At 39.6% G+C, this 123,259-nt stretch overlaps 11 protein-coding genes and 2 pseudogenes across 12 annotated transcripts; 6 read left to right on the plus strand and 7 right to left on the minus strand.

Moving 5' to 3' along the window:
- The window catches only part of LOC110049350 (exoskeleton protein RP43-like), a 13,159-nt pseudogene extending 12,032 nt beyond the window's left edge, over positions 1 to 1,127 (minus strand).
- Positions 1,128 to 3,438: 2,311 nt separating this feature from the next.
- Positions 3,439 to 4,528, minus strand: LOC149103417 (uncharacterized). The gene is made up of 2 exons (XM_089274348.1): positions 4,315 to 4,528; positions 3,439 to 4,096 (listed from the first exon to the last, which is right to left on the minus strand). The coding sequence occupies exons 1-2, from the start codon at positions 4,356 to 4,358 to the stop codon at positions 3,694 to 3,696; spliced, it is 447 nt and encodes a 148-aa protein (XP_089130474.1). The 5' UTR covers positions 4,359 to 4,528; the 3' UTR covers positions 3,439 to 3,693.
- A 5,468-nt stretch (positions 4,529 to 9,996) lies between these two features.
- Positions 9,997 to 25,604, minus strand: LOC110049334 (dorsal-ventral patterning tolloid-like protein 1). The gene is made up of 6 exons (XM_089274318.1): positions 25,490 to 25,604; positions 22,723 to 22,767; positions 22,109 to 22,504; positions 19,637 to 20,068; positions 17,659 to 18,045; positions 9,997 to 13,921 (listed from the first exon to the last, which is right to left on the minus strand). The coding sequence occupies exons 1-6, from the start codon at positions 25,518 to 25,520 to the stop codon at positions 13,575 to 13,577; spliced, it is 1,638 nt and encodes a 545-aa protein (XP_089130444.1). The 5' UTR covers positions 25,521 to 25,604; the 3' UTR covers positions 9,997 to 13,574.
- Positions 25,605 to 26,482: 878 nt separating this feature from the next.
- Positions 26,483 to 38,404, plus strand: LOC110049349 (dorsal-ventral patterning tolloid-like protein 1). The gene is made up of 8 exons (XM_089274186.1): positions 26,483 to 26,506; positions 26,768 to 26,858; positions 31,504 to 31,548; positions 32,174 to 32,581; positions 32,964 to 33,389; positions 35,152 to 35,544; positions 35,994 to 36,119; positions 38,028 to 38,404. The coding sequence occupies exons 1-8, from the start codon at positions 26,483 to 26,485 to the stop codon at positions 38,402 to 38,404; spliced, it is 1,890 nt and encodes a 629-aa protein (XP_089130312.1).
- Positions 38,405 to 41,921: 3,517 nt separating this feature from the next.
- LOC110049346 (exoskeleton protein RP43-like) lies at positions 41,922 to 57,154 on the plus strand. Of its 2 annotated transcripts, XM_089274313.1 has the most exons (7): positions 41,922 to 42,035; positions 45,744 to 45,960; positions 49,616 to 49,669; positions 51,333 to 51,731; positions 53,402 to 53,827; positions 54,702 to 55,097; positions 55,363 to 57,154. In XM_089274313.1, the coding sequence occupies exons 2-7, from the start codon at positions 45,930 to 45,932 to the stop codon at positions 55,734 to 55,736; spliced, it is 1,680 nt and encodes a 559-aa protein (XP_089130439.1). In that variant the 5' UTR covers positions 41,922 to 42,035; positions 45,744 to 45,929; the 3' UTR covers positions 55,737 to 57,154. The 2 variants fall into 2 exon arrangements, with proteins under 2 accessions (XP_089130439.1, XP_089130440.1); XM_089274314.1 differs by lacking the exon at positions 45,744 to 45,960.
- A 3,569-nt stretch (positions 57,155 to 60,723) lies between these two features.
- LOC110049345 (bone morphogenetic protein 1-like) lies at positions 60,724 to 73,147 on the minus strand. The gene is made up of 8 exons (XM_089274309.1): positions 73,032 to 73,147; positions 70,055 to 70,105; positions 69,204 to 69,608; positions 66,921 to 67,292; positions 65,467 to 65,880; positions 64,614 to 65,018; positions 63,480 to 63,899; positions 60,724 to 61,878 (listed from the first exon to the last, which is right to left on the minus strand). The coding sequence occupies exons 1-8, from the start codon at positions 73,060 to 73,062 to the stop codon at positions 61,430 to 61,432; spliced, it is 2,547 nt and encodes an 848-aa protein (XP_089130435.1). The 5' UTR covers positions 73,063 to 73,147; the 3' UTR covers positions 60,724 to 61,429.
- Positions 73,148 to 73,206: 59 nt separating this feature from the next.
- On the plus strand, positions 73,207 to 84,498 carry LOC110049344 (bone morphogenetic protein 1-like). Its single transcript, XM_089274327.1, has 5 exons — positions 73,207 to 73,434; positions 77,762 to 77,809; positions 79,074 to 79,457; positions 80,769 to 81,164; positions 82,427 to 84,498. The coding sequence occupies exons 1-5, from the start codon at positions 73,374 to 73,376 to the stop codon at positions 82,867 to 82,869; spliced, it is 1,332 nt and encodes a 443-aa protein (XP_089130453.1). The 5' UTR covers positions 73,207 to 73,373; the 3' UTR covers positions 82,870 to 84,498.
- A 2,773-nt stretch (positions 84,499 to 87,271) lies between these two features.
- On the minus strand, positions 87,272 to 91,578 carry LOC110049331 (tolloid-like protein 2). The gene is made up of 3 exons (XM_089274334.1): positions 90,813 to 91,578; positions 88,870 to 89,271; positions 87,272 to 87,869 (listed from the first exon to the last, which is right to left on the minus strand). Exons 1-3 carry the CDS (start codon positions 90,997 to 90,999, stop codon positions 87,481 to 87,483), a joined length of 978 nt encoding a protein of 325 aa, XP_089130460.1. The 5' UTR covers positions 91,000 to 91,578; the 3' UTR covers positions 87,272 to 87,480.
- An 801-nt stretch (positions 91,579 to 92,379) lies between these two features.
- Positions 92,380 to 93,264, minus strand: LOC149103418 (dorsal-ventral patterning tolloid-like protein 1). The gene is made up of 2 exons (XM_089274349.1): positions 93,179 to 93,264; positions 92,380 to 92,886 (listed from the first exon to the last, which is right to left on the minus strand). The coding sequence occupies exons 1-2, from the start codon at positions 93,240 to 93,242 to the stop codon at positions 92,510 to 92,512; spliced, it is 441 nt and encodes a 146-aa protein (XP_089130475.1). The 5' UTR covers positions 93,243 to 93,264; the 3' UTR covers positions 92,380 to 92,509.
- A 2,125-nt stretch (positions 93,265 to 95,389) lies between these two features.
- On the plus strand, positions 95,390 to 98,614 carry LOC149103419 (uncharacterized; annotated as a pseudogene).
- Positions 98,615 to 103,451: 4,837 nt separating this feature from the next.
- On the plus strand, positions 103,452 to 112,337 carry LOC110049324 (m7GpppN-mRNA hydrolase NUDT17-like). The gene is made up of 7 exons (XM_020755117.2): positions 103,452 to 103,815; positions 105,205 to 105,312; positions 105,921 to 106,104; positions 107,534 to 107,559; positions 108,423 to 108,515; positions 109,199 to 109,422; positions 111,427 to 112,337. Exons 1-7 carry the CDS (start codon positions 103,738 to 103,740, stop codon positions 111,695 to 111,697), a joined length of 984 nt encoding a protein of 327 aa, XP_020610776.1. The 5' UTR covers positions 103,452 to 103,737; the 3' UTR covers positions 111,698 to 112,337.
- Positions 112,338 to 112,774: 437 nt separating this feature from the next.
- On the plus strand, positions 112,775 to 119,875 carry LOC110049323 (bone morphogenetic protein 1-like). Its single transcript, XM_089274328.1, has 5 exons — positions 112,775 to 113,353; positions 115,117 to 115,152; positions 115,610 to 115,987; positions 117,078 to 117,473; positions 117,957 to 119,875. Exons 1-5 carry the CDS (start codon positions 113,314 to 113,316, stop codon positions 118,403 to 118,405), a joined length of 1,299 nt encoding a protein of 432 aa, XP_089130454.1. The 5' UTR covers positions 112,775 to 113,313; the 3' UTR covers positions 118,406 to 119,875.
- A 633-nt stretch (positions 119,876 to 120,508) lies between these two features.
- Positions 120,509 to 121,527, minus strand: LOC110049325 (melanopsin-B-like). The gene has a single exon (XM_020755118.2). The coding sequence runs from the start codon at positions 121,525 to 121,527 to the stop codon at positions 120,556 to 120,558; it is 972 nt and encodes a 323-aa protein (XP_020610777.1). The 3' UTR covers positions 120,509 to 120,555.
- Between the last annotated feature and the right edge of the window lie 1,732 nt (positions 121,528 to 123,259).

Genomic DNA, 123,259 nt, shown 5'->3' on the forward strand with positions numbered 1-123,259 from the left:
CCCTACCAAACAATTTAAAGATGAAAAAAATATAATGCATATTTCCCCAGCTTTGGTCTATCCGTATCAGGACCTTTGCCCTCCGTGACTTGGAACGGCCTTATCGAGGCCAAAAGGGCCTTTGGCTGAAAGCTCTCTTCGACACGGACTTTTCGCCATGTACATACCCTGTATACCATACAACTATTTTAAAATTGATTTGTCAATATTTTTTCCTTTCATTCGTAATCATGACTACAACCCTTGAGTTCTGATATCACTTATCAAGTGTGCATGCAAAGGAAGGCACAAAATAGATTGCGTGATAAATTTGTGAGCGTGCAACCGAAAACCTTCGTGATCCATTGTTTGTCAATTAACAGCTTGAGCAAGAATTGCACTTGGTTGTTTCTACTGATCATTCTTTGCAGGTCTTCTGTGACAGTATTCAGTAGAAGCCTTGTTTGCATCCCAAGATTTCACTGAACAAGACACTGCCTTGTACATTTCAAGGACATTTGCGCTATCGCAACAGGCAAACGATTTGAAATAAACAAGATTGAAATAAACATTGATGAAGAAGACAGAGCAACTCAGCTAAGCGTAATCCTGAAGGAAAAAATTAAACGGCTAAATTTTCAGATCTGACTCTCTAAAGGTTAGGGCGTTTTTGATTCAGCAGCAGAATACCGTGACATGTAAAAAAACTTTGTTATTCAGTCCGGTGTTTGACCCTTGTAGACCTTGGTGCACGAGGAATTAACATAAGGTCGATTCTTCTTGAACTCAAGTTGCAGTTAAAACACTAAACATCGTTCTGTTGCTTTTAAACCGTCTGCTTTAGTGCGAAGTTGTATCGATTACACTGACCCGCGAGGTTCATTTCGCCAGGGGTTGCTTGATGCGGTCACCTGAGTAATAAGGACACTACTGCGTGTTCTCTAGGTGTCCGCATTGAGTTAAATCAATGTGCTGATGAATTGATGTTTTTGTAAGCGACTAGCAAGGATAGTTGCGCGCCACAATAACGACAGTGGCCCTGGAAACCAACATAAAGCTTAAAAATATATATATTTCTTACCAAAAATATACCAGCCTGCTATTTGTTTCATGATAAAATAATCTCCGTTCCTTTTTGTTGATCCGCGTCACAGTGATTTGGGTATCCCCGTGTCTTGGGTACCCCCGTACCCAAATCCCTAGCGTTTTGGGTACCCCCAATAGGGATACCCAAAACACTGAAAGCGTTAAATACCACAGACTGGGGCAAGTGAAATCATCCATAATTCTGCTCAAAAACCATTTATATTCTTACTAAGCTTTGTCTCAATAAATAAAAGCTTTCTTAATCTTGATATAAACACATAACGTCGCTGAAAATAGTCGCAATTTATAACAGACTGTCTGATCCTAGTCCGCATTTATAACGACATATAAAACCGTATTCACGCGTCAAAGCTCCTTGTATGAACATGCGCTTAGTGCCTATCGATAACCCTTGAAATGCACGTCATTTTAATCAAGAAAGGCGCATTCTAAACCTCGGTTAGTTCGGCCATTGAATAAAATCAATATTCGAGCGGGCACACAGATACGGCCGTCACGCAACATGCGGGTCTCAAGCTGTGACTGACCGCTGTGTATGTTGACTGTCTGAAATAAAGCTTGTCTCAGACTTGTTTATTTATCGCTCTTTCCTTGATTATCTCTCCTATTACTTGCCTTTGCAATGTGCCTGCTTCTTATTGTTTCTTTAATTTAGGGTAGCCAAATCTAAAAGGCAAAGCAAACTTACAAAGACGAAATTAATTCTAATGAGGAAAGGACTAGATCAAAATGCTGAAATGTAAGGGATACCCAAATCCCTAGTGATATGGGTATCCCTTTCTAGGCAACCAAATCGACCGAAGATTAAAAAGGTAAAGCAAATTTTCAAAGACGAAGGGCGTTCAAGGGGAGAAACGACTAGAAATGCTAAAACGTAAGGGATACCCAAATCCGTAGTGATATGGGTATCCCCTTCCAATATGTTTATTTGTTATTGTTTCTTTAATTCAGGGCAGCCAAATCGACCGAAGATAAAAGAGCAAAGCAAACTTGCAAAGACGAAAGTCAATCCAATGTGGAAAGGACTAGAAATGCGAAAACGTAAGGGATACCCAAATTCCTAGTGATATGGGTATCCCCTTCCAATATGTTTATTTGTTATTGTTTCTTTAATTCAGGGTAGCCAAATCGACCGAAGATAAAAAAGCAAAGCAAACTTGCAAAGACGAAAGTCAATCCAATGTGGAAAGGACTAGAAATGCGAAAACGCTAGGGATACCCAAATCCTTAGTAATATGGGTATCCCCTTCTCGAGTGTTTGTTTGTTCTTTTTTTTTTTTTTTTTTTTTTTTCTTTTAATTCACGGTAGACAAATCCACCGAAGATTAAAAGGAAAATAAAACTTACAAAGACGAAAGTCATTCCAACGACGAAAGGACTAGATCGAAATGCTAAACTGTAAGGGATACCCAAATCCCTAGTGATATATGCATTCCCTTACAGAGTGTTTGTTTGTTATCGTTTCTTTAATCCATGGTATAGCCAAATGAACCGAGCATTAAAAGGCAAAGTAAACTCACAAAGAAAAAGGTCATTCCAGTAAGGAATGGACTAGAAATGCTAAAAAGTAAGGGATACCCAAATCCCTAGTGATTTGGGTATCCCCTTACAATATGTTTGTTTGTTATCGTTTTTTGAATTCAGGGTAGCCAAATCGACCGAAGATAAAAAGGCAAAGAAAATTTACAAAGACTTCACCATTCAACGAGGAAATGATTGGAAATGTTAAAATGTAAGGGAGAGCTGAATATTTGGTATATGTAAATCTGTAGTGATACTGGTATCCACGTCCAATACATCGCTGTGTACCGAGAACATTCCAAACGAGAATACACCTTTACAAATCAGCAGTTTATTACACACTCCATCCGATATAATTATCTTGTTTTATAGACGGGCCCTACGAGAATATAATAGGTGTAAAGGGAAATAACCAGTTGTTAGGTTGACTATAATAACAAAACAAAGAATATATAATCCAGTAGGCAATGTTGAAACTAGGCTTTATAATGTTAGGGCAAGTGCGAGAAATGACATGTCGTATGCCCTGATGAAAAATGAAATGGTCGTATGCCCTTGGCCATACGATCAAGCTCGTCTTTGGACATTTTTAAAAACGATTGAAAATATATCTTTTTAAAATCGCCTACGACTGTTTATAATTTTTGTTGCATGAGCCGTTTTATGTTGTTGTATTTCTAGCACATTTTATCCTTTTTATAGATCTTTGTTTTAGTTTGTGAGCTTGTTTTTATATGTAAAGAACTTTTGAATATTTCGTAGTATTAGCGCTATACAAATGTATAATAATAATAATAATAATAATTATTATTATTATTATTATTATTATTATTATTATTATTATGGTATCCTTAGTCGACAGATTATACCCATATTTCCAGTGACATGTTATGGGTAAGGATAGGACATTTCTAGTTTTACCTCATAATATTGCCTGAATGCGGTAATTTTTTCAACCGTTTTTACTAATGATATTATGGAATCTTTGTGTCCTCTGCAGTATAGAGACAGTTGTGTACGTACTACCAGATTGGAGTCTCGGCAAACCCATAGTCAAAATTGAGTTCACAAGAAGGAGAAAAAAAATCACTTTTTGAACCGACGCAGTATTTCACTGGTTACGTATGTCATACGGTGGGCGATCATTTTCAACGTTGGGCTAGCAACTGTCTCTCTGTCCCATCTCAAGTGCTTCGGGAAGCGACGAGCTAATTGTTCTTCCAAGGCACTTGACAAGGTTTCTGAGGCTTGCAATCGTGCGTTTAAGCTTTGTCGAAAGCTTGCAACGTCTTGATTGTCGCCTTCTTTTTCTGTGGTAAGCTCACGGAAAGCTAAATAGCCTCTTTTACCGCCTCGACCAAGGTCTGCGAGCGCTTCTTCGCTTATTTCACAAGCTTTCTTGATGATCGTTTTAAGCACGCCCTGTTTTTCTACCTCGTCGATCATTTCCTTGGCTTCCTTCTGCGCTGCTGCTTCATCTTCCGATTCACTGTTTTCGAGGAAAAAGTTAAGAAAAGTATAGTAAGGCCCTTGCACGTCGAAATACCGTTTACTGGGTTAGACAGACAGCCAGCCAGCCAGACAGACAGACAGACAGACGGACAGACAGACGGACGGACGGACGGAAGGGTGGATGGATGGATAAATAGATAGATCGCTTGTGCTACTGCTAGTGCTGGTGCACAGTTCACCATGATACTAGCTTACCCTAGTTTTTGCTGCGCATGCTTCGGTTTTAGATGGTGTGCCATTAACCATTCCGACGACTTGTATTTTCTCTCTTAAAACCAATATAACAAAAATTGACAGTAAATTAAACTACTGAAAAGACGAAGTACAAAAAACTGACAGGTGGAAAGAAAAGAAAACTGACCTTAATCTTGGATCTGCGTCGCAACTTCATTGCTTCTTCTTCTTCTTCTTTTTCTTCTTCGTTCTTTACCAACGGACTGACAGATTCCTTCAGCACCGTCTGATTTTTTCCACCGTATTACGTGACTCAGGACCCACCTTTTCTTCAATTTGAGTGTTTCGGTTGCTGAAGTAATACAATGAAAAAACAATATTGTTATCTTTAAAATAAATCTAAACTGATCAGAACGCGTAAAGTGTGCGAAATGAGAAATTTCCTATTATTTTGTGTAATGGGTAATTTTTTCCCCTACCGGCAACGATCAATGATCTCATCACATTTTAGAACGTTACGTATTATTAGGCTCCTCAGCTTTGACTGGCTTATCTGAAAGGAATGTAAAAGTTTCATGATTCGTCAGTGACACCATATTACATGGGAGAACTGTTTAGTTCTTTTAGCATAACTCATTGACCAATCTATAAAGCAAATCAATATTTTGATGTGCAAACTGCAAGAAAATACGAAGTTCAAACCCCATTTTCCCTTTCATGTTTGTATCGATTGTTAGACGGCCGCTGTCATAAGCCAATCAGATTACGCGTTTCCTTTGTGGCCGCTAACATACATACAGATTTGATTTAAGGTTACCGTATACCTTCAGGGGTGTCTCACGTCCAAGCGATGTAGCGCGTCCGGTTTAAGCTGTAGATACCTAAACCCCTATATCAAATTAAAGCTTATAGAGCTGGCTATCAAACCATACCAAAAAGTTCGAAATAAAATGAAGTGCCGATTTTTTCACGGCCACTAAATGCGAGCGTCCTAATCACCTTTTGGAAGCTACAAGTCAAAGCGAATTTTGTTTTTCGCCAATTTATTTTTTTCCTCGGTTTCAAGACAAAAAGCGCTAAAAAAGCGTGTCTGCGTTTTGCCACATTCAATTGCAGTAAAAAGTTACAGAACATTTTCAAAATAGGATTTAAAAAATGTGAAGTGATCGTACAAAAATTGCTCTCGGAGAAAAAATATTTCGAAATAAACAATTCGCACGTTTTTGTTTTTTATATGTTAATCTAGCTACTGTCCAAATTTGAGGGCAATCAAACAAATCCCCTTTGAGTTGTAACTCTTTAAAGTGTCTGCTTCAAGCGAAAAAATTTATTCGAGAAAACAGCGCTAAGAAAAATCTCTTGCTTCGCAAACAAACTCCGCCCACAAACGCCTTAAACTGGGTTCTCAGATCACTGAGCCAATCAGCGCTTGGAAAATTTACTAAATTAACTCGCGGTGAAATTTACGCGTGAATCTCGAAAAAACCCTTGTGTTTCGCAATGCGCTCAAGGCGGAGAGATACTTTTTCTGTAGCTCGGTTTTTCTTGAAGCTGGTCTGGCAAAATGGGGAAGACGAAAAAGGATACGAACGCTAGAGTGGCTGGGCGACGAGAACAAACTGAACAAAAGAAAGTGCGGCGGAGCAAATGTGCATGGATAATATTCCAATGGATCTCAATAAGTTGGGCGATTCATCGGTATCGGACTCAACAAAAGAGTCAATGTACACGTCGTTGTTATAGCTGTCGAGTTCCCAAACTTTTACAGAATCTTTCTCTACTCTTGACTCGATCTTTTTGCCCGCTTGATACGATAGCTATAGCTTCATCCGCGAGGCCAACTTTCGCTTCTTCACTCATTGATGTGTTTTCATTCGTTCTTCGCTTTTTCGAACTGGTAAACAGAGTTTTCCGTGGTCCATGTTTACTTATAACTTAATAGAATTACATCTAATACGAAAAATGCTTGGATCTGAGTAGCCAGTCAATTCGTGGTATCCATATATTCCCGGGAAAGTGGTCTCGGTTGATTGCGCACACGTTATAGGGCTGTCAATCAAGAGGGAACTTTTACTTCCGACCGTAACGTAAAACCTCCATTTCTCCGCCAATATTGAGTTTTTTTCAATTTTGTTTACAGAAATTAGAGATTACTCTTCGACCATTACTTTGAACCAAAAATCCAAATTTGAAGAAAATTGCCGATCTGAAGGTATACTGTAACCTTAAGAGAAGCACGAAATATCGTTTCTTCATCGTTATAACGTATGTCGTCCTTCTCGAGGCCAAATCGAGATGGTCGGCTTCTATTACAGATAAAGGAGAGTAAGGATACTTTCCTCATTTTCATTGCATTTTAGGTTTACTTACCTTGCTGAATGGAGATTCACAATTTCCACATACGCTCTGGGCCATCTGTTCCAAAAAACAAGGATGGTAAAAACAATTTACCATAAACAACAGCCACTTTCGCATACACATGACAACAAAACGCCGCGAAGAATTCATTAAGGGGATTCCTTATATTGCGCATCCCTACTGCGCACGATTTTCTCGTCACTAGCGCGCGAACACGAGCGCGTGAACATACACAAAATCAAGAGATTTCCTTAGCTGGACAACAAAATAAGCACAGGTTTTCTCTTAAATGATTATGGTGACCATTTTCCTATTATATAATTTGGTGTAAAAATTATTCCTTTTAACTTGAAAAATTGTAGAAAAGATTGTTTGGAAGGGAAAAAAAGGCATAGCTAGAAGTGCACAAAAAATGCAATAACGACTCGACGAACTAACGACTAACTAATGAGAATAAAGACTCGAGGAACGTTTTGAGTGGACGCAGTTTAAAATTGTGTAGTTTTTTCCATCGGATATATATTACATTATTACATTTGCTCGAGACCAGAAAAATAGACGTTCTAATTGTCAATTTTTTTTCAACTTCTTTATTACAAAGCTTTGCGTACAGCTACCGCGAAGTGTAACGTGAACCGATGACATATCGCACGTGATTCAGGATAAATAGAGTAATATTGGTCCAGCTTATCTCTTTTGCAAACACGGTAACCTATCCTACATTATTGTAATTTTCGACACAGTGCTTCGTAGGGAACATTCAGGAAAAGTTTCTAAAAAAAGTTGAATAAGCCGGTTAAATAATCGTTGATTGTAATGTTTTACTGGCTCGTTTATGCATTCAACATTCAAGATGAACTGGATACTTTATCATGCAACTATCGCGTTAATGTTTGGACTAAATATTTTGTATCCCGTAGATTTTTCCTCAGTCAAAAATCAACAATTTTACTAAAGATCTACGGGGACACTCTCGGTCTACTTTAAGGCATGAATTTCTTTTTGTTATTTTTATTTCAAAAGGAGCCCATCTCAGTCCTTTCCGAGTTGAGTGGTGAATGGTATATTCGGTCGATTTGGCTACCCTCAATTCGAACTAAAGAAAGGATAACACCTAGTCATATTGGACGGGGATACCGATATCACTAGAGATTTGGGTATCCTCTACATTTAGGCATTTAGAGTTCTTTCCTCCCTTGAATGAATTTCGTCTTTGTAAGTTTTGTTTTCCTCTTCGTCTTCGGTTCATTTGGCTACCCTGAATTAAAGAAACAATAACAAATAAACACACTGGGAGGGGATACCCATATCACTAGGGATTTGGGTATCCCTTACATTTCAGCATTTCTAGTCCTTTCCTCATCGGGATGACTGTCGTCTTTGCAAGTTTGCTTTGTTTTTTTTTTTTTTATCTCCGGTCGATTTGGCTACCCTGAATTAAAGAAACAATAACAAATAAACACTCTGGGAGGGGATACCCATATCACTAGGGATTTGGGTATCCCTTAATTTTTCGCATTTCTTTTTTCTTTTCCCCCCTTCTACGCCTTTTGTCTTTGAAAGTTTGCTTTGCCTTTTTAATCTTCGGTGGATTTGGCTACCTAAATTAAAGAAACGATAACAAACAAACACTCTAGGAAGGGATACCCATATCACTAGGGATTTAGGTATCCCTTACAATTTAGCATTTCTAGTCTTTTTCTCCCTTAAATGAATTTCGTCTTTGTAAGTTTTCTTTTCCTTTTAATCTTCGGTTCATTTGGCTACCCTGAATTAAAGGAACGAGGACAAACAAACACTCCAGAAGGGGATACCCATATCACTAGGGATTTGAGTATCCCTTACAATTTAGCATTTCTAGTCCTTTTCTCTCTTGATTGACTTTCGACTTTGCGAGTTTGCTTTGCCTTTCTATCTTCGGTCGATTTGGCTACCCTGAATTAAAGAAATGATTGCAAGCCAACACTTCAGAAGGGGATACCCAAATCCCTAGTGATTTGGGTATCCTACTTTTACTTGTTTCCCTTGTCCAAAGATTTAAGCCTTGTCCACTTTATTTACACTTATTTTGGATTTCTTCCCAAAACAAAGGAAAAAAACTTCGTTATATGGCATAGAGAACTGTTCGCCGGCAAAATCTAATGGGAGGGATGGTCAAGGAAAGAGCGATAAATAAACAAGTCTGAGACAAAATTTGTTTCAGACAGGCAGCATACACAGAAGTCAGTCACAGCTTGAGACTAGTGTGCATATTGCGTGACGACCGTATCTCAGTGTGTTCGTTCGCATATTGATTAAATTTAATTGCCGAACTATACGAGGTTTAGAATGTGCCTTTCGTATCTAAAATAACGGCATTGCAAGGGTTATCGATAGGCACCAAGCGCATGTTCATACAAGGCACTTTGGCGCGCGAATTCGGTTTTGTATGTCGTTATACTGCGGACTCGGATCAGACAGTCTGTTCTAAATTGCGACCATTTTCAGCGACGTATTGTCTTTATATCAAGTAAAATAACGCTTTAATTTGTTGAGACAAAGCTTAGTAAGAAGATAATTGGGTTTGAGCAGACTTGTGGATGATTTCACTTGCCCCAGTTTTAAGCTTTCAGTGTTTTGGGTATCCCCAGTGGGGATACCCAAAACACTAGGGATTTGGGTACGGGGGTACCCAAAACTCAGGGATACCCAAATCACTGTGACACCGCAACAGCAGAGTGCACGATGACCGAGACTGGTACAGACTGGATACAAATCTAGTCTCAGAGGATCACATGACACTGGGGGCGACCAATGCAGGACACCCGAGCTCCTGTTTATATACCACGCAGCGCCCTTACGTGTAGTTTAATCCGTGGTTGAAATCCACGGGCGAGATAATCAGAACTTAGCTTAGGATAATTTAAGAGCCGGGCCTGTTACAAACCTTTACTCACATTGATTTGGCTCTCTAACGTTCATTTCCTCTTGGTTTACATTTGAGTCTCTGAGGATGGTTGGAATTTGACATATTTAGGGAGAAGGAGGTAGATACCCAGCTGATAATGAGGGAGGTGGAACATTGTGTGTATTTTTTGCCGTGCAAAGGACATTTTGCGATCCTATATCATAAATAGCAAGTCTCTCAGGCGTATGCGTCTGGAAAATCGACACAGTGCTAAACAGCGGAAGAAGCTATTTCTTTACGTCCTTAGTTTCGAGCCCAGTAACCTCCTAACAGATTACTCCGGAAAACTAAAATATAATCCTTTTAATTTGTTTAGGTTACTACTTTAATTCCTTAAGCCGGTTTTTATCGTGTTTATAATTTTAAACGCATCTATTACTTAGTAAAATCCTACAACCTTGACCATAAAGACCTTAGCTCTTTTTAATTACTTCATACAGCAATACAGTTGTTATGCAACGCATATCTACTGAGTTATATGCATGTATAATCTGTATCTTTATATAGCTCTCTGTCAATTTTCTACATCTATATCTGTTGATGTATACATACGCACTTTGTATCTAGTTTATTTATACACTCTAAATCAAACGAAACTTGTTAAGGCCTTATCTTTATGGTTAATGTCTCCAGTAATCTCGTTCCCAGATCTCTTCGGCTTCGCCCACAAGAGATCTGGGAACGAGATTATCTGTCCAGTCAAAAAGAAATGTAGGTATGCATACCTATCTACTTCGACAATCACTATGCCTCTCAGTGATAAAAAATAGGTTTTAAAAACTGATAGACTATCACTTATTTTAAACTCATTACATATAGATGGGATTTATGCTGACGTCATTGTCTGCATTTTTGCTCATTTGCATAAGGCTTTGCGTACAGAAGGAAACATGTTAAATATGAATTGACTCCAGGCAGCTAAAGAGCTAGTGAAATTTAATACGTGGTGAAATTTTAGCTCTTTGGGTGTAATATTCAAGGAGACATTGTCTTTCAAAAATTTATGGGTGGCGAAAGCGCTAATGAGCTCATACATTCTTTGTAAAATTTTCAGTTTTTAAACCCGTGTCGAACAAAAAGTATTCAATACGTCAGGCTCATATTCATTGGCAGATTTAATCGTACTATGACCTCTTAATATTCAGAACTGATTTATTTGTAGTTCCATCAGAAACGGAATTGCTAATTTATGCTAATGAGGCGAATACTATAAACAAGGATTCCCCTATAATGATCGTGTTCTAAAATATTATATAGTAATATATAAAGATCAGACATTCTTCAGCTATAATGCATTTTGTCGCTAAATATAATATTAAAACCAACTACCTTGAGTACTTTAAAGTTTTGGCAGCCTTAAAACAATTCAAGAAAGTATGCTCACCAGTCTTAGATAACCCATCTTCAAATGACAGCGAGTCTAGCTTTTGTCACGCTCAAATATTGACAAAGAATCTTACAGACGCCTTGAACAAGACAAGGCCTCTACACCATTACAGAGTCAAGTAAAATGGCTTTCTGAAGGGGATATGGTGGGAGATTCGACCGTTAACTGGATAAACTTTTACTATGTCTGTCATTCCTCTGTACATGGAAACAAAGCTCAGATTATTCCAGTTTAAGTTTCTGCTTAGACGAATTGCGACAGATGATTTTCTCTATAAGATAGGCATTGAACAAGTGGACTCTTGATCCTTCTATGGGGAAACAACTACTGATACTTTGGTCCACCTGTTTTGGAACTGCAAACATACCCAAGCATTTTGAAAAAACTTACTTGAACGGATTTCCCATTTTTTCTCCCTCTTTCTACCAAGGTCTAATTGAAAATGTATCGAATGTACTCCTACACCACCTGCTACTTCTTGCTAGACGTTACATGTATACTTGTAAATTAAAGAGCTCCATACCTAAGCTGCAAGTATATACACAGCTACTGTTAACCTCCATGAAAATTGAAAAGAAAATAACTCTAGATAACAGCACCAGTATTAAAATAATTAACCACAATACTAGAATTAACTTTTAAGATTGCTAGCTAAGCGGTATGTAATGTTGCTATTTTAGGTATTAGTATAAGTATCTATGTTAGTAACAACTGTTAGTAAGTTATTGTATTGTTGTATAGCGTACGCGTAACCACCTCCTTGTAATGTAAGAATCGCATGGTAAATATATAGTCGATTAAAATATTTTATGGTATTGTATTGTATTGCATTGCAGTGTAGTGGAGTGCAAAGTACTGTACTGTGCGGCACTGCACTGCACTGCAATGCACTACGCTGCTCTGTAATGTACTGTATTTTGTTGTGCTGTATTGTAAGTATTGTGTCGTGTAACCAATTATGTGTTTTGCAATAAAAAAGACTTCTTGGTCGTATCGTTCAATGATTTGCAGGTGTTAGGTCCAATATATCAAAATATATTGAGTCCATACTCAGAATTGTGTTTATCTGATATCAATGTCTGTATATGTATAATTAAGAGAGCATGGAGGGTAAGAGTGTTAGTGTTAGTGTTAATCCCACTAATAGGTGCTCATTCCCAAGATAATCCATCTCATGTCGACCTTGCTGTCCATGTGAGTAACATTCACGACACAGGATTGGCTATATTTTCAGAACCCTGGAAGTTTTGAAGCCGCGAGTGATACAAAACTAATTTGAGAGAGGTTACCTTGGTAACAAGATCCATATGAGGGATTACATCTCTTACCCTTCATCCTCTGTTGGCTCAAATCTATAGAGTCCACACTTGTTGTTTATCAGTCCACACTTGTTAGTTTATCAGTCCACACACTTGTTGGTTTATCAGTTCACACTTGTTGGTTTATCAATCCACACTTGTTGGTTTATCAGTCCACACACTTGTTGATTTATCAGTCCACACACTTGTTGGTTTATCAGTTCACACTTGTTGGTTTATCAGTCCACACTTGTTGGTTTATCAGTCTACACACTTGTTGGTTTATCAATCCACACTTGCTGGTTTATCAGTCCACACTTGTTGGTTTATCTGTCCACACTTGTTGGTTTATCATTCCACACTTGTTGGTTTATCAGTCCACACTTGTGCGTTGGTTTATCATTCCACACTTGTTGGTTTATCAGTCCATACTTGTTGGTTTATCAGTCCACACTTGTTGGTTTATCAGTCCACACTTGTTTGTTTATCAGTCCACACTTGTTGGTTTATCAGTCCACACGTGTTGATTTATCTATATCGGTGTCAGTTTAAATCTGTACACTCTCTCTGCTAAAGGGCAAACGTTTCTAGTAAAGTGTCTTGCTAAAGAGAAAGGTCGATCTGAATTGCAATCTGTGTTTCAATCTATGCCTATATGGGTTTTCTTTTTCAGAATCTGTAATTAAATAATTATATAGCTTTACGTACTTTTTCTGTTTCTAGTACTTTAAGAGCCTCAGCATTTTACGAGTAGTGATATCAAACTGATGAAACAACTTCCCAAAGAAACTATGAAAAGTTTAGTCCATGACTGATGAGGACAGTTTCAATCTGACAGTGTACAATAATGTAAGCTTACGAAAGAAAGAAACGTCCGAGCTAGATAGGTCCTGCCTCCACTTCGAATAGCCTGTCACTGCTACTTTCAGTGGCAGGTAGACTGATTTTTGTGCATACCTTTGTTATTTACAGTGTAAATAAAGTTATCATCGTTGTTATCGTTGTCGTTGTTGTACTAGAGATAATGCACTACTCGGAAATCTCTACTTGGAGCACAAAGAAGACTTATACGTAATCGAATGCTAATTAGTTGCGTAATTACGAGATTTGGCTGAAATGTTTCAACTACTAGCCTTGAATCGCAACAGTCTCTTGCCATTCATCTTCGTGACATTCTCTGGAATTACTTGAGACAGAGTTGAACAAACCACTCGCAAAAACCGAGGAGTAATAACGAAGTCCCGCTGTTATGTTAAACATGTCGATTCACAGTCTACCGACTTTCGGGAGTCTAAGCACTGTTACAACTCTGTTGCCATGGATATAATTCACCCGGAGGTGGATACTGTGGCACATTTTTTTCTCCAGGGTAGCGTGGGGGTGATTCTTCTGGATTTGGATTCGAAGAAGATGATACCGCTGAGCTTGTTGAGTCTGAAGTAGACCCCACTGGAGGGGGTGAGTAGGGGTTTGCTGACGGTTGAGATGCTGAAGTTGTAATTGTCGACACTGGAATTCCATCACCCGCTTCAGTGTTGCGCGCCTTCTTTCGTTTTGCAAGAAAAACACCAATGCAGACCACTACAATCACTAGGAATATCACACCGCATACGGTGCCAAGTATTATCGCCAAATTATCTAAAGACAAAATGGAACACACGACCTACTTAGCAGAATAAGTCACTTTAAATCAAAACAGACAGTGAATAAAAAGACTGAACTAAAGAGATCCATCAAACCTCAAGCTCAGTTTGTTCTTAATTATTGCCGATGTGAACGGCTTTAAGTTTAAGGTCGGCACACACGAGGGGACTAGTCACTGCAACAAGTCGCGGGAACAAGTCCCATCGTGTGAACTGGCCATTTTTGCTTCAAAATCTAGTCGCAGGGACCAAACTTTGGTCCCTGCGACTAGTCCCACGAATTCAAACCAGATTGAATTTTTGGGACAAACCCCTGCGACTTGTTTCTCAAAACGCTCCGTGTGAACTGTACGTGGGACAATTCTCTGCGACCAGACCCTTCGTGTAAACTCTTCAGGGGACTAGTTGCAGGGACTAGCCGCAGGGACTACTTCGCTAGAGACTGAGCGAAGGTTTCCCCCTCTCGCTTCGCTCGAGGAATGACTAATCGAAGGTCGACTTGTAGCCAGTCTGGCTCAAGGACGGTGCTTACTTTTGTTAGAGAGCACACGTTCTGCGCATCACGTAAGGCATGTTTTAACCACCACGCGCGCGCCGGGTTGGCATTGACCTAATCAACTGCGCTACCAAGTACACGACTAAAATGAATGCAAAAGTTTCCCACTGTGACCAAATCAAGTTTAGTGAACCTACGCTGAAACCAAGAACACCAAAATAGCAACGTATCGCTAACCACTTACTGTTAACGGCTTGCAGCTGAAAAACTAGCTGTTATCTGTCGAAAATTCTGAGTGTGTTCACGTGACGTCATCAAATTCTCAAATCCAAAACTAAAGAGCCAGTAAAGGTTTTATCCTCATCAGGCATAAGAGGTACTAAATTCATATCTTTTTACAACTTTCCAGCTCAATAGCGTCCCTCGTTTGGAAACCAGCGCATTTTGAATTTCAGAGTTATGGCGATGCGTGACATAAAGCTAAGATCGCGTTTGTCGAAAAATATACACTTATCTAGTGATTTTTAGTAAAAGTATTAGGAAAAGTGTTGTGTAAATGTTTTTTGGTTCGGTTCAGATAATTAGTCGACTAGATAGCCAAAGTAAGTTCCAGATGTTTACACTATTTTCCGGCCGCCATACTGGAGCACTAAGGAGGTCCACCAACATGGCAGCTCCATACTAGCCTCTATAATTTTGCGCGAAACATTTCGACGAATATCTCAACTTTGGGACAACGCACGCACCTTAAACTTTGAGAACTGTCTTCTTTATATATCGTCTATAATATCACAATTTCTTGACTTTATCCATTGAATAGTTTTTGACTATATTTTTTATACACTCTCACTGAAATCCAACTGTTAACATGTACCTGCAGATGGCGTAGTGCAAAAGAAGTGCGCATGCGAGAGACGCAAATGTTTTACTTACCGGGGAAGTGATAGAAGGCCAAGGCCAGAAATGATTTTGGTTGGTAGAGTTAACTTTGCAGTGTAGAGCTAGGAACAGTCTAGAAGGAAAGACCTTTGCTCTCACTCTAAGCAACGTATAATGTGACGCGAAAAGGATAGGAAATGTGGCAAGGAAGTTTGGTCCGCCAGCTAGTAAAAGTATAAGTCCTATAGTCATAGTTGCTGACTTAAATTAAATTGAAGATGGGACCAAGAATTTTGAAAGATAGCGTTTTAAAACTAAGCCACACGCATAATTTAGGACTGTGCTGAGACCAAAATTCAATCCAATTAACGTCCTTTTCCAGGCTGGGAAACGTTATTTCTGAGAATCAGTGATATATGTGTTATTGAAGTAACGTGAGGTGCGTACTGGTGAAATATTGGTCGAATTGTTACTATTTTTGCAGCAGGTCCATAAACCTGTTAAAAGAGAACAAGACCTATATTCTCCGATACATACCGAACAAGCTAGTTCAATAAAGTATTTTAATCTGCCGATAAATTAATTTTTTATTTTAATCTGCTGATAAATTAATTTGATACGTCTCGGCGATCCATTCTCGGTAAACGCCCGAGCGAAAAGTACGTTTTCGCTTCGCTTTTGTGAACAGTTAACTGAAATTGTCCTCAAAACATTAAGGTAAACAGATTTCTACTGAACAAAAAACATTTTTTTGTTTTGCGCAATGAATTGAAAAAGAGATTCGCAGAAATTAATTCTTGAGCGGTCCATCCTAGCGGTCCATATTGTAAAATTCAGATCGCTAGGAGAACCAATCACAATTTTCTTTTTCAACGCGGACCAGTTCAGCCCTATGATAAAAGGTTTTTGTATTTACACACTCAGTGATCTTCGTGTTCAAGCAATCTGATTGGTTCGCTATCTCTGGCTAATGAGCATCATTCACCTCCTACCGAGTGAATAATATACGATTCAAGCAAAATTCAACATGGCCGGCATAAAGTCGCGTTCCGCCAGTGTTTCTGAATCGGAAATCCTGAGAATAAAAAAAGATGCTGTACCAAAAAAATACAAAGAACGCTTTGAAATTTGGTCTGAAAGTTTTCAAAGGAGAGAAAAGACTTACCGACGTCCGACTTTGGCAATCACAGATCTCAACAATGTAAGTATGGTTAATAATGGTAATAGGACTGAGTGGAATCCAATTCGGTCTGTAATCATACGAGTGATTAACAAAATCGGACGACAGCGAAGCGGGAGTCGGATTTGTTAATCAGGAGTGTCATTACGGACTGAATTGGACGACACGATGTCCTGTTACCAATTAATCGTAACCATTACAATTTCCCACAATTTGAAAAAAATAGCTTTTAACAGTCATTTTTAAACATCATAATTAAGAAAAAGGTCATCGGAAACTAAACCTGCACAATTTTACAAAGTCAGTCTCTTGAATTGGTTACTACAGTGACTGTAATCAATGCTGTGATTGGTGGATTTAGTGGAGAGCACTTAAAATGATTGGCTCATGTAACTGTCCGATTACAGGTGTCCGATTACAGCTAAGTGTCCGATTACACTGTCCGATTACAACTTTGTAGATTAATTAGAGCAAAATACACCAGTTTATGCACCAATCACATTTAAGGAAATTGTAATTGTTATGATTAATAGAGTAAGCAAACCCGACCGCCAAGTCGCTCCGCGGGCGCCCGGAATTGACAGAAAGGAATGCCACAGGGCTCATTGGCAGAAGCATGCAGTGCTATTCAACGAAGCACCTCTACGCCGTTATGCAAGAAAACATTCAGTTTTCACCAAAGTCATGTGTACACAGCATATTTTCAGGTGATCCTTCGCCAACTGTTCTTTCAATTTTCATTTTATGTGAAAAAGAAACTTTGATCGAACAGTAAAATCGTTTTGCAAACAGACTTTCGATTAAGATTAGTGATTTGAATGCTGTTGAAAGACCATTCTGCTAGATTGTAACGAGGATTTTCTCGAAGTTTATCTAGATTTGCCATGTTTGAAAGTTCTGTAAATAGTTCAGTTGGTGCATGCTTCGTGCCGTTTGCACGCCAGTTTTCCACGCATTAATGAGGTTAATGAAATCGACTTTTAATGGGTCTCTTTTCGTTTGTTGTTGGGATCACTTCGTGTTTATATACTAAAACTATTATTCTTTTCAATCTCGGCGAATAGCGGCAGAATATTTGCCTCACTGCTTCGCGGCTCGGCAAATATTCTGCCACTACTCACCTCAATTTTAAAGAATAAATGTCAATTATACCTACTCTTAAACACTTTAATCTTACTTGGTTTATCCACAGCGTTGAATGTGGCTTTAAACCCCGGGTAGAGCCTAAAGTATCCACTCCTTGATATGAAACGAACCCGCATGTACCGACTGCTTGACCTCATGGGTTCTGGAACTACAATATCACAGTAAATTCCCAACGAATCTTCGGTCTTCCCATCATAAACTTCCAGCGAACTGCCATAACATGCCTTCCTTTCGCGGGGAAGCAATTGGAATCTCTCAAAGCTGAGTTCCACAACTTTTCCCTCTGGTACAGTGATAAGCCATTCACACCGGAGAAAAAAGTAATCTTCCATTGGGCTTTGCAGAGTTCCGTGTGAACCATTTAGCTTCAGGTTTAGATTGTTGGCGTTTCCTGGGAGACACAACTCCTCATCGAAAACTGGAAACAAGTACAAGAGAATATCGTTAAAGATAATCTGGCTAAGCAAGGAGAAAATGTACAAGATTTGCGTGCTCAGTTCGAGACCGGAAGTTTAGCTATACGACTAGATTATCCATAGATGACTGAACTGACACCGACTGACAGCTGCAATGAAATATTCTATACCAGATAACTCGCCACACCTACTAGGAGACGCAGTGGTCCGTTTCGCAAACGGTTGATGCCATTTTCGCGACCCTGAGAAATTTTTGTGACTATCAACGAATTTTTCTCCACTAAAATTAAAGAAAAAAGAGAATTTGTTAGTAACCACCCAGTATCGAACCCGGAACCTCTGTTTCCTAACATCCCTCTTAAACCACTACACTACCAGATTGATCCGCCAAATTTCCACAAAATGTAATTATAAAACGTGACTGTTTTCAAATATTAATGACAGAGATGCCCCAACCATCAAATGAAAGCTAGCCGCAAGCGAACCAGTGCGCATATGAACAATTAAGCATTTGGTGAGTGCGTTTTACTCCATCAACAAATTATATAACCAGTTTCTACGTTGTCCAGGCCTAAACTAAAGCAGATATGGCATCGTCCATTCTAAAAAGCTTGGTTACCAATGATGGCATCGACCGTTTACGAAACGGAAATCAGCCTAGGCGACAAAGTTTGATCTCACGCCTATAAATTACACCTACTAACAGTAAAAGTTACTAAAAATTGCCATGACAAAATAGATGTGTGACACACTGGCGAAAAATGTTCAAACTTCAACCAGAACAGAAGAGAATCGCTCGCGTAAATGACGGCCCCCAGCCTCCCCTCTTTTAGAGGGGGGTTTGGATGGGATGCTGGTAAATTTTAAATGATTTCATGGCTATCACCGTTAAATTTTGATCCCCAAGCTTTCAGTCAATTTTGCACATCTCAGGAACAAAATCATTCTCAACTGGCAGTTCAAATTTAAGCCGACTCTCAGCTGCCAGCTAGTGAAACCTTACCCAGACCCCATTAGAAGGGAACTTGCTAGTTTTGGGAGGAACACATCTAGGACTGGTAAAGGTAAAGTCTGCATACGAGCCAAGTGGCCCACCAGGCCGGAGCTTATCCCAGTTTTTGTAGCATGAAACCACTAGAAGTATTTCTACTATCCCCTAGATGGGATGCTAGTCCATTGCAGGGTTACCCCCAGCATTAAGTTCGCCGGTACCCATTTATACACCTGGGTGGAGAGAGGTACTGTGAGAGTAAAGTGTCTTGCCCAAGAACACAACACAATGTCCCCGGCCAGGGCTCGAACCCGGAGCACTCGTTCTGGAGACGAGCGCACCAACCATGAGGCCACCGCGCCTCGCACGACATCCAGGACTGGGACCTAGAAATCTTTGGGACATCTTTGGAAATGTTTAGAACGTTCTTGGAAATCTTCGAACGTGTTCAGTTATGACCAGGCCCTCCTCGAAAATACTGGCAATCCCGATTAAAAATCTCACGCCTTTGGCTCGGAAAAGATGGCATATATGGTATTCAGAAGAGTTAAACAAACTAAGAAATAAAAGAATTAAATACGTAATTAAGACAGTGCAAATACCTGTGTGTGTCAAGTCAGGCGCTTCGACAGCTTCAAAATGTGCTTTGAAACCTCTTTTTCCTCGCACGCCAATGGGGATGGCAAGAAAACTAACATACATTTGAAAAGCAGGGTAAGTCGAATAGACATCAAAGGCCGTCAGGTTTCCACAATAAGTGTTTTGTTGGACTGGCCACGAACCGTAATCTATTCCAACATGGTCCATGTTATAATTGCAATCATCGTCAACATCATTCATGGAACTTCCTCTGAGTTCAAAATCTACAAACTTTATCTCGAGTCGTTCACCACGATGAGTAGAGAATCTCCAGACGCATAATGCATTATCTGGATAAGGTGCGGGATAATCCGGGGAGAAAATTGTTCCAGTGCTCTTATACCTAACGTCAATATAATCTTTATAAGGGTAACGACATATCCCAACGGCCTCGTCTAAAAGTAAGAAAAAAAAATTAAAGCGACATTATTATGGGTTTTTACAATGCGCTTGAGACAAATTTGTCAGTTATAGTTTTAAATTGAATATGCTCTCATAAATCAAGTCATTTCAGTTCTTTTTGTCAGAGTCCGTCATATTAAATTGGGAATTCTATCACTCTGAAAGTTAAGCACATTACATCATTACAACTACCTTAAATAACACGACTAAAGTTCATTCAGGTTGCCAATAACAAGACTCGAGTAGTTAGCTTCCGATATTTCTCGATACATTTTACAACTTTCGTTCCCTTCCTTGTTTTTGAAAACTTCAGATTTGAGTTGACGCTAAGTTGTCCCTTAATCAGAATCGCGCGATTGAAGTCTACGGTTTCTTTGTTATCCAATGATTATATTGTGGGAATTTTATATTTAACACTGTGGCTAAATGATCAGCAGCCGGTCAAGATTTACAAACCACAAAATGACTGACAGTCTGATATTTTTCTAAAATTCAATTAATCGAAGGAACCCATCCAATTCTGGGCTCAGAGAACGAGACCAAGTTTGTGACACTTAGTTCATTTCGATCCTAGCTAGGATACAGTGATTTTAAAACCGTGACCGGCAGCCCAGAGTAAACTAAGCGGTAGACTTGAGATCTATAAAGCTCTTCTGGATTGCTTCGCACTTCTCAATCGACATAAGGTAGTTTTTATTGGATGGGTTTCTTCGATTCCTTTAGGGCATTTGACACCCTTCTGCGCATGTGCGGCAATTTCTAAGTTTTTATCTGACGGAACAGTTTTGAAAGTTGATATTAGTAGGAAAAATCCCTCTCCGTCGACCTTATGAGGCGTGTGAAAATAGTAATGCCTGTATTGAAGAACTGTTTAGTCAGCTATGAAAGATTTTTAAAAACGGTATATTTTGTGTTTTGAGTTGAATACCGTCGAGAAACACGATGGCGTTTCGAAGCCGCTAGGGATGAAACCTATTTTCGCCCTGTAGCCCTCTCGGGGGTTAGGGTTATTCTTTACAAACAAAAGGTCAAAAGCTGGTGGATAAAGAAATTTTCGAAAGGTAAGTGAAACTCCAAGCTGACCCGCGGCGAATTTGTGGTGCTCGTGATATTACGCCTTCTATTGGTTAAAAAAATTGGTGTCAATCAAGATCGCGCATGCGCTTTATCGCCCTTTACATTTGTAAAAAGCATCGGACTGCCCGGCATTAAGTGATTTGAAAATCTTGACCGACAGTCGATTTAAAAAGATCTAAGTGTCACAAACCATGGTCTCTTTCTCTGAGCCACGTGTAAACCAAGTTTTAGACTTGCAATCTATAAAGCCACTTAGCAGTTCTTTATCGACCTAAGATAGTCTGAATTGGCTGGATTTCTTTGATTCCTTAAATCTATCAAAAATTCTCAGACCGGCCGGCATACGTTGCCGGCTGCTGGTCATTTAGACGCATATTAAACATTTTGCGCAGTGATTCTTTCCTTATCCAAATTTGCCCGGGACCATACCCATTCAGTGGGAGAATATGGGCCTTTGGTCTTTTTAAAGATTAAAATCTCTTCAAAATGTCAAGGCATTTAGCACTGCTATGTTCAATGGAAACAATACAATAAATCAAGGAACAAATATCGTAAAGTAGAACTGAAAACTTGTTCAAATCCCAACTAGACGGATATTTACAAGACGTGGGGAAGTTGAATTCGAGGCCACCGTGCACAAATTAATTTATCCACTAACAGGGAAGACGATTTAAACCATGGACCTCCGGATTAAAAATCCAGAGCCTTAACCACTTGGCCACGCCGCCCCCTAGCGCACTTCGGTACATACCATTAAGACTTCGGACTGATATTCCAACAATGCGTTCGGCTCGGTATACATCTAATTTTATTTGTCGTGGAGCCGTTCCTACCCAAAATCAAACAGAATGACAACGGAGGGGGTTTTTGTACTGACATTCTACTACACCAGAAGCGTTAATAAAAAAAATACTGAATAAGAATATAGTTTTAATGTACATGTGATTACTCAGTACCTTCTCTAACCGCTGAAACACTGATGCTGAACCCTCTGAAAGTCATCTCGCTGTCTGTGTGCAACTTGATGAACATGTTAATTCCAGTGGAATAAATAACTTCAGGATGAACTGTACCACAGAATGATCCAAGAAAGAGAGACGACTCCGATTTTCCATCATAAAAAGTTAAGTTATCAAACGGACAGCGAGTCAATGAAAGGGCTTGATCTTGTTGCAACTCAAAGTCATTGAAAAGCACCTTCAGTACATAGCCTGAAAGTTTGTTTTCAATTTCAACCTGCCATGTACATTCCATGTTGTCAGAATAACCCATGGGATACTCGGGGCTTGTTATAGTCGTGTTGTAAGATGTTGATGCATTAACCAGCCATGAATCGCTCCCGGTTGAACAGTCTATCATATCGAGAAAAAAATATATATATAAGTATTAAGCGTTTCAAGAACCTGCTCAGTGACCCACAAAGCTTAGCCCTTCTGGTAGAGTGGTAACAGGGCTTTCCACACTGGGCATTTCATTATACGGAAAGAAGAAATATCTCTACTTGATTTATGTATGTATGCAAAAGATATCACAGTTGTAGAATAACATAACATGAAATTGAGTCGCTTACTCTGAGCAAATGTTACTTGTCCTGCCAAAGCCACCAACACCAGACCTATAGGATAAGAACAAATGCAGACTGACATCGAATAGAGGGCTTCGTAACATTTTAATTATTTTGTTTAATCTACATGCACGACTGAAAATGTACAAATTTACATGTGCAAAAAGCTTTCTCCATTAAGTTTCCTTCTGCTTCCTCGTCATAAAGAGTTACAGTCGCATCTCCCGTAAGCGACCACCCAAAATTTCAAGCCTAGATGGTCGCTTAGGAGATCTTTGACCATATTGAGGAAAATTTTCCCTCGTTAGCATATGGTAACTGCAGAGGCTTACCCCATGTTTTAAATGTTTTATTCCTGAGTAAAGTCAATTTCGAGAAGAAATCCGGTGCTTCCAAATTTTCGTCTCTTGTACTACCCAGGAATGCGATGATGTTGCAACACCTTATTATCCAATTTACACTCTAAATATCTGTCAAGCGATCGCTTACAAGAGGTTGAAAACAAAAGAAAATTTCAAGGGTTTAGCTCTAAAAGTGGCCGCGGTCGCTTACGAGAGGTGGTCGCTTACAAGAGGCTCCAAATATAGTGATTTGACTGTGAAACTGTTGGTATTTTGGAAAACTAGTCGCTGAGGAGAAGTGGTCGCTTACTAGAGGTGGTCGTAACCGGAGGCTTGACTGCAATTACATTGATCACGCACGGCACTACTACAGTGTAAAATACATTTTCATTTGAAAAGTTTTGTACAAGGACCATTTGTGAAACAGACGCAAAAAGCAACTCGGGAATGACCTAGTAATTTCCATATTACTCAGATTTTGAGGCACGAAATTAAATAAGTTCAAATAACGACAGTGCTCAACAGCCTTAATCCTTAAATAACGCGCGCGCGAGAGAGAGATCCAGAGGGGCATACAATAACCCTATAACCTTAGAAACCGCTTCAATAGTAGTCATAGTAAAAATTTATTTAATGTCGAAACGTGGGAAGTGTTTGCACAATCTTCCGAGCCAAAGTCTCATGTTCAAAACGCTTGACAACAAATAAATAAGATCTAAGAAGTATATACGCAGGAAATACGCAGGAAATATATAATACGCAAGAAATCATTTTGTGGCAAGACAAACGAACCCCTGAATCTTTTGTCCCCCCAAATCTCAATGATTGTTCACAAGAGTTGTATTAAAACGTGAAAGTAAATATCAGCAGTAAAGCTTTGAAAAGTCTTAAAAGGCCGTTGGTAGTTTATTTTCACTCGTGGTCACTTGTATCACAAGTTTGTAGTTTCGAGTTGTTGTTCCACAATGATTTTCACGACTTTCCGGTGAACTGAAGGTCGTGGGTGTCCGCCAAGAGATTACCACCGCCAGAAATAGACTCCACTTAGTTGAATTTAATTTACCAAAACCAAACACAATGACATGATACGTCAGGAACACAATCCGAGATCATTTACTCAAGTAACGTAATTCGCGTGACTACGGTGTTTCAGCTTGTTTCTCAGTGTAACGACCAGAAAGCCGAAAACGATCGCAAAACTGTGAAGTAGTGAAGTATCCCACGGATTTGGAGAATACTGCAATACCGTAACTGAAGATTAAAATCTCCCGGAGGGCCGGGAGTTATCTTGACCATAGCGAATGTATCCAAATAATCTTGTGCAGTCCAATTTTTCTAGGTTTCCCTACCTAACAAGTTAAAGTTGAAAAAAATATAATGCGTATTTCCAGCTTTGGTCTCTACGCATCAAGAACTTTGCCAACCGTGACTTGAACCGGCCTCATCGAGGCCGAAGGGCCGTATTCGAGACCTCGGGAAAAGCATTTCTCGACATTGACCTCCCTCTCTGCACACGTGACGGGATGGATACTATATTATCTGTTTCAGCAATGATTTGACAATATTTTTTCGCTTCATTCGCAATCATCATTACGACCCTTCAGTTCTGAGTATAACGAAACAGAAGAACATACAAAGCAAGGCACAAAATAGATTGCGTGATAAATTTGCGATCGTGCAACCGAAAACCCTCGTGATCCATTGTTTGTCAATTTCAAACAGCTTGAGCAAGAATTGCACTTGGGTGTTTCTACTGATCATTCTAAGCAGTTCTACTGTGTCAGTATTATAAAAGTCTGCCTTGTTTACATCGCAAGATTTCAAGCAACACATTGCCTTGCACAATTTAGTGACATTTATGTAATTGCAACAGGCCAACGATTTGAAATACGTAAACAGGGTTAAAATAAATATTGATGAGGACAAGAGCCACAAAGCTGAGACGGTATTCCAAAGTGAAATTACTTAAACCGCTAAACTGATTTTCTACAGGTTAGAGCGTTTTTGATTCAGTAGCAAAGCAGCGTGACATATCTAATTAACAATTGTTTGATTCAGTCTGGTGTTTGACCCTTGTAATATCTGTAGACCTCAAAGTGCACGAGAAATTAACATAAGGTCGATTCTTCTTGAACTCAAGTTACAGTTAAAACACTAAACATCGTTCTGTTGCTTTTCAACCGTCTGCTTTAGCTGGAAGTTGTATCGATTGTACTTGTCCCCGAGTTTTATTTCGCGAGAGGCCGCTTAATGCGGTCACCTGAATAACAAGGACACTACTGCGTGTCCTTTAGGTGTCCGTATTGAGTTTAATCAATTACTGTGCTGATGAATTGACGTTTTTGTAAACTGGCGAGCGGGACTACGGCGTGTCACAACAACGACAGTGATCTCAGTAAACTAACATAAAGCTAAAAAAAATGACATCTTACCAAAAATATACCAGCCTGTTATGTTATCCATGATAAAATAATCTCCCTGCTAGTTTGTTATTTGATTTTGCATGCAAACAGCAGAGTCACCGGCAACAGCGAGATCTAGCCTTAGAGGATCACGTGACACTAGTGGCTAAGAATACAGGACACCCGACCTCCTATTTATAGTCTTACTTGCCACATGCACAAAACGCAGCGCCCTGACATAGTTTAATCCTTGTTTGAAGACCACGGGCCAGATCAGCGGAACTTAGCTTAGCATAGTTTATAAGAGGCAAGTATGGTGGGAGCAGGAATGGCGCAGTGGTGAGAGTGCACGCCTCCCACCAGTGTGACCCGGCATTGATTCCGGCCCAGTGACGTATGTGGGTTGAGCTTTTTGTTGGTTCTCGCCTAGCTCCGAGAGTTTTTCTCTCAGAGTTCTCCGATTTTCCTCCCTCCACAAAAACCAACATATTCAAATTCCAATTCACCAGGATAGAAGATGTGTCTGGAAACCGGGCGTTCTTCTCTCAATACTATAATCTACTTATTTTATTTTTATTATTTTTATCATTTTATCTATCAGTGTCATTTGTCAGCCAACAGTTAAAATTTTGACCAGTTTCTAGTCATCAGTAAAAACCCCATAATCTTTCAATTATTATATATAGCTACATAGTTTGCTGTGGAAGGCACGGTGGCCTCATCAGTTTAGTACGCTTAACTCCGAAGCGAGCGGTCCGGGTTCGACCCCTGGCCGGGGACACTGTGTTGTGATTTTAGACAAGACACTTTTACTCTCACAGTGCCCCACTCCACCCAGGTGGGTACCGGCGAATTTAATGCTGGGGGTAACCCTGCGATGGACTAGCATTCCATCCTGGGGAGGGAGGGCCGGGGGAGTAGAAATACTCCTTGTCGCTTCATGCTACTGAAACCGGGACAAGCTCCGGCCTATTAAGCCACTTGGCTCGTGTGCAAAACCTAAAACTTAATGAATATTATGAAATGAATGACATCAAAGGTCAAAGGGTCGCTTAGATTGCTCAAGTGACCTGTTCTGAAAATATGTAATGCATAAAAACGAACTTACTTTATAAATAATTTCATCGCCTCGGTCTGTTTGAAAGTCTTAATGTTGCGATCTCGTTCGGGACTTCCGCAGTAAATTAAAGTTAGAATACTGGTAAATCGACTCAAAATGCATCACTCGGACAACAAAAGTGTCCTGTGCGGGGCATTTTGGATATCCTATGATTTTCTCAGACTTAATTCGTACCCAATTTCACTCAGTACAATCTGCTGAGAAACAAACCTGACCTTCGGCGTTCCTTACGACTGTCAAATTTTCTCATGGAACTCACAGTAGGCTGGCATCTTTATGGTAAGTCGTTAGATTTTTATATGCTATTAAGCTTCATGTGTTACTGCGGCCAAAGATCGGTTTGACATGAGCTATATATTGCTGTGCCGTTTTCCTATCTAGTCGATCGACTGTCAGGCATCCAGTGCTTCACGAATCACTTGAGACCCTTACTTGTAAGCTATTCTTCCGAAATCAAAGTAAATTCGTTTAGAAGATGAACTTCAATATTGGTGTTAAGTTTAGTAACTTCGTCTTAAATTTTTAGCTTTTATTACTTAATTCTCAGTATTTTAGACATTTAATATATATTTTAGACTTGTATTTTTTTAGAGGGCCGGTTCCTGAAAACCACATCCAGGTGATTGGAGGCCTCCTTTTACAATATTAATTAATTTTATGATTTTTTAATTTTTTTTTTTTTTAATTTTCTTTTTATGGACGTAAAGCAAAAATTATGTATCACTATAGTTAGATTGCGTGACATCCTGTGCCTGACTTCGTCCCCGTGTTGCATGCAAGTATAACAAGCTTATTGCATGTAAGCTAAAAGAGCTTTAGTATTATAAGTTAATAATAAGCTTATGTTGTTTACAATCTTGTCAAACAAACAAATACTGTCGCATCATAGCGGGGAGGAAATCTAAAAAATTATCAGAGAGCAGAAACACCAAGTGCAATTTTCTGCTCTCATAGATCAATTCCATTGTCATTTAAATCTCTAGGGATAATTACAATGGTTACACCAGAGTGTTGCTCGGGTTATATTTATATTCATTGCTGTATTTTTCGTAGTGAAAGAAATGCAATCTCATTTCTGAAGGGTAGTAGAATAGTGAATCAAATTGTGGAAAATTATTAGCACATCAGTTTTATACAAACATAAACTTACTTTTTGAGTACTGTTGCTCTTGACAGGCTGCCTCATTTTATTTGGTAAATCTAGTGATTAATCTGAAGGATCTTGTGTTAATTGTTACAAATAGATTCCATGTTGCCGTGCATTTGTTCAGACAAGATCACAGATGAAAATGTGGTTTCATACGGTTATTTATTATTAATTGTAGACACGGTTGCCAAAAACACACTCCTATCATAAAATTCATATAAAACTACATGTAAATCTGGGACCCTAGCTGGCTTACTTTCCATATCTTCACTGGTGATATCTATATATAATTTTGTGCTTTTTTACGTTTGTTTGTGCAAACCTTCAGTCTATACAATAAAAATTATTGATTAGATATGAATTTTATATTTCTTGTGTTAAAGAGAATACTTATCACTCTCTACAAAAATCTGGTTGTTGCGTTCGACAGAACGCAGTTCTAATCGTGTAATGCATAAAAATTCGAGATCTGTGTATCTATCTATCTATCGTGGGACACCAATTTGCCCCCCCCCCCTCCCCCCAAAAAAATTCATCAGGGGGGAATGATGTCATGTCCATGTTCGTCCATGTGCTTTCTTTCGAGTGTTGTGCAATATTGCGGACTTTCGAGTGTCGAGGAAGCTTGTGTATTGTGGACTGTAGCGGATACTGAAGTTGTTTATTTAAAGTTCGAAGTCAGTGTTAATGGCATTTAAAACCTTGCAGACATGTCTTCACGAAATGTGTACGAATTTCGAGGCAGCTTATTGAAGACTGTAGGGGATAAGTTGTTTATTTAAAGTTCGAAGTCAATGTTAATGGAGGGGGGGTGAATAGGTTTTCGGATCGACGGATTTGGCCTTAAAAAGCTCACGGATTGTGGATTTTTGTGGTAAATCGAGCGGATTCGCGGATTTTAAAAACACAGTGGATCGTGGAACAGCTGTGAATTTGGGCGCAGATTCTGGATTGAGCCTGTCTTGATGTTCGGATCTTGGGTCCTAAACAAAACTTGGATCATAGATCTTTCTTCAGCCTTGGTCGGTATGTTAATGAGATCATCCAAATTATTTCTTTTTTCGAACGAAGCTCATTTAAACTCAGGTGTGGGACTGTTATTGGAGTTGTACTGTGCTACAGTCATCAAGCATATTGCCTTCTTTTCTATTTGTGCGAAATTACTACGATTATCAGTTGAGTGAGGCACAAGGAAAGTTTGGTTACGAAGTTTTGGCCTTAAAATTATGGTGTTGTCACGGGCAACTTACCTCGTTTCCGTTGGTAACAATATCAACAGCCGTTGGTCGCCTGTCGCGTCGCCTACAATTTCGCGCGCATTGCTGCCAATGACGTCAAAGGTCGACAAGTTGCCGGAGTCAGTTGCTCGTGACAACAACACGATTTTTACGTTAAAACTTGGTGACCAAACTGTCGTCCCGCCTTACTCGACTGATAATCATAGTAACAATGACATTCACATTTACCAGTTTACCTATGAACTTGATTTGCATACCCCTATTCACCCCCCACTTAATGGCATTTAAAAGCCTTGCAGACATGTCTTCACAAAATGTGTACGACTTTTCGTACGAACAGAAAGCTGTAGTTTGGCTGCGTGTCGTGTACCCTCTTCTCTTCGACCGAAACCAATGCTGCTTCCTACTGAATAAATCAAAGGAGGAAATGAGTTTCACTTCGCTGGCCTAAATTTCTGTGCTGTGCACAAACTATGTAGCGTAAACCCAACGAAAGTGTTTACATAGGAAATGAGTTCAACTCCCACAGGGTTGCTTTGGTACACCAACATGTCTTCCGTTTCATTGTTTCGGAAGTGAATATGCCCTGTAGCTGTTACCCCAAAGCCAAGGAGATTCAAAGTCGTGTTCGTAAACAAAATAATTGTCCTAGTTTTGGTACTAAAAGCACGTCGTCTCGCATACCGACGGAACAAACATGGTTGGTGTCGATTTACATGATCAGCATAAAGGACGCACTGTAGATTGTGAACTGTGGACTGCCGACTGCCGACTGCCGACTGCCGACTGCCGACTGCCGACTGCCGACTGCCGACTGCCGACTGCCGACTGCCGACTGCCGACTGCCGACTGCCGACTGCCGACTGCCGACTGCCGACTGCCGACTGCCGACTGCCGACTGCCGACTGCCGACTGCCGACTGCCGACTGCCGACTGCCGACTGCCGACTGCCGACTGCCGACTGCCGACTGCCGACTGCCGACTGCCGACTGCCGACTGCCGACTGCCGACTGCCGACTGCCGACTGCCGACTGCCGACTGCCGACTGCCGACTGCCGACTGCCGACTGCCGACTGCCGACTGCCGACTGCCGACTGCCGACTGCCGACTGCCGACTGCCGACTGCCGACTGCCGACTGCCGACTGCGGACTGCGGACTGCAGACTACGGACTACGAACTGGGTATAAAACACAGACTTATGTATAATATTACACAATACATGTATAAACGAGAACAAATCCTCTCGTATGTGCTTTGCGATCAATTCATTTGTTTTTGCCCCTGTTGAAGGGAGACCAATTTCACGCCTACCTAACAGCTCAGGAACAAAATGCTGTTTTTTAACATACTAAGCCTACCAAAACTCGAACGCACTCTTTAATCTACGATTACTACTAGTTCATAAAATATTGTTTTGCCACTTAGAAACAAAATTCATACCTTATTTCCTATCTCCTTGTGATAATTCCTCTATTTATCAGTGGCAAGTGGATAATTTATCAAAATATGATATGCAGTTGAAGCTGAATCCTGGGACAGATAATTCATTGCCAAGACTCTAAAAAAATGGGATCATGTATCTTATGGGGAGTATTGAATGACACATTGACCGATGTATCGGTCAATATGCCGGTCATTACTTGAGTTAACACTTGACCGAACATCAGTTGGCCATCGACCGAGAGTCAATCAACAGCCCGCCAATACACCAGCACTAGTCGAATTCTGCATACAGCTTATCAGTCAACTAGCAGTCAACCATCGGTCAACTATCGGTGGTATATAATTATCAGTCAACTGCTGGTCCTGTATCAGTCGATAGTGGAGTGAGAGTCGACTGCTAGCCCGCTGATATAGACTTTAATAATCAACCATCAGTCAGTGAACATCCACCGATACATCCGTCAATATGTCGGTCAAGGCTCCCTATATATAAATACATGATCCTATATAATTTTTGATACTTTTTGTCGACTGACTTTGTAGTCCACGGCTCTTCTGGTATAATGTAGCATTGAAAAAACGATGACAAAGCGGCAGAGTTAAATTTTTTGCAGAATGCCGAGCAGGGGAATCAGAATGCAATTCACTGTTTAACTTGCAGATAGTTTCACTCACGTTTGCTTTTGGTTAGCTTTTATTTGTTTGAAAGATCCAAATACAATATAATGTAATGAATTCAACAAATAAAAGCTATATATTACCAGTAACAAACAAGCAAGCATTGCCTTCGCATTCTCAGTTCTGTATTCGCATTTGGCATTGTGCAAAATAGGCCTGCCCGAGACAACTTGGCCAAGCTAGTGGAATGTACTGTGAACAACACGTGAATTTAGCATTAAGATAAGCCAAGGAGAAACTATTTATAAAAATATTCTTTCAAATATAAAATTAACCTCTTGCATTTTTCATAACCTTAGATGAGGGACATTGTGGAGTTAACTGTTGTGTTGACATACATGAAAATCTCAAATTAGCAATGTAATTTAAACAAAATACAATTATTCATTAAATTATGCATTTGCTCTTATCTTGCAGGTCTGATATTGGTTGTTTTATCAGGGCAAATAACTTTTGCTCAGAGTAAGCGACTTATTATTTTTGTTAGATCACTGTTTGTTTGTCTGTTTGTCTGTTTGTTTTTATGATCAATTGGCCACCCTCCCTGATGTAGCTGGTCAATTTTTCTTGTGCTGTAAAGGTTGACAAGTTAAATGTAAAATCTAAGTATACTGGACCTATAATAATTGTAAGTTATAATATGCTAATTGATTACATAATTACTAGATTTTACTGTTACACAGCAATCAGATTGGCTCAGCTAATATTTGTACACTAGGTATAGGTAAAGTCTGTGTACAAGCTGTTAGAGGTCCAAATCAGGCTAAAGCTTATCCCGGTTTCTGTAACATGAAGTGACTGGGAGTATTTTTAATCCCCCCTGCAGAATGTCAAGCTCGTTCATTGCAGGGTTACCCCTAGGATTAACTTCACTGGTACCCATTTATAAATACACCTTGGTGGAGAGAGGCACTGTGAGAGTTAAGTGTCTTGCCCAAGAACACAACACAATGTCCCCTATCAGGGCTCGAACCTGAACTGCTCAACCCGGAAACAAGTGCATGGAGACGAGTGCAACATGAGGCCACCACGCCTCCACTATTTCTACACTATCAACCATTGAATCAATATACTTTTTTCTTAATAGATTGTTTCACTGGGAATGATCCTATGCAGGTCACTGCATCAGCATCTCACAACAGAACCATTGAAAGCCTTTACTATCCCTCGGATTACCAAAACAACACGGAATGCAAATGGAGGCTTGAAATTGAAGACAAATTCAACCTTCCCTTTGGAGGTTATGTAATTAAGGCTATATTCAATGACGTTGAGTTGCAAGCTGGTCAAGACTCTTCAGTTCCTAGTTGTCCATACGGTAACCTTACGTTTTATGATGGATATTCGGAATCATCTCCCCTTCTTGGATCATACTGCGGTACAGTCTATCCTGAAGTTATTTATTCCACTGGAAATAACCTGTATATCAAGCTCCAGACAGACAGTACAAACTCTTCGCGACGATTCCGCATAAGTGTTTCGGTGGTTGGAGCAGGTATTAACAGTACAGTATGTAAACAAATTAGGTAAAGTCTGCATACGAGCCAAGAGGCCCATCAGGCCGGTGCTCATCTCTGGTTTTTGTCTCCAGCAAGGGCTTGAACCTACTCGATCCGGAGGCGAGCGCACTAACCTTGAGGCCGTCGTACGTCCACACTAACAGTACTGACATATGTATCATTTTCAAGGTCATTTTCGAGCCTATACATTTACACAAGTCTGGTGCTTAACCCCTAATTTACAACTGTAATTATTAATATTTTTCTCTTGTCTTCTCTTTGTCAGTTGCAAAAGAAATGGACTTGAGGAGGATTCGAACTCATGACCCCCGCGGTCTCAGAAAGTAATTTAAAAAATTCTTTTAAACTTATTTGCAGAGAAGGCGTCTGGAATATGCCGTCCATCACGGACAGAAGGCAATGCCATTATTGTCCAAGGTCATTATGGTACAATATTCAGCCCTGATTATCCTGTCCCATACCAGGATGATACAACCTGTGTATGGACGCTCTACGCTGCAGATGGCGATAGAGTGAAGTTAACTTTTGTAGATTTTGAACTTGGCCAAAGCGTTATCGATACTACATACTACAGTTTTTGTGATGTTAAATCCGTCATGGACTATGTTGAAAATCACGATGGCCCGTCGTCTGCGTATAAACGTCTTGGTAGTTACTGTGGAAAAAAGACGCCCTTCGATGTTTATTCCTCTGGACGTCGCATGTTGATAAAGTTTCGTGCCAACCGTGATGGTGTCCAAGCAAACAGAGGTTTCAAAGCACATTTTGAGTCTGTAAAACCACGTAAGTTAACAGCTGTTTCACTTTAATTATATACAGTCGAACCTCCATAAGCGGCCACCCAAAATGCCAAGCCTAGGTGATCGCTTTCGAGAGCTTAGATCATGTTGGGTCACAGCATTTTTGCCTCATGAGCGTATGGCGACTGCAATGACTTGTTTTAAATCTATTATTTATGTAAAAAGTCGATTTCGAGAAAACATCCGATACTTCCCATTGCGAATTTTCCGTCTCTTTTACTACCCAGAGATGCCGGCGATAATGTTACAACAACTTATTCTTCCGAATTTCCACCCTATTATCTCGGTTATTTGGTCGTTCACGGGAGCTTAAAAGCAAAAGAAAATTTCAAATTTTAAGCTTTAAAAATTGGTCGCGGTCGTTTACAAGAGGTAGTCGCTTACAAGAGGTTCCGAATAATATAGTGATATGACTTGAAAACTTTTGGTATTTTGGAAAACTGGTCGCCGAGGAGATGTTGTCGCTAACGAGAGGTGGTCGCAGTCGGAGTTTCGACTGTAGTTTTTTAGGCTAGTTTATTATGGCCCTAGCTCCCAGGAGTCTCCACGCTTTCTGTGGCTCACTGGCAGAGCGTCTGGTCTAGTACTCGGATTCCTTTTTCCAAGTATGCCTGACAATGTCACTAACAGTAAAATCATTTTCTCGAAACTAAAGTTGGCAATTGATTGTCAATTCGTGTGGCTATTACACTGAAACCCCGGATCACCAACGGGCATGAAAATTTGGCCCTATTACGCTCTTTTTCTCATAAGAATATTGTTTTTTTCCGGTTGAGGCTGCATATTCTTCTTTTACTGCCGATTTTAGCCTGAAAATATTCTTGTGAATATCAGTTAGATTATAGCGTGCGACATTTCTGTTTTCGAATGTATTTCGTGTCTGGATGGTGTTAAAGTTATTTTGGAGCCAGCTTGCAGGCAGTGAAGCTTGATGTCAGCACATAACTTCTTGCAAACTGAACATTTACGCATCGAATATAAGAGTCTCTACGCTTTCTGTGACTCAATGGCAGAGCATTTGCTCTACTACTCGGATTCCCTTTTCCAAGTATGCCTGACAATGTCACTGACAGTAAAATCATCTTCTCGAAACTAAAGTTGACAATTTTCAGTGGGCTCTATTTCAGTTAGTCTCACAGTTGTTGTCAGATTGTAAATTCGTGTTGCTATTACAGTGAAACCCCGTTAACACGGTCACCAACGGGCCATGAAAATTTGGCCGTATAACGCTCTTCTTTTCATAAGAATATTGTTTTTCCGGCTGAGGCTGAATATTCTTCTTTTTCTGCCGATTTTAGGCTAGAACATTCTTGTGAATATCAGTGAGATTACAGCGTATGACTTTTCTGTTTTCGAATGTATGTGGTGTCTGAATGGTGTAATTAAAGTAATTTTGGAGCCAGCTGGCAGGCAATGAAGCCTGATATCACTGAGCACATAACGTCTTGTAGAACAGCGTTTTAGCATCGAGTATAGACCTATTGCTGTTTTTGTTGCTTTTTGGCTAGGTTTGCCGTTTAGAGAAAAAAAAGAATTTTTATACGAAGCTATATTCTTTTCAAAATCTCAGCCTCGGGTTTATTCTTAAAATATTCTTAAAATTTCGCAAATTTCAGTCTGGATATTTTTATAAAATATGTTCTTAAAAAAAAAAGAGTGTAACAGGGTGGCCGTAATTTCATTACTGGTCTAAACTGATTGACGTCGTAACAGATATATCACAATTGCACTTCTATTGTTCTTAGTTTACGATGCGGAGCATTGTCTACCAGGAAACACCAACAATCTGAATCTGAAATTAACTGGTTCGTATGGAACTCTACAAAGCCCCGAGTACTACCCCCCGGAATTGGTGTGTGATTGGCTCATCACTGTCCCGGAAGGGAGGAAAGTAGAGCTCAGCTTTGAAAGACTTGACTTGGATTTTGAAACCGCCGAGCATGGATGCGAGGATTACGTGCAGATTCGTGATGGAGATTCAAAGCAGAGTGATACGATAGAGTATTTCTGTGGTAATGTAATTCCAAAGCCCTTGAAGTCCAGCGGTCGGTATATGTACATTCGTTTCTGTGCTGACAGTGTGTATGACACACCACGCCGGGGATTCAAGGCCACATTCAAAGCCGTCAAGGAATTCCGTAAGTTGGTAATTTTAAAACTTAGGTAATATGACACCCTAGAATGACTTCACATTCTCACAACAAGTAAACTATCATAAAAGTATAACGTTCCTATTAGGCTTTCAGATGGTTGGCCGTTTGAAACGAATTCTGGTTTCGAAAGACTCTTCTGCCAATTTTTTTTCCAGTTAAAGTGCCACTAACCCCCCAAATTTTTTCCGCTAATATAAATCTCCCTCTTTTCCTGATCACCACTGCGAAAAAGTTATCCTTGTAGTTATTTTCGTTAATTTTCTATGAATTTTCAAAGTTCACAAAATTGGCCTTTTACATATTCACAACCGAGGAATAGCGGAGAATGGGACGAATTGGCAGCTTCTGACGTCATTTCGGGAATAACAATGTTTTGCTTCTGAGAAGAATATATGCGAAGATGCATGCGATAGTGTGTGTCAAAATCATTGCAGAGTGCAAGAAAGAAGTGTTGTTGGAGGCTGTAGCAATACCGGAAGCTGAGGATAGAGTATTCCTCTTCATTCATTACGTCTATATCTCGATGACACTCGAACAGAAGCGAGAAAATGACCAAAGAAGTAGGCTGATATGCGCCAAGCTAAGGAGCAAGTCATCGAGGAGAGGAGTTTTTCGATCTAGGGTTCGTTGCTACTGTAAAAACCTAGAGATTTTCATGGCCTGTATATTCTTCTCTAGCTTCTCGTGGAAAGCTTGACATTGTCAATGTACTGCATAAGACATGAATTTGGGATAAGCTGGGAGCCATCTGACTCTTCCTAGCTCAAACGATCCATCGCATTGAAAGCTTCTTTTTCGGGGGAAATTATGTCTGCATCTAAAAATGTTTTAACACTCCGAAATCCGCATGTTCCGTAAAGTCAAATGACCATTCTTCGTGTTCATTGACATCTCTATAACAGCCATTATTTATACTTTTATAACGCAGATAAACCGGGAAATTGTCAATCCAGGCCTAACTTGCAATGCGCAGGGCTCGCCGGACTGACGACCTAAACTTCGAAATGGAGAGAAAATACATACATCACAGTCGTCTAAATCATATATATATATATATAGACTCCGAATTGTAATGCTAGATAATACAGTTCTTTCACTGAAAAATCTTTTCACTTTTTGATAGAATATGAATCACAAACAGTAACCCTAATATGTTTTGACAGCGCTCGAAGTTCAGTCAAACGTCTCGCTCTTGAGTGCTTTAGCTCGGTTTCACTAGTAGCCCGACCCAGGTCCCTCTTTTCGCGGTCGTACACATAGAAATTACAACTTTAAACGCCCGTAGAAACGCGGGGATTTTATCAGTCAAAATATTTTTCGCTGAAGTAACTGGGGAAACTAGTAGATTTTTTCAAAGGAAAAAAAATTGGGAGTAAGTGGCACTTAACATTTCGTCTCGGGAAACATTGAGATGCTCTGGAAACAAAATTCACTGTTCCCCAAGGGACCAGTCATTAAGTGATTTGTCATAAAGCAAAACAAATGGGTCAAACCGGTGGAAAACAAATAATCACTTTATCGACAAATGACGTGCCACAGCGGTCAACATTTCGCGCGCGGGTGACAGTGAACTGTTTCCCGTTGGACGTCATAGTTTTCGCAGTATTGCCCGCCCATGGCATTTGGCGGGAAACAGTTTCATTATTAGATGTTCTGTGACCATGAACTAGCCTGTGAACAGGCGCGCTGTAGCGGGAAAAACGCCAGCTACATAACAATTCAAGTTAACTTCAACAGCTAAGACTGATGGACACTAAACGTTTATTTCTTTTCTCGTTGACCTCTCTGCATCAAATCGTTCTAAAGGACGTCATTACGGTAGAGGAACAAATCCATGAAGGTCCGATTGCTCTTTTCTTTGATATGAAAAAAATAAAAAAAACTTTAAGTTCATACGTAATCACATGATTTTGAGTGCAATTTCGAATCAATAAGCACGAGTAAATTTTTCAAAGGCTAACAAAGTTGTGCTTGGTATTCCAAAACTCTTCAAAAATTTCCGAAAATATTCGCAAAGCTTCCAGCAATGTTCCAGAGTCTTCGGCCAACTTCGGGTGATCTTCGACAACCTTTGGAATAGTTCGAATGATTGTTGGAGTTGTTCGGGAATGTTCGGGTGATGTTCGTTGCTCTTCGGAAGAGTAGGTAGTCTTCGTAAGTGCTCGCAAAGAAAGGAAGGTAGGCCTAGGGGTGAACTTCGACCACTTTCGGTAGTTTTCGAGTGTCTTGGTTCTAAATTCAGATATCTGCGTTGCAATTTACACTGGTGTTTCAAATTTGCACTGGTGTTACATGAAAACTGCACTCCTTTTTAACCCATCAGAATCGAGTAATTTTGTAAGTGTACTAGTAGTTAAAGGAACAGAAATATATGTAATTCTGCTTATTTCTGTCATGTTTTGAGACTGTTTCTAACTGGAATTCTCTTAATTCTGCTAATTTGGTTGTTTTCAACTACTTCCCTTTAGCTACTTTGGCATTAACGGTTGGCTTCGTTGTCGGTGTTGCAGTCTTAGTTGTAATAATTTTCTGTGTCGTTCATCACGTTAAACGAAAAATGACGCTAAACAGAGAAGCCGGTGCGGAAATTCCAATGTCGACTACCACTACTTCAGCTTCCCGTTCTACACAGCAACCTCATCAACCTGCGGGAAACACATTCTCATCTCCTTCAGTAGGTTATGCTCCAGTCCCGACAAATCCACCACCCCCAGAGTACCCATACCCATTAGAGTCACCACCCTCCTATCCAACAAAAGAAGCGGAACCACAGTACCCACCTCCAGGTCAATCATATCCATGGCAACAGAATCTTGGCAGTGCACCAACCCCTGAGAGTCCGTAAGCTGTGGGGTTCTGCTTCCAAACACCGGGGGACTTCGCTTTTACACCTCCTAGGAGCCGGTTTGTAGAGATTATGTTTATCCCGGTATTAGCGAGCCAACCTGGGCAGAACTGCAAACTGACCTCCGCTTAGGTTATACAAACTTCCTTCACCAATAGACTGTTCTTTTCAGAACTATTCTCACTCTGTCGGACGGTTACTACACGAAATACTGACACTCCTTGGCTCAAACTTGCCATAACAATGAACAAACAAAGCTAAAATAACAATAAAAAGGATAATTTTATATTTAAATTGGTACATTCCAGGGGTTTCATTAAGGGCCGGGCAGCCTGCAAATTGACCGGCTGTGAGGATGATTTTTGCCTGCCTGGTTTGACCATCTAGCGGAAAGTTTTTGTTTGTATAGAGAATTTCAATTCGAGTAGTTTTGCCCGACTAGGAAAACCGGTCGTCCCCCCACCCCCTGCTGAAAAAGTTAATGAAACCACTGGTGCATTCGCCTAGGGATAGTTCTGGTGCGTAAGTACTGTTTAAAACGGAAGGTGGATGCAACAATATCAATAAAGCTTGTAACTTCTCGCAATGTATGATTCAGTTTCTATTTTGTTTTTCGTGGCTACGATTAACTCCACTTTGTACATGGCTCTAAGTTTTAGTTGATTATTGGATGAATCAATCACGACTTTCATTTTTATATCGACAAGTGATAATTGCCTTGTTTCCCTGTACTGTGATAAATAAATGTATCACGTTCGACCTTGAGTTATTCATAATGCCCAAAAGAATCGTCTTTTCGTTGAAGTGTCCGTTTTTTTTATTTTGAACGATTTCAAAAAAGAGCGTCCCAAGCTTAGAATAACATAGCCTGCGAACAGGCTCCCGGCGAGGACGGAATAACAATTTGGCGCGCGCGAAACAGAAGAATTTGGATAACAGTAATGGCAAAGAAAGCGCAATACAACACGATAGAGATCACTAAAATTCACAAGGGACACACAAGGGGTGAGTTAGTTTAAGTAATCCTACGAGTTAACAATCTAGTCCCTGAACTCTTTCTTCCCCGCCCCATAGGGGAAGGGGTTGAATTCAGGTCTGTGGGTCCAATCCCTATTTTTACAATAATTGTCTAATTTCTCGCGCGCTGATCGATTGGCTTATTTTTATCATCTACTGAGAGTACAGAAAGATAAAATTTTAATTAATGCAAGCTTTCAAGTTCAACTTTCAGCTGTTAAACTGTCAACTTTGTAACCAATAAAATTTTATGGACTTTTGTAAGTCGCCAATCAAAAAGCGAGAAAAGCTATCGACAATGTTCGCGTCATTTTCGATAAAATTCACTTATCTTTGTTTACGGCAAGTTTACGGTGTCTTTTCCCCTCATTTGACCATTTTGGGGTCTTGTTATTGTAAAAAACAAATTGACGTCAGTTTTTTATGCGTCTGTCCTCCAATTGATGATAAATCTCGTCATAATGTCGTCAAAGTTCACTGCGGAACCACTCGCCTGCGCACGTGGTTCCACAGCCATTTTTTCAATGTTATGACGCAAGTTATCATCAATAAGAGGACAGAAGCATAAAAAACTGACGTCAATTTGTTAAATAGAGCAGAGTTCAGGGTGTTCATATTTCGGGAATATTTAGCGTGCTTTTAAATCGACGATATTTCATTCCCCTAACAACTTTTCATAGAACGCTCAAATTCCTATCTGTTCTTCGCGTACGTACGTACTGCCTAACACCGCATCATCTGGAAGATCACCGTACGTTCAGACTCGCGCAACGCCTGACACTTTCATGAATAAATATGTACGTAGGTATATAATTTTGCGCTTCATTTCCTCGAGACGTCAGCTTGGCATTCCTGTGACTACGCAGCCTGTTCGGCTAGTTAATGGACGGGTTCCTGACGCGAGACGTTGATCGCGGGAAATACAATGGTCTAGGAACTAGGCAACCCCCCCCCCCCCCCGGGGGTACTGCCATATATAAAGGACGGATATGGTCGTCGTACCTTTTAGGGGTTAAAAACTTGGTTTGATACCTCTTCGGGTGTTCAGCCTCAAAAGGTTCACAGCGGGTGCTTGTCCGTACTTTTAGGGTATTGAGCTAAAAAATAATAAACAATGGTAGCAAGACTTCAATTCATCGTTTTATTGCGACAACGCTGTTTCGTATGGTCAAAGGATGAACACACTCATCAGGCAATATCAACGAATGACCGTTAAATTTCACGAACTGGCAATTAAAAGCTAACTTTAGGTTGCTCAGTGAGATATAAAAGCAGTTGCTATGATATGGAAAAACAGATGCTATATAACATTGAAAAACTGGCAATGAAAAAAAAATAATAACAATAAATAAAATAAAAATAAAAATGAAGCAGTTGCTATGGGATTTAAAATCTGATATCTCGTGTTGCTAAAAGATTGCGTTACTTGCTCACAAAGTTCTTGAGTAGGTATCTGTTTCTGTGGGGGCACGCACTTGCTAGTTCGTTTCGCTTGTTTAGGGTACACAAACTCTTCTTACAGATGATCACGAATTTTTCAAAAAGACATAAATTACATTTGTTAGTAATGTTGCTACAAGGTCTGCACTGCTTATTGATTCTCCACTTGATGGTAAAAGGTTTGTTGTTGTCTTTGAGTGTCCAAATATGTTTAGATAGCTCAGTTTCGTTTCTCTTGTTTTGGTGTCGAAAGGATGCTGTGCGATTCCTGTAGCGCTCTTTAAAATTTGTGGCGAGGCCCACGTATGATTCTGATGACGCTTGTGTTGTGATTGTGGCTTGGTAAACTACATTTTGTGTGAGGCATTAAATCGCCAAAGAAAAATCGTATGGTACAATCCCCCATGGAATGCTAACGTGAAAACTAACCTGGGAAGGAAGTTCCTAAACATCATTGACAGATGCTTCCCTAACGGACACCCCCTACACAAGATCTTCAACAAGCACACACTGAAGCTCAGCCACTCCTACATGCCTAACATGAAGAGTATCATCTCGTCACACAACAAAGCACTACTATCAGATTACCACCAGTCGCAAACACAAACAAACGTCAAAGAATGCAACTGCAGAAAAGGATCAATGCCCTTGTACGGAAAATGCCTCACACAAAATTTATATGGAATTTCCCCGGGGGAAGGGAGAGACAAAAGCCACAAAACTACAATGGAGAGGGAACGTACAACAATACCATTTCATAAGTCCGAGACTGAAATAGTTCATCAGTGTATAAAGGTAGGTACATTGGTAAATACAAAATAAAGCTCATATGTGGTGCGGGAAACATTTTTTGCGTTTCTGTCGCCCACCTTTATATCTTAACTTTGAGTTCTCAACTCAAATGAATCATTTTGACAATCTTCACCACTGTAAGTAATTTACTTTTTCTTGCGTTTTGTAGTCGAAAGCTAGATTTCCGATTTTCGCGACCCACACGTGGGTAGCTTGGGTGTCCTGTGATTTTTCTAGGACTTGATTTGTACCCAGTTTCATTCATTGTTCGGTTTGTAAGCTGTTTGCATCGATTGCGTGCGAGGTAAACAAATCTTCGGCGACCCCGTCTTCCTTCCCTGAAATTCTCCAATGGAATTCAAAGTAGGCTGGCATATTTATGGTAAGTACCAGTCGTAAATTTTGTCTATTCTAAGTAAAGTTTATGTTCATGTTTTGCTTCGGCAACAGATCGTCTTGACATGCTTTGCGTCAGTCAGTGGTCTCAGACTACTGAATCACTGGCTTCCTAAGTTTGTGCTACATGTGTATTACCTTATTTTTTCTGATCAAAGTAAACTGGTTTAGAGGATTAACTTAACCGATGGTGTTTACTCATGTGCTATGCGCAGAGCAAAGAGCAGAATTTTACTGAATGATTTAAAAATTATTCGGTACATATATAAGCTTAACTGGGATGAGTGGTCTTCAGTGTGCCATATAATTTACATATGTACCTTAATTAATTAACTTCTTTCATCTATTATTTAAGCTTACATTAGCTTAACTTCATAAAAAGCTCATGTGAAAGACAAATAAGTCTTGCAAGATGATAAAATGTTGTGTGCAATCTTGTCATGTAAACAAGGTAACTACTTATAATTCTGACACTTCTAAGAGCTGTGAAGAAATCAGAAAAATGGTGACAGCAGGGACACCCACTCAAGTGCAATTTTCTGCTCTGTTCGCTGATTGGTGAACAAAAGATTCCGTTGTTAAATTTCTAGGAATTTAATTGTTCCAGCAGACGATCGAGTCTTGCAGAATAATTAATTGTAGTTGCACTTTGGTCTATTGAAACACTGAAAACGGGATTCCCAAGATTTCTTGAACCCTTGATTTTTTGAAGCTCCCAATAACACGAACCAAAAGTCATCTCCCTCTGCTAACTTGAACACTGTAATTTTACCCCTAATTTGAAGACCTACCCGATTTTTGATACCAAATTTTGTTTCCCTTGGTGATTCCAAAAATCAGGTTTCCTGACTGTATGGCTTCTGTGGGAAAAGGAGTGTAGGCTTTTCAACTGGTTGTTAAATTTGATAATTGAAGAGCTGACCTTTTTGGTCAGTGCATGTATTATATATTCTATAGAGAAAGTAACCTGAACGAGGATTGTGTAAGTTGAAATATAGCTGAATTTTTTTTCCCAAAAATTAGGGATCACTGAAAAGAATATTGTTTGGTTGTGCTTTTAAAACAATTCATGGGAAGGTACTTCAGTTGCTATAGTCAGCTTTCTTTTTTAAGTTTGATGGAATATCAGCAAATTTAATTGAAGGTAGTGAAGATAATTTATGTCTAGGACAATTGAGTGATATACAAAAATAATTTTCTACTTAAAACAAAGATCTCCGAAAAAGGATTTTTTTTCAGTCACATTTGTTAATAGCTTTATGTGACGTAGCTTACTTCATTGTGATTGGCTGAGAGCCCATGGGCCAATTTTTTGTTAATTCTTAATTTGCACTGTTAGTGCAAATTAAGTTGCGTGCTTTTGCAATTTTCTTAGTTGTGCATTATTTTTGGTGTGGTTTTATGGAAATCTTTATTTTAAACTGCGGTATTGCAGTTTAGTAAGACTAAGTGGTTTGCAGTTTTCATAAATTTTGGATCACAGTAATCGGTAAAAAAGAGATTGCAGCCATCTGTGCTTTCCAGTTACGACAGTTATTACTCGGATCCTGACGTTTCCGATGACTTTTGATCTCTTGTTTATGTTTTGCAAGGGACCATTGTTGTGCAAGCAAGCTTTGCTGTTTGTAATTTTCGCTTTTTCCAGTTAATAATTGGTATGATTAACCATTTTATCCAATGATACGTCGACTTGTTGACTTTCCGGACTGGGAATCTTTCGCTCAGACTTCCTACAGTATTTGCCGTGGCCTTGTGTGGGACAATGTCTGCCGAGCAAGATGAAGTGGTTACGAGGATGGTCAGGAAGAGATGATATTACTTGAAGGAGAGATTGGAAGCTTGGGAACATTTCTTCTGGGAGCAAGAACTCGTGTCGGGAGAGTTATAACGCTTCAACAATCGTTTGCTTTGCTGAACACTTCATGGGGCTGTTTACATTGTCCTCGGGTTATTCAAAATTCTTCTTGGAAAGATTTTAAATGAAATTTAAGGTTGATTCAGTCGAATTGGGAATAAAATAGGTGTTCCAAGCTCATATTCAGAATATATGAGCTTGAAAACTATCATCTTGGCGAATTTTCACCAAAAAAAACTCACGCAAAGCTTGCGTTGTGTAACATTCGAGTGGCTTCCAGTGCTGAAGTCCTAAAGATCGATGTTTTTCAATTGGGTAACTCAGCAGTATTTGTGTGGACGTGAGTGCATTTGTATTAGTTCCACAGCAGCATAACGAAGTCAGTCCCATGGACGTGTGTCAATTATTGATCTTTTATGGAGTCATGGAAGTCGTCGATACTCGTCAGAGTACAGGATGATAAGATCAGTTATGAGTGCGATGATCATATGTTGATTAACATTAACCTACACTTTTATCGAACTAAATAAGGTCGTATTTCTAATGGAATGGCGAACTAGTAGTAATGATGGCGGCACCATAGCACATTTGTAACTATGGTTTCGGTATTTTGGTAAATTTCCATGCAGTATTGCGGTTTTTTACATTTTTTTTTACGCTGTTTTGCGGTTTTTGGACCCCCCTTGTGTCCCCCCTCCTCGAGCAATTACAGTGAGACTACCTGTACTGGGCCCCCTAGAAGAAAACTAACCAATCAAAACGTGCTTTTAAATCGACGATATTTGACTCCCTAAACAACTTTTCATAGAACACTCAAATTCCTATCTGTTCTTTGCGTACGTACGTACTGCCTAATACCGCGTCATCTGGAAGATCACCGGCCGTACATTCAGACTTGCACAACGCCTGATGCTTCCACGAATAAATATGTACGTAGCTATATAATTTTGCGCTTTATTTCCTCGAGACATGATTCGCTTGGGATTCCTGTGATTACGCAGCCTGTTCGGCTAGTTAATGGGTGGGTTCCCGGCGCGAGACGTTGATCATGGGAAATACAATGGTCTAGGAACTAGGCAAAAGCCCCCCCGGGGGTACTGCCATATATAAAGGACGGATATGGTCGTCGTACCTTTTAGGGGTTAAAAACTTGGTTTGATAGCTCTTAGGGTGTTCAGCCTCAAAAGGTTCACAGCGGGTGCTTTTGTAGTACTCTGTTTAGGGTACTAAAAAATATATATATATATGACAGGAGATAAAGTATTGTTTTAGAATCGGTGCCTCTTAGGGGTGAAAAACATTTTCAACCCCACTCACAAAACAGGATCTTATGCCTCTTAGAGGTTCTTTTCAAATTTTCCGATGACCACCCCTGTCTTTTTTATATGGGATAAGATGAGATAAGATAAGATGAGATAAGATAATCTTTATTTATCCACGGTACAAAATTCGTCAGCTTTAAAAATACCTAATACTAATATAATGAAATATTTTTATAAAAACCTGCTTTCATCAGTTCCCCCCCTTCCCCCCTTCCCCCCTTCCCCCTTTGTGGGAACAAAAACTACAAAACTATAATGGAAAGGGAGCGTACAACAATTCCATTACATAAGTCCGAGACTAAAATAGTTTTCCAGTATATCGAGGTACATCATTTGGTAAATACATAATAAAGGTCATTTGCTCGTTTGTGGTACGGGAAACGTTTTTTTGCGTTTCTGTCGCCCACCTTTACCTTAGCTTTGAGTTCTCAACTTAAAATGAATGATTTGGACAACCAAAACTAGATGAAAACCTTCTTCACTGTAAGTAATTTACTTTTGTTCTTCCGTTTTGTAGTTGAAAGCTAACCCCCGTCCAACTTTTGCATCACGCAAGAGAGAAGCTTGGGTGTCCTGTGGTTTTTTAGGCCTTGATTTGTACCCAGTTTCAGTCATGCTTGATCTTTGGTGTGCAAGCTAGTGCTTTCATTGGTTGCGTAAACAAACCTCTAGCGACCCCGTCTTCCTTCCCTAAAATTTTCCAATGGAATTCATAGTAGGCTGGCATAATTATGGTAAGTACTAGTCGTAAATTTTGTCACCTATGAGTAAAGTTTATGTTTATGTTTTGCTTTGGGAACAGATCATCTTGACATGCCTTGCGGCAGTCAGTGGCCTCAGACTACTGAATCACTGGCTTCCTAAGTTTGTGCTAGATGTGTATTACCTTATTTTTCCCGAAATCAAAGTAAATTGGTCTAGAGGATTAACTTAACTGATGGTGTTTAGTCATGTGCTATGTGCAGAGCAAAGAGTGGAATTTTACAGAATGATTTAAAAATTATTTCATTTGGTAAATATATAAGCTTAACTGGGTTGGGTGGTCTTCAGTGTGCCATATAATTCACATATGTACCTTAATTAATTAACTTCTTTTATATATTATTTAAGCTTACATTAGTTTAACTTCATAAAAAGCTCATGTGAAAGACAAATAAGTCTTGCAAGATGATAAAATGTTGTGTGCAATCTTGTCATATAAACAAGGTAACTACTTATAATTCTGACACTTCTAAGAGCTGTGAAGAAATCAGAAAAATGGTGACAGCAGGAACACCCACTCAAGTGCAGTTTTCTGCTCTGTTTGCCGATTGGTGAACAAAAGATTCCATTGTTAAATTTATAGGAATTTAATTGTTCCACCAGGTGATCGAGTCTTCCACAATAATTAATTGTCATTGCACTTTGGTCTGTTGAAACACTGAAAACTGGATTCCTGAGATTTCTTAAACCCTTGATTTTTTGAAGCTCCCAATAACACGAACCAAAAGTCATCTCCCTCTGCTAACTTGAACCCTGTAATTTTACCCCTAATTTCATGACCTACCCGATTTTTGAAACCAAATTTTGTTTGTACAGAAGCTAGCCTGAAGGAGTATTGTGTTAGGTTATTATCCTTTGTAAATTGAAATATAAATGAAATTTTTTTTCCAAAATTAGGGATCACTGAAAAGAATATTGTTTGGTTGTGCTTTTAAAACAAATCATGGGAAGGTACTTCAGTTGCTATACTCAGCTTTCGTTTTTAAGTCTGATGGAATATCAGCAATTTAATTGAGGGTACATGTAGCGAAGATAATTTATTTTTGGGGTTCCTGGGAGCCCTGGAGCCCAGACATTTGGGAGCCCGGAACCCATTAACTGATCTTTTCGAGCTGTTGCTAGGGAAAATTTATTCTCATATAACCTCATCATTTTTAGTTACTTCAGAGTTATTTCATGTGTTTTAACTTTTTCATGATCAGCAACACTAGTGATGACGTCATCAGGCCACGCCCATGGTCATGTGACTAATACTGAAAAAACGCAAAGGCTCGCAGGCAAATTACTTTATTGGAATTTTTTTCATTAATTTGATATTTTAATTTAAATCCTCATTATGCTATGCATAGATTTTGTTTCATTTCTAAAAGGTCAGATTTCAAGAGAATTTCAAAATATTAAAAAGTTCATAATTTTCTGAAAAAAGCATGATTTTGAAAAAGGAATGCATAGCTATGTTTCCAACATTGGCTTTAATCGAAATCTGTCAAAAAAGGCTGGATTTAAGGAAAAACCGCATTTCCTTTAGCATTTAAAGAAACCGGAAGTGCGCCCAAGATATATTGGAAGTTACCCTATCAGCTTGTGCGCAATTTACACTACCAGCAACTACCAGCACACTTGGGTAAGATCAAACAAAGCCATACGGAGTTGGTTTTTCTCTTTCTATTGCTCTTGTTTTTCTGTCTTTCTCTTATTTTGTCTTTGCTTGTACTTTTTTTACTTTGCATTTTGTGAAACACAAAGAAAAACATCTAAAATGTGAGCAAATTTGGAAGTTATTGACTCGGAGTTATTTTTATTTTCTGTGCTCAGGCTGACGTAAGTAACCAGAAGTGAAATCTCACCTCCTTAGCAACGTGCGTGAGCGCGCGCATAAATCGGTTAATGGGCCCTTAAAAGAAGGATCTCCAAAAAAGGATTTATTTTCAGTCATATTTATTAATAGCTTTATATGACTTAGCTTACTTCATTGTGATTGGCTGAGAGTTCATGGGTCAATTTTTTGTTAATTCTTAATTTGCACTAACAGTGCAAATTAAGTGGCGTGCTTTCACAATTTTCTTAGTCCTATAATAATAAATGAGTAATCACATGAAAGTTCAAGCAATTACAGTGCGAATACCTGAACTGGGCCCCCTAGAAGAAAACTAACCAATCAAAACATAAACTGAGAACAATGGACTGGTAGCTTTTCGTGATGGCAAGTAATGGTCTGTGTGAAGTGAAAACAGTATTGAGTCCTCTGCATTATATACACTCTTAGAAATGTAGTCATTGAATTATATGTATCTCGCTAGAAAAATTCAGCTTGTCTCATTTTGCAGCAACTAAACTGAAACCATCGAAAAGCGTACAAAATTTAGGATTGAAACTAACCATTCAAAAAATTGCAAAGTTTGCTGAGAGGTTGGCAACACCTCACACTTAATTGGGTTTTCAATTTTGTTAAGATCTATTCAGTCTATTGTTCATACGTTGCATTCCTCAATGTTATTGGTTTATTTGAGAATACGTGTAAGATTGTGATCCTTTGTTCTCAAGTAACGTTCTGATTGGTTAACTCTTAGTAGTCCGACTGTAAGGATTTACACTACTGAAATATAACTCGTAGTGTAAATCCTTAATTGTGCTCACATTCATATATGATTACCTATACCACAATAAAAATTCACTATACAGGTAAAGGTTTAATTATACACCTGCACATTTGTTATGGTCTTAATCTTATTAAGTTCTTGTAAGTATTGTAAAAATTCTCGATAGAAATTAATATTAAGTAATTAAATGTAATATATTTTATGGATAATCAGCATTATAGTTGCATGGAGGCCACCACACTCTGAAAAATAGTAATTTATACTCTCTGTGAGTTGTCAGTGTTGATCACCACTAAACCTACTTATCCATGCTATAAGTGAAAGATTTTCCTATTGCAGCAAAGTCAATAAAATTAAGTCAGCCTCCTACTGCAGAAAGTTAGAGCATGACCGTGCTCCTTTTTATTTTATCTTGTTTTTAATTTTTTTTTTTTTTCATAGAAAGGAAAACAGTTGTGTTTGAATAATTTTGGCAACTGCATTTGTAATGGAAAGCATTATACTGATGCTGTGTATTAAACCAGTTGGGACACACAGTAGAGATGCCATTAAGAGCATATAAACATAGCTGGGAAGCCATAAATTCAATTTGACTTTCAGGTTCTTAATTATGCTAAGGAAATTGTCTTCAATGAAAGGTTTCCAAAATTTTAATTGGCTCTCTCTTATTAACTTTTCATTTCCAGCATCTTAGTAGTATTGTCTTTCATGGAATTGGTCTTCTTCCTTTTAGAAGTATAATTGTATATCATGGAATTACTTTAGTTTCTTCCTTATAGTGGTGAATTGTGAAATTTGTGCTTCTTTATTCATTAGTTAATGTTCAGGTATTAAAACATTAAAATAATAATTTTCATTCTTAAAAAGTGTGTAACTATAACTAGATATTCATGAATGTTGATGTTAAGTAAAATTAATTTTGTTGTAAAATCAATCTTCATATTAACAATGTACTGTAACTTAGACAAGATATAAGATCCTAATAACATTTATTTAGCTATAACTGGGTTTGTTTCTTATCTTACAGGTGTGATATTGGTTGCATTGGTGGGGCAAATAACATTTGCTCAGAGTCCTACCTGTAAGCTCAAATAGTACAAGTCATGTGCATGTATTTTCAGTATAGATGTTGATCAGTATTTGTTTAAACACTGTTGCTTTTTTTTCTGATCAATCAGGCACACCTAATGCATAAGCATTAATGTAAAAAAAGCATATTTAATTAGTAATAAGCATTAGCATAAGCACATTATAAGCATTTTTATAATAGCATAAGCAAATGATAAGCATTAACATTAGCATTATTAAGCATTGGCATTAGCATTAACATTAGTATTTAGCATAAGCATTAGCATTAAAGCATTAGCATTCGCATTAATTAGCATTATCATTAGCACTAGCACTAGCTAGCATTAATAAGCATAATAGCGTAATCATTTGCATTAGCATTAATAAGCATCTTCAAATACCAATATCATTAGCATTAGCTGACTAAGCATTAGCATTAGCTTTAGCACTAGCATTAATTAGCATTATCATTAGCATTAGCACTAGCATTAATTAGCATTAGCATTAGCACTGGCATTAATTAGCCTTAGTATTCTAATTAGCATTAGTATAAGCCTTAATAGTAGTTAAGTATTGGCATTAGCATAAGCATTATTAAAATTCTAACTACAATTGTTATTGTTATTGTTGTTGTTGTTGTTATTGTTATTATTGTTATTGTCTGCGCAGTAGCTTTTCAGTATCCTTACAGGCCTTCTGATATTATGGGATGGTGCAATTTTGCACAATCGGTCACAAATCGCATCTGATTGGACAATTCATGAACAATTGCATAATTCATAAAAAATTGCACAATTTTATCAAAATAAACCATTAGTTAATGCTTTATCCTGAGTAATGCTGCATCTACACATTGTTTCAAGATGATTTGCCTTTGAAAAAGCGTCTAAAACCTACAACCTTTGATTTCATAAACAACCTATGTTCAAGGTGTTTCTTGGACATCCAGGGACTGCTATTAGTTTTTATTCTCAAAGAATTGCCTATTGGTGCAATACAAACAATCCCTTTCTTTGCATGGGCCAATCAGAAGTGCTAACTAGTAATTATATCGACAACATATGATTCAAGTGATGTTTATTTCGACGGCAAAATGTTACTTTCTTCGTTGAATTTGAAACAAACATCCCCTGTGGATAAGTTTGCTTTGAAAAAGCCAGCTGCTTCTTTCACCGAAAAGGCACTTGAACGTTAGGCTGAAGATGCAACATTGTGATCAATCATCTTTGGAAGTCCATTTGTTGACAAGCTTCTGGAGTCTTCTTTTTTTTTGCAATTTACGCATAGATGTTTAATTTTTGTTCCTTTATGATCAATTTGTCTCTGGAGCAGCCCAAAAGTGTTTTTTATCTTATGAAACCTAGTAAAATATGCTTAAAATAGCTCAGGAAAAAATTGCATAGTTTGCGTAATTTATTGCATAATGGCCTCTTTTTATTGCATATATAGTCTGCCCCAAAAATTTCGCATAATTTCTAATTTGTTATGGCACCCTATCAGAAGGCCTGTCCGTAATTGTTTGTGTAATTTTTGGGGGGCAAATAAAGCTTGGTTATTTCTGGTGCTTATCAGAATAATTACAAAGTGTACTAGATATAGTGTAGTGATGCAAGTACTGCAATCCGATTGGCTGAGCTATAGTTAGCACACTGTCAAGTTGATATTTTTCTCAACAGATTGTCCGTCTGGGAATAATCCTTTGTTTGTAACTGCATCAGCATCTCGCAACAAAACCATTAAAAGTTTTAACTATCCCTGGGATTACTATAACTACCTGGAATGCAAATGGCGCATTCAAACAGAAAGCAAGCTCAACTCTTCTTATGTGTTGAGAGTGGTATTCAATGACTTTGATTTGGAGGGTGAGCCAGCCTCCTCATCCTCTGTGTGTCCGTATGATAACCTGACATTTTATGATGGATATTCAGACTTGTCTCCCCTTCTTGGATCATACTGTGGTACAGTCCACCCTGAAGTTATTTATTCCACTGGAAATAACCTGTATATCAAGTTCAATACAGACAATGCTAATACTTTCAGAGGGTTCAGCATAAGTGTTTTGGCAGTTGATAGAGGTACTAACAGTAAATACTGACATGCAAATTTCATTATGTTGTTCCAGAAAATACATACCCATACAGAGGACTTTTTGGTTTAAACCCTAATCTCCCGTCCTTCCTATTCCCTTCCCCTCTTGCCCCATCCCCTCTCATACTTCTGGAAATTCCAGTTTTGGATCATACTTTCCTTTCGAAATTTTGGCTTTTGAGCCTCCGTCCCAGGAATTTCCAGTAACTCTCCATGGGCTGGTTATGGATGTTTTCTGTAACCACTCATTTAGTGTCAATTTCTGGGCAATATATTACAATATACAGTACAATATCATGCAACTTTAAAACCGATTGATGAGAGAAAGAATATTTGTCCATTTTCCTTGCTTATTGTTCTTGGGGAAGAAACTTCATTTAGCATCTGTAAACTATTAGAATCTTTAGCATCTATTAACTACAGGTACTACATTTACTGGGTAGTTTTTAAACACATAATGTGGTTTGCATATAATTTTCAAAGTGTAAAGAACAAAAGTTTCACTTTCACCAAATATACATCCGGGATTTTTGTGCAAGAAAATCAATGCAGTCGTGTATGTGACCTAAGGAGTTCAGAAATAAAGGCGCAAAATGCAGGCTTCAATTTGGGATTTCAATCTCAATCCCATGACTTCACCAATACAATGTCAGTGCAGAGCCTTATAACCGGCCTGATCAATCGATGAAATATAATCGAAGACCAATCGATGAACAAAAATTTTATGTTTTTCGATTGCCATCGATTGTCATCGATTGTCATCGATTATCATGGATTACCATCGATTGTCATGGATTATTTTCGATTCCCGTCGATTGTGATCGACTAGCAATTTCATCGACTTCCATATTTTTTGGGCGGGTACATGTATATAAAATACGTCTCGCATCTGGACTTGCCAAAGAAGTTACTAACGAAATAAGCGCTACGCCAGTTACTTCTACTCTAACTTAGCCGGAAGCTTACTAGGTAGGTCAGAAGAGTAAAATGAGGAAAGATGGTCGATGCTGAATGCATACAGTGTATGGTGTTGACACGTTAAATAAACACCCAGCAGGGAATAACCGCTGCGTATTACGGCTTTATGTGTAATGGTTACGTTGCTCCTCTGTTAAAAGTTCACTGGTAGAATACTTTCATTTCCTTGACACAAAAATGAAACAAGATTCACATGTGCAAACGTTAAACTTAGAAATAAGAGCCTCAAAACATCGGTCAGTAAAGTTAATAAATAAATTGATCTTAAGATACACATTATGATGATGGTCCGTATTGATCAGGCCGGGCCTTACACCAGCAGCCAGTAGCTTTCCCATCCCCGCCCCCTTGCATTTTGGCACGTTCTTATCCCCCATGGTTAATTTTTTGCTCATGATCTTGACGAATTTAAGACAAACTTACCGATAAGGTCGGTGAACAGACAATCTTTTTACATCCGAAGTAGTGACAAAGGACCAATCCGTGCATGCTTTGTTGATATCGTATATTTGAACTGCAGGTGAAAGCTTTTATTGAAAGGCCACAGTTAAGTACACATGCATGTTAACAATTGCAAAAGTCAAAAAACTGAAAAAAAAATAGCCTTGAACGAGATTCGAACTCTGCAGCTTTATAAAGTACATGTAAAGAAATTTGTTTTTCTTAAACGTTGTTGCAGAAAAAGCCAGTTTGATATGCCGTCCATCAAGGGAAGAAAGAATAAGTAAAATTGTTGGTAGAAGTTCTTCTGGTACAATATTCACCCCCGACTATCCTGTCCCATACCAGGATTATACAACCTGTGTTTGGTCGATTTATGTTCCCGATGGAAGGAGAGTGAAATTAACATTTACAGATTTTGAACTTGGCAAAAGCGTTGTCGCTACTAAGGACAATTTCTGTAAACAAATATTTGACATGGACTATGTTGAGATTCACGATGGCCCCTGGTCTACGGGTGGACTTCTTGGTATTTACTGTGGAAAAAAGATGCCTTTTGATGTTTATTCAACTGGGCCTCACATGTGGATGAAGTTTCGTGCCAACCCTGATGGTGTGCGAGAAAACAAAGGTTTCAAAGCATATTTTGAAGCTGTTGATCTGCGTAAGTTGACAGCTGTTTTACTTTAACTGTATAACTAAAATTTAGGCAAAGTTTAATGGCTTGGTTCCGACAAGTCTCAAGTAGCTTAGTAGTAGAGCATTTTGACTAAAACTCGGAATTCCTTTTTGCGAGTATGCTCGTGTCACTGAAGGAAAAATCAGAATCAGAATTTAAGTTGTTTCAATGGCAATTTTCGGTGAACATCATTTCAGTTAGTCGGTGACTGAGTCTGTGTATCTATTCGTGTAACTAGACAGGAATAGTATCACTGAAAGGAAGCATTCGGTTTAGAACTGAAATATACTCTTCTTTCATTCCATGCTCGAGAATATCAATCGTCCTTTAGCTTACTGTGCCTTTCACTAACACGTACGCGGTCTCTGCTTGTTTGATTGCTGCATTTACGGTATCACTGACATCGTAGAAGATCTCTTGAATGGCCTGTGTGATGTGATTAGTAGATTTTGCTCCATTTTCTTTGTTTCGTTTCATCAAGGTAGCTTTTGAACTGTAGAGATCCCGTTTTATTGAAAGGCATGGTGCGGAGCAGGGAATTTACAGTGTTGAGTCGATTCTGGCTCACTGTTATATCTGGGTTGAGTTTCTTGTTGGTCCTCGCCTTGCTGCGAGGGCTTTCGTGAGTCTTCTCTCTACTCCAGCAAAACTCCCTTCTTCCTGAATAACCAACACTTCCAAATTCCAATTCGACCAGAATGGAGGACCTGCCTTTAAGGCTGGTGTGGCTTCCTCTAAATGTTGTAAAATAAAATTCCCTGACTTTTCCCTGACCTTGAAGAATTTTTCCCCTTACCATTTCCTGTCCAGACCTGTAACAACGTTGCTTCGTTAACCGTATATGTACGTTTGTTCTTAGTTTACGATGAGGAGCATTGTCTACCAGGAAACACCAACAATCTGAATTTGAAATTAACTGGTTCGTATGGAACTCTACAAAGCCCCGAGTACTACCCCCCACAATTGTACTGTGAATGGCTCATCACTGTCCCGGAAGGGAGGAAAGTAGAGCTCAGCTTTGAGAGATTTGACTTGGATGCTCCAAAGTCTGGCGAGTATGAATGTGGGGATTACGTGCAGATTCATGATGGAGACTCCGGAGAAAGTAATACGATACACAGTTTCTGTGGAAGTGTAATTCCAAAGCCCTTGAGGTCAAGCGGTCAGCATATGTACATTCGTTTCCAAGGTGATAGTGAAAATGATACACCACACCGGGGATTCAAGGCCACATTCAAAGCTGTGAAGGAATTCCGTAAGTTGATAATGTTAAAACTTAGACAGTACAACACCCTAGAATTCCATCTTATTTCCACAACAAGTAAACCACCTTACATGTATAACGGTCCCAAGCCTTGCAAAGGGGTGGCCGTGTGAAATGAATTTTAATTTGGTTTTGAAAGGCTTCATTTCAAGTTATCGTCAAGAGCTAAGACTCATGTACCCAAAACTGTTACTATATCGAATTACATGTTAGGTCTCAGATGAGTTCCGCTAAGTTGGTTGTTTGGTTTTTTTAGCTACTTTGGCGGTATCGTTTGGCGTCATTGTCGGTGTGGTAGTCTTAATTACAATGGTTGGCTGTGCTGTTCATCATATAAAACGAAAAAGGACACCAAACAGAGGGGCTGCTGTGGAATATCCAATGTCGACTACCACTAATTCAGCTTCCCGTTCTACACAGGAACCTCTTCAACCTGCAGGAAACACCTCGTCTCCTTCAGTAGGGTATGCTCCAGTCCCAACAAACCCACCACCCCCAGAGTACCCACATCCATTAGAGTCTCCACCACCCTATCCTGGAAAAGAAGGAGAGCCACAGTACCCGCCTCCAGGTCAATCATATCCATGGCTACAGAGTAGTGGCAGTGCACCAGTCCCTGAGAGTCCATAAACTTTGGGGGTCTGCTTTCAAACACCGAGGACTTTGCTGTTGCATCTCTTAGGGCCGAATTACATAAGGCGGCTGCCGCGGTACAATGGGCTAGTACGATTTTCCCTAATGACTTTTTAGCCCAATATTACACAAGACAGTGGCAAGCTCAATTTTGGCACGAAGTGGTTTGGGCTGGCCTGGCGAATGTGATTACATAAAAACGTTTGAACGCGGTTAGCCAGATACCTGGACCCCAGCTTACCAAGCGGGCACCACCAACTGAGTTGATTTTTGTTGCGCTCAATAAGTGTGCCAAAATTAGATCTCAGCAGCCAAGCCAGCGCAAGCCCTTTATTCTGTGTCGAGTGTAGTTGTAACATTTGAAGCAAAACTCGTGGTAAATTTAGTAAGTCCTAGGTTGGACTACAAAGATTTCTGTCTTTGAATGCCAGTTCCTTCTGATCAGCACACAAGCGTCTTAGTGTATATGTTAAGAATAATTGAAAGTTCCTCTGTTTCGGTATGGTGGGAAAGACAGGGCAAGGAGTGCCGGGGTGCGGGGGTCTGCGGAACACATGAGGTGCCGGGACCTGTGGAAAATACAGGGTGGAAAACGTACCAGTGATGATAAAGTAACATGTCACTAAAACCCTTTGGGTGCCGTATTAGGGCTGAAAATTCCTGTTGCAAAATTAAACGTCCGTCCGCTTAAAGATTCGAGTAACCATGACAGACCCAAGGCCATCGACGTTTGAGCTCTGGGCATGGCCTGGGCATTACCTGTGTTTTCCACAGTTCCCGGTGGGCAAACCGTGTCTTCCACACACCCCAGTACCCCATCAACTCGACCTCGGTGCCCCGTGCCCCGTCTTTTCCACCAATCCACCAAACCGTGTGTTTATATTCGTAGAATAACAGACGTTTACCTACATAAGGTTAGTTAACAATCATCAAAATCTTGAAGACCAGGATAAAGGTTGCGTTTTTCACAGTTTATTGGCTTTTTATTACACTGCTGTGCAGGGCTAAATATAGTGTATACAAAGTAGAAAACTGAATTAGAAAAGAACAAAAACCAAAAACCACGTTACGACATTTATTGACCAACGTTAAAGATAAGGACGAACCTAACAACAGACATTGGCCTGCCAAATATTGAAAATTCGAAATTTTGGAAATTCAATATTTTTTAACCTATATACCAGATATTGTCTCTTGTTGATTGTACATATGGTTATAATTTACTTTTCAGCAGAACGTGTAATTATTTTTAATAATGTTATAATTAGTTATTATAACATATTTAACGGCTTTAACTTTAATTTATGTGGAATACCTGGAAATTATCTGGTGTTTCATTTTATCTTTGATGTGATATCACACCTCACATATAGCTAAGTGTATTACACAATAAACTGGTATTGTATTGAACTGTATTGAATTGAACTGAATTGAATTGCAGTGCAGTGCAGTGCAGTACAGGGCAATGAATTGAATAGGTCTCATGCATGATTACGTCACATTCGCAAAATTCACCACGAGGCTTCGTTTTCAAGAAATTTCTTAATTAATTTTAAACGTCTGTCACCGTGTTGTTTTCACGAGGGTATTTTGCAGTTTGCTGTTTTGGGAATTTGTCCACGATAAAATGTTCAATTTCCATTTTTAAAGTGAGGCTTGGTGGTGAAATTTGTTTGTCTGATATGATCATGCAGGAGGGCTATTGAATAGAAAATTAAAGATTAGAAAATTCAAGATTTTGCCTGCTAAGTATTAAAAATTCGATACTGGGAAATTCACGATTTGGCCTGCCAAATATTGATAATTCTGAATTTGGAAAGTCACGATTTGGCCTGCGAGATATTGAAAATTCAAGATTAGGAAATTCAAAATTTAGCCTGTTAAATATTGAAACATGCCAAATATTAATTTCCAATATTTTGAAATTCAAGATTTACATGCCTCTCTTATGATTGAAAATTCAAGATTGGGAAATTCAAGATGTGGCCTGCCAACTATTGAAAATTCTAAATTGGAAATTCAAGATTTAGCTTGTCAAATATCGAAACTTGCCAATTATTAATTACCAATATTTGGAACTTAAAGATTTGGAAATTCAGGATTTGGCCTGCCGGATATTGAAATTTCAAGACTCGTGAATTTTGAAGGACCACGCACCACCCCTAACGGAAGGAACCCACTTTTAAGTCCGAGTTCCGCCATATTAAAATATGAACATAGTAGCAATACTCAAAAGTACTCCGCTACGCTTCGTATTTTCGACTCGCTTCCCAATGTTTGGAAATGTGGTCAAACACGGTCTTTCGTGTTTGAGCTACAGCTGTTTCGAGAAAAGTCCAACAAAACCGCACGCGACAGTGTCGAAAGGTATTATGGGCAATGGGAGTGCATGGTTCCTTGATTGAGGCTTTAGGTGTTTCAGCGACATAGAGGGAAATAGTACAAACAAATGTATTTATGTCTCCTCTTTCCTTGTTGCTAAACACCGTGAACCTCAATCAAGCAACGCCTAACTCTTCCTACCCATAATACCAATCGGTATTGTCGTGCTTTTGCGTTCCTTTGTCGAAACAGCTGTATACTTGAACAACTGGAGCCTGTTCCCAATTTAGGTCATGACGGAGTTTCCACATATTAGTACGACCATGAAGGTTTGAGTAACTTTTGAAAACAAATTTAAAATTATACGGTAAACCCTACAGTCCAAATCATTTACACGGAAAATGTTTGACATCTGCAGCAATGTAATTACACAGCTCGACGAAATACTGATTCTGTTCGGTTTTCTCCCAGGCCTCCTTGGCCAATATAGCTCATTTGAAGTTGTATATTAAGAGACATTTTGATCGTGAGTGAAAGTTTAGCTAGCAGAATGAGAAATGCCCTGGGATAAACGCGAGCCGAGTGTTTTTGTAGTGTTTCACGAGTGTACGTCGTGACTAAAGCACCAGGTAGCCTGTTTCTCGAAAGCCTCGGAAACTTTTCGGGCCCGAAAAACCATTTTTAGTTGATCGGTGTTTAAAGACAGAGAGGTGTATACGCCTGAAACTTCTTGTACGGAATGGAACCTCTGTTTATATTAAGAATATGTGAATAAAACAGCTCCGTAATCATAAGGTCTGAGATTTAGCTACGGCTTTTCAGGTGCGAACACTTTTCGGGACCTTCCAGAAACGGACCCCAGGGCCGGGTTGTTCAAAGCACCCAGGATAAGCGAGAATTTTGATTTCAGTTTTTTAACTTTTAGTTGAGCATTTCTGTTTATATTGTTTGTCTTTCAGTTTTAAGCGTTTTGAGTTTGAGTGATCTATAAGCAAAACATGGGCAGTGAAACACGTTTTTATACAAGAAAATTATTACTTCGGTTAACCTTTAATCTTGAGTTAGCGTCAACCGGCTTTCGAACAACCTGGGCCAGATGGACAGTGAGACTGACAAACATACCGTGAGGTACGGATAGTCACGGCAGCATATGGAAACACACTACACACGCCAGCTACATGCGAGTTCATAAAGATTCATACGAGTACTAACATGCTCGAATACCAAAGTACCGCATACCACTACAGTAATCTCCCGAATCAATGTCTTAGGTGAGGACTTCAAAAGGTGTTCGAAAACAAGGAACAGCCAAATTATATCTTTTTGTCATTAGAGAAAAAAAGACACGTCTTCTGTTAACAGGAACTTGCCGCAAAAACAGCACGGTGTTGGTTATGAACAGTTGATAAAAGTCAAAAATTTGTTATATTTGATATATGTCTCTGTGGGGGTTGAGAGCCATTTCAAAGAAGATATCAGGTGGCCCTCAAACCCTTTCAACTTATTTTTTCCTTTAACTTTGCAAAAATGTGTATCTTATCATGCTAGTAATAAACATTACAATTACACAATAAAAGTGGGGTTTACCGAGCTCGTTTATAACAGACAAACACAAAAGCTCAAATTAAGGGTGTTTTAAGCTGATTGTACTGTTACTTTGGTAACCTGTTATGTCACGAACAGGGTCAGAACTTGTTCACTAATGATTGGACATGATTTGCGTGAAACCAATATTGTAACATCAGTTGATAAGGAGTGGCAGTATTGATCCGTCCAAGAATAACTAGAAAATGCTGGAGACTGTCGCCAGCCACCTTTAGTAATTCAAAAATTTTATCTGTCCTCTATAATTAGCGTTTTCCTGTTTCGGTTTCTGTCACGAACCATTCTGTGGGGGTGACAAGCCCCCTGCAGACTCCTGCAGAATCGCCAGAGCCCCTATTTACCAGGTTGTTCGGAGTTCCTGGCAGCCCTTCACAGCTACCGTAACGGCCTAGGAACATAAGTCCCACTGAACTTCACCCTCACTATCAGTCCCCTACTCCGCTGTTGCCCGCCTCCCACGAGCAAGGACGCTAGTGTTTTTTAAGGCCATATACGTGCCATCGCTAAGAGAACGGATGGTAGCTAGTGTTTTAGGATCCTTTACCTCAACAGCCATTTCTTCAGTTACATAATGGCTGCGTTATCAAAGACGGGACTGATCTTGCAAAGACGGTATTGATTGGTGGTTGAAGGTACGGTGTAATGGTAGCCAATCAATTTTTATTGAGTGTAATCGATATGAAACAATTTTTTGTCCAATCGGAACATACACCAACAACTGGAACAAATACCAAGTACGGGATACCACAGCAGTAATCTCCCCACCAATGTCTTGGGCGAGAAGTTCAAAAGGTGTTCGAAAAAAGGGAACAGCGAAAACATATCTTTTTGTTATTTAGAGGACACAAGGCACATGTCTTCTATTAACAGGAACTTGCCGCGAAAACAGCACGGTGTTGGTTATGAACAGTTGATCAATACCAAACATTTGTTATATCTGATACAATTTTAGAAGATATGAGGTGACTTTGAACCCTCTCAACAGATTGTTTTTAACTTTGCAAATGAGTTGCATCTTATCATGCTAATAGTAAGCATTGCAATTACACAATAAAAGTGAGGTTTACCGAGCTCGTTTATTTCTAACAAGTACTTAAAGCTTAAATAAAGCGTGTTTTAAGCAGGTTGTAGTGTTGCTTTGGTAACCTGTTATGTCATGAAGAGGGTCACGATTTGTTCACCAATAATTAGGCGTTTGTGTGATACTAGTATTGAAAATCACTTGATAAAGAGTGGTTGTATTGATCCGTCAGAGTATAACAGCTTAATTCAAAACTTAATTACATTTCTATCCTCTATAGTCGTTGTTTTAGGATCCTTTAGTTCAACAGCCATTTTTCCAGCTACATGATGGCTGCGTTACCAAAGACGGGACTGGTCTCGCAAAGACGGTATTGATTGGTGGTTGAAGTTACCGTATAGTGGTAACCAGGAGAATCAATCTTTGTAGGGAGTATCATTATGTAGCATTTTCTTCGAGTCTCATCGAATCGGAACGCTGCTTTCTCCGGGAAAGGATTTTCAAATTCTTAGTTGAAACTAACCAGAGTTTCTCAGTTTGGCCGGGTACACTTAAATGTGGTTTACTAACGATGGTTACGGGTCCTGAAAGCAGCCGCTTCTCGTCGCTCGCCAATAGTATGGGTATGTGGCCTAAATGACCGGCACCAAGCGAGCAACCCAAAACAGCGAGGTACGGTCGTATTATGAAGATGCCCACTACTGAATGCCCCTTACAGATTTCCGGCCCGGGGTGTGGATGGTTAGACTGGATCCTCAGGTGGTGCAGACGGTTCAACTGGAGCACTGCTACTGGTCTGTTGCCATGGGTACGATTGTCCCGGTGGTGGGTACTGTGGACCACTTTCTTCTCCAGGGTAGGGTGGTGGAGATTCTAACGGATATGGGTAGGCTGGGGGCGGTACCTCTGGTTCCGTGGCGACTGGAGCATAACTCACTGGAGGGAGTGGGTTGAGCTGTAGTGTCGGCGTAGAAGGTGCCTGGCGGGAAGGGTTTGGGGAATGTTGGACCACTCTAGGCTGTGTGGAATGGGTGGCTGAAGTCGTGACTGTTGACAGTGGAATTCTGACTTCAGCTTCCCTGTTTGGCCGCTTCTTCCGCTTTTTAAAACACACGACACAACAAACCACTACAATCAGGACCGTCACAATAAGAATAATGACAAGAACGACCGCAGTTGAAGGGCTCGAGCCTGAAGACAAACAAGAACAAACAAGCAAGTGAGTAGAAGAAGCGACTTAGTAATCTTAGAGAAAAGTACTAGTCTATAACCGCTCGGGAAGGCTGTCGCGTAGGTCAAAAGATAAGTTATCGCTGACAGCTTTCGCCAACTTAACGGTTCTTGTACTTGATGTGTCGGAGTTCTAGATTAATAACTTTTCGTTTCAATAGGAAAACTCAGTGACAGATGTTTCAGTTACTTTGCCGCCGCCATGTTCGTGCTCCTCCGAGGGACACTTGCAATGCTTGCGAGGAGCGTGACGTAACAAGCGTGTAAAGTAAGGTAACTGCGTCGGACCAAATGGTCCCTACCGCGGGAGGGTAGCCCGGTTTATGTAACATTCTACTTTCCTCGGATACGATGCTAGTCCAAAACAGGATTACCCTTTCCCCTCCTCTTCCAGCATTAAATTCCCCGGTACTCATTTGTGAACCTGGGTTGGGAGAGGCACTGTGAGGGTAAAGCGACTTGTCCAAGGACACAGTGACTCCGGCCAGGGCTCGAGCCTGGACCGCTCGATCCGGAGTCCAGAGCACTAATCCATAGGTCACCGTGTCTCCCATCATAGTGTGGAAGACAAGTAATTATTAGCAGAGTGGAAAATAATCAGGGAGTAATCGTGTTCGTAATTTCTAATCGGCCTCGCGCTGCACGCACGTTCGATTTTGAAATTGCTCGTCCGATTACTTCCAGAATTTCGTTCCACGTGGTCTAATTAGTAAAGCCCTGTTCAAACGGAAAATGCGTCGCGATCAAACACGATCACACAGTCAAACACGATCGAACAAGGTTTCCCCACGAAACATAAGTGGTCACCAAACAATGTTTGATCGCCAAACTTTTCCCGTTTGGACAGGGCTTTAGACGCCAAACATTTGATTAGCCATTGTAACACATTTTCCCGTTTGGACGGCTTGGTCAAACATGTTTTGTGCGTGCATGCGTTCTGGGCACGGGCGAGCTTTTCGCGTGAGCTTTTCGCGTGCCTATGGCGTTTTGTTTACCTTTAATTAGCTAATTTTCCATCATCCTTGTTTACGTTTGTCCTATAGGGCACGAGGAAACTTATTTGGTCGTCTTTCAAGCTGCCTGTGAGACTAACAATTCATGACGACATTCTTCAAGAAGTTTACGATAGAGCGGTGTCGTTTTCGCTCGCTAAATCATTTCACGACGACGTCCTTCTCGACCCAGTTCCTTATATGGGTAGTTCTTATCGTTTGTCACACATGTTTGATACCGTTTGGCCAGTCAGTACAACATCAACATGTTTGGTCACCAAACAATGTTTGATCGTGTTTGACCGCAAAACATTTCCCGTTTGGACAGGGTTTCATACTTAATAATCAGAATTGAATAGTGTGTAAATAGCCAGCTTGTCTGCCTCCTGCCAGTTGGGATTTTTAACCATGTTATGTTCATATGCATTAGTTGTTTCATCATTTGTTTCCATTGGCCCTGAGAAGCCCCATTGAGGAAGTGGTCAATTAAGATTTCTTTTTTCTTTTTTCATAGTTAAATTATAGAGATGCACAGTCTGTTGATTATCACGGTAACCATTTTCCACTTACTGGGTTTATCCTCTGCTGTGAATGTGGCCTTAAATCCTGAATAATATGAATACTCCGAGTCAGATCTAAATCGCACGCGCATGTACCGGCCGGTTGAGAGAACATCTTCTGGAACTGTCAAACCACAGAATCTTCCTTTACTTCTACTGTATCTAGTACTCCCGTCTCGAACTTCCACGTAATCCGCTGTACATCCCGAGGACCATTCCAAATCAAAGCTGTCAAAGCTGAGTCTCACGATTTTCGGTGCTGGCACTGTAATGAGCCAAACACAATTCGAATCTTGCGGATACTCCTTTCCGTACTTGCTGTCCTTCTGTGGACTTTGCAGAGTCCCATATGTGCTGGTCAATTGCAGGTTGTCATTATTGATGTTCCCCGTATAACACAACTCTTTGGAATTGGCAGGTGTAGGTGTAGCTAAATTTACGTATGAGGAAATACAAAACCATCAATTCCACGAAATAAACCGCGGTCAAATCAAGTTATGCACGTGATTTTGTGAAAGTAGCTTAACACGTCGCATTTTTGCATTTTATTATTTGAAGTTTGTGGAGATATTTAAGAAACAGAAAACATTTTCCGTGTTTCTATCGAGTTATAGAAACACGAGTGGACGTTTGGGAGAACGAGAAATACCGTGGGAATACTAGCCGACACGCGAGTGTTTCCACAGCTTTTTCGAGTTCTCGCAAAATTTTACGAGCGTTTCTATGACTCGTTATAGTTCGCCACTAAATTTTCTCTGATTCTTATTGGTTTAAATTGATCACGTGACGCGATAGCGTTCAGTCATCCGCGGAGAGACACTATCAACCCATAGAAACGCGAAGAAAATGTTTTTAATTTTTTTCTTGAGAAAACGGCCCCAAGAAAACAACGAACGCGACTACACGTTTTCTGTATTTACACCGAGAATTATACCATCATCAGACTAGAATATGCATACAAGGTAGCATACCTTGTATTTCAATTCAGTGTTGGGTGAGTTTGGACACAATGCGGAACATTCCCGGATTATCATTCAATCTCTCTGAGGGACTACATGCATGAGCTAGGGTCTGTATTTGAAGTGTGGTGTTTTGACCATTTATATTACGGTGTGCTAAATTTAGGAGAACATTTCCGACCTACCGGGTCCATTCTCCGCTGTGAATGAGGCCTTGAATCCTCTGCGACTAAAATACGAGTTCCCCGAATCTGACTTAAAACGCACCCTCATGTATCGACCACTGGAGTGAATGTCCCTTGGAGTGGGATCACAGAATCTTCCTTTACTCAAGCTACTATTGTACCTCCCGTCTAGAACCTCCACATAATCCTCCTTACATTGCCCCCAGCCACTTGAGTGTAGATCAAGAACATCAAAGCTCAGTTTAACAATTTTCCCTTCTGGTACAGTGATGAGCCAATCACAGCTTAAATCCGGCGGATAACTTGAGTCCCTCGATGGACTTTGAAGAGTTCCACTTAATCCAGTTATTTTCAGGTTATTATTGTTAACGTTTCCCGAGAAACACAAGTGGTTGGAAGTGGCACCTATGCAACAAAAAAAAATACAAACTTTACAAATTGTACCCTTCCATTCTAAGAAATGAGAGGGCAGTTATGGTTACATATCTTCATTCTCGCATGGTTGTTATTCTGCCCCGGCTTATTTCGGAGTTCACCATGCAACTGCCGGGCCCGGCGCCACAATATATAATGCAAGTAAGCAACATGTTCACGGTAAATTTCGTATTTAGTCCCACGAAAGCAAATACTAAGCGACTTGAAACAAATCTTGCACTATAAATGAGCCTAAACAATGCATAAGCACATGGCAAACTCTAAAGGCAAAGAATACACATTTGCATACAGCGGGAGTCGTGCAAGCCTGCCACAACTTTTTAATTTCTGCATTCACGCCATGGTAGTGTGTAAAGTGAACAAAAAAGGAAAAGAGCAACGTTTTTACGCCAAGTAACTGTCAATGAAGACTACTTACTTTGGATGTCTACAGCTTCAAAACGTGCTTTGAATCCACTGGAATTTTCCTCGCTGTTCGAAACGGACTTAAAGATAACCGACAAGGTACTTCCAGAGGAATAAACATCCGATGGACCCATAAACCCGTAATATCCACAATACTCAGCAAGTACTTTACTTTTCTTTTTTCCATCGCGTATCAGCACATAGTCATTGTTGCCTGTATTACAATAGTCGGGGTGTCGATTCAGATGAAATCTTTCAAACGTTAGCTTAACTACTTTGCCGGCAGGAACGGAGATTGTCCAAGTACATTTGACGTCATCTGGGTAGGAATAGGGGTAATCTGGGGTAAAGAATGTACCAGAAGAACCACTGAGCTTGTTGACCGTATTACGCCCATCCGATGGACGACATATCCCAGATGCTTCCTCTGTAATAAATAAAAACAGCAGTGCCATTACACCCAGCCATAATACCGTAGTAGGGCAGCTAGTCTAGCTATAAAGGAGCTCCGTCACAGTATTTTGAGATATTCTGGCCACGTACAAAATTACTTTTACATCGAAGGAAACCTAAAAATAGCAGTGTACTAAGATAAAAAAAAAATACCAGAGATAATAATAACCCATAAAGGAACAAGGATGGTTAAGGATGGAGAAAATTAACACGGATTACAAACGACGAACTTGAAAAATTTAGGCCTAACTTTCCAATATGAGCAAACCGTGACGTACATCCTTTAACTGCAAGTGTTTTTAAGGAATGAAAATTTGACTGACAGTGCAAAACGTGGCGCGAGAGTTATTTAATGGAAAACCCTAAGAACCAAAGGAGAGCCACAAATAAAAGTAAACTTTAAGGACTGTCACTATAAATGCCAACTTCGTTCCCAGGGTCGCTCCAGGGGACGTGAAGAAGAGAGACCCTGGAAACGAGGCTGTATAAATGCTTAGGAAAGTTTTGGGAGAGTACCAGTTCCCCTTGGTCTGTGTTAGAAAGGACTTGTAAAATCAAGGTTAATATACTCCCGATGAATAAGGCCCAATTCAGACGTCGTGCTTCTGCCGTGCCGAACTTAATTGCAATTAGGTTCGACTGGAGAGCCAAAGTCGTACCAAATTCACGATTTACTGAAGCCACGTAACAATCTCCTCGTAACTCCCCGCGGAAACGCAGTCCCGCCAACATGCATTAATATAATCTACGAATTTTGTTCGGCGCGGCAGAAGCACGACGTTTCAATCGCTGCCGTACCAGAGTCGTGTAGCACGGCAGAGCTTGTCATACTTAATTGCTTACCGAACTTAATTCAAAAGTCTGATTCAGACGCCGTGCTTCTGTCGTGCTTTTGTGAATCTTAATTCCTAAATTTAGTTTGACACGGAAGAAGCACGACGTCTGAGCTGAGCCTAAGAAGTAAATAACAAAGCAACCGTGGGGCTGTATGATACATTACTTCAAGTACAATACCTTTTTTAACAGCTGAAAAACTGAAGTTAAACCCTCTGTAAGTAAAAAGGTCGTTGTCTGTGTAGAAGTTCACAAATAGGTACCGCCCAGTGGAGTAAATAACTTCAGGATAAATTGTTCCACAGTATGAACGAAGGAGGTTTGACACAGTAATGCTGTTACCATCATAGAACTTAACAGCATCGTTACATGCCACTGCAAAGTCACTGAACGTTACCTTCACTATGTAATCATCAGAACCAATGCTACCGTCAACTTCGAGCAGCCAGTTGCAGTTGAGGTCACTTTCAGAATGTGATGGATAGTTGGGGCTGGTGATGGTTTTATTGTAGGATGCAGTGGCAGTAAACACATGTCTGTGATAGGGACAAACTAAAAGGTGATTGGAAAAAAATGTAAACTTTAATCGTGGTCCCTACTTTCGTTAGTGTGCACACGTTCTGCGCATCACGCTACGCATGGTTTAAGCGTTACGCGCGCGCTGGGTTGACATTGATGCAATCAACTACGCTACCAAGTACACAACTAAAATTTTCCTACTGTGACCAAATTAAGTTTAATGAATCTGTATTTAAACCAGGAACACTAGAGTAGCAGCATATCGCTAACCACTACCTGTTAACGTCTTCCAGCTGAAAAACTAGCTGCTACCTGTCGAAAATTATACTGAAATCCAACTGTAAACATGTACCTGCAGATGGCGTAGTGCGCGCGCAAAACAAGTGCTTGATACGCAAATGTTTTACTTACTGGTGAGGTGGCAGGAAAAAATGTAATGGGCGCCGGAAAACTTTTCAAAAAAGATCAATAACTTTAAAAAAACGCGTGGTTACCCCTACATTTTATGTTATGAAATGGAAGTGGCAAACCTATTCAACACGTGGTTAGTTTCTGGTTGTGAGCAAAAGGTATTTAGATTGTATTTAAGTTGAACCAGAGGAAGACTGTTAGAGACGTCAAAAGCGCTGTTGCAACGATTTTGTTCTTAAAAACATACCAAAAATGGTTTTTATGTCACTATTTACCATGAAGTTTTAAGATCTTTACAATTGTGTTTGCTTTTCTGTATGTAAAGGCGACTTGTAAGGAAATCTGTGAAGAAATATCCTTTCCTTCTTTTTTTACAAAAATGCTGATGTCACCATTTTTGCTGAGATTCAAGGCTAATTATCTCGAAAAAATGCATGGCTACCCCCATTTTTCTTTGTGGATTCCAATAACATAGGGTTTACTAGAAGTACTGTAATTAAAAATTGCGAGGAAGGCAAATTTCGAAAGATCACTGACAACTACAATAAAACGCTGGCCTGACAATAGGTGACAATAGGTGAAAACGCCCGACCATGAAAAAAATATCTGGGAGAGAAAAGATCTGGGAGAGAAAAGGAGAGGTCATCCCGCTCGTCGCCTGCCCGATTTTTCGATCGTCCACACTGACCGAGAGCCTGGAACAGGCTACATGTACAATCGTGATGTCCAATACGTCTGTTCTGTGGTGGTGTTACTGGTTACTCACTGATCGTCCCAATAGTTTCTCAACTTTTTTTCTTTCTTTTTTTTTCTTTAGCTTCTCAACTTGCTCGCAGAAAAATCGGCCGTTTCAGTAACGTAGAGTGAACCAGCAAACAGATACTCTGGCTTCTCTAACAATAAATGTTGGCGGAGAAGTAAGGAAAAATCTGAAAGCTATATTTATCTAATATGAAAGCGACAACTCAAGCGACTGCAAAATTAGCGGTCCACTGGTCAGCGGATTAACGCCAAAACGTTTATGTTCGAGTGCGATTGCCTTCCCTAATGATACTCCTACATTTTGCACTTGATAGTCACAAAAAATGACTTTGACACAACAACTGCAGTTCTAACTTAATGTGGCAATATGGAATAAGGTATGTTGTACAAATTTGTGGCAAATTAACTAACAGTAAACGAGGGTGGACAACATTAGGAAAAATTATACACAAATGACAGTAACAAGTCTAAGCCAGACGGGGCAGTGTGGATCTTTCACCATGACCAGAAACTTCTTCCACAAGGCATGTAAGTACAATGTTTTGTTCCAGAAAATAATTCCATTGCATACCTTTCTCAAGGAAGGGTTTTGATTTGAACCCCTACTCCTCTGCAAACTCAAAAAGTAGCTTATAATAATTATTTCATACTTTTCCTTAAAAATTCTTAGATTCTCCTCAGCGTATAATATTTTCAAAGGGCCTGGCTAGCCAGAGGTCTCATGCAACATTATAGATCAAGAAAAAAATTTATGTAATAATTCTAACTTACTGCTTTCATCCTCAGCTGTGAATGTGAGCTTAAATCCATCTTCAAATCCCGAAGACATCCAGTCTGATCGGAAGTGCACCAGCATGTATCTACCACTTGAACGAATGGACTCTGGATGTGCGTAGCGGCCAAAACCACAGAATCTTCCTATACTCTTACTATTACTGTTATTCCCATCAATAACTTCCAAATAATCCCCTGAACATCCTGAGCTCCAATCCAATTCAAAACTGTCAAAGTAAAGTTTTACGATGTTCCCCTCTGGTACAGTGATGAACCAATCACAGTTCAAATATGGTGGGTATGACAGGCCTTCCTTTGGGCTTTGTAGAGTTCCATTTAAGCCAGTTAATGTCAAGTTGTTATTGTAGATATTTCCTGAAAGACACAACTGCTTGGAACTGGCTGCAATAAGAAAATAAAACTGTGTGTGAATCACTGACCAAAAATTCTATAATAGCTATATGATTCTGATCTATGATTATAAGAAACAGTTGAGCTGCACTGTTGGTAGTATGAAAGGGGTAGTTGCTAGATAAAAATGAATTTGTTAATAGTGTTATACAATATATTTCGTTGTTTTTAAAAGGGGTCTAAGATATGATGTCATTGCCGGAATAAGTTTTGTATGCTGCAAACTACAGTGCACAAAGATCTAATTTTGATTTTTTAGTCTGCAAAGCTTTTAAATTAAGTGTCTGCAAGCAAATGAACTGCAGGTGTATTGAATCACAACCAGATGTGAAAAAAATGTATTGTGAATGTCCTGTTGGCCAGACATTGCTGAAAAAAATAGATAAGTATACAATATAAGAAATGTGCAAATTACTGAATCAGATAATTTTACTTACAACTGTTCTGTGCAAATGTAGTTCTTAGTATCCCAGAAACCAACACCACCCCTGTAAAAAAAATGAATCAAAACAAATTGTTCTGTTGTATCACTCAGTTTTTTTTCTCAGTTTTTTTTAAAATTGCTAGTTAACACATAATTTTATTAATTAGCAAGATTGATAGACCAACAGTTAATTTAAATTATATTTCATCTTTACTTCACAGTTTAATGTAAGTTACTAAACTGGACAAGAATAAGGATAGGAGAGAATTTTGATTTGAGTTTTGTAACTTTGCTGCAGGTTTCCTGTTTATATTGTTTGGTCTTATGTTTTGAGTTTCAATAATCTCAAACTACACAAAACAAAAGCAGTGAAAAACATATGAATACCTTCTAAACAACACGGCCCTAATTAACAAATTAACCTGACATGAGCCCACAATCCAATCAAAAACCAATACTCGGTCAGTGGTCAACATTAAGAAAACATGTGACCTCAATGAGCTCTAAACCTGAGCCCATAATATGGCAGCAGATACCTTGTTTTGACAGCTGTCAATTGATCATAACATGGATGTCCAATATCATATATGTACACTGTAAACCAAGGCTGCATGACTTGGTATTAACTGGAGTAGCAGCCACCAGAGCTCTACTATAAATGGGTACCAGCGAATTTAATGCTGGGGGGTAAACCCGCAATGGACTGGCATCCCATCCCAGAGGGAGGTAGAATTTATACTCAGAGTCACTTCATGCTGCAGAAATCAGAGATAAACGCCAGCCTGATGGGCCACTTGGCTCATATATGTACAGACTTTACATTACCTTTGATCTTGAAGAGCCAAGGGAGATTACTAGTAAGAGTTAACAATTAATACTGTGTCATTCAAAGATTCAACCTACTTACAGGTGCAGTCTTTTTATACAATAAAACATGGTCCAATATTTGTTATACCATATAATCTGATATCTTCTATATGCAGTCACAATAGAAGTAGTATTGTGTGATGACCTGGCCAAAAATGGCTGTGTTGGAAACTATCAAATGCAGGACAAAGTTACAAAAAAAGCATGAACATTTTTATATCAGTTAAGAATGGACTGACTTGTTACAGGTCACATTTGCTCAGATTTGCCAGTTTGACCCAGTCTGACAAGGCAAGGCAAGTTTACACATACAATAATATTGTACTTTCTTTCACCATAACATAACAAATATATTTTTGCCACGTATTTGTAAGAAATCACCATTGTATGAATTTAAGGGCCTCCACAGACTACATGTAGATGATTAGCTGTCGAACACTATTTGTTGAGGACAACTAAAAGTGGTTGATTACTTTTTGTGATCGAATGAAGCATTTCACACACTACAAATATAAATAGTTAGTTATCGATGACTATGCAAAAAATCAGCATTTTTCTTGAAAATCCACCGACCAGAGACAATGCGGATATTGGTACATGTAGGTGTCAACAACAAAAATAATTCATCACACAGACAAGAAAATACGCTCAGATGTGAAGTTGTCGATAACTATTCATTGTCGACAACTTTGCAGTTTCCATTTTTCAGAAGGGAAACTGCTAGTCGTTGACAATGTAAAATTTTCGCATTTAGTTGTCGACAGCCTGTCCCAGAGACTATGGTTTTTGGTCGTCGACCACTTTTTGTTGTTGACAACAAATAGTTGTCAACAGCTAATCATCTCGTCTGTGGAGGCCCTAAGTCAGTAAATCTAATAGACATGTTTTTGTATGCTATAAAATAATAATAAGTTTATTATATGTTTAACGCCTCAAGAGTTTTATTGGAAAAGTCACACCACTTATAGAATTGATAGAAAACTATATCCAGAACCCGAGTGGCGTGTTTTCCATATTCTCACTGGTGAAAGTATTGATGACGTCATGGTTTTTTCTGTGCAAACAGTCATTTGTTGTTTACATGTACAGTCATAAAAGAAAATTACATAGTGGCTTGAAGATATGAATTTTATTTTGTCGTGTTAAAAACAATATTTTACAACTCGAAAATAAAATTCATACATGTATCTTCTCGTCGCCGTGTAACATCCTCTACATATCTGGTGACAGCTTTATGAAGCACATCACAATTCGTGTTTACATCTTGGGTGACAACCGACCGCTGTTATACAATAGAATCCGGTTTCTTGAGAGCAGAATGATTTTAAGCTCTGATAATTTTTAGATTTCTCTACGTTCTTAGGTAACTGTATTCTGCAGGTTGTGCTATTTGTATAACTAGGTTTCAGACAGGACGCGAAGCTTTTCAAATGAAAGAGCTACGATCGAGACGATACGTACAGGACGAATCGAAGGTTACGCAAGCAATTGGACGAGCTACAGTAACTGGCAAAGTATATATGAAATAATTCATATTTGAACTGCGGTAGTAGATGAAAGTGAAGTATGATCAATGCAGTAAATTTTCCAATTTAAGCAACTGGAAAGAAGAAGCCTGAAAAAAATCAGGGCTTCAACGGGATTCGAACCCGTGACCTCCGCGATACCGGTGCGATGCTCTACCAACTGAGCTATGAAGCCACACATTGGGAGCGAGGTCAATTAATTGAGTTCATATCTTCCCGTGAGTGAAATGATGTGAAGTATATATGAAATAATTCATATTTGAACTGCGGTAGTAGATGAAAGTGAAGTAACTGGCAAGCTACTATAACGGTTGTGATTTTCCACAGCGTTCTGAGTAAGGAGTAGCTACCCCATATTGTTATTAATTTCTACCTTTTAAACCTGTTCAGGTTAAAATTTTCATGTAAGCTTATTTACAGTGATCATAGTTAGTCTCCTCGACTAACTATGCAGTGATGAATTATAAATGTTACTGCCAAGTGGCAAAGTCGGCGATCGGACCTCTGGGACAATAGGACAATAGCGAGTCACGAAAGTCTGTGCCCCCGTAAAACATAAGGTTAAGAATATTTTTACAAGGAAAATATACACCCTACCTAATATCATACAGCCAGCTTTGTGATCCATGAGAAAATCTCACAATTTCTAGAAAATAAGTCGAAATCTTTTGTAGATGGTTGATGGATTGTTTCTCGTGCCCTGCCCTGCCGGCCAAGACGACAGGATCTGGGGACTGGCTCCCAGAGTTTACTCTAACAACGCCTGTCGGAAATTCCATGCCTCAACGCCTCAACTAGCCATCGCAACAGGAACTTATTACAATTTCGACGCCACATCTCAAAAGTTGATCATTCTGGCCGAAAAGATGGCACTGTTGTTAAGTCTTCTTAATAAATCTGATCGCCTGTTCTGATCTGGGGCAATCTGCGAAATAGAAGATGTTTTCCTCGGCCATCATACAGCAAAAGTCCTTCAATTTAGTTGCTGCGATCACCCTTGGTGAGTTAATTACTGACGATCCACAAACTATTATGGTTGTTTCCCTTATCGATATGATCTTCTGTTATCTGGTTCTAGGTGAAGGTGAACATTGGTTAAAGAATACTTACATTGTATGTTGTTGTTTGTTGACGTACATGTAACAGTTAAGGGGGAAAACGAATGAAACTTGATTGTTTCGAAATGTTGCCAATTTCGGAGATCTAAGATTGCCTCTTGATTTGACCCTAGATTGGGTAGATCAGAGACCTAAATTAGGCTTTTGGTTATGTTGAGAGCAACAAATGACAGCCTCTTTTGGAGAAACTTAACTTCTCTCAGAGTTTTAAAATACGGCAATCCAAGTAGCTTAAAAACTAGTAGTAATCAGAGATTATGAGAGTGCGTTCGACGCTCTCACTTTAATGCATATATATATATATATATATATATATATATATATATATATATATATAAAAACGGTTATAAAATGCCTCAAGCCAACAAAGAATACCACTGCGTCAGGAGGATCAATGAAGATTCACAGTCCAAGCCTCACCGCAAAAATGAATTTAAAAACGTTTGATAAAGCAAGGACGGACAACTTCTGACGGTAAAAAAAGTTAAAAAGTTAAAAATTTAATAGAAAAACGTTTCAGTCTTAGACCTTCATCAGTTACAAGAGAAAAAGGACGAAAACTAAGTTTAAATACGGTTACAGTGTGGGAGATTACGTAACGAAATGAAAAATACAATATTGTGCTATTAATACATCGTGATTAATACAATACAGGAAGAAAATGCAAAACGAGAAATACAATGCTGTACTATGAATTGCGTCATACAGGGTGATAATTAATAGACCAAACGAAAAGAATACAATACTGTGCATAAATTACATTATAGAGTGTGATAATTGCAGAACTAGGTTAAATTCAACCTAAAAACTAAAAGAGTTAAAATAGATAAAACGGACTCTTGCAATGCGGTAAATATAACGGGAAAAATAGTTTGCAAAGATAAGCAGAAGAAACCTACGTTTACGCTGGACAAGGTTAATAACAAAATCCCAAATCGAGGCCTTTGGAGCATTAAAGGGTTGACAAACAACAAAATCCCTGGAGGGGCCCTTAAACAATAAGCTGTAATAAGATCCCAGGCAGGGCCTTTGAGCATACCTAACACCCAAAAAGCTGACAAAATCCAAGGAAGGGCCTTTGAACTGCCTTATGGCGCGAACGCATATTTACACAAGAGAAAGTTAATTATAACAAATTCTGTTTTTGGAGTGAAATTCTTTTCTTTTATTTAAGCCATGGGGAGCCAAAGAGAACAGTTGAGCACTCCAATAAGCCTCTTTCGTAATTAAAAACCTATCAATCTCGTCTGAGTCATTAGGGGCCTGCACCTGATCAATGCATTGGAATTCAAAATCATCCAAGGAGTGTGGAATTTTATTGAAATGTACTGCTACCTCACAAGTGGTTTTGTTTGTGAGCATAGCAGACTTGTGGTTACGAAACCTAACCCGAAAATCGGTGGTAGTTGATCCTATGTACTGTAAACGACATTTCTTGCAGGAAACTAAATAGATCACGTTTTTAGAATCACAAGAAAGCCTTGAATGAATGGTGTATTTTCTGCCCGTTTTAAAACTTAGAAATGATTTAGATTCAACAAAGAAATTTCGACAGAGATCGCATCTATTTCTTTCACATTTAAAGCAGCCATTGTTTGGCTGAATTGTTTGTCCCTCATCGGCGGTTTTAAAACAAGATGGTGCTAATAATTCTTTCAGGTTTTTTGTTCTACGTAAAGATGGTATGATAGAGCCTTGAGGGAAAAGTTCTTTCAATTTAGGGTTGGATTGCAAAATCAACAAATGCTTTCTAATTATGCTACTCACATTAGGCAAATTAGGATTAAATGTGAGAACAAATGGAAATAATTTCTTCGATTGTTTTCCGCGTTGCCGTAGTAAATCATTCCTAGAAATGGTGGAGGCTTTGGAGAATTGATCGTCAACTAATTTGGAGGGATAACCCTGATTAACAAGATAACCCTTGTACTCAACTGTTCTCTCGGCTAGGAAAGTTTCTTCAGAGCAATTTCTCTTCAATCTAGTCGCTACTCCAAAAGGAATAGCCTTGAAGACATGCTTGGGATGGCAGCTAGAAGGTGGAAGATATAAATGACTATCTGTAGGTTTAGAATAAACATCAGTTCTAATAAACCCATCCACAAGATGTAAAGTAAGATCAAGTACGTGAAGCTCACGTTCAGAAAAAACTAACTCGAATTTAATAGTAGGGTATAGAGAATTAATGTAATCAGTAAATTGATGTAAGGCAGGAAGGCCTTGCTGCCAAAGATCAAAGACATCGTCACGATAACACCACCACAAGGACGGCTTTATCGGACCGGAAAACTTAGCTTCAAGATCAATTTCACCCATGGCTAGATCGGCATAACTACATGCATTTTTTGGACCCATGGCCGTGCCATGAATCTGAAGAAAGAAATTCTCCTTAAAAACAGAATGGTTGCTTTTCAAACAGATATATATATATCGTAAATAAATGATTTCACTAGCTGACTTTTAACCTTTGTCTATTGGTAAAATCAATTTTTTTTTTAGCAGCAACCGAGGTTTTATAGTCAGATACATGTATGCATAGTATCAAAGTCTATGCTAGTGAAGAGGTCACGATTTGTTGATACGTCGTGTGACGCTGCCAGTTTCTGTAGACTCTCAAGTTTCATAGAATATTTAAATTACGTACATTATTTTAAGCTGTCATTTGCAATCACGTACACATTTCGCGTGGTCATTTATGGTAAACAAACTCTGTGCGACTAATTCGAGTATTTCCCCTGATGAATAAAGTAGTCTTATGGATCTTGCCTTCAGAGTACTTTTCCACCGATTCCAAACAATAAAATTTCGGCGGGATAAAGACTGAGCTATCTGTCGCGACTGGAACTAATCAACAAATGCAATCAAAATGTAGCTGTTCCCACGGTTATCATCCCAAAGCTAAGTCGTGTTAATAAACAAGGACAAATCCCTCAGATTTCGATAAATGCTACCGTCGAAGCGTCAAAAATTCGCCAAAATCTAATGCTGAGAGCACATAATAGCAAAGCATACGGCGACTGAATGGAAAGAAGTCACAGAAAGATCCATCAGAAAGACGAGCTCACGTGGCCTGCTCACATACTCACATGTGTGCCACATGTCTTATCACATGTCTTAGCATTAAACGGTACCAGTTTACTGGCCGTGACATGCCCCTGCAAAAATCAAGCGGGGTTGCCATTTTGGTGTCCTTACAGGAATGTGGTGTTTTCAACCTATAACCGTGCACAGGGAAACCAACTCTGGAAAGCCACAGGTCAAAATTAGGCTTGCGTTCCACTTCGTCGAACGCTATAATTTTAAAAACTCAAAGTTTCTCAAGCGAAACAATTTAAAGCTTACAAGTGCAAGCACAAGAGATTCGTGTCAAGTCGAAACAAATGTCAAAACAAACACCAACACAAGAGTCTCCCTTTGTAGTTCCAATTCCCTTTTTACTCAAGTGAGAAAGAAGCTACATTGCAGAACAAGTGTTTTAATCTGCCCGACACAAAGAAATTTCCTTGTGCATTTTGATGCAGCACAAGGTGAGCCTATTAGCATAAGAAAAAAGTGACCTATGTGCTTATACTTTTGTTTTTGCTTGTATGTCAAGCCTGTTTTCATAATGAAATTAGTGCTCTTTTGCTTGTGTTTGTGCCTGTGCAATAGTGAAAAGGCTTGACAACATGAATTTTATTTCCCCTAAAACATGGAAATTTAGCAAATGGTACATGTAAGGATATTTCCAGTGTTCCATTCCTAATTAGTGTGCCATTTGGCTTTCTCCAAAAATTTCCAGATGTTTTCGCTAAATGATATGATAAGCACGGTAAGTGTACTAATAGATGTCGAAAAGCAGAAAAAGGCATTGTTGATTGGAGAGGTCGGAAGCCAAAAATATACCTGGCCTATTTTTGCCACTCTGAGCTTTGCTCAGGTTTCTATTGAAGTGAATAAACACTCGCCTATAAGAACATCGGTTGGGACATAAGGTGAGGGCAGGACTGACTACATTGGGAAAAGACACCAGGGAGTTTATTTATAAAACTGTTGAAATTAATTTTGCTTGCAAAAATCCTCCAATTCAACATTTGGAATGCTGTGACCATGTGGCTAATGTCAGATTATAGAAAATGCAATTATTAAATAATTTAAATATTTATGTACCAGTATATTAACACTGGTGTTCATTATTAATACATTGCACTTCATGCTGTCATATTTCAGGTTTGATTATTGTAGCCTGGATTGAAACATCTGCTGCTCAGGATGATTGTGAGTAAGCTTAATTTAAATGTATGTCAATGACCGTTATTTACTCAAGGCTATTGAATACATGTACTGTACATTTATGTAGTATTGACTTCAGGATCATGTATACTAAAAGGATCGGCTGTTGAGTGTCAATCTAATTACCCTCAATCAATACCCTTGATTGACACTCCATCAATAACATCTTCAAAGAGAGTCGACTAATTTTCGCAGACATTCCATCGATTGATACATAAGAGTTGGTCGACACTTGGCGGACTATTGACTGACTGTTAATCAAGTTTCCATCGAGTGTCAAACTAGATGACCGAGTATCGAGTATTGATTGAGTATCAATCAAGATGTTAATCAAGTGTCCATCAAGATGTGGATTGAGTGTCGACAAGGGTCAGTCAACGATATTGTTCGACACTCTACTGTGGATGTCTTTGTACACATGATCCTGAGTTCTTTTAAAAGTTTTTACCAATTAGTACATGTATGTTTGATGGACATCTTTCCTTTGTTACATTTAGTTATTTTGCTGTATGAGAAAGGTGGCTGGCAATAGTTTCCAGCATTTCTCAGTACAACAGGCTGTACTTCTACTTCTAAAGGAACAACACCATACTGTAGCTAACGTAACCAATCTTTTTCAATTGAGGTCCTTTGACTTCCTCTTTAATTTAATATTCTATATCAAATGACCACACAGCTTGTTCCATTTTGCATAGCTGACTTGTTCACCACACTCCTCTGGTGTCAAATTCCCCATCTATGTAAAATTCCTTAAGATACATTAATTTTGTGAAATTATTGGTGGATAAAAAAGACAATTATTAATTGATAATTGAACACTTTGTTACATGTACTTTACTCTTTCTAGTTGACCCCATCCTATTATAAAAATTCAATTTTAATTGGCGCTTGGAGCACACATTTTGTAAATCTGGTAGCTCAAGGGAATGTTCCTGTTGAATAGAAAATGCTCTTTGGGTTGGGGTTAACTTTACAGGGCTTTCATTGGTTCTGATTAACCAGCTGTAGCCTTGATCTTCACACCCGTAGCAAACTTGTTACTTTATGGGTGAATTGTACCAACAACAGGCAAGTTCACCCTTAACATCATGGGCCCATCAAGCATACTCGGCTGTAACAGGTGTTAAAGGTTATGCCCCTTATTGACAGTCCTGCTTCATCTTGGCATTCCTGAAGTGTTAAATGAATGCTACAAACCCTGAATGTTATTAATTATTATTATTTTTTACTTCATTATTCTTTTTTAAAGCTTGTTCAAGTTTGGGACAAACTCTCGTAGCAGAATCCTCCACCATTAAAACTCTGACAAGTCCTAACTATCCCAGTGATTATGACAGTGAGACAATTTGTTCCTGGACTATCGAAACTCGCCAGCTCAGCGACTATGTTGTGGAGGTTACGTTTGAAGATTTCAGACTCGAATCAGACAACATGCAGAGCTGCAGTAGTGATTATCTAGCAGTCTATGATGGCCTGCCACATTCAGGGTCTGACGTCATTGGCTCATTCTGCGGGTTCATTGGCCCAGACACAAAAGTTTTTTCAACTGGGAGACACTTGACATTAAGATTTGTCACTAATGCAGAATTTAACTATAGAGGCTTCAAACTGAGTTACTTTGCTGTACCTGCAGGTAGGTTTGCCCTATTCATGTGCATACTAGCCTAGCTGGCGGTTTTCGGTGCATGACTTTCATGGCACACCATAGAGGAGCTACTCTTCTTGCAGCTTCGCCACTCATTCCTGTAAAAGCCCACCAAAAAATAAACTTGACCGAAACTGCCAGCTACGCACTAAGGCTATACATAGAACCATACAAGTACAGTACATGACTTTTGTAGCTGATGAACTGAAAGTCTCTTTAAAGTCAACTCCCTAACCCCTGTAGAATGTCAAACATTTTTGGTATAGATTATGCAAAAGCTTGTTGCTATATTTTAAAAGTGGCTTTAGTACATCCAAAGACCTCTTCCATGTTCCAACAAATTCTGGCACCAAGTCGAGGTCAGGGCAACACAAATACAAGAAATGTTTGAAAATGTGCACCCGAACTGCACTGTGGTGCTTTTGTTCATGCAGTGCAGATAATGAACAATTATTCCACGAGCATGCATTGGATATGCCATGGTGGATAGCCAATGAGGGGCAATACGTGTAGCACCGAGTTGGCTATAATTATCTCACATCCAACATTTGTGAGTGGAATTACTGTTGTTATTAAAAACACCCACAACATATAGAAAACTAAACTACAGTAAAATAAAAACGCCTCCAAAAGCAGCGCGTGTGCTTACCATTATTTGTAGAGCAAGTCAAGTCAAGTCAAGTCAAGTCAAGTTTTTTGGGAGGGCAATCTCACCAGCTAGTTTGCAGGTATAACACATAGAGTAAAAGTAAAAAGAACTGAATTGGGATAATAACTTCAACAAATAACTGAAATATTCTAAGATTTAAATATAAGATTAAAAATCTATTCACCTACAGGCCTGTAGGACTAGAGCATGCTATAATGGCTCATATACCATGATGGCTAAGCCAATGGAAACTCCTGAACGCATTATTTAATGATCAAGTCTTCAATAATACGGGATAAGGTTCTATCTTAGCCCCGAAGCTTAACAACAACAACAACAAGCTTAATTTCCCTTGGTCTATAATGATCTATAATGCAAGTGCTCCTAGTATCTGCCTAAATATCGATCGCCCTAGGGGAGCTAGAGCTGGAACCTAACCCTACCCCTTCTCTCCCACCCCCACCTTAGGCCTACCCAAAGCATCCTGCCACATTTCCGCGAGAAAAAACCTCCAGTACCCAAGATAAACTTTTATGTTCACCCCTCAACCTTAACGCAAGTGCCTTGGATTCAAGTTTGAATTTAATTTGTCAAAATCATTAACATACCTGTATTGCTGTCTGATGTTCTCGTGCCTGTCTTTACTTAAGTCAGGGACAACAAGAAGTGCTTCCTTGGCAACACCGAAAACAACAACCTTCGACTGGAAGGCTGGTCAGGAACTTTTGAAAGCCCTCGCTACCCATTGAAGTACCCGAATTTTATGACTTGTCTTTGGGTTATAACCGTGCCGGAAGGAAAGCGGATGAAACTCAACTTCCAAGACTTTGATGTCGAGTGGTCAGAAAATTGCGATAAAGACTATGTAAAAGTGTATGATGGATTGCACCCCACTAGTGTTTTGAAGAACACTTTATGTGGTTCCTCCTCAAAACTACGCGAAGAAATCTACTCCAGCGGTCGATACATGGTTGTTCAGTTCCATTCTGACGGAGATAATAATGACAATTATGGATTTAAAGCGCATTTTGAAGATTTCAATCCCAGTAAGTGTAACCCTTCTTTCGTTCACGTATACAAAGCGGTTTTCAACTGAGTGTCGTGAAACTAAAACCAAATTAATAACTCTGCCCAATTACAAGGGAAACGGACAATTTAATGAACCAATCAAAACTCGAAGTTAATAGGGAGCTTTAGCAATGACGACGATAACGCCGAGGACGAAGCCTTGAAAAAGCTGATTTATATTTTACTTTCGAATGTCGCAACTGTGTAGACCTGTTGAGGACGCTCAGTTATCGGCCGTCTAAAAACGTGCCCAGGCTAAATGTGTTATGACAGCGAGCATTCAATTCCAAAAGGAGATACGAAAAAATTAGGTTCTCCAAAATACGTAGAACTTGGTCATTTTACGTCGTTTTGCAGATGATGAGTAAGAAATGTACCAAGATTCAAAGCGCGCGTGCATAGCCATTGTTTTGCTCCTTAAACGTTTTGTTTGGCGACGTTCTCGTTGGCGTTGCCGTCGTGGTTTGTTAAAGCCCCCTAAGGCGCCGTCTATACTACACTTGAAGAATTTAAAAACGGAGGTTTCACTCTGAAAAAGCATCAAATGTTTTCCGTCCACACTACGCCGGAGGAATTTAAAAGCGCAACAGTCATCGCTCATTTTGGATTTGTCAGTTTGAAAAAACTCGGACACGGAAGTTACATGCTTCGTTTTCAAACTGTTTTCTGTCCACACGAAAATGAAAAGCCGGCGTTTTCAAATTCCTCCGGTTTGAAGAGCGTTTTCCAAAAGCTCCGTTTTCGTGACGGATTAGTGTGGATGGAAGGCCTAGCCGAAGAAATAAAGCTGCATTTTCACATTCCTCCGGCATAATGTGGACGAGGCCTAAGACATGAAGCTGACGAAACGCGCTACAGAACGTGTGCGAGCAATTCAACCCACGCTTGCGCTTGGTTTTACTCCTGAGTGGATGTCAAGAAGTAGCACCAGTTTGGTAATACAAACCCAAAGGAAATGCGAATAACTTTCGACACTCCAGTGAAAACTGCTATATAATGAGTTCATAGTGAGGGGAATTATTAATATAAGTGGACCTGGGATTGCACGGGTCAGCCCGGAATGGGACAGTTTGGTGTACTCTCGTGCGTAGTGAACGTTATTTCCCAAGCTCTCTCTGACCTGACTGAGTTGTCGAGAACTAAGTGTCTAGTCTGGAGGCCCTAAGCTTCAGGTTGTATTTAAAGCAATCGTATGCGACGCCGGCTAATTTCTAATGTCTAATCCTTAATTTTCTTCAAGATGCAAAGATCATCGGCTTCGCTGGTGGTGCGACTGTGGTATTTTTACTCTGCTTTGTTATCACCTGTGCGATTATACGCTGCAGGAAAGCAAAGAGAGCAGCGAACGCAAGGCACCAGGCCTCCTCTGAATCAGTGTCTTCGTCAACTGCTTTGACGCCTTTCCAAGATCCTTACCCCCCTCCCCCTGAAGCACACTTCCAACCCAATGGCGTTAGTTCATACCCACCCTCAGAAACATTGGATTATGCTACACCATCAACTCATGTGACGACATACACATCAGAGCCACCCCCTCCGTACACATATCCGACGGAGTCTCCTCCACCCTACCATGGAGAGGAGAGCCCTCCACAGTATACATCGCAAGAAAATGTGTATCACTGGCAAGAAGAGAACCAAGAAAATTATCCCCTTGTGTCTGCGCAAGAGCAACTTCTGTAAAATGTTGCACTACCAGCGCGTTTCATTATAATGCTGGTAGTTTATGGAGAAAGCTGGTTCTGCGATTATCAAAGTTTGAGGTTTACGCGGAATGTTTAGTTGCTTTGTAGATAAGGTTTCGCTTACAGAAACCAACAAAACGACCGTCTCTTTAGCGAGTGCCAACTTTGATTCATTATTGATATAAAGTTGGAATTTTTTATCGTAAAATTACGATAATAACCAAATATATAAAAAGAAATCGTTTTGTATTTGATACGGTTTATGCAATCGGAGAATTTTCACGTTTTTTAACGGCAATTAGAACTCGTTTAGCATGTGTTTCAACATGTTTTTGGAGTTTGTTGTGACGCAAGTTACTACAAGGCATTCTAGATGCACCGTATACCTAGTTTTTTAGGCACAGAAGTCCCGCCAAATAACCCCCACCACCCACCCCTCCCCCGTCCGAAACTAAACCATCGAAAAGCATCAGAATTTGATGGTTTTTAAAATGCAAAGGGCTAACATAGCAATAATCGTGCGTAAGAACTGGTTCATTTTTAGAACGTACCTTCTTTACGACCACATTAACGAAACCTAAGTGAATTGTAAATAAAGGGTATTCGAAGCTAAGTACATATGTCAGGATTTATGAAAACAGTGTTAAGAAGAATCTCGCGCTGTTTTCCAAGTCTTTCTAAGTGTTGTTTTCTTTTTTTTCTTTTCTTTTTTCTTTTTTTTTTTTTTTTTCTCCACTCTCTCTGACTCTAGGGGAGTCGTGAAATCAAAGTGCGTGGGTCATTTGGTGAATGTCATTTTTCATTGACACGGTTTATATAAATCCAGTCATACATATTTTATGTAAAGTTCTAACACGTACATAGAATAGTGTAGTGTAAAGAATAATGAACTCTTTAGGACACACGCATCTACAGGTTGAATTCTAAGTGATGTGTGGCGCTTATTGAGTCGAACAAAAAGTAAAAGTAACCATTAGGAAAAAAATAAAATGGCTATTATTTATGAAGGCCTCAGTTAGGATTAACTCAACAAATGATAAAGGCTTTTCTCGATGATGGAGTGTTTAGGTAGAGCTTTAAACACATCTGTTGATGTGTAAATTGTGTCGCAGTATTATCAAATGATGAACTCCTTTTTAAAGGACGACTTTTTTTAATATGCACAAGGACAAATATCAGTCAATGTTTTTAATGTATGATTTTTATAGTATCTTGCAACGAATTTGGTATAACTTAGTCATAACTTAATGCACATAACCACAGAAGAACACTTAATACTAAACAGTGAAAAAAGAACACGCAACAGCCATGCTTTTAAGTATAGGATGCCAAAAGTATCTAAGGACGTTTTTAAGTTTTCTTTTTTTCCTAGATCAATAACAGAGTGGAACCTACTGCCCGCTGACTTAGTAAATTGCAAGTCATTATCTGATTTTAAGTTAAATTTAGGAAAACACGTGAAATGAGTAAAGTAAATTGTACTTAAGAATTATTTTTTAATTATCCTTTTTGTCTAGCTTATGCATATGTGCATATATGTTTGGTACAGTTGATGTGATGTCTTGCGGGACTTTATCAACTAAATAAATGTAGATGTAGATAATATTAAAGTTTTCACCTTAACAAACAGTCTGGAATTCTCTTTGGCAAATGGATCGCGAATTGTTTTGGTTTTCAAATGATTAGTTCGATGCAGGACGCCAGATCGAGCGGTTTCGGGTTGGAGCGGGGCCATAGTGTCGTGTTCTTGGGTAAGACAACTTACTCGCACAGGACGCTCAGCGCCTTCAGAACGTTCGCGCTAATTGTTTCTGCGCATCCTTATTGCGCACGCAAATTCACACACCACGTCATGCATCGAGCGAGCGCCAAGTAATAATGAACAATCATAGGGCAGATGACCATTGCTATAGCTTTTCCTGGATTTAACGATCTTGGACATTCGGTGAACCCTATTTATCTTTTGATGGATCGTTTTCTCTACCGATTTTCTACGTTTAGCGAAAAAAGTAAGAAAATCTATCAATTAGAAGTTTGAATTTTTTGCAAAATGTACCATCAAATTCCGTTCTTTTTAGCTCTTCGTTTACCTGTCCAACGATTTCAAATGCCTCTTGAAGGGTTAAGTTTTGTGAAAACGTTGAAAACATTTGGAATTATTAACGCAACGGATTCACTTATACAATACATTATTGGGATAGTTGTCTCCGTTGATTCATCTTTGATTTTTTAAGCTAAAAACCCTGGAGACGATGCTGATTTACGCGCGCCAAGTTTTCCACACATACTAGTTTTCCACACGCTTCATCTCTGAAACGAAGTCGGTGACACAAGTAACTCATTATCTGACTGTTGTAAAAAAATTTTTAAAAAATCTGTCGACTGGAACATTTTCGCGCGAACGTCGGCGTCCTTAATGCTAGGGGTAACCCTGCGATGGACTAGCATCCCTTCCAAGGGGGAGTATAAATACCCCTATCGCTGGCCTGACGAGCCACTAGGTTCGAACGCAGACTTATTACGATCTGAAGTTATGGAGCTCAATAAAATCACCGACATCACTTATGGTGATTCTGTTTTACACATGTTGGCTTGAGACAGCGCATACGGCTTGGAATTTTCGCTGGGAAATTGCCTGACGAAAAGAGCAAAGAAAATTAAACTGCTAGGAAATAAAACAGCGCTTGCTGTTGCTTGTTAGACTGATCCACAAGGTGCCTTGGAAATGTTTATTTTGCCTATGTTAATCCCATCGGATAATCATCAACAACCACAGCAATATCAACAAGGTGTGGTAATATGTAGCTTTACAACTGCATGGGTTACGCAATCCGATGTAGTAACAAAACCATTAGGAACCCGGATAGGGGTACTCGGGAGTTAACGGGGGTGAATACTCCTGAGGGTTGTAGGAGAGAAGTTGATGCGGAGTGGGATTCCTGAGACGGAGAAAACTTGGGGAAGTAAGAAAAAAATTCCAATCAAATGAAATGGTCGAGATGGTAAGCAGGACCAGACAGGGCACCTCGTATACAGCAGCTGCACCTGCGGTACGAGCGGCAGTCAAAACGCTACTGTCCTACAGAAATGAAATGACATACTAAGTCTTTTTCTTCTTAGCCAAGAAAAATGAGGAGGCAGCGTGGCCGAGTGGTTAGGGCGCCGGATCGACTTGAAATCCTTTCATTAAGGGGATCTTTAATTAAATAATAGACAACAGCCAAAAAAAGTAAAGTAATATTCTCTGACAATAATTTGTCAGAGAAAACCGGGTAGAACCAAAAGATCGAAGTCGCCCGTTTACCTACATCTTTTCACAGTTTAAAAGATATCCGAAAAGATTAACAACCATGACATTTACCGAGGCAGGCCTTCGTTTTTCTTCGCGATATCACTACATCATGATTTTGGCCTCTCAAGCAGCTCAAGCAGTCTAAAATGGCTGAAATTTTGGGAAACTTTGGGTGAGCCTCAAAGATACTTCGTACATTTTCCAGAAAATCTTATTTTTGTGCGATAATATTTGTTCCCTTATCAGCCAACTGAGGTATATTAGAGGTCTTTCACTGTAATTCTCACGAGGTGCCAAATATTGCCTCCTGATCGTTAATGAATGGAACCCAGATGTTAGCCATATTCAGCGAGTTGGTTTTCAAAAGTGCCGCAGTTTACTTGCACAGAAAAACATTTTTCCGATAGCCTTTTTCCCTGTTATCAATATCCAGTTTAGTTAACATTGGTGTCTACAGGCAAAGCGAAGTAAATGGTCTCGCAAATGTCCAATGAAAATCTTCAGTCATAAATATTTCCCGCCAAATTTTTAGCGAAGAATGTTACTTTACTGTCCGACTTTGTGTGGCTCTTCTCCATTATTTACTGAAAGATCCAATTAAGATAGTTACAGGGGCTCCTGATAGTTAGTTGTACCACAGGATATAATATTTAAGCTGTGACCATTACGCAGGCTGAATTTTCCCGCGAAAATTCTATTTTTAACGTCACGCTACATAGAAAAACAAACTCAATCGATCCTCTTTTCCCTGGTCTCAGGTTTTGTCCGTCGTGTAGAACAAACTGCAAGTTTATAGTGATTGGGGCTCCGGTTAACATCCTGTTTATATGTTCATCGATTTGTCGCTTTCGGAAGGCGCGGTGCGTTACAGTCAGTTCAAAGGTCAGGCAACAAGAGTTGAAATTTCGATCTTTCTTAAAGCTAAGGTTTCTCCTTGGTTTTGAGGACGTTAACTGTTCTTGTCAATCAGAAAAATCGCCAAGCAGTGCGGGTGGACTCGGGTCAGTTTTTTCTGCTATCAGTAGCTTGCAAACGAGATGGTCGTAATTAATTCGGCCCCTTACAACAATAACAACAACAACAACAACAACAACAACAATCAACAATCTCTACAATAACAATAATCTTTATTTTGGTTCCTACATTTTAATTTTAAATTTTTATTTTTCATGTCTTATTTTTTGTTTTTACAGTTAGACTGGCCCGCGGATAGCTGACAGAGGCTAGTCTAGGCGGACCAGTCTAGCGCTGATCTAATTAGAAACCCAAGAGGTGAAACAGCGAAATCTTTCTGTGTTTGGAAGCTGATCCCGCAGCTCATGGACTCTCAGTGACAGGTGCATTGCCACTACTCTGTTGCCATGGATATGGTTGACCAGGGGGTGGATACTGTGGTTCTCCTTCTTTCCCAGGGTAGGGGGGTGGTGGCTCTAATGGGTATGGATAATCAGGGGGTGGTAGGTTTCTCGGGGATGAAGTATAAGCTACTGACGAGAAGGGGTTTTCCGCTGGATGATGCGGTTCCTCTGCCACTCCTGGCTGCGTAGTACGGGAAGCTGAAGCGGTGGTAGTTGACATTGGAATTTCTACATCGGCTGCTCTGTTAGCCGTCGTCTTTTTTCGTTTTACAAGAAAAATGACATAGCAAACCACTATAATGACGACAACTACACTGACAACGACATTTATCGCTATTGCCACAGCAGCTAAAGGGAAAAGGTTAGAAACAACCAAATTAGCAGAACCCACCTAACATTGAAGTGAAAACATAGCATGTGCATATTGAGAGAATTACAATAAGGGACTGTCTCAAAACATGACAGGAATCTGTAGAATAGGCTGCCGTTTCTTCCGTTAGAACATGAGTGAGTTTAAGCATGACGTTTACAGCAGACGCCAAACGGCAAAGATGACTTCTGATTTTGTGTTCTTTTATTCTAATCCGTGAAAAAAAAAAGAACAGAACAGAATAAATAGAATAACGTCTCCTACCGTTCACCGCAAATACAAATAATTTCACTCTTTTGTACATACAGCTGAAGACAGAGGAAAAAAGGTTCATTTTTGCCGTTTGCCGTTTTACCGTAACGTCATGCTTAATCTCTCTATTATTATATTATTCATATTGACAAAGAGAGCACTCATGGATATTCGTGGATTTGATCCCTGACCGTAATGACACCCTAGACAACGATCTGATTTGAGGAGGTCAGCAAGAGTAAACCAAACCTCGGGGTCCGTCAGTTGTAGCTGTTGTAGTTAACTTATAATAAAAATCGGATAAAATGGATTAGAAAGAAGAGCCTTTCAAAATCCAGGCCATACTTCCAACTCTCCGTAGGGGCTTAAACCGATTATAAGTTGCTTATTGCGAAAATGTGATAGCATGCTAGTCAGTATCAGTAGTATAAATCTGCTAGCGTTCTATCACGAATGCTGATCTCTGATTGGCTACGCTACTCACTATCTATTCTGTGATAGATAGTGCGGAGTGTAGCAGTGCGCTTGTAACAAAGTGACAGCCGTTTCTTGGTATTTTCGAAATGCCTGTGTAGAGGATGTAGATGTTGTTTTGAAGACTAGTAGATTTACACTAAAACAATGAGATTATTCGCTCTCTTGATTTCAACTATCACGCGACAGAAATCTCGAGCTCATAATCTAATTGCTTAATATATTACCTAACTTTTAACATAGCCAACTTACAGAATTGCTTCGTCACAGCTTTGAATGTGGCCTTGTATCCCCGGCGTGGTGTATCGTACAAAACGTCAGCGTGGAAACTAATGTACATATACCGACCGATTGACTTCAGTGGCTTTGGAATTACATTACCACAGAAAGTACCCATGGTATCACTTTCCCCGTAGTTCCCATCATGAATTTGCACGTAATCCCCACATGAACTTGCAAACTCACTTGTTTGAAAATCCAAGTCAAGTCTTTCAAAGCTGAGCTCTACAATGTTCCCCTTTGGTACAGTGATGAGCCATTCACAGTACAGTTGCGGGGGGTAGTACTCAGGGTTTTGTAGAGTTCCATACGAACCAGTTAACTTCAGATTCAGATTGTTGGCGTTTCCTGGTAGACAATGCTCCTCATCGTAAACTAAGAACAAATGTACATATACGATTAATGTAGTAGAGTTACCACAACCCTAGGTCTCGTCATACGATTCTCCAAGGTCAGGGGAAAGTCAGGGAATTTTACTTCGAATCAGGGAAAGCGATATTTTGGAGGAAGGTCCGGCAGAACTGAAATTATAAAACCGGTGATTTAGTACCACTAAAGGCTGGAAGAACATTTTGGTCACTGTGAATGTAACGATGTTTTTCCTTGATGAAGAGGACCAATTTGTTGAAAACCAATCAGTCCCAAACAAATGGGTGGAAAGGAGTGCTGTAAGTAGAGGCTGAAGGGAGCTACTTTATCTCACAGTTTGAATTTATTTGGTCAGGGAATTTTTTTTTCGGGGAAAAGTTAGGGAATTTTGAAAACGAATGTCTGTGGTAACCATGATGTAGCTAGATCGGCGAACTTTAAGGAAGAGGGTATAAATCGCAACTTTCAAAGGACAACGTCAGAAGCTGAAAATGTAAAAGTGAAGTTTCTCTCAAGTTTATCTTTCGTAATGTTTACCGTGTCTTTAACTCTTTAGTCTTTTTCTATGTAAGGAAAATATTATTTGCGATTTGTAAGGGAATTCTTTGCAACGCAGAAATTAATTTGGCATATCCTGACGTAGCAATTTTAAACTATCAATTCCAATACCCAAAATAGGGGTGCTGGTCAGGTGGGTTGAACACGTGTTCATTATATTAGCGTAGTTTTTCAATTTTTTTTTTCTTTTTTCTCTTCCAGTTTTCGTTCAGTAGATATGATGGCATACAATACCAAACATTCGAGACAGTGTTTCATTACATTTCCAAACACCTGGTAATTTGCGCGTCCAAAAGAACCGATGCTCGTTGTATATTTAACGCCTTCTCCGCTCAGCGTTCCGAAATGTGATGAAAAACTGTATCTCTTTAGTTTATGGTCTTGTCGATAATGATGAAAAATTATCTTCTTCTAAGAAACACAACTAAATCAAGGCTAGAGCGCAAAGACTATACCCTATTTATAACCAAAATGACCAAACTTGGTACCCTATTTCTGAACAAAACGGTTAGAAAACCATACACTTTGGGGCTGCACAAACCTATATAGCCCATACGAGGGAGTACCTCCAGGGGGAGGGATCTATGATGGCAGCGAAAATGCACCCATGAAATGAGCAGAGATCGTGTGTTATTGAAAGACATAGTAAGCTAAAGAATAGTGGATTGTTATTCTCGTGCATGGAACGAAAGGAGAATATATTTTAGTTCCAAACCTAACGCTTCCTATCAGAAATACTCTTACTAGTTACACAAATAGACAAACGGACTCAGTCACAGACTAACTTAAATGAAGTTCACCGAAAAGTGCCATTGAAACATTGATTCGTTTCAGTGACACAGGCATACTTGGAAAAAGAATTCCGAGTTCTGGTCGAGTTGCTCTACATCTGAGCTATTTAAGACTTGTGAGAGCAAGGACGGTCAGCGTGGCTTAAACATAAGCTGCATAGTTACATTAGTTAATTGTTAAAGCAGCTGTAAACTTACGCAGATCAACGGCTTCAAAATGCGCTTTAAAACCTTTGTTTGCTTGCACACCATCCCGGCTGGCACGGAAATTAACCCACATGAGACGTCCAGAGGAATAAACATCAAAGGGCCTCTTTTTTCCACAGTAACTACCTCGAGGTTTATTTCCAAACCAGTTGCCCTCGGAAATTTCAACATGGTCCATGTCAGATTTACGATTACAGAAATTGTCCTTTGCATCAACAACGATTTTGCCAAGTTCAAAATCAGTAAACGTTAATTTCACTCTTTTTCCATCAGGAGTGTAAATCAACCAACCACAGGTTGTGTAATCCTGGTATGGGACAGGATAGTCGGGAGTGAATATTGTACCAGAAGAACCTCCAACTCTAATCCGACCTGTTACTTGCCATGGAAAACGGCATATCCCACGGGCTTCTTCTGCAAATAAATTTAAGAAAAACTAATTTCTTTACTATATGTCATGGGTCATGGGCTCAAATCTCGTTCAAGAGTGATTTTTTTGAGGTTATTGACAATTGCTTAACATGCGCACACAACTGAGGTCTTTCATTTAATAAAGCTTTCACCTGCAGTTCAGATACATGATATCAACTAGGTATGATGTCCTTTTTTCATTTTTTTTTTTTTTTTTTTTTTTTTCACATGCAAAAAAAAAAAGGAGTCTTTCCACGGACTCTCTATTGTGTCTTGAGTTCGTTAAAATAGCAAGCAAAATTTTAACTGTGCAGGGAGGATAAGGAGCCAAACTGCAAGTGGGGGGGGGGGGGTGGGGGAGGGCTGTGGAAAGACTTTCAGCTGCTGGTAAGGCACTGCACTGGTTTTGCAGAAGTCATGACATTGAATCCCGTTCAAGCTTGAAATGTTTTCAGGCTTTCTGTTTACAGTCTGTCTATTAGTAAACTGGGTACATAACGGCAGTGGTTTTCCAGGTAAAATTCGTAAATTAACAAAGTGACCAGCTCCCATGCATACAGGTTACTTAAAAGGCTCGACAGCCCAGTTGGAAGAGCATTCATCTGTATTGCAGGAGTGGTGGCCAAGGGGAGGAGGGGGTGGCACGGCTGGCTGAAATCCCACTCAAGCCTGCATTTCTGGGCCTTTTTTCCCTAAAATTCTTAGGAAACGTGTATGAGAACAAAGATTGTTGTGCATAAAAAACCAGTCTGCGTAAAGGTACAAGTGAAACTTTTGTTCTTATCACTTTGAAAATTATACAAACTACATAACTATAGTAGTTTTAATAGTTTAACAGACATTTAGTGAAGTAACTTACCCAAGAACACTAAAAAAAGAAAATGGACCAATGTTTTCCATCACTGATTGTAAAGCTCTAAACTTGTGAGATTCTGTAACTTGTTATATATTGACTAGAAATTGACAGTAAACGAGTGGTTATAAAACAATATCCATAACCAGCCCATGGAGCATTATTGGAAATTCAAGGGTGGAGGGGGAGAGGGTGGCTCAAAAGCCAAAATTTTTAAACGAAAGTAGGAAACAAAACTGGAATTTCCTTAGGGATAAGGGGGAGGGGGTAGAGGGAAGGGGGAGGGGACAGAGGGAAGGGGGACGAGGGGAAGGGGGAAAGGGTTCAAACCAAAAAAAAAACCGTATGGATATTTTCCGGAACAACCCAGTAAGATTTACATGTCAGTACTGACTGTTAGTACCTGCTTCAACCACTGAAACACTTATGCTGAATCCTCGAGAAGCGATTGTGTGTTGTCGGTTTGGAACTTTAGATACAGGTTTTTTCCGGTGGAATAAATAACTTCAGGGTGGACTGTACCGCAGTATGATCCAAGAAGGGGAGATGCTACCGAATATCCATCATAAAACGCAAGGTAATCATGTAGACAACTAGGAAATCCAGCTTGCATCTCGAAAACGTTGAACATAACCTTAATTACATAACCTCCAAATGGAAAGTCGAATTTGTCTTCAATTTTAACCAGCCATGAGCATTCTGAGTTGTTGTGATAGTCCAAGGGATAGTAAAGGCCTTGAATGGCTCTGCTGTAAGATGTTGATGCAATGACCTGCATTGGATCATTTCCAGTGACACAATCTGTTGAAAAGAAAGAATAGTGATTCAGTGACTGATAGCGTGCAATAGCTCTGCCAATCAGATTGCTGCATTTACATTAGTGTACCAGCAGAATTCTACTAATTATCCAAATGATTAGGACAAATGACTTATACAAATGTGCTTATAAATAGTTTGATTTTACACCTAACTTGTCGACCTTTACTGCACAAGAGAGATTTACCAGCTACTTCAGGAAGTGTTGCCAGCTGGTTTTAAAAACAAACAACCAAACAAACAAACACCAGTGTGACAAAGATAAGAAGTCGCTCACTCTGAGAAATTGTTATTTGCCCTGCCAAACCGACCAATATCAGACCTGTAAGATAAGAACACATGCTTAATTTAATGAATGTTACTGTTGTGTTTTGTTCAAATTACATTGTTAATTTGAACATGTATATTCAACATTTAAGCCTATAGCAATTTATGGTTTCAATTGATGTAGTACAACAAACTTAATTTTATTAAATGTCAACTGATTTAATGATTATTCATACCAATAGTTATTTAACTGATAAATTTTTAAGGAATAAAACCCTCTTTCTGTCTCTACCCTCAAATGATAAAGTTCATAGTCACTCTGTGACCCTTTAACTGTCGAGATATTAGTTTTACATATGAATAATTATCTCTAAATTTAATGCGTTCCAAATATTTTGTTTTAAGAGATTTTCATTTCTGTCAACAGAAAAGTTAACTGATATGAAGTACATATGAAATAATTCATATTTTAACTGGGGTTGTAGATGAAAGTGAAGAATGATAATCGCAGTAAATTTTCCAATTTAAGCAATTGGAAAGAAGACCGGGAGGTCACGGGTTCGAATCCCGCTGAAGCCCTGATTTTTTCAGGCTTCTTCTTTCCAATTGCTTAAATTGGAAAATTTACTGCGATGATCATTCCTCACTTTCAGAAACGTTAACTGTTACTCCACATTTAATGTCCTGCAACTAAGGTTATGAAAATTATTTTCTTTTTTAAAGTAGTTCCTTCTTGGCTTTGTTTGCTCCTCGAATGTTGTTGACAGTTTCACTACTGACTTTGGCCACCTCGTCATCGGCAGGGATATTTTACAGAGTACCGAACGCCCAATGTAGAACGCAGAAGGCCGAAAGCACTGTTTGCTTGCAGTTAGCTTTTATTTGTTGGAAAGGGCAGCAGTTGATTGTATTTAGTCCTTTGCATCAAATAAAAGCGACCAATTGGAGGAGTTACTTTGTCTATATGACAATTAAGATTACAAACGACATTTTTATTATCTCGTAAGATTTATTAAGATGAACTTTTCATGAGGTTAAGCTTATGTAAATTATGTCTGAAACACTGGAGGCCGCGCAACCCAGTTATGTAATTATTACGAAATTTATTTAACTCTACTCTTTGCTCCAGGCATATCACATCAGACTAAACACCATCTAATATTCTAAACCATATTTACTTTGATTTCAGAAAAATAAGGCCACACATGTAGCTCAAACGTAGGAAGCAAGTCACTGATTCTGTTCAGGCTACTCAAGCCTAATATTACGGCATGTCAAGACGATCTGTGCCGAAGAGAAACAATTTTACGACTTACCATAAATATTCCAGCCTACTGTGAGTTCCATGAGAAAAGTTTAAGGACGTCTAATTGTCTCTGAAAATGATCTAGGTAAGGCCGGAGGAGTCGACGCCGAAGGTTCGTTTATGTCCTACTCAAACGTAGGCCTTTCCATAAAGATTGCGTCAAATCGCCTAAATATCTTTTAGGAAATTCTCAAAATATTTTCTAAATATCACAAAAAAAAATCTAAATATCGCGAGAAATGTTGGGCGATAGAAACGCACCAAATGTTTTCTACACGACAAACAAAGGATTTCAAATGAGCTTTATTTAACATTTACCAATGTACCGCGCTACACTGGAAAATTATTGTGGTGTCTGACTTACGGTAAAATACAGTTCTGGTGCCAAGTTTGAAGAACACTGCTCCAATATTTCTAAAGATATTCTTGATTCAGAGTTTTCCTGTTTTTAAATTAAGCGAAACTACTTATGACGTCATCATTTTCCTCATTTGCATGATACAAAAACGTAAATATCTCTAAAACGAAAACAGATATTCCAAAAAGGAAAACGTCATTCTTCTTTACTTTGAAAAGCCTTTCAAATTAGCAGCAATTATTTTTTACTTCATAGGGGCTTCAGTTTAAAGTAATGTCATTTTATCTTCCAGGTTTAAATTTTATCAACGCATTATAATTGTGTATGTAAATCTTACGTGCGATTGAGCATTACATAGACGTCTGCGCGATAAATTATAAATAATTAATTAAGTTAACTAATTTATTAATGGCGTGGGTCAATGAAATAAATATGCAGTTGTATGTGTCACAACAATAGTCAACAGATCGTAGAACTAAACTAACTTCCTTGTATGGTCGCTACGATAATTCTGTTTTTCATTTCATTTGATTCATGAAATGATATCCGGTGCAAATATGAAGAACAATTTGAACTTCGTTTTCCTGGGTGAGTTATATCTGTTACTTTGTTCCCCGGGGGGGGGGGGGAGCACTGCCATATATGGGCTATATAGGAATGTGCCGCTGTGAAGGGTATGGTTTTCAAGCAGTTTACTCTAGGATAGGGTATATAAATCAGAGCGTTTGGGTCTAGAATAGGGCATCATTTTTCACAAAACTGACTGCTTGATTGAAAATTTTACCTTGAGTAAGGAAACCAGGAATTACCACCCAACAAAGTAAAAAAATCAAATCCGCAAGTTTAAATTTACGCAAATCAGCCTCAACAGTGTCGATAGACGGGGGGATTTGGGGAGTTTACTCTAGTATAGGTTAGCAAAGTTCAGCTGAACTAGCTCTAGTATAGGCTAAGGGTTTCAGGGTCCCAGCGGCACATCCCCTCCCAGAAATTCCCAAAGTAACCCCCCCGGGCTTTGATCCAGATTTAGGACGTTTCCTTGCGATTGAAAGACAACAGACTGTAAGTTGAAATACTGCTGGTTGATTTATTAGTCATCTGTATATTATCACACGCCGTTTCGAATCGAGTGAACAACACAGGGACACCATGACCATGTCGCGATTATCTACTTTTAAAATTGACAACCATATATATGACGTAAAGCAGTAAATGAGTGGGTGGAACTACACTACCACATTACATGAGATTACATGATGTCATACGTGCAAAGTCTTTTCGAAAGACATCGCTGACTATTCTACAGTATAACTTGAAAGTACTACCGCCAAGTTTGAGGCTATCGGGGGGGGGGGGGGGGGGCGGCCATGACATAGGCAGTAAGGCTAACTCGCTGGCTGCTTGTCGGATAAATAGTTTCCGGATGAATTATTGAGTACAGCATTTCATCAGATAGCAGTGGTTCCCGTGGTCGCGGATTTGAATTTTATTGACCGCCGGTCTGTGCGTTGCTGAACTCAAGGGCGTGCGTATTTGACTTAGGGGTGCTTCTTATGCATGTAACCTGGCTGCTAGCTTTCCACTTGTTCTTTATCGATCAATTACTGGCGATCGCTCAAATAATGTTATTGTCAGTCGCTTAACTCGCTGCTCTAAATCTGTACATGAGCAAGACCGCTTCCCGGTGTCTTCAGAAAGCGATTGAGTCTGTTTTCTTCATCTTGACATGTGCGTCCTTATAATCGAGCTTCCCTTATGTAAAGCGGTCAAAGTGAAACGCCAATCAGATACATCACGAACTGTTTCATCCCGGAAACAACTAATTTGTCCAGTCTTTTAAAAGTCGTAAATTGTTTATGTTAATTTCTGCCTGTCTGCTAGAAGAGACTTTAATTTTATGCAAAGCCCGTAATGAATCTGTTTTACTGGTCGAGGGCGTAATTGCGGCCTAAGCATAGCCAAACTGATCACCCCCTCATTAAGGGACTAGGTAAACCTGGTCCACGCGCGACTGCTACCAAAATACATGTACGAACGATCCGATAGATCATTTTCACGTGACGTTATAAACTTCTAAATATATATCAGACTACAACTTTGATTTTAGCACAATAACGTCACTTTGAAATGGCTGTGCGTGACTGGTTAAAAAAACATATATTTATCCGGCGTGAATCTTAGTGATTTGAGAAGTTAAAGTAGTAGGAAAAGTGTTTATGTAAGTGTTCGTCCAGATGCTTACCCTACCGCCATATTGGTCTTAAACCGGGCTCTGTAAATTTGGGCAAAACATTTCGACGAAACGCATAGGCCTAAAACTTGGAGAAGTGTCTGCTTTATTTATCTCCTATAATATCGCATGTTCCTCTAAGCGTATCATGTTTTGCATCTCTTTACAGTTTTGCTAACTCTTTTCAAAGGAGTTGAAGGTGCTGAGCTGTACTTCGATGAAATGTTTTTTGTTTGTTTGTTTGTTTGTTTTCTTTCTTTTTCTAAGAGACAGCTATTTTTCATCTTGTTCTTAGGCCATCATAGCTTGATTAAGAATATAACACAAACAGCGCTTCACATAAGCACTGTACTGCATTCCTACGTATTTCAATACTGGACTTGACGTTTGGTATGCTAGTCAACATACATTTGAAATTGTAGCGGTCACTTTTGAAAATGTGTGTTCACTACTAGCATACGAAACGTCAAGTAAATTCTGAAATGCATTGGAATACAGTGTTTATCACTGCTGTTTCTGGTATATTATTTTTCATTAATTAAAAAAGACAACTCTTTTTCACCAAGTGTTTTCTTATTCCCCCCAACTTATAAAATCCCTTTGTCGGCTTTCGAAATAGGCTTCTTGTAGCAAACATGTACAGTCACATGGCACAATCTAGTACTCCTCCAAGCTTGACTGATAGAAAGTCGGTTTTGTTTAGGGAGTCGTCGCATTCTTTTAACATGATGTGTGGTGGATTCTGCACCAAGCCTAAAAGGCCCATTACTTCATCGGACCTCATTCCAGTTGAAGTGCTGCGCAGGCAGACAAATAAATAAATAAGTTTCTTAATTGACCACTCCACCAATGGGGCTTTTCAGGGCCAATAGAAACAAATGATGAAACAAATAAATGCAAAAGAACCAACATGGTTAAAAATCCCAATTGGCAGGGAGGCAGACCAGTTTATTTACAAGCATGACCGAGGAGTTGAACGAGAGTCTTCCTGGAAACGACTCCAGCTTAATGGTCAGAACACGACTTGAACCCGCTGCCTCCATACGACTCCAGTGGTCAATCTAGAGAGTTATTTCAAAATAATGTTTTGAAGCCTACCAAGTTGTACATTATCTTTATCGGCTCTTTTTCAGCGTTCTTTATTGGTTATATCATCAGCTATATTATTCTGGCCATCGTTATTTTGTGCATCATGGTGCGCGTCGTAGGTTGTATCTTCGGGGGGGTCGCCGCATGCATTAGTGAGACGACGCGAAGCCGCACAGGAACCACAACAGTAAATACGTTTACAACTGTCAGTGCAAGAGCTTCATCCAATCACCCCCCAACCGAACGGATCGACACCAGAAGGTTTGCCCACGGTTTATCTACAGAGCCAACAGGAAGCTTTTGAAGCAGTTTGTGTACCCAAAATCATAGAACCTCCGACACCAACAGCGCCTCCACCTAAAGCAGAACCTCCACCACCCTACCCTGGCGAGGAAGCATCGCCGACTTTTGTAGTATCATGTACCATCTTATAGTATCTGAAAACTGTTTCTGCATATCAGTGTAGTGTAGCCATTTCACTCTGATTTAGGCAGCTATCTGGTGCGCATGGTCCAGAATCCAAACAGTGGTTTAATTGTAGAAAAACGTATATATACTAGGAGTGTCAGTGATCAAGGCACAGCGCACTAACCGTCATAACTCTGGACTTTTAAGGGTCTGTGTTCGAGCAGTCGCCGAGGTATTTGTGTCGTGATTTCAGGTAAGTCATTTTACCTTCATAAAAGACTCTCTATACGTCCAGGTGTACGCATAGACACCAGCGAATTTAATGTTGATTTTAGAGGGGAAGGGGTAACCCTGCGATGGATTAGCATCCGTCCAGTGGGAGTAGCAAAAAAAATACAGTTTTACCTTTGAGTCGACACAACATGATATATTGCGTATCGTGTTTATTTATCCACTGACCGTTAGATCTCCATGTCGAGGCTCTAGTTTGTCCAATAGTGGCCGAAATTAAAAATAAAGCTAGGTTTTGTTTAAAATCAGGCATAACGAAAAACACTCAGCTAATGAAGCAAATCGAGTTCGGCGATTATGATCTGAGGTTTTTCACATTTCAATAGCTCATTTCAATAACAATTACAGCTGCAGCCAGAAGCTCGAAAATCTTCACACAAGCAACGGCAGGGAGCAATATTTTTACACAAAAGAAGTTGCAAAAGAAAATCTGATCAGTGTTGGAGCTATGACGAAGAGTTTTCAAAATTGTGTTGTTTTAGGTAAGTTTCTGTGGTGATTTTCGTCCCCTAGCTAAGCTTAAGTACTCTAGAAATGGTTAAAACCAGAATGGGCTCGCCAGTCAAATAAAATCTTCCTTTAAACTCTGTCCCGGCCTTGAATAATACCTTTGACCGGCAAGTAAGGATTTTTATCTTACAAACAAAGCTAAGCAGAAGTATTAATGCTACAATCAATGGCGAAATCACCAGGGTTAACAATTTGTTGCCGGTTGTAACTAATTATTAGGTAAAATAGGTTAATTGGAATTTGATTCTTTGGCAAATTTCAGTGTTCGCGCGTTGAATTGTCCAGTCCTCCTGCTAAAATAGCCGTTCAGGAAAATACAATTAATTTCTACGAAGCAATTTTCTCGTTGTTACGTATAGAACATACATGTATTTAGTAAAAAATCATAACCTGTAGCTATCTATCGAACACCAATGGCGTAATTAAGCTCAATACAGCTCAATGTAGTAAATTACGGTATATCTCATTTAAATCCTAACGAAACAGTTGTATTTATAAATTATTAAAGACTCATTTTCAAACGAAAGTAAAAACGTTTCAATATTAATTGCCTTATGATAACATCAGGGTGTTTGTCCATTATATCAGCGACGAAAGCTATTCGTTTAAATCGAGATTTTGATCTGCGATGCTTCTGAGACTATTATATATTTTACTCCGCAGTATTGCTGTCCCTCTTAAAAGAAGTTGAAGGTAATTTAAACCCTTTGTTCTTGAGTTATACTTAACAGTTAAAAATTAAGTTTCCAGTCTTCAAGACGTTGGCATTAGGGCTTGGTCTGGGTGTTCCAGGCGTTCAGAAGTGCAACAAGATCTCCTAATTGGACAAACAAATCATAATAAACACAAAGATAAACATACAAAAACAAATAAAGCAAGTTCCAGAATTAGCGGACTTCTATGGTTGTACGGTTCCAGTTTATCTCCTGTAGTTCTTAAGTTGTCAGGATTTTTTGGTGGGCATTACCATAGTCGGTCGTCTCTTTCTTGTAGCACGGATCTGCCCGAGAAAATGCCGTTTTACATTGGCTTATTTATATTCGGTCGGTCGTTCGTCTATTTATTATTTATTTTCATGTGTCTGCCCTGTTATTGACAATGAATTTCGCCATAACATTGTCAAAGTAGCCTGCAGCTACTTTGACAATGTTATGACGAAATTCATGACCAATAACGGGACAGACGCATGAAAACTGACGTCAATTGTAAAATTCATTTGTTTATTTTTTTTATTATTATTTTGGCATTCTACTATGTATTGCTGTTGTTTCCAGCTTTCAACGCCAGTGCTTTTGTTGGCTTCTTTTTCCTCGCGACCTTCGTCATTGGTGGAGTGATCTTTTTAGTTTTGTGCTGCAAAGATCGGAAGTACCTTTTTGGGAGCCAGCGCCAGGAGCAGCCAGCGGCAATGACAGTTGCTATTCCCGACATGCAACAGTCTGTACCAGTGCCTTCGCTGCAGGCAGAACTAGCTTTCCCACAGTTCGAAGGGAGCACTTTTTCAGAAAGCGCAACACCTCTTCAAGTGCAACTTGAAACGACGTATTTGCCTTATGTTGGAGAGCCGCCACCACCTTACCCTGGTAATTAACAATGGCATCTAGTCAGAGAAATTGAAAATTAATATTTCGTCATCGACGTGGAATCACACAAGTGTCCCTCGAGAAAGCAGGAAGCTCAGTTGTCGCTCCAAGATTTGGAGAAGGTGCGGAGACGCCAAAAAGAAGGGAAGGGGAAGGGTGCGGTAATTGTGAAAGCCACTCGATCCACGGACCTGGGTTGAAACATTTCAGAAGTTCATATTAGGCTTTTTCATTCAACTTGGTCGATCGTCACTTACAGAGGAAGCAACTTGATACTGACGAACTTACTAGACCTTAACAAGCCACTTATAATTGCCAGGGTGCAACCTCATTATGAAGGATAATTTTGCCCAGGCCTAGGAGAACGGGCTGAGCTTAAAGTGTAGCCATGTGTAGAAAATAACGATATAACTATTTCTTGCCAACCGTACGTACTTAATAATGTACTTCATTTCAACAGCAGAAAACTCGACAGGAATAAAGACGTAGGTCTTGAACATTAATTAATAATCTCACGTCAAGTCTTCTATTCTTGTTACGTGTTTGCTTATTCTGTGCATTATGAGACGAATCCATGGTAAATAATAATAAAACTGTAATCATCATCATCATCATCATCATCATCATCATCATCATTATCATCATTATCATCATCTAGTTCTTCAATACACTTACGGATACAGTAGATATACCAGGGGCGTAGCTCCCTTTAAGCCAGTAAGCCCGGGCTTACAAACTTTTCTCGGTAGGATTATTTTTTCTTGGAAGATTTCTTTTTTTATTTCATAGAACTAGTTTTCTGGGTGACTTTGTTTTTAAGTGCTCGTGTCCCCAACCTTCTTTTCGGGTTTCTTTCCCACCTCTATTGTAGTTCTATATTTAGATTGCATTGTTTAATGTAACTCTCGCACCAGTGGCTGCGGGTTTTGTTAAAAAGATTCACTGTTTTATCTAATATGCGAAGCAGAGCTTTCGTATACGTGTAATCTGACCGACAAGAAAGAGTACGAGAACGAGATGTTGCGGTTGAAAACAGTTACTGCATTCAACTGGAAAATGACCAGCAACTCTCGCTGACACTCCTTAACTGCATAAATACAACTCTATGTCCAAACGTTAACACCATCCTCACGATCCTTCTCACGATGCCTGTGTCAACTGCAACTCCTGACTTGGGCGCAGTTTTAGCCTGATGCATATAGTCAAGACTTCTACGGGCAACCATGAGGATAGAGTGACTCTCGACCCGTGCTCTAATGCACGCGTAAATGGACATAGCTATTAACGGGGAGGCCGTGGCTCGTAAGTTTTGCTGCAAGAAGAATAGGATGCTAACCTTTAGATTCCCATAAAACTTGACTTGAGATAGTTAGCTCGGCATTCAGTCCAGTAGTACTGGGTTCTACAGTACAATCCGTTATAGCTTCAAATCAGATCTCGTTTAGTTGCAGAGAATTCATGACGTGACTTATGACCATAGTTAGTAGAGTACTAACTATGCTTATGACTCAATGTTTAATTTCCTGCTACAAGACACTTCATATTTATTGCTGCTTTCGTCTTGTCTACAACAAGTTAAATCACAAGCAATCTTAAACAGCAAGACGGTCTTTGTCGTTAGCAAGAAAAACTGAATCTGCTGAGTCTGGCAATTCACGCCAGCTTTAAACATTTACCGTTTGGATAATATTCCTTTGTTTGTTTGTTTGTTTGTTTGTTTGTTTTTTTGTCGCTGTTGTTGTTGTTGTTGTTGTTTTTTTTTTTTTTGTAATTAAAAAGTGAGTGTATTTGTAAATTAATAACAACTACAGACTTGTATGACTCATTTTTCCATGGCTCGAAAAACAAAACCAGTACTGAATTAATCGATTCAACTCGACTCCTCACCAATCCCTTACGGCTCCGCTACTCGCGTTCTCGACAAATCAAAAGCGCAAAATCGCGCCAGCTACGCAGGGCTAACGATCTATCGATTCGACCATCCATTGATTCCAAGATGAAAAGAAAAGAAAAGAAAACGAAGATTCATTCAAATTCTTTGTTGTTGTTGAATTCTCACACTTGTTTCCAGAGCTCCTTCTCTTGAATGTCTGATTACATCGCAGGTATCACAAGCTCCCTTTAAGCCGTGAACATTGTTTTCTGACATTGTGTAACAGCGTAAATATATTAGTTTGCATGGGAATGTAACGATCGTATATAACAGGTCGAAATGTGGGGAAAAAAATTGAATGAAAACGCCCTAATACATGTACTTCGACTCTTATGTGTATTACTTGTGTTTAGGTGCTGTTTTGAGGCCGTTTCAGAGCGATTCCAGCGAGTTTCAGTTTCATCAATTCTGGAGAGGGAAACGGTAAATATGAAACTTGCAGGAATCGCTCTGAAACGACCCCAAACCGTATACTGTGTTTCGAATTGTTAGTTACGATCACAGGCAGCCCAACCTCAGAATGTGACTGTTGTGACTCGATGTAACACAACGTCTCTCTCAAATCAGTAAGCCACAGACGAAAGCCACCTGTATTGTGATGACTCTGGCCCCGGTTGCTCGAAGGCTTGATAACGCTATCCACGGCCGGATAAATCGCTATCCAGTGGATAAGTGTTAACAAAACAATCACTGGATTTTGATTCGATTCGGCGGACGTTACAACCGGGGTCCTCTGGAAGCCGTAACTTGGCAACCGCGCTCGACTGTCGTTGTCTGCTCGTCGCCTTAAATATGTTGCATGGAAAACATTGAAGTTTGTGTCCAGAGATTTCGCTGAACTGCCGTCGACAAACTTCCAAGATGTCTGAAAGGAGCGATCCAAGAGTGTCTCTGAGTAAATATCAAGGAGGAGGGGAAGTACCTGCTTCGTTCGAAAGAGTAAGTAAATAAAACAGTAGTGCATGTACTTGGCTCCCGACTCCAACAGGCTGTCTAGGTCTAAAAGTGATAATTAGAAAGAAATTATCGATCAATCGAAAGTAAATTTATCGTTTATCGCAAATTGTCTGTTACCGATGGGGGCTTAAAGTGCGATGCTGTTTGAACTAAAATCGCATTTCCATTGCCATTACTAGCTCGCAAAAGTTCGCCTTTAAACAGGCTCAAACCAGCTTAAACCTGGGAGATATTCAGGCTAACCTGAGCGCTATTTGTATCTAGGTAATCACATGATTTTGAGTGTAATTTGGAATGAATAAGCACCAGTAAATATTTCAAAGGCTAACAAAATTGCATGTGCCCGTATAAAGGCGTATTGAGTTGCTCCGTCGACATTGTTCTATCACCTGATCCTGGTAGGGGCGGGGGGGGGGGGGGGGGGAGTGGAATTTTTTCTTCATTTAGGGAGAGCTGTGTATGTGACAAGCATGTGTAACCAGTTACCACTGTCAGCCAGATAATCCCAGCCATGCTAGCAAAAACACGCAAATTGCACTCTTAGTATCATCAATAGCACACTTACATGTAGTTTGCATGATGTTGTGATATGACAACAACGACCAGAATTCATTTTGTTTCAGCTTTGTGGGGTTAAAAAACAACTGCGCCAATTAGCACAAGAAAAAGAAAATGTAAAGGATTCTGGTACTGGCATTCAAATGATATTGTATATTGCCTATTGTATACTTCCAGCTCCAAACAGTAAAGCAAGTTGCAGTTATCTCCCTCCTCCTCCCCTCCCCTTCCACCCCTCTGGGCTACAAGATGTACACTCACTTAACCTGCTCACATCCCACAAAGCTGCATGACAGTCTGCTTTCTGTGCAGAGAAAAGGTCTCCTATACAGCCCAGACGCAGTATTAATCTGGAGGGTACAGCAGTCAGATACACTTTTTTATATCTGTTGTCAAAGTGGGGCTCTCTTAAAATTGCCAAAGGTGTACAAAGGTATCCCCCTTCCCCTGTGCTTTTTGTGAAAAACTGCAGCCAAGGACAGGCAGTTAGCTTACTCATTGGGTTGCCCAGCTATATACCTGAGCCAGTGCTACTTGTAGACTTGATGTCATACTCCCAGTGTCACCCCTCAAGTTTGTTTGCTGATTAGACGCATCAGAGGATTTCAAAACAATTCAGGTTTTGTTGAGCTTTTGGCTATGCATGTTTCTCAAAATTTCAAACCTTCCTGAGGTACATCAGGTTATGTTTAAGTAGGTTTAACTGTAATTATGATGAGGAAATTGCAGGGTTGGGTTTTAATTACAGGATTAGAGTGTGAACACCTCAGTATCATAAATTAATATTTTTGTAATTTACTTTTTTGCCATCAGTGTGTTTTAACTGCAATGGGCTGTAGCGAAAACCAGATGCTTGCTGGGTATAGCTACAGCAATGGGAGACTGGAGATTTATCCTAGTGCCCAAGGTGTCAAGTTTATGGTAAGAAATCGACTATCCTGGTTTGCATTTTGAATTTTTAAGAGATAAAGGTTCCAGAATGTACAATGACAAATGTTAGGATGCTAATACAAATTACTGGCTGCTCTTGTGCACTAAATGTACTTGTAGGACTTGGATACAGAGTCCTGTGTGAATCTTGACTAAAAAGTTACATTGTAAATTATTTATTTATGTGTACACATTATCAGAAATATTCAGTCGCCCAATTCTCTAGGAGGGGGGAGGGTTGGCTAGGGGAAAGAACATTTTCCTGATTTTCATCATAAATGGCAGCCTTAAGAGTAACCCCCCCCCCTCCCTCCACTGTTCCTCTCTCTGGCCTGCCCTCTAGCAGTTGAGGATCCAGACCTTGCTTTTTACTTGCCCTGCCAGCTTTTCTTCCTTCTGCAATTTTTTTTTCACTCAAAATAAGGGGGGAGGGACCAGCCCCCTACCCTCTGGCCCCTCCCCTAGATCTGCCTCTGTCTAGGGCCACACACAAACATATTGCTTGCAATGCAAATTTTCAACCTATAAGTACAGTGTACTGTATCTAGAGTTAACAGGTGTCAGTTCTGATTGTGGCATTGTATGTATTTCCCTGTCAGCATCCCACTGGATGTCCTTGTCGTTTTCTTACGGGATCAGATATTGCTAACATTCCAGAGAGTACGACACGTCAAGGAGTTAAGGTAGCAGTAGCTGGTTTGCTGGAATCATCAGACGGCCATGTACTGCTTACAAGGCGAGCACAACACATGCGGACATTCCCTTGTGTATGGGTTCCTCCAGGTATACACAATAAATTGTAAATTATGTGTGTTATAGTCTGCATACCAGCCAAGTAGCCTATCAGGCTGGAGCTAATCCTGGCTCACCTCCCCGTGGATAGAATGCTAGTCGGCCTCAGCATTAAATTTGCTGCTACCCATTTAAAATACACCCAGATGGAGAGAGGCAAAGTGAGAGGCTAAAGTGTTTTGCCCAAGAACACTATATCATGTACATGATGTACATGTCTGGTTGTCAATATTTATACCTAATGATTTGTACCTTTTTGCTACGTTTTGGCACCACATCAGGCAAGTTTGTATTTTGAGGAGATGTAAAATAGTTGAGCCAAAATGCCCATGGGAAGTCCAAGCATTAGCCACTGAAGCATAAAAGAATGTTACAATTTGGTATTTTAACCATATACACAAATTTGGCCAAATGACCATGATATTGTCCTTGACATCACAGGAAATCAGGACGGCAGATATAGCTTCTGATTGGCTAATTGCAAATTTGGGTGCAGTAAAATGAGACACAGAATCATACAGTTTACATTCAAGTATTTGCATTGTGGTTGGAAGACGTAACATGCATTTTTATACCAAACACCAATAACCTAACTACCCTTGCACTGAGTTGATCCCAGCTGTACTGTGCACAACATCTGAAGTAAATGATTTCTAATTAACCAGCTTAACCTTCCCTAGATCTTTCTTAATCTCCGACAGTACTTATGCAAAGTTTAACCTCCTGTATAACAATTACTAACAGTTATTTGTTTTCTCAACCTGTGAATTTCTAACCATCTCTCTTTACAAGCATGTTAGAAAATATTCTAGGATATTATTAATTATGTTTGAAATATTATATAATCTAAAGCATGCACTGTAAAAATGACAGGTAAGAAGTGCAGTTCTAATTAACCTACTGTCCCTGTATCTGGCTTGGAGTACAATGCACCTACTCCCCCTGGATGAGATGTTACTCGTAGATTGAAGGTTACCCCCCAGCATAATGTCTGACTGCCCCAATCAATTTGCCAGTACCCATTACTCACCCCTGGGTGGAGAGAGGCACTGTGAGAGTGAAGTGTCTTACCTTGAGACTGCTCATTCCGGAGTCCAGCAGCTCAGTAGTTTACCATAACATACCTGGTAGCCACCCCATTTCTTGAAAAAAATGACATATTGTCAATGACAATTTATTGCAGTTGTCTCTTGGCCCATCAACCCCATTTCTACTAATCTACTTGAAAATAACTAAAATTTTAAGCTTTTCAGAACAACCCGGCTAACTGAGGTATAAATATGTCAAAACCATCAGACTCTTAGCTGTTATTATAACAGCTAAGAGTCTGAGGGTTAACAGTAAACTTATAATATACCGTACATACAGCTCACATGAATAAGATTCCCATGCATGTTTATGCCTATTCTATACTTTGCAGGTGGTCACGTAGAGCCAGGAGAACCAGTGAGTATAACAAAAAACATTTCATAGCAATTGCTAAATTATGTGTAGAACTTTGGTCTTTCCTGATAAATTTGAGATGTATTTATTAAAGTCATTTGAGGGAGATTTCCCCCTAATTTATCATTAGAAATCAATGTTTGTTATAGTTTGTGAACTATGACAAAATATTGAAGAAAGAGCTTCATGTATGCGCATGAATATTCCTGCAGTTGTACCAACCAGTACACCCACATTACTGTAATGTGTCATATGCAATATCCCACTTCTCGGTTTGTTCTCGTTGTTATGCATTTGAGCCGTATAGCCAGTATAACTACACGTAGTGTATATATGTAGTCCATGTAGCTGCTACATTCTTTGGTTAGTTGGGAAGAAGCACACACAAAAAAAATACTGCTGCAGTCTTCCTGTTTTTTTCTCAATTAGAATTTGTTTTACCCGTGGCTCCCACCTAACCAAACTCAAGAAATGCATCCAGTTCTTGCATGCTTAATGCTTTATTTTTGCTTGGAACTGTTGACTATTTAGTACATGTGTACACTGTATGTGATGGAATCCACCGTAGGAAAAAAGATGGTGACTGTACATTTTACCACAATGCCTCGCGAACCTAACACAGCCCAAAAGGCACAAAGAAAGCCTTATAATTGCAATATTTGTCCCTGTACGAAGGATATTAAGTAGCCTAGGTTTGAAGACTTTATAACGTTTCTGTCCTTTTTTATGAACGTTGTTTAGGTTTTCGTGCGCTAAGAACTATGGGTAAATTTATCGGTCGCCATCTTTTTTGCTACGGAGTGTTACTTTGACGTACATGCAGCGGATAATTATGTTAATTATATTCATTGTGGCATTTATTTCAGCTCAATCAAGCGTTTCTTAGAGAGCTATCTGAAGAAACTGGATTGACATTTTCAGAGGGAGACGTTAACCTGTCAACCCTCGGACTTTGGGAGGTACTGGAAATAGAATTTTCAATCTAACTGAAACGCAGCCCTCAGGCTTAATGAATATAATATGGTCTAAAAGTCCCTTCCACAAGATCAAATTATCCTGGTAGGACTCCCATATAAAAAGGAGGGCCCGGGTGCTTGTCGTATCATTTAGAGGTTAAAAAAGCTGGTTTGGCATCTAAAAGGTCCCACAGGAGGAGCTTTCGCGGTACCTTTTAGGGTATTGAGCCAAAAAAAGTCAGCGCCAGATAATGAGTTACCTTAGAATTGGTTCCTCTTAGGGGTGAAAAACTTTCAAGCCACGCCCACGAAACAAAATCTTGCATGGTACACACACACTGTACCTCTTAGGGGTTCTTTTCAAAGTTTCCAACGAGCACCCCATCCTTTTTATATGGGATTCCCCCCCCCCCCCCCTCCTGGGCAAATTAAATCAAGCTTTTCACTCAGGAAACTCTCTTGTTTATCGCCTAAAATGACCAAAGTTCTGCATTTCGATTGCTAATCGCTTTGTTATTTCATGGCCTTAGTGGTACAGTAGCTGTACTTTAATGGCTTTGATCGATAGACCCATAGTGCAACTGACCCGAATAGAAAGCTTGTAACACTCATTAGAAATGCCATTCAAAATCTGTAACTTCGAAGCAACCCCACTTTGATAATCGCTTCTCTTGCTCGATTTTCAGTCAGTGTTTCCTCCCATTCTATCAAATGGTCTACCTGTAAGGCACCATGTCATTGTGTACTTCCTAGCCCGCGCCCAGGAAGACCATCGCACACTGCAGGGTCGACTCAGCCTGCAACACAAAGAGGTTGATGCATCGACATGGCTTGACGAGGCGACTGCCACTGAGGCGGCGCAAAGCGATGACTTCGGACAATCGAGAAAAGTGCCACAACGATATTTCAAGTAAGTTTTGCAGTCAACATAAAAAGCTCCGTTTTCAAAATTTGTTTTCCGTCCACGCGAAAACGTAAAGCCGGTGTTTTCAAATTCCTTCGGTTTGAGAAGCGTTTCCGAAAAGCTCAATTTTCCTGACTGATTAGTGTGGACGGAAGGCCTAAATGTAGAATTAAAGTTGCGTTTTCAAATTTCCCCGGCGTAGTGTGGACGAGGCTACGCTCTTCTAATAACTAGGCCCTCCTTTTAGTAGCAAGTAAACAGTAGCAGCGCGACCAGAAACAACATCAACAACAACTTAACCATCAACAACAACAATGACTATGACAGCAGCGTTTAAAGTCTTAAGTCTCTGCTCACGCATGCACTGTTCACTAAATACGGGCATTGTCATAAATTTGATATCTAATAATACAACAACAGCAACAATCACCAACGGCGCCATGACAGTGATGACTTTATGTACAACAGCTGTAATAAAACGGAAAATACGAGCTACCAATACGAAACTCGCACTTAAGAGCTAAATATACTAGTCCAATTTATGAACATTTTCTTGCATGGAGAGACCGAAATTCATTATAAGCTCAACTGTCTCACATTGAAGTAACGAAGGGAACAAGATTTGTCACAGATCGTCTCTGCTTTTCTATATTACGGACAATGATCTCTTTCACTGCATGCTGTGATCTCTTACATTTCTCTTGGCAAGAGATTCATTTTCCTTCATTTTCCGAACAACCACGCTGCTGCAACTCTAAAAACCTGTTTTGGGAAGCAAATATAACGACTAATGCAATTTGTACTATTTTCTTTGCAATCGTATCTATAGCAAAATTCTCGATCGTGATTGATTCTCCGCGCGCCTATTTTGCGCGTAATCATAACAACTACAATTTCCGCAAATGTGATTGGTGCATAAACTGCTGTATTTTGCTCTAATTAATCTGCAAAGTTGTAATCGGACAGTGTAATCGGACAGGTGGCTGTAATCGGACAACTGTAATCAGACAGTTACATGAGCCAATCATTTTAAGTCCTCTCCACTAAATCCACCAATCACAACATTGATTAAAATCACTATAGTAACCACTGTGGAGGTTTAATCTCTGGTGACTGTTTTGAAAGAGACTTGACAACCATTTTGCGAGCTGTTCTCCATATTTTTATAATTATGATATTTAAAAGCTTTTTTCAAATGAAACTTTTACTTTTGTGGGAAATTGTAATTGTTATGATTAATTGGTAACAGGACATCGAGTCGTCCAATTCAGTCTGTAATCATACTCGTGATTAACAAATCGGACTCCCGCTTCACGGTCGTCCGATTTTGTTAATCACTCGTATGATTACAGACCGAATTGGACTCCACTCAGTCCTATTACCATTATTAATCGGCGAGTGATCACGTGGGTGTCCAATTACAGGTATCCAATTTGAACTTTTTGTAATTGGATGCCTGAAATTGGATACTCAGGTGATTCACATGTCAATTACGCGCGAATTAATGGCTTTCTTCTTAATGATTCCTACAGTTTTTAAAACTTATGGAAAGCGCTACTGCCGTTTTCCCTCAAAAGAAGCTCTCCAAAGAATTTTATAATTTTGTTAATTTGTAATTGATACGATTAATTAGTAATTGGACCTCGTGCCGTACAATTCAGGGAGTAATCGTGCTCGTAATTTCAAATCGGCCTCGCGTTACGCGCTCATCCGATTTTGAAATTTCTCGCCCGGTTACTCCCTGAATTGTACTCCACTCGGTCCAATAGACCTTTCCCGCATTCCACTTCAGTGCGTACGAACAATAGCACCAGAGCAAGGTTGAGGTGGACATTTCAACTGTATTTTTGTCCACCCTGACCTCGACTCGGCGCTATTGTTTGTTGGAATGCGGGAAAGGTCTGTTACTATTACAGTATTTGTGTGATGGTCATTCTTAGATTCGTATACAGTTACAAAACAAGACACGTTATGTTATTCATTTTTGTTGTTGTTGTTGTTGTTTTACAGGGCTACTGTGATTGAAAATTCCCAGCCAGTTGAGAAAAACCTTCCATTATCAATCCTGATGTCATCCCTACCCCCCTCGGGAGCAAATGCGCAGGAGCGAAACATAGAGCGACTCTCCACTGGAACCAAGTTTGCACTTCGACAGTGGTTACAATTCCTCTACTCCCCTCCCCCAGGGGGTTTTCAACGGGGAGACTCATATGACACAGTGTTTCAGGAAATAACAAAAGCTGGCCATCAACCTGTAAAAAGCCCCTTTTGGGGAAAATAGAAATTGTTTGAATTGTTAAATGAACGATGTCCCAGTGGAACACCCCAGACGGGAGTGGGTGGGAAGAACAGTTCCACAAACACAATAGCGCAATTGCACGATTTCGTCATTTGACTACAATTTATCTCTTTTTTCCTTTACTAATGCGATAACAATCACGGGAAAAAGAAATCGTAAAGCGGTCCGGTTCTTTTAGCATGCAAATCGCCTATTTTCATTTGCACTAGCTGGAAAACTTTGAACTCAAAGCAAGTCATATCTTCCGGAAACGCTCAGTTGCAGTCGAACTCGTTCCTGAACAATACTCGGACCGCTACGAACGTGCTCGAGACTCTCCACATTGAACGTTTTTACATAACGTCTCGGCAGCCATATTTGTGTTCCAAAACAATGAAATGGCCGCCATGTTGGTGTACCAAACCAATCCTGTGGGAGTTGAACTCTTTTCTAATGTAAACACTTTTTTTTATTCCCACAAATTTGCCTGGATCCACGTGACTGAAAACGCTCTTTTTAAAATAACGTCACCTGTAATATATTGATAGAGATAAGAACTATCTTACATTTGTGACAAGCTTTGTTACAATTATTTAGCACCAAGGGCTAATGGAATAATAAATCTGGAATGTTTGCATCTGTTGTTATTTGCCGGTCTTCTTCTTCTCTAAAAAATTACCTCTCGCCCTGATCGTATTCAAGAGTGACATTGTTAAGGTCCCACCTGGCCATGGGCTTGAAAGTTAAAATAAAATTAGCCAGAGCAACTGGGAAGCGAGGGGAAGCGGGCGCATTCTGGGATAGATCTAGGGCGGATCACAGACGAAGGTATTTCTCCTGCTCCCTTGATCATAAAAAAATTGAATTTTCTCGTTGATTTTGACCCTTGGGTGGGAAATTTGGGCGCGTTTAATTTACCATTAATCGGAGCACTTGTTTTCAACCATTGTACTGATAAATTCAGCTATTGTGTTCATTGCTTTATTTGAAAAGGCTGTTTATAGAAGGCTGCTTGCCTTTGCTGGAAGATTCGGTTACATTGATAAACAAACATTAATAAGATCAAGCCACAAAATACAGGTATAAGGGGTGGTGACTGGTCCTTGAAAGGTCTTAAAAAACCGTGGGGCTCTCAAAATTTTCGTAGAATTTCATTAGTCTCGCAGTTTCTTTCTTTTTTTTTTTTTTTCCAATTTTCCACAGAGCTGTCTCGGAGTCTCGATTTTTTGCGACGCTAAGAAAGTCTCGAATTCTTGTTTTGTTTGTTTTTTTTATTTTCACAGACAACATCTAGGTGTCGCAACTTGCAAAGAAAAAGGCTAGTCTTGCCTTCTAATTAAACATTCCGCATGTTATATGGAAATGTTACATGGAAATTTGTCCTGTCGGGTGTTCGAAGATCGGGGTTCCCCCTGGTGACAGATAGCTGCGACGAGCACCGTTGACGTCAGCACGGATTTTCTTGACAACTAATGCCTGACAACCGTAGTAGTCATTCATTTATTAAATAGAGGAGAAAATGAGGTCTGTTCTTAAATGGTAAAGGTTTGATTTGAAGAAACCGAACAAGATTCTCTGATTGACACACCAAATTTCCACAGTGTCCGAAAAACCTTAACATGGGAATTCAAAATAGTGGCTCAACGATCGTCTTAATTGGTAAGTCTATAATCACCAACTGTGCGACTATATATTGTGTTCGCTTCAGCTGAAGATTTAACAGGAAAACTGCACATCGAAACTCCTCATATACAATCGTCTGCTTGACGTGAACGCATTGTCTATCACGTTCAGTTTGCTCCAATGGATAAACAGGTCCGTATTCGTAACTTCATTGTTAACTGGGTCCTGAATTTTTCCAGTAGTTTTAAAACCATGCAAGAACTCTTCTGCTAAATACATCCAGTCGTTAAAGCCTTAGCTAACATCAGTTTGCGAGAAAAGAAAAACTGCTTTTTTGACTGAGATATCAGTGTCTATAGCCCGGTGAACAATGCGAGTCGAACTGTTCGAATACATCCCGGCTATTCACAGCTGTTATGGCGTTTATTTTTCCACGGGCACTGCAATTTTTCTGATAGGAACTAGTTCTTGCACTGCTTTTACGTTTGTTTGTTTGTTTGTTTGTTTTACACAGTATTCTGTTAAATTCACTCTCCTCCGAAGTAACTGTAATGTCCGCTGATCTTCTCATGTATATTGAAAATTCTGGCACAGTGCCATTTGCCTTTTCTGCATTTCGGCTTAGATATTTCATTTCCTATAGCTAATATGCAAATTCAGTATAGATCGAGTAGAGACAATATGCTGTTCAAATAGATTTAAAAAAGAAACTAAACTGTCAGCTGAACTGTTTATCGCGATAGAAACCAGAAATTCCATTATTTTGAATGAGATTTGTGATTTTACATGGTGATCCTTATTTGACGTGCATTTTTTCACTTTCACGTCTTGCGCAATCTCTCTCTCTCTTGTCTTAACTCAGCTTCGTACCCGCCAAGTGGTTTGATGGCAGTGACAACTGAATTGCCATGGCTAGAAATCATGTTTATTTGGCGTATGACAATATTTGCTTCTCAATCGACATAATCTACAAATGTTTCCAGCTTTCGGGATACTTCAGCAATATCTTATTGCCTTTTTTTTGCAAGGGTTTAGTTTCTTGGTGTTCAAATGAACAATCTTTCCATCATTAGTAAGTTACATGTTTGAGCTCTTTGGTATACAAAACAAACTAAACATCACTTTAAATTTCGCAACAAAGACTTGATTCCACCGTTGCCTCAGCAACTTCATTAGAAATTTAAAGCTGAATAAAACAAATTTTCTGGGTCGATCGTGTTATTCGTATTTGTCTTTGGTGACGTAAGTACACCTGTTCGTCGGTTTGTAGCTCTCACATTCGCCAGTTTTGAGTGAATTTAAACATTTTGATCCAGGGTTCTTTACCCGGTCGGGGTTCTATAATAGAAAGTGAAACTCGGAAGTGACTTTGTAAGATATTGGTTTAGGTAGCGTTTGTATGTTAGACTAAGATAGTGATAAAGTTTCTCATCCTAACAAATAGCTAGCCTGGGAGGATAGGGGTGTTTGGTTCATAGTCTAGAATAGGGTTTCAAAATCAAGCTGATCATGGTCTAATATACGGTAACGTTTTCATTCACCCAGAGGCACAACCCTAACCTAAAGATGGTAGAGGTATCTCCCCTTTCACAGGGAAATGGCTCGTCGAGATCCTTACTCGGCTATAATACGCTTAGATGGAAATATGAAAAAAGGTTTTCTCCGAAATCGGCCAATATTGTGTAAAAATACGTGGTAATTTTCCCTCAATGTAGTTCTATGTTTCCAAAAGCTATCCTGATATGTGCCAAAGATTCAATCCCATCACTAAACTAATAAATGTTCTTCTCTCTTTTCAGTTATTTCAACCCTTTATCATTTGTCATCGGCCAGCAGTAAGTACGGTATTCACGTTCCTCCAATCTCGTACTCGACTCTTCGTTCTTTACGCAAGCTAGACGAAGTGATCAGGACTCTCGAGAGTTCCGTTAGAGGATCTATTTTGACAATCAAGAAGACCGGAAGTAACCGTAGCTCTACTGAGCACGTTTGGCAGCTAGGCATGCGCGCACATTTTTGGGCTTCCGGTTGGAACTTTCTGGGGTTGTTCAGCTCCCGACCTCTGGTGTAGGGAAGCGAAGACTCGGTACGAAGTTGATGTTCCTCGTATCGTCCTTTGTTTGTTTGCGAGTTGTGGCATGAAAAATGGTATCCTTAGTTTCGCTTTAGTTGGAGCATAGTTAGTGGTTGGAGTAAGCAACATTTATTCCTAAACATGCTTTTAAGACTTCGTTCGGCACGACTGCCAAAAGGAAACCATAAAGCCAATCATGCTTCTTCTTTTACTTTCAGACTGCTTCAGCCAAGGCTTTTCTTTCCAAAGTAATGCTTTGTACTCTCGATGGCTCAGAAGTCCTTCCTATCCAAACAACTACCCACCCTCCAGTAATTGCTTATGGAGTCTGCAGAGGCCAACGTCCGCGTACGCAGTGAAGTTGACATTCAGTTCCTTCTTTCTGGAGTCAAAGTCCAGTTGTTCAGATGATTATGTGGAGATTCGCGATGGAGATTTGCTATCGACAAGCAAGCTGATTGGAAAGTTTTGTGGAAGTCGGCGGCCGCCGATAATAGTGTCAAACTACAAATACATTTTTGTGAGATTCGTCAGTGATTTTGATAATTATCCTTTCATACGGAAGTTCTCTGCTACGTTTCGAGCAATAATACCAGGTACGAGGGAGATAATATCCAGTTATTATGGAATTAGCTAGTCACTCCATATTGGGAAGTATTGGTCTCGTTGGTTTCTACATGTGTATGTCCATAAATTTGCAAAAAACAAAAACAAAGAGAATGAGACCAATACTTTTTTAATAGTGCAATACGTACCGAACAAGCTATGTAGTCCAATAAGAGGTCTACCATTAATAACGGCTATTTTAACACTCTACTGATAATTAAAATTGTTGTATGCATTCTAATTCACGTTAAACGTGTGCGACAAAAATAAGTACATGTCGTAGTTTGAATTTATTTTTGCTTTAAGATTTTTCATACCATGCAGTTTGATTTCTGCTAATTCCCCATTGCTTCACACTTTTGTAATGAAAATGAGACGGAAAACAATTAAGAGCAAACTGATTGAGATGGTAAATCAAAGAAACATTTCAACCAACAACATAGATATTTGCTGTTTTCAAGTCACTTTGTGAAAGTTTAACCGAAATTGTTCATCAGACATAAAGGAAAAATGATTTTTCCTTCAAACTGTTTTGTTTGTACGTTGTTTTGAAAAAGCAATTCGCCGAAACTTATTCGTGAATGGTCTATATTGCAAAACCGGACATGCCGGACGGTTTAGCGAAACAATCGGAATTGTCCATCTCATCGTGGACCACTTTGTGATAATAGTAAGAGGGTGGGTTTACCGGAAAAAGAGAATTCTTCACATAGTCTTTTACTTGCAAAATTCAGTGCTAGTTTAGATATGGACTGGGATTTTAGCTGACAGCCGAAAAATCCCTGAACACTTAGAGGAGCTCAGTCATGGCATCTTGACTAGTTTTGGCCACGTACAAAATAACCTTAAAATTAAAGGAAAGCTGAAAACAGTAGTTCATTGAGATAAAAAACCCCAAAAGCATAATAATGGATGGTTAAGAAAGGAGAAGATTGCACATATTACAAATGACGAACGAGAAAAAGTTAGGCCAAAGTTTTCAAGTTGCAAAAACCGTGATGAAGCTCTTTTAAGTGATAACTGTGACTTCAGCATTCCCATCCTAACCTTAGTCGACTGTCTTAATGTTCAATTCTACAGTACGCTCTTCTGGTAAGTGCCAATTGAACGGCCCATTTCTCCTGAACAACAACTTACAAATGAGCAGTTCCTCTGGCGGGACATTCTCGAGTCCTTCTTACCCATCTTATTACCCAGACAGCATGCTGTGCACTTGGAAAATTACGGCACCAAGCGGTAAAAGAGTCAAACTATACTTCAACTACTTCAGACTGGAGAGCGGAGTGTGCTCCTCTAATGATTATCTGGAGGTTCGCGATGGGTCGTCTTCGACGAGTTTGAAGAAGGGTATCTACTGTGGAAGCTATGCTCCAACCATCACATCCAGTGGCCGATATCTGTGGTTGCGTTTCAGGTCCGACTCTCAGTTGCGTTATAAAGGGTTCCAGGCTCGATATGAAGTTATCAGTAAAAGCTGTAAGTAAATAAGATAAGCTTTGTTTCATTTAAAGAGACTTTCAGCTCTATGTTTCCTCATGAACAACTACAGGCTAGTCGAGTTAGATTTTGTGCCATATGCCACGACAACATTCTGTTGACACACTTGAATAGTTAACATCTCTTTTCAGTTGACGTATGCTTAGTTACGATCAATCAAGAGATTATCAAAGTATTTACCTTCATAATCTCTTGGCAAAATAAAAGCTGGTTAATCATCATGTTAGGATAAAAGACATTAGCGCGGTGGCTGTCATATATGGCCTATTCAAAATTTGTTAACCGTCTAGAGTCCATGCATGGTTCAGTTATATGCATCGATTTAAAACATAACTATTTCATAAAGTATCCAAGTGTATCTTGGCCTAAATTTTGAAATCGACGATTGACTGACTAATTTGCCACTGATATTCATCAAATTTTGTTGCTGAAAGATTTTCTTTTGATATTGTTTCTCAATAGCAAGCATGGTGGGTACCGTGGTAGGAGTCTTAGTTGGGATTGGTGTCATAGTTGCAGTCATTGCCTTCGTGATCTACCTCGTGAAGAGGAAAAACCGAAGAGCTGTAGCAGCTCGAGCTCCCTCTAGCGCTACAATCACCACCACAGTAACAACGAACCAGCCGCTCCCTACTGGGTATACCCAACCCAACCCGCAACAGTATCAAAGTATAGTTGGACCGCCTCAACGTCCACCCCCAGGAACACAGCCTGGTCCACCTCCACCAGGGTCTCACCATCCCTATCCTCAAGGTGGTTCGTATAACGCAGCTCCAGGCATGCCAATGAATCCTGTTTACGGAGCATATGGGCAGCCACAACCAGCAGGTGCAATGCCCACGACGCAGGCGCCTCCGCCGTACTACGAAACGGATGGAATGAAAGCAGGTCCTACCACTGTGGAATTGTAGTCTTTTACTTTCGGAAGTAATAGACATGCTTTTTTAAATGGCTTTCATTTCATGCCGGTTTCTGTTTTCGAATTCCATTCAAGTTTTCGTCGGAGAGACACTTTCCGCTTTATGTACTGTTATAAGTTCGACCCGTTCCAAAAATGCTCGACATATTTGTATGGGAGATGAGCGTATAAAGCATGATTCTTTTCAAAGCTTTCTTCACAAAACTCAACATATTCTGTGAATCATTTTGTTTACGAACAGCAACGTGTCACAATTCTCATATCCAGTTTCCGCACTCTCCGCTAGGAACGTCTGGCACTATGACCCCCTGGTACTATGGCCCCCCATTTGGCGCTCAAGACGAAACGGCTTGCACATTAGGACTCGAGCTTTCTTACGGAAACCCGAATAACTAGATTTGTCCTAAACTAAAACAGATGTAACTGAATAGTAGAGTTTTAAAAAAAGAGTTACAGTTGAAGCTCTCGTAAGCAACCACCTCGGAAATTTGAAAAAGTGGTCGTAACTAGAGCTGGTCGTTTATAAGAATGAGCTCTCGTAAGCGACCGCATGGTAAAATAATAGAAGGTGGTCGCTTACGAGAGCTTCAGAAACTCATAAACAATTTATGCAGAAAAAACAAAACAAATTAATGTTTAAGAGTGTCTATATATCTGATATAGACACGGCTTAACTTTACATTCAAAGTTTTAGAGCAAAATAACCCCAAATCTAAACACTAGTTCCATAATGAGTTTATCTACATCTGATGATTTTGAAGCCCTTCGATAAACTCACAGTTTGTGTTTTATCGTGTCTAAAAGACTCTGAGTGATCGCTTTCAAGAGCTTAAAAACGAAGGAAAAGTCCAGTTGGGTAATCCCCAAAGTGGTCGCGGTCGCTTACGGGAGCGGTCCCTTACGAGAGCTTTTCATTACAAAGTTTAAGAAACGGTTCAAACGAGGTTTCGCAAAGGTGGTCGTAACTAGAGCTGGTCGCTTATGAGAGTGGTCGCAAGGGGAGCTTCGACAGCCTCGTTCCCAGGCTCTCTCCCCTCTGCCTCCCTTGGTCGTTGGAAGGAAGACCCTGGTTGCGTCTGGTCACGTGACCACCCAGAATCCGAGTTTAACTAACCAAACTCACCCCTACCTTCTTAGCGACTCCGGCAACTTTGTGAAAACTTTGAAAATACGCGTGAAATTAATCCTTAACTACCCTCGGGCCCATACAATTACAGATACAAATTGACTCGTTTTTCGTTTTCCTTTTGACGTACGTCAGAATTTTGAAGTCGTTCATCGTTCCTGGACCAGGCAGAGACTCAGTAGAGACAGAATAAGTATCCTGCCAACCTCGTTTTCTCGGTCCGTACCGTAAGTTACGGACCGAGTTTTTCCCCATCGATTTATGGCCCAAGCGCGAAGCCCTCGAACTCGGTTACTAAGAGGTGTAAAACCTGAATAAAAAGCTACGGTTTCATTTTGTTAGTTTAACTCTGTACGCCCCAATACCAGGAGACATGATTGTTTTCCTTAATGTTACCATTTTCACCCACAAACTGTGCTGTTCCTTTTCAACTGCTGGTGGTTCAGTTAGTGGGGTCTTACCTCTGAAAGCGAAAAACATCAGCGTAAGCAAGTGCAATCTATCACTGACCCAGAAAATCTGACATGTGAAATAAGCCCCCTGTGAGTTTAGAAAACGTGGTTTAGATACTGAGATCAGAGAATCTGCACTTGCTTATCTGACTGATTTAATAACATTTGAAATTAAAACAAAATGCTTCATTATATCAAGTAGCTAGAGACCTAAATACATAAATTTATGTTTGAGAAACATTACGCGATTGGGTCAGTTGAACACCAAATCGAAGGTGTAACCACTGAACACCGGAAAATTGAGATATGCAGCCAAAATACTGGCTGTTCCGCAATGGTTTCTGACAATGTACTCCCGTGTTTATGGGAGGTCAAGGAAAGACTGACGCAGAAAGTGTTCCTTCTTTACCAAGGGTTTTATCAGCAATCATCGAGAGTGTCGAGATGAGTGTCTGCATATACGGCATGACGACAGAATTGCTCGCACCTGTGTGGTTTATACAGTAAAGGGTATAGATTTACCAAGTACACCATGGCTAATCAGAATTCACTGCTTGGCGCTGTTCAAAGAGCCAGTGTGCGTGAAACAGAAGGTACAACAGCTGGCCTAATCACTTCATTCAGTCTGCTTATAGGAACAGAAAGAATGAAGCGTCGTCGAAACTTGCGATTAAAAATGGCATAGAGTAATGGATTGAGGAAAAACGAAATTTTGGCGAGCACACTACATGCACTGGTAGCGAAAGGGCTAACCTTGCGTCCTACAACTAAAAGGAGGGACACTGCGGCATAAGGTGACCAAGGGATTAGAAAACCGGCTATGATAGCTAAAAAATAAACAGCAGTTTTCTGGTGCTTCCTGAGAAGGGCTTGTGTTGCTGTCATGGTTAAACCGCCACTATGGGAAGTGTTGACAACAATCTGTTTGGAAACTTGATGGATCTTGTAATAGCAAAAGGTGATCACGGCCAGAGGCAAAACGTAGCAAGTGAAAATGACAACTCCAAAGTATGCCTGATCGCTTGAAAGAGATGAATCCCATCTCACTGAGCATGTAGCATTTTTTCCTTCTAGGCCGTATCTCGACCAGCTTACCAATGGTGCCACGCTGAAGGCGAGCGAGTAAATCCAAGAGCCCAAGATAATCAAAACCACTTTTTTCTTGTTGAAATAAGAATCTCTCGAAAGAGATTTTGTAATGGTCAAGTACTTCCCTGCTGAAATGGCAACCAAATGGGTGATCGAGACAAGAGCAAGTAGAAATATCATGAAGGCGTGAGCTTGGCATCCAGCCAAACCAAATGGCCATTCCTTTTGGAAATGTCTTGCAATCGACAATGGAACAGGTATCGCACAAGAAAGGAAATCACTCACCGCGATACTGAGGATAAGATAGGTCGGTGCTGAGATGCGACGACGAACATTTCTACAATTGCAAATTGTGAAAATCACAACTCCATTAAACGCTATTCCTAAGAAGCACACCACCAATTCAATTACGACGAAGATGGTGCTCCACTTTTCAGTGATAACCATGTTTAGAGACTTTCAAAATGAATTTTGACCTTCACCACAGTTTTTTGTTGAAATTTGGATAGCCCTATTGACCTCCAGTTTAGTTTAAGAAATTTCAAAATACTCTTTTCCCATTTCTTTTGTTCGCAGTTTTGATGACGGGTTCCGGTACTAACAGAAAAGTTTAGGCTACGCTCTGACATTTTAGCAGCTGCTTAGTAATTAATCAAACCAATTCCTCCGTTTTTACCAATCAAGTGTACAGATGTTGCTGTCACATGTAATCCCTGAAGTCTGTTTCATTAACAACAATAAGCAAGGGTATTTGTCCGTGAAGGTTACATGAAGACAGTGGGCAAGTGAGGCGATCTCCATTAGGTGAGGGATAAAATCAAAGAACAGAAATTTCGAAAAACTCAGTTTATTTTACAAATTTTGATGGTTTACGTTTTTAACTGCGACGTTTAGACTCGGATAAGAAATGAAAACACTTGCTTGGTAATTAATCAAGCCGTTTCCTCCACTTTCACCGGTAAAGGGATTGCAAAAGCTGTTAAAAATGTAATTGAAAAACGTCCCTTTGATCACAAAAAAGATGAATAAGAGGCCGGGATTTTTGTTAGTGAATACTTTATGTTCTAAGGAGAATGCAGGGTGAAATTCAAATTTGACTAAGAACACGTAGGATGGATCTCTACTAAGGGTTGACCCTTGAGAGCGGAACAATAGGGGACTAAAATTGAAACATGTTTATGTGGCTGGGGCGAAGTCCCCTTGAAGGTTCCAACAAAATGCCTCACCTGTTCGGCATTTCATTTTACCCACGCTGCAAACATGAAACTAAAAAAAAAATATTAAGAAGTTAAAATACTTGAAGTGTTTAAAACTCATGGGTACACTCAGTTAAAATAATTTTGGGCAAAAACCAAAGGTGCCAGGCTTAAAATTTGAATTCTGAAAACTGGGGATAGTGATGTACGCCGCTTTTAAATGGCAAGGGTAACTCACATCGCGTGAGTCATTTGGGCTACCGAACCACGCACCAGAGAGGACATTTTGATGGATTGTAATTTAATTTCTTTCAGTAAAGCGGCGAGCTTTGGTTCTATTTTCCTAAACTGTCAATTGAACGTTAAATGTTCTTTACAGAAGAAGGTGTTCTTTATTGCGGTTAAATTACTAAAAAAACGGCTTCCTGTCAGGTGTCCTCCGGCTAAGATAGAATGAGAAACCCTGATGGTTAAGTACCTTTAAATACAAATGGTTCGTGTTTAATTTGTTTAAAATTTATTTTAGAGTTGATGTTTGGCATGTTTATGATAAAAAAGCACCAAAGTTGTCTAGCATTGGGAAGCGATATTGTGTACAGACTACGGAAAGAGATCTTTGAGCTTGTTTGATGCAAATTCCAAAAAGGTATATTTATTGGAAAAATTCGGCACAAAGACAATTTTCGACCACTGCTAGTATAACTCATTTAAAACAATTAACAGACTCAATTAAAGAAAAATGTGATCTACTTGTTAACCGAGATTGAGGTCTTTACGGACCCTCTTTGCGGGAAAATCTCCGCCCGAAACCTTCAACGGCATATTGACCGAGCGATAGCGAGGTCACGGGGTTTGAGATTTTCTTTGACCGTCAGGCAGGGTAATAGAATTCACTACCAGCGTGTTCCCCGTCACTCATCGTTTTCAGCCGCGCTAAAATTTCAGAAAAAAAGTTTTTTGATCACCTTTTGCTTTGTTTTTGC

The sequence above is a fragment of the Orbicella faveolata genome, unplaced genomic scaffold, assembly GCF_042242905.1.
Source record: "Orbicella faveolata isolate gen_17 unplaced genomic scaffold, um_ofav_v1 contig_35, whole genome shotgun sequence".
In the NCBI taxonomy this organism is placed as follows: domain Eukaryota; kingdom Metazoa; phylum Cnidaria; class Anthozoa; order Scleractinia; family Merulinidae; genus Orbicella; species Orbicella faveolata.

Bases quoted from the DNA above. Each gene is read 5' to 3' on its own strand.
- LOC149103417 (XM_089274348.1), bottom strand. From the start codon at position 4,358: ATGGCACACCATCTAAAACCGAAGCATGCGCAGCAAAAACTAGG. The intron at 4,097-4,314 runs GTAAGCTAGTAT...CCTCGAAAACAG, and splicing joins CATGCGCAGCAAAAACTAGG to TGAATCGGAAGATGAAGCAG.
- LOC110049334 (XM_089274318.1), bottom strand. From the start codon at position 25,520: ATGGATAACATAACAGGCTGGTATATTTTTG. The intron at 20,069-22,108 runs GTACTGAGTAAT...TCTTACTTTTAG, and splicing joins TGTTTCAGCGGTTAGAGAAG to ACGAGGCCGTTGGGATATGT. The intron at 13,922-17,658 runs GTAAGATTAAAG...TTTTGTCTTTAG, and splicing joins CAACGCTGTGGATAAACCAA to ATAATTTGGCGATAATACTT.
- LOC110049349 (XM_089274186.1), top strand. From the start codon at position 26,483: ATGAATGACATCAAAGGTCAAAGG. The intron at 26,859-31,503 runs GTAAGTCGTTAG...CTTATCTTGCAG, and splicing joins AGTAGGCTGGCATCTTTATG to GTCTGATATTGGTTGTTTTA. The intron at 35,545-35,993 runs GTAAGTTGGTAA...AAATCATTGCAG, and splicing joins CAAAGCCGTCAAGGAATTCC to AGTGCAAGAAAGAAGTGTTG.
- LOC110049346 (XM_089274313.1), top strand. From the start codon at position 45,930: ATGGAATTCATAGTAGGCTGGCATAATTATG. The intron at 51,732-53,401 runs GTACTAACAGTA...ACGTTGTTGCAG, and splicing joins TGTTTTGGCAGTTGATAGAG to AAAAAGCCAGTTTGATATGC. The intron at 53,828-54,701 runs GTAAGTTGACAG...GTTTGTTCTTAG, and splicing joins TTTTGAAGCTGTTGATCTGC to TTTACGATGAGGAGCATTGT.
- LOC110049345 (XM_089274309.1), bottom strand. From the start codon at position 73,062: ATGGATCACAAAGCTGGCTGTATGATATTAG. The intron at 69,609-70,054 runs GTAAGTAAAATT...TTCTTATTGCAG, and splicing joins TACATTTGCACAGAACAGTT to CCAGTTCCAAGCAGTTGTGT. The intron at 65,881-66,920 runs GTATTGTACTTG...TATTTATTACAG, and splicing joins TTTTTCAGCTGTTAAAAAAG to AGGAAGCATCTGGGATATGT.
- LOC110049344 (XM_089274327.1), top strand. From the start codon at position 73,374: ATGTTTTCCTCGGCCATCATACAGCAAAAGTCCTTCAATTTAGTTGCT. The intron at 73,435-77,761 runs GTGAGTTAATTA...GTCATATTTCAG, and splicing joins AGTTGCTGCGATCACCCTTG to GTTTGATTATTGTAGCCTGG. The intron at 79,458-80,768 runs GTAGGTTTGCCC...TCTTTACTTAAG, and splicing joins TTACTTTGCTGTACCTGCAG to TCAGGGACAACAAGAAGTGC.
- LOC110049331 (XM_089274334.1), bottom strand. From the start codon at position 90,999: ATGGACCATGTTGAAATTTCCGAGGGCAACTGGTTTGGAAATAAACCT. The intron at 89,272-90,812 runs GTAAGTTTACAG...ATTTGTTCTTAG, and splicing joins TTTTGAAGCCGTTGATCTGC to TTTACGATGAGGAGCATTGT. The intron at 87,870-88,869 runs GTAAGTTGGCTA...TTTTCCCTTTAG, and splicing joins AGCTGTGACGAAGCAATTCT to CTGCTGTGGCAATAGCGATA.
- LOC149103418 (XM_089274349.1), bottom strand. From the start codon at position 93,242: ATGTGTTCTTATCTTACAGGTCTGATATTGGTCGGTTTGGCAGGGCAA. The intron at 92,887-93,178 runs GTGAGCGACTTC...TCTTTTCAACAG, and splicing joins GCAAATAACAATTTCTCAGA to ATTGTGTCACTGGAAATGAT.
- LOC110049324 (XM_020755117.2), top strand. From the start codon at position 103,738: ATGTCTGAAAGGAGCGATCCAAGAGTGTCTCTGAGTAAATATCAAGGA. The intron at 106,105-107,533 runs GTATACACAATA...TATACTTTGCAG, and splicing joins TTGTGTATGGGTTCCTCCAG to GTGGTCACGTAGAGCCAGGA. The intron at 109,423-111,426 runs GTAAGTTTTGCA...GTTGTTTTACAG, and splicing joins GTGCCACAACGATATTTCAA to GGCTACTGTGATTGAAAATT.
- LOC110049323 (XM_089274328.1), top strand. From the start codon at position 113,314: ATGGGAATTCAAAATAGTGGCTCAACGATCGTCTTAATTG. The intron at 115,153-115,609 runs GTAAGTACGGTA...TTTTACTTTCAG, and splicing joins TCATTTGTCATCGGCCAGCA to ACTGCTTCAGCCAAGGCTTT. The intron at 115,988-117,077 runs GTACGAGGGAGA...TCAATTCTACAG, and splicing joins GTTTCGAGCAATAATACCAG to TACGCTCTTCTGGTAAGTGC.
- LOC110049325 (XM_020755118.2), bottom strand. From the start codon at position 121,527: ATGGTTATCACTGAAAAGTGGAGCACCATCTTCGTCGTAATTGAATTG.